At 38.5% G+C, this 137,672-nt stretch overlaps 5 protein-coding genes and 1 long non-coding RNA gene across 29 annotated transcripts; 3 read left to right on the top strand and 3 right to left on the bottom strand.

Moving 5' to 3' along the window:
- Positions 1 to 11,177: 11,177 nt before the first annotated feature.
- MEP1B (meprin A subunit beta) lies at positions 11,178 to 37,611 on the bottom strand. The gene is made up of 15 exons (XM_085220968.1): positions 37,495 to 37,611; positions 34,021 to 34,039; positions 33,785 to 33,835; positions 33,653 to 33,696; positions 32,569 to 32,647; positions 30,847 to 30,964; positions 27,096 to 27,274; positions 25,475 to 25,693; positions 22,009 to 22,161; positions 20,720 to 20,935; positions 18,349 to 18,816; positions 15,316 to 15,498; positions 14,332 to 14,824; positions 11,763 to 11,976; positions 11,178 to 11,372 (listed from the first exon to the last, which is right to left on the bottom strand). The coding sequence occupies exons 1-15, from the start codon at positions 37,552 to 37,554 to the stop codon at positions 11,355 to 11,357; spliced, it is 2,514 nt and encodes an 837-aa protein (XP_085077094.1). The 5' UTR covers positions 37,555 to 37,611; the 3' UTR covers positions 11,178 to 11,354.
- Positions 37,612 to 37,957: 346 nt separating this feature from the next.
- LOC104910326 (uncharacterized) lies at positions 37,958 to 42,410 on the top strand. The gene is made up of 3 exons (XR_792964.4): positions 37,958 to 38,118; positions 40,423 to 40,610; positions 41,986 to 42,410. It is a non-coding gene; the product is annotated as an uncharacterized LOC104910326 (long non-coding RNA).
- A 3,247-nt stretch (positions 42,411 to 45,657) lies between these two features.
- Positions 45,658 to 55,189, bottom strand: RNF138 (ring finger protein 138). 6 transcript variants are annotated; one of them, XR_014882478.1, is made up of 8 exons: positions 54,659 to 54,779; positions 53,595 to 53,760; positions 52,024 to 52,139; positions 51,772 to 51,836; positions 50,952 to 51,020; positions 50,354 to 50,459; positions 49,402 to 49,475; positions 47,925 to 48,091 (listed from the first exon to the last, which is right to left on the bottom strand). XR_014882478.1 is itself a non-coding variant. In XM_085220972.1 (7 exons), exons 2-7 carry the CDS (start codon positions 53,730 to 53,732, stop codon positions 48,023 to 48,025), a joined length of 606 nt encoding a protein of 201 aa, XP_085077098.1. In that variant the 5' UTR covers positions 53,733 to 53,760; positions 55,049 to 55,189; the 3' UTR covers positions 45,658 to 48,022. The 6 variants fall into 6 exon arrangements, 4 of the variants coding, with proteins under 4 accessions (XP_085077098.1, XP_085077096.1, XP_085077099.1 ...); XR_014882477.1 differs by having other exon boundaries at positions 48,052 to 48,091; positions 49,402 to 49,509; XM_085220972.1 differs by lacking the exons at positions 51,772 to 51,836; positions 54,659 to 54,779 and adding an exon at positions 55,049 to 55,189 and having other exon boundaries at positions 45,658 to 48,091; positions 49,402 to 49,509.
- On the top strand, positions 54,764 to 73,594 carry LOC146544709 (uncharacterized). The gene is made up of 3 exons (XM_085220969.1): positions 54,764 to 58,234; positions 59,884 to 59,966; positions 73,475 to 73,594. Exon 1 carries the CDS (start codon positions 54,764 to 54,766, stop codon positions 55,508 to 55,510), a length of 747 nt encoding a protein of 248 aa, XP_085077095.1. The 3' UTR covers positions 55,511 to 58,234; positions 59,884 to 59,966; positions 73,475 to 73,594.
- Positions 59,200 to 78,182, bottom strand: LOC104910328 (uncharacterized). Of its 15 annotated transcripts, none has more exons than XR_014882485.1 (5): positions 77,984 to 78,182; positions 69,599 to 69,862; positions 67,610 to 67,661; positions 66,865 to 66,947; positions 59,200 to 63,163 (listed from the first exon to the last, which is right to left on the bottom strand). XR_014882485.1 is itself a non-coding variant. In XM_085220975.1 (3 exons), exons 1-2 carry the CDS (start codon positions 78,180 to 78,182, stop codon positions 66,907 to 66,909), a joined length of 240 nt encoding a protein of 79 aa, XP_085077101.1. In that variant the 3' UTR covers positions 59,200 to 63,163; positions 66,865 to 66,906. The 15 variants fall into 15 exon arrangements, 3 of the variants coding, with proteins under 3 accessions (XP_085077101.1, XP_085077103.1, XP_085077100.1); XR_014882483.1 differs by having other exon boundaries at positions 67,610 to 67,657; XR_014882482.1 differs by having other exon boundaries at positions 67,610 to 69,862.
- Positions 78,183 to 78,295: 113 nt separating this feature from the next.
- TRAPPC8 (trafficking protein particle complex subunit 8) lies at positions 78,296 to 127,424 on the top strand. 5 transcript variants are annotated; one of them, XM_085220963.1, is made up of 31 exons: positions 78,296 to 78,452; positions 84,292 to 84,486; positions 86,157 to 86,240; positions 89,755 to 89,844; positions 91,161 to 91,335; positions 91,708 to 91,861; positions 93,306 to 93,393; positions 94,098 to 94,345; positions 95,831 to 95,946; positions 96,872 to 97,022; positions 98,269 to 98,369; positions 99,261 to 99,366; positions 100,879 to 101,010; positions 102,146 to 102,370; positions 104,052 to 104,160; positions 104,879 to 105,073; positions 105,233 to 105,363; positions 106,352 to 106,426; positions 107,056 to 107,182; positions 108,175 to 108,332; positions 108,832 to 109,274; positions 111,417 to 111,564; positions 112,776 to 112,872; positions 113,653 to 113,721; positions 113,829 to 113,869; positions 115,135 to 115,320; positions 115,881 to 115,982; positions 122,888 to 122,935; positions 124,285 to 124,430; positions 125,944 to 126,033; positions 126,389 to 127,424. In XM_085220963.1, exons 1-31 carry the CDS (start codon positions 78,296 to 78,298, stop codon positions 126,621 to 126,623), a joined length of 4,422 nt encoding a protein of 1,473 aa, XP_085077089.1. In that variant the 3' UTR covers positions 126,624 to 127,424. The 5 variants fall into 5 exon arrangements, with proteins under 5 accessions (XP_085077089.1, XP_085077091.1, XP_085077090.1 ...); XM_085220967.1 differs by lacking the exon at positions 78,296 to 78,452 and adding an exon at positions 78,630 to 78,897; XM_085220965.1 differs by lacking the exon at positions 86,157 to 86,240.
- Positions 127,425 to 137,672: the final 10,248 nt, after the last annotated feature.

Here is a 137,672-nt window from a genome sequence, read left to right as displayed (position 1 = left end):
GCTCTCAGTTTTGCCACAAGCCAAGCTCATAAATGCATTTTTAATTGATGGAAGGAATAACTTGGAGTTTTTTTGAAAAGATGGATTATAATTCCTTCAGTTTTACTAAAATACTATTTCTGAGATAATTTTAAATAGGTTCCTTCAAGAAGGCTTTGCTATTTCTTCATTTTAAGCCTCACCAGAAGCCATCTAAGGTGAGAGCTCTTTAACAGTCAGCACGTCAGTAAGGCTTGCTGAAAGCCTCTAGCCCTGCTTGGCCAAGGGAGCATTCCACTGCTGAGTGCAGGTGTGTGTGTGCACCTGGATGTGTGCGTATGCACGTCGCTGAGAAAAACGCCTGGCTGAATAAACCTGCTGCATAATTACTGTGCAGCCCTTGTGCTGCTGCAGTACTGAAAACGCATCTTCTTCCCGCAGGTGAGGGCGAAGCAGTGACCCTGCCTGACAAACAGGTAACACCATCTGTGCCAGGGGACAGCCTGACAGCCCCAGCACAAGGGAATGGGACAGGGCTGCCCGAGCCTCCCTTTCAAGCCTGCTTAATAACAGGGTTCTCTTCTAACAAAATCAAAGAATTTACTCGTACAGGTAAAGGGTTTTTTAATTTGATTGTTTTAACTGAGCGTCTTTATGCAATTTTCCATTTGATTTAATTCTATTTAGTATGATAAATGCTGTTTAATCTGAAATCCTTTTTTTTTTCTTTTTCCTTTTTGGTTTTTCATTTTCATGTATGAAAAATAGAGATGAAAGATTAGCTCCTGGCGACCTGCATCAAAATACAATTTGGCTGGGGAACTGAATGCACTGGGGTTTAGCTGTATCTCCTAGATAGTTCTGCTGCAACCACAAATCTTCACAGAGTTAAGCTGTCTCTGCTCACGGAGCGGAGGAGGCACGTGAGGCTGAGCCTGGAGATGCTGGCTGCCTGCGCCTGGCTGTGCTCGCTGCCATCAGATCCTCCGCATGTAAAGGAATTTAGGATTTCAAAGTCAGATTACGGCAGCAGCTTTTCACGGTTTAATTATTTTATATTGGAGACTGTTGAATGATGCGTTCGCTGAGCTGATTGCTTTTCAGAGAGCATTAAGAGATTTAGTCGCTCCCTGTTTCAGACATTTGGAACTGGTCGTGTTGAGATTGAAGGAGGCTGCGGAGCAGATCGTGTCTCCCCTCCTACACCAGCGGCTTGCTTCCTTGGTAGCTTGGGCTGTGTGGAAGGAGTTGTGACAAAATGTAATTATTTTGGATTTAAGCTTTGTTGTAGCTCCGTCTGTGTTTTTCCCCTCAGCTGTGTAAAGCAATGCGTGCTGCTTGGCGGGGTTTTGTTATCTCCCCCTGCTCTGCTGGGGCGGGTCCTGGTGCAGAGCCAACATGCATCCCTACTGGAGGACATTTCTTCACATTTGGGGTCTTCCTGTTCCTTGGGAGCGAGCCACAGCTCAGGGCAGTGCAGGAATGGAAGTTGTGATACAGCAACTAAAACAGTGTTGTGGGCTGTGTGCTCCCTTCCCCGCCCTGCGGTTGGGTGACCACCACTGACATCCATCCTTGTTGACCGAAGAATGGAGGTCCCCAGATATCACCTGTCCCAGGAGCAACCAGTTCTTAATGCAACACTGCAAAGACTGCATGACAAGAAGGCACTTACAGAAAAATTAATTCATCTTGGAAAATGTCCAGGAGGATTGTACGCTCAGAAACATCTCCTGGAGTCTGAGTGCCTGTGTCCAAGCAGCCCTTCCCAGGGCTCTGCTGGCTGGCAGCACAGCCGAGCACACCAGCAAAGCAGCTTCCAGCAGGGCCAGCCTGAAATGAATTTGGCATCAAATAGGTGGGATTGGGATTCTCACCTGAACAGTTAGAAGATTCTTGCTAGCTTGGCTGCAAGTACTCCTAATTCCATTGTAGCTTTCTCCTGCAATTATTACCAAAACCCCTTAAGAGCTTTTTCTTAAGGATCTGCTCAGAAAGACCCCACGTTTTTTGGAGCTTGCTTCCTGTTTGAACGGCGATGTGCTGGGTCCTGCTGGGTGAGCCATGGTCCTGTGAGCAGTGCACTGCCTGGCCACCCCTCCCCAGGCAGCTCTGCATCCTGCACGCCATCAGAGACCGATGGTTCCCCAGAGCCGAAGCTGAGGTTAGCCCTAGCTCCAAAACACATCCTTTGCTGGGATGTATTTGGTTTCACCAGACACAGATAGCCAAGTCGCTAGCATTTAGCGGTAAAGAAGGAATGAAATCCCCAGTGCTATGGAGCTGCACTGCATCACTCTGGTTCTTTTGAATTCCAGGGTTGAAACTTTGTTAAATCCTTTCTTAGTGTGGATTTCACTAGCTAAGCCTTAATAGAATGGATAAACCTAATAATTTCTTTGAATTTGATTCCACTTGCACGTTCTCCTTCCTAAGCAGCTTTTGATGTCATGAAAACAATGGCCCGGTTTGTATTTAATAGTTAACCTATTTAATAGTTAATCTTGTGACATTTCTCTTAATCTGAAGGAAAATACCCAGGATAACAATGCTGGCTGATAATATCAAACTGATGAGCAAAGAAATAGCACCCACATTCTCAGCTGATGATGTGGCAAAGATCAAGAAATTCTGCAAAGCTCAAACTAAAGTAAGTTATAAATTGCACTAATACCAGCTAATGGATAATGAGATTCCATTCTAATGTTGGTAATGTGCAATGTTAAGTGTTTGCTGTTTCTTAAATAGGATATCTCTGACCATTTAAGCAAGTCTTTAGCACCAAACATTCACGGCCATGAGTATATTAAAAAAGCCATTTTGTGTATTCTACTTCGGGGTAATGAGAAAGTTCTCAACAATGGGACACGCATTAAAAGAGACATCCATATCTTATTATTAGGTAAGAGTGTGTAGAGTTAATAGCGCATTGATAAGTTATTTTATTATCCCCCCTCCTTGTTGTGCCAGCATAGCTCTGTTATGCAATATTAGCAAGAAAATAAAAGCTAAACCAGTACAAAGACTCATTTTGTCTCATACAAGAATGTTTGTCAGTGTCTTAGGATCAATTTATTTTATCCTTGGGCACATTTTTACAATTATTTCTGTTTTGTCCCACACTTCCCTATTTGCTTGACATCTGTTCTATGTTTCTAACTAGTGTTGGCACGGAGCGCAATAGAGTCTAATCCTGCACTGTTTATTCGGGCGAGACACCCACTGCTCTCATGAATGGGCTTTAGCTTATCACTCAAGTTGATGGAACTATTCTGCCTCTGTCACTTGTAGGCACATCGGCTCTTCAGTCGTTACTTCATTTCTAAATGCTTTGTTTTCAGCACTCACAATTAAGTTACATTAACCTGACAATGCAGAAATGCTCCTGGAAGAGGTATTGTCTTTCTTGCAGGCATTGAGCTCACTGAGTCTCTGCAGAGATTCAATCAAATGTTGAGGAGGTACTTTAAAAAGTGACTAACTAAAACAATAATCCTCGACACATTGGAACAGGTTGCCCAAGGAGGTTGTGGATGCCCCATCCCTGGAGGCATTCAAGGCCAGGCTGGATGTGGCTCTGGGCAGCCTGGTCTGGTGGTTGGTGACCCTGCACATAGCAGGGGGGTTGAAACTCGATGATCATTGTGGTCCTTTTCAACCCAAGCCATTTTATCATTCTATGATTCTATGATTCTCCTTGCATAAGCAGTCTCTCTCTTGCAGAGGACTGCTTACACCATTACAATGCTTTGTCCACAGAGCTCTCCCAGTGTTTAAGCCACATCAGTACAGTGGGAGTGGTTATGATCTGTCATGATCCAAAGTTTTAATGTCATAAGAGCTTACCCAGCAGCTGAATTACCTCATGGAATACCCAAATGTAGTATGTACAGAGCCAAAAAAAACGCTCAGCTTGACCATATAATGGCACTGAATGACATGCAGATTCTCCAGGATGTGTAACCCAAAGATCTACCTGGTAAAACTTGTTAATGTCAAAAGCTGGTCTGGTAATAAAATGGAAAGCTAAAATGGACATAGGCATTTGGAATAGGATAGAAGATAGAAGAATGGAATAAGAAGAGGGGAAAAGAAGCTTATTCTAGAAGGGTTCTGAAGCAAGAACTTGAAGAATGTATAGCGTGAGCATTTCTGTCTGATCAGTGAAACAGAAGGAGTTCTGGGAGTGTCTGTAATATCTATGTATGTTTCTGTAATGTCTGGAGCAATGGTAGGTATATGTAAAAGTGGGTAGTAATATGGCTTTTCCTTAAGAAAGCAGTTGAGTTTCTTTTATTTATATATAGAGAGACACTTGGCTTTAGAAACGCCAGCTTCTCTTTTTTTTTCTCAGTTTGAGGCATTTCAGTGCTCATTTCAGTACTTCTTATGCTCCAGTAGTATTGGTGTAACCTTATCACTAGCTAAAGCAAATTAGTAGCTAATTTGTGATGCAAGATTTTCAGGTTTGCTAAGAACTGGGAGTATAGTAAGGAGGAAATGCTGGAAAAACAAACTAAAAATCTAAAATGCAAAGGATTTCTCACATGTGCCCTTCAGCTTTGGGAGCCTTAAGGCACACACATCTTTGTAATGACTTTTCTTCCAGTGGTTGAACCTTCTTTTGGAGATCCTGCTGGAAAGTGGCAGGTTCCTGTACCTGCAATAACAAAAGCTGCTAATTAAATTTGCTCAGCATTTTCTCCTGTTCCAAAATTGAAAATGACGTCCCATTATATTTGTATGGAAGCTGTGTTTTCAAACAATATAGGAAATAGAATCCTGTAGCCACTATGGGAGGATGGTACCGCAGGGCAGCGAGGAGCAGGGCTGTAGCTGAAGAGTGACGGAGGGCTCTGCGTTCCCCTTTAAGAGGTGATCTCTGCATTGCAAAATATCCCCCACATCACTTCCACTGGCAGCAGGGGGTCTCAGGGAAGGCAGCAGACAGCAGCTGTAACTGCTGATTACAAGACTGATGCTCAGTCTTGCGTTTCCAAAGCCAGCAAACTTTCCATCTCCTGAGCCCCGCAGCCCTCCCACAGTGCACGGCCCCACTGACATGCCCAGTGCCACCAGCACCGATCCCTCCCCATAGGGGTGCAGCCTAGGAACAAGTCGGGGTTCCGCAGGGGTGAGTTTGCTGGACCTGCACTGCTGTTTGTGCCCCAAAGGAGGGCAGCACGGATGGACTGCCTCTGCCCAGGACACCGGCCTCGACTGTCACTCAGATCACTGAGATGCTGTGGGGAGCAAGACAGAAAGCAGAGCAGCCATCCTGAGAGGGAGCTGACAGGGCTGAGAAGTGGTTTGTGTGTGTGGGTGCAGAGCGAGGCAGGCGGAGGGCAACATACCGTGCGCTTGGAAAACCAAGCGGCACCTCCTCAGCTGGGACTGGGGTACGGCTGTGGCTTAACTGGGAGCACGTGCATGGCTCCACCAGCACAAAGAGATGGGTGACTTGTTAGACCTAGCCCCTGCTCTCGGCTTCACAGCTGCTTTTGTGCTCATCCCAATCATTTTAGGGAGAAAATGGTAAATCACCCTCCTTTCCTCTCTGCCCCACCATTCCGTTCAGAATCACCACGGAGGTTCCACATTCAAAATGAACGTCTGCGGCTGTTTACATTTCTCAGAAATTCAAACGTGCTCCAGGGTTGAGGATTCGTAGCTTTGCCGCCTTCTGTGGCAGGGCCGTAGCTGGGGTACAGTGCTCGTGTTGGCCAGCAGACAGGGCTGGCCCAAGGAGCCGGCTGGGTGGGAGCCTGTGAAAGGTGGAGCAGCTGGGTGGGCTCTGGAGCAGCAGAAATTGCTCACGTCTCATGTTCCAACAGAGCACCTGCTGGGGAGAATTGGTCATAGACTGCCATGCAAGCATTCACAGTGGGGGATTTCTATCTTAATTTTATTCTCTTTCTTTTTTTTTTTTCTTTTTTCTTTTTTTTCTTATAGATCTTGGACACTTAAGAATAAACAAGTTTCTAATCCAATGGTTTTTCTTTTTTCACTGCTATGTAATCACTGCTGTTAAAGCAAAGGCACGATCGTCGTTCTTTTGGCCAAGGCAAGCCTGCAGTTGTCCAAAGTGCCTGCAGAGATGATCCCTTCACCAGCTGAGATGATTGATGCTCTCAGCTCCTGCCCCTCTCCTTACCTCCACCTCACCCTGACACATATCTGCTAGGGAAAGAGGCATGCAGTAGCAGTAGCAGCATGATTCTTCTGAGTGGCAACACCAACTCCTACCATGGTTAATAAACTGAAGTTTACTAAATGACTTCATCTCTTACTGAACTAATAGCTTACTTAACAAACAAACAAACAGTGTATTTCATGGAACTCATAACTCACTGGTCTGAACGAGCCAACATCATTTGCATGAGTGAAAGCTGCTTCCAAGCTCAGGTGTTCACAACATGATGAGAAGTATAGGAAAAAAAGCAAAATCAGAGCTGAAGAGGAAGACGTGCTGCTGACAGGATTTGGTTTTTCTGTAGCATAGTCTGCCTGTATCCAGATGGTGGTAAAAGAGAAACGCGAAGGGGAAGTGCACATGCACAGAGCTCTAGTAGAGCAGGATGGCTGCTTCTAGTTATGTGATAGGAACCTCGCAGCAGAAATGCTGTCATTAAGATGTTAATCTAAATGTTCCATCAAACAGCTCAGAGATAAGATTCACATCTGATAAAAGTGCATAACTGTGTTTTTTTCCTGTGAGTATTTCACAGTAGGAGCAATGATGTTTATGTATTGTATGATTAAGCACTGCGACCTTGGGAAATGATGAAGTTTGGTTTTGTTCTTTTAAGCTCCAGACATTCAAGTTTGACTTCTTTGATGCTATTTCGTCTTTACGGGAGGCAAAGTCAAAGGCAGAGATCAGGCTCTGGATTTTAGAAACAGCAGTTGACTGCTTCTCAGAAAAGGCAGTTTGTTCAGTGGCTGGCTTCTCCTGCTGACACTTGCCTACCTGCACTCACTGCAGTGACAGACTGAAAATGCAGTCTGTGCACACAGGAGAATTAAGATTGTATTTAAGAAAATCACAGGCATTTTAACATGGCTTCTGTGCCTTAAGAAAAGTCTCCAAAGAGTGAAAAAAAAAATGGAGAAATGCCACTGCTCTGTCCTGATCTCACGGGCTGTCCGCACTGAAAAAATGGCCCTTCCAGACTCCGTCACGCTGGAACCTGCCTACCTGGAATCGGTTCCCCCTTTGCATTTAGACAGTGCCATTTCAGCCGGAGCATTATGATTCAGCTATTTGCTACCTGTGCAAAAGCTAGGATGAGCAAGTTAATCCATCTGTGTGATGCAAATAGCAATGAAATTGGTCTGATTTGCCTAGAACAGGAGTGGGAGGCTGTGTGTACTGTTTAGCATAGATATTAGGTGGCATGCCGGAAAGATTTTCTGCAGTGCTGAGATTCTTGAAGAAAGACAGAGAAGGAGATAGGATAACCTACTTTTGAGTTTCTTTTGTGCATGTATGTGTGTGTTTTCTTCTCCGAACCTGAGCTGCTGGCTTGAAATTGATTTATTTACCTATTTATCTATTTTTAAGCCCATGCAGTAACTCCCAATAGACTGAGGGATGAGTCATGCACACAGCTCTCAGTGCAGCGTGCATTTCCTCTGCTGGCTCCAGCTGCACAGACAGACCAGAGCCCAGGAAAGGAGGAGCAGAGAAGACCACCGTCACTTAAGCTGGGGTGTCTGCCAGGAGCTCATCAATGGGTATCAGCTGAGGTTCACACTCAGATAAAGAATAGGAGCAAGGTAGTTGAACTGGGGAGTCAATGTTATCAGCTCAAGCCCTTCTTCCACCCATGAATATCCTCTTTACACAAATCCTGATGAGTAGAGAGCAGAGTATGCCTGCCTTACATGACTCCAGGGATACAAGCAGAGCAATTCCTTGTGCAAATTTTAATGTGAATCATTAAATAGGGTGAAAAGGATGAGAAAAAGAAGTAGAATTTTGTGGCTATTTAATGTGGTGGGGTTTTGTACCATGTTAGTATTTATCTGTCTATCATCTGTCATCATCACACTGATTTTGCACAGAGAAGCTTACACTAAAAATTCTGTTAATAAATCTTCTTTAGGAGAAAAGAGACGTCCAGTCTTCCTGTGAGGGACTGCTACCTCGTGTACAGCTCTCCAGCTGACCAACACAGTATCTGATCTGCAGCAAATATCCTCATTATTTGTAAATGTGTTATATGTATGTCTCCAAACTGAAGTTGTTTAATTAAAAATAACAAGTACAGTGCTAGTACCGTGTGGGAAAAGTCTTGGTGAAGCACAGAGGAAGGGCCTCATGACCTGGGCTGGTGAATCCTCCATGCTGTTTTTACAAGAGGTGACCATTCCTGAGCATTGTTAAATATCAAATGCAAGTAAAGCATTGACTTGTAAAGGAAACTCCAGCTGAACCTCTGAATTCCCAAACCATGTGTGTATTTTAAATATCTCACCTATTCATAGAAAAATGCCATCACTGTAAGTAAGTTCTGTTATGGCTTTTGTAAGGGACTCTGGTGTTCAGGAACTTGAGCTAGTGGGATAGCTTTTGTGATATGCAATGAAGTACAATATTTGAATCTGATGCACGACTTCCTGAGACATTCTTCTGCACTGAAACTTTCCTCTTGCACCTGTCCTTACCTCTTGGGTATTCACAGGCTTATTTATTTTTCACAAAAAATCAGACTTGGATCAAATCCTTAGGTCAGTTAATGGCATTAATAAAATCAAGAAGTCCTTTTTGGCTCTACAAAATCTGCATAGTACTGAAAAGTGAGTTGTTATTTGAACTCTGGCAATTCAGTCTTAAAGTATGCTCTTCACTGGTTCCTATTTGAAATGAATAAGCAAAAGCTTACAGGCTTTTTCCATGGAAGTTTGCCATTTCAGGGTATACTCTATGGAATTTTTATCTTATACAATGTGTTATAATGCATTAGACGTTTTTTTCCTAATGAAAGCACAAAGGCATTTACAATTCAGGTAGTATTTATGCCATTCCATATAGTCTGTATTTCAAAAAATATAGACAACCTCTGTAGTCCCAAATCCAGAACTTCCTATTTGAAATGATAAAATGCTTACTGTTTGTAATGTTAAGTATTTTAGCCAGGGTTGAATTTATGAACAGTCTCATTTGTGTCTTCTTAACTCCATGTAAATCTATGTGCATATATTAGTTGAAGGCACATTTGGAGATTTATTTGCATGAAAACTGCTGATGAAGACATGTCAAAATAAGAAAGTTATTTAAAGACAGCTATAGTAGGATATCTCCCTCTCCAGGATGTTTGTTAGCTCTGACAATTGTTAGTTAATTTTGTCTGGCTGTTTTCATGAATCTTTGAGTTCCAACAAAAGCCAATAAAACCAGCTATGAAAGCTTTAAATACAACTACATTTCAGTGAATATTAATCAGAGGAAGACTACATGCGTAATGCCAGTACAGAGCCATACACATTTGTGTTGTGCATTCAGAGGAAGACTAGTTCCCTCATCAAACCTCCGTTCTTGCCCAGAGTTAGGGTAGATTACACAATAAATGTTGTGATCATCAACATCCATTCCAGGGAATCAAACTAGCTGCTGACCTCTACTGTAAATACATCCACATACCCACCTACCAACCTTTCAGTGTGACTTGGCGTTTTCATTACTAGTATTCCTGTTTTTTGGAGTCCCCTCAAAAACACTGCAAAATGTGATGATCTTCAGCCATGCTGACTGACATCTTCCCTGAAAAGTGTTCTTGGGAAGAAAAGTTACTTCCTCTGACCCTTCTATCTCCAAGCCTAGTCTACTCTTGAAACTCAGGACCACATTTGTAGCCCTAATCAGTAAGGATGCTAGGGTAGTCACCACCAAACCTAGAAGACCCAGGATGCTGCCTCATGGCTGCTGTGTCCAGCCAGCAGCAGTCCCAGGCCCAAGTGATCTCTCCATCCCAGCTGTGCTTCTGCTGCTCTTCCTGCTGGCAGGTCTGGCCTGTAGAAAGACAAATACATACAGGTCCCAGGTGCAGCTGTCTACACAGACTGCCACTCATGCAGTGCGTTGTAGGCAGCAGCTCATGGTTTGCTTAATATCTGTGACTGAACCCTGGGTTCACTAACTTAAACAACTGTCTCACAGCAAAAGTCTTTCCAGATGTGGTTTTCCTCCTACTCACTAGCTAGTTCAGCTTGAAGTTTGCTAACAAATTATTCATATACACAAACAGGATTAAATTCACTGAGGAAATAAAAACATAGATTTATCCAGTTGCTTGCACTTTACACACCCACACGCACCCCAAGATCTCTGGTTGTGTCACCTCAACCTAAGGCTTTGATGCCCATGACATCTCCTCCAGTTGCTTGAACCTCTCAACACGCAGTCCAAGTCCCTCTAGTTGCTGGCACACAGACCTCCTGCATTCCCATTCCTTTACACGATAACATCTAGATCCAGGTGCCCTAAGACCTCTGGGCTTGACTCTTCTATATGTCAGTCCCTGCAGTTCCTGGCACCATTTTCCTACGCTTGTTTACCCTCTGATCCATCATGACCATCCTTTTCCCTTTTGACCCTTTAGCCCTTCTCCTACATGTCTCATAATAAGTTTTACATAAACCCACAATCCCCTTCTGATAGCCGATATCCCAAATAGCCTCAAATATCCCATAATATTTGTGTTGGTTGTGTTTCCCATTCTTATCAACTGCAATTTGTAGTTCAGGTTGACATTCTTCAGAGATATGCCTTAGCAGTTCCTTCATCACCAGCAATCATCACTGGGTCCCCATTATCATTTCTGTTGTGCTTGTGTGTCTATACAGTTAATTTAGCACTTTCCTCATTACTTGTTGTTTATTTTATATTTACTAGATCGAACGCAAATGACTTAATGAAACAGATGTCCACACACTCTTACGTATGTCTGACAACTGCTGCAGAACTCAGAACAGTTGGGTTCCTCTGAATTACAGAGTCCAGTTCCCTTTTATGATGGGCAGCTCCATCGTAAAATGGCAAACCTAAACTTTTCTGTCTTGAATGAATGTCAGGATGCAGTTTTACATGTTTTTTTCATGTTCAGGTAGACTTAAAACACAGGACAGGTCTGTCAAACAATACATTTCTATCTTTCTCCATTGCATGGCAATACATAACATTGCCAGAAACTTCATTTATGTTAGCACAGTATTTTATTATAAACCATATTTTCAGAGGGGATGCATTATTTTCCGGACTTTACAAACCTTTATCATGACAGTTGATATAAAAGTATCAGGAAGAATGATGACGTAGTTTTGGTTTTCCAGTGATGTTCATTTTATGTCTTTGATGCTTGATTGCATTATCTTCAGAAGGATGTTTTATTCTAAACGAGGAAAAAAAAAAGAAAAAGAAACCCACATCTTAAAAGACAAGTGTGCAGGGAAAGGAAATACATGTATAATGTAGAAGCATTACTTTCAAATAAACCAAAATAACATATTGGGAGGACATAAACTAACAGTGACAGTATCTGTCATTGCAAAGAAGTACTGCACTTCAACAGGTCATCACACATCGGATATTAGGACCACATTCAAATTGCTCCCTGGAAGGCTATTCCTTTTCAATTAGCTTAGTGAATTTCTCCTGGCCCTTGTGAGTCCCTTTAATCTACGTCATTCTTGCTATTTCCAAGATTAAGACATTGATTGACATCCTCCAATCTACTTCTTACTGAATTTGACTACTTACTTTAAAAAGGGAAAATACTTACTTCTTCAAGAGTTAGGCTCTCCACTTTTTCTTTTTGTTTTCCTTCTCCTTTGCTGTATTTCTTTTTAAGGAACACCACAGTTGTGATAGTGACAATAAGCATAACAACAAATACTGTTATGGTTGAAGAAACAGCTATTATGGTATTTTCTTGAGTTGTGCCTTTCCTTTCACATTTTTCCCCCATGTACCACCAGTTATTCCCTGCTGGACATCTAGAAAGTAAAGGGACATGTGGTATCACTTAAAAACAAAGGTATAAAAAGGACTCCTTAAAATATTTAATCTCTGATGCTCTATTTCTATTTCCCAAACCATAATGAAGTTATCTTAAAACAGTTGTCTATTTTAATGTTGCCTTGGGTGGCCCACTCTCCTTACATATCTGGATATACTGTGCCTTTCTTCAGCTTTCCACTGTTTTCCAGGTTGTCCCTGCTCTGAAAGAAACGAAGGAAGCTATTGCCAGAAAACGTGAGCTCCAGCCTGATTGTTCTGACTGCTTCATGTTTGGCCGCAGCTGCTGCTACAAAATAGTCTTTTGCTACCAATACACAAGCCCTCTGGGTAATTCAAGTTCACTTGCCTGCTTGCTTTTCCTTTATGTTTACAGCACTTCAGTTGATAGAAAACTCACTTTCTGCTCCGCAAAACTGACACCTGTCCCAAAGGCCACTATCATGTAATAGTTGCTTCCACTATACTAATTGCCCTCATATCCTGATGCAAATTTGCCTTTTGACATGCTCAGCTTTTAAACAAAGCTCTTCTATCTTCATTCAGTCCGTTTAAAAAAGCTTTTATAGGAAGGAATTGAATAAAATCCATGGGGAGCTAGACCAGAAGCTTTATGCTGCTTTTATCCCATCAAGCCACATTTATCACCCTCCAAGAAACTTCACTGTCCTGACTCCTCTTGTATTCTTTGCCTTCTTAATTCTCACCTTATGCAGCAATTTGAACTCGCAAGATAAATGAAGTGGAAAGCACAGGGCAGACTCTCAAGGCATTACTGATCTGATCACACCAGAACCATTCTAGGACATACATAGCTGAAGATGCCTCCACCACATTGCATTTTTCATGCTCAGGAATTCTCTGTTAGTAGATTTGGTAAATTCTGAACAGACATTCTCATTGCCAGAAGGGGCTTGTTTTCAAATTTTAAGAACTTCTTTGAGCAGTCTCTGCCTTCCCCCAAAAGAAGGCTAGAGTATCATTCTAGAAATCTGGTTGTGCACTAAACACAACCTCCAAGCCCTGATTCCTTCACCTTATTCAGCATTACAATTAGCTCAAACAATTTATTGTGAATGATCTAACTGAAAAAATCATCTATGGGCAACACTTCTGAGTTCACATCTGCACCTATCTTTCAATACCCTTGTCATTCCTTATGTTATTGTTTTTATAGTTTCTGTCTAAATCATTTATTCGGAACTCTGTGTTTGGCCCTCAAAATGAATCCATTGGCAGTGCACTGCAAGGCTGTTTAGGGATTTAATGTGATCAAGCTTAAATAGATTTATGTATCACATCCTCCCTGGTTTTCCAATAGAAAGTCAGAGCGGAAACTGACTGCTGGTTACACACTTCTCCAGGATAGAAAGTAGGTCACATAAGTACTTGAGCTACAAATAGTCCAGAGATGTCAGAAAATAAATCTTTTCATAATTCCAAAATCAAGCATAACATTCAGCATGACTCTTTTATTTCCATCTTCTTGGAACAGCTTCTTGACATTTTCTGATATTTGTGACCTGTTTCTGATGTGCTGCACAAGCCCCTTTGCAGAATTGTTTTTTAAAAGGTTTCTAAATGGGGAGATAGAACACTCAGTGAGTCATACATGGCTCTCATTACTCTTGGCCTTTATACATTTACCTCTCAGCACTCCCCTAGTCTACCTGCCTTGGCACAGCTTCATAGCACATTATTACTATCTTCAGCCTCAGAGTTTGTTTGAGAGCTGGAACAATGCTAATCAGCCAGGTGGGCTGCATAAATGAATCAACAGAGGAATAAATTAAAGTTGTTATACATTTTCCTGCAGGGTAAACAGTCACTTTGGTCCTTAGCCTTCATCACTGGTTTCAAAGACAAGCGACTATACTTTGTTAATCCATGATCATGATTTGCACTACACTATGCTTCTATATAAGATTTTAAAACAAAGTTATCCTAAATACACTGCCTGGGAACTCTTAACGTATTTTCTTCTGATATCAGAATTTTGTTTCAACTACATTTGTATTTAACTATTTTGCTATAGAGACATCTGTGAAGATGCACAGCTCATTTTATCACATTGGACTAATGTATTACTGAAAATAGAAAGTATATTTATATATAATTTACAGGCAAGTTAGAGTACACCAAAATATTCAAGTGTTGCGGATAGGAATTTTTTTTTGCCCTAGCTGGTCTTATGTCACTTGCAGTAAGTGGCTGGAAATATTTGCCTCAATTAGTTATAGTCTCTTCCTTTTGTTAGAAACAAAGACTTATTCTACTAGAAGCTTTCATCACTCCAATTAAAATTGGATTTGAGAGTGAATAAATAAAGTTACCTGCACACTGCTTTTCTATCTACAATAATGCAGACACCATCATTTTCACAAGGGTTGTCTGGACAGGCTTCTGGTGTATCCATCTCTGGCTCTTCAGTCAGGGTCACAAGGGGTGTTGTGATGGGTGTTTTGGTAGCAGTAGGTCTATCTGTGGGTCTGGTGGTGATGGTGGGCTTGGTGGTGGCAGTGGGCCTGCTGGTGGCAATAGGCTCGCTGGTAGTGGTGGGCCTGGTGGTGGCAATGGGCCTGGTGGCAGTGGTGGTGGCAATGGGCCTGGTGGTAGTGGTGGTGGCAATGGGCCTTGTGGTAGTGGTGGTGGCAATGGGCCTGGTGGTAGTGGTGGTGGCAGTGGGCCTGGTGATAGTGGTGGTGGCAATGGGCCTGGTGGTAGTGGTGGTGGCAATAGAGGTAGGTCTGACAGTACTGACAGCAGAAGTATTTGCAGCAATGGTGGGTGACACACTTGGCTGAGCTGATACTAGATGTGATACATCTGCATGAGAAAAAACACAAGAAACAAGGCTTTTACTTTATCTTTTTTGATCTTAGATTCTAGTAAGTTCTAATAGTAAAGATCAGAGAATTTTTGAACTGTTTTACATTCCTCTGCTATAATGACTAGTCTTTTCTCTTACCTTTCAGGAACATTATGTATTTTGGAAGGGTGCTTGTAATTTAAAAAAAATTTAAACAGACAATTTTATTCAAAGTACTCTTTTCAAAGTAATTTGCACAGGAGTAGCATCATTTTATACACTTAAATTTTAACCTACCTATGAGATAATGGATTAAAAAAAGAATGTATCTACCCACACATCTATTTAAATACATAATTTGACTTTAGATATATGAGTAGTACCTGAATTGCTCATAATGTAAAGTACATAATGTGTATTTATATCTACAGAACTGGTGACTTACTGTGTGACACTATGTACTTTTCTGTATTATAAAGAATATTAGCTATCATCAATGTTTACATACCTTCCATTGTTAAAAGAATATAAACACCACCTTCTTTAATAAAGTCACGGCTTCTAAGTCTCTGATGAGTTAAGAACGCATTCGTTCCACGGCCTGGACCTCTCATGAATGTAGTTCCATTTGGGAAAGAAGCTGTTGATCCCACTTTATCTGGCCTATCCCAAAAATAATTTGGTGAGGAATCTGAAAAAAATGAACTGAATGTGAGTGTGGGACTACTCTAGATTTTTTTTCTGAATAGGGCTCCTTCATTCTCATCTAATTTTTGCTGCAATGTAATACTAAGCACTCTTTCTACAACCAAGACTGTGTTCCAACCTTGCCTGTCTCTGCTCATGGATATAATGGAGATGGAAATAAATTACCTGAAACTCAAGGAGTAGAAACAGTGCTGAACCTGCCTAAAATAGTCTTTTTTTTTTTTTTTTTTTTTTTTTGGTCTGAGATTCCACACTAATGAGACACAAGAAAAAGAAGATCTGTGTGGGTTGGTCCAAGGTACTGAGCATCTGCTGATAGAGATGGAAGGCAGAGAGTACCTGAACAACCCAATTGGTCACAGGTTGTTATTATCCCCTCCGTCAAACCCTGTCCTAAATCTCAGAGTTGAGCCTGACTATATTGAAATATGTGACTGGAAGAAGAAACTGCTTGTTCCAACACCTCGGCTGGTCAGAGAAAGATGTAGTTCCAAGGCTTATCTTGGGAATCTGGGGCTACAAGCAAAACATGAACAAGGGAGAAGGGTCTGAGCACAAACAGACTGCAAATCCGCAGCATCAGAGAAGGAAACAAGTTGAGTGCTGTGGCTGCAACTGCAGAGAGCACAGGGTAAATGCCAACTATCAATGGGGAAACTGACATAATCATCCTTCATATACAGAGGTAATCTTTCTAGATACCTACTTTTTTTTCATGTAGAAAATGTCATTAAAAAAATGAATGTATGAGAGCTGTTCTGAAAGTAATTGTTGGTGGTATGGTATTGGAGGTTGAACCTTCCCACCAATATTTCATTACATTTTGCTGCCATGTGAGAGACAGCAGCAGAGGGGCAGGCTGGCAGGATGGTGTCTGACATGAAAGTGCATATGAAGCAAGGTGTGGAACTGAATTCCTCCATGCAGAAAAAATTGCATCCATTGAATTCATTGATGCTTGATGAATGTTTATGGAGACCAAACAGTGGATGTGAGCACAGTGAAGTAGTGGTTGGTGCTTTTCAGCAGTGTTAACAGTGACATGTTGACAATCCATGTTTCAGATGGCCATGCATAGCTGTCATACCACAAAATGAAGAGCATCTCCCTCAGCTCATCCATGTAATCAGCAAATTATGACAGGGAACTGTGTACAGAGCTGAATGTCAGCTTCATTGTGTTGGAAACAATGGTGGCAATGTTGAAATATTGCCAAGGTTGCACCAAGTGGGTCCCACAAATGCTCACAAGGAACAGAAGAACACTGTATACTAGTTTGTCAGAACCTATTCAACCAATATAAGGCCGAAGGTGACTATTTCATGGATTGCATAGTTACCTGTGAGGGGATGTGTCACTACTATAAGTCAGAATCCACAGTCCATGGAGTGGCACTGACACGTGAATTCCCCATAAAAAAATGTTCAAGACGCAGCACTCAGCAGGTAAAGTGATAGGCACTGTCTTTTGGGATAGGAAGGGAGCAATCCTTCTGGATTTCCTTGAACCTGGACAAACCATCAGCTCTGATGGCTACATCACAACACTAAGCTGAAGGCTCGAACTTCCAGAGTCAGGACAGAGAAAAAGATGTATTTTCTCTTGCAGTACAATAATGTCAGGCCCCATTCCTGTTTGAAGATCATGGAGTACATTGCCAATCTTGGCTGAACTGTCCTACCACACCAACCCTATAGGTCAGATTTGGTACCTTCTGGCTTCAGCTCTTCAGGCTGATGAAAGATGGAGTGCATAAGGAACATTTTCCTAGCAATTATGTCGTCATAGCAGCTGCAAAACAGTGGGTCACCTCTACTGGAACAAATTTCTATGAGCCTGGCATGCAGGCTCTTTTTCATTGCTGGTGCATGGCTAATGGTGGTGACTATGTTGAAAAATAGTGTTTTGTAGCTGAGAATTTGCTCAATATCTAATAATGTTACTGTGCTCTTTGTATCTATTGTAGTTTCCACGGAAATAAATAGGAGGCACTACTTTTGGAGCAACCTATGTAAATCAAGTTTCTTTTTTTCAATATATCAAGAAATAGACATTTTAGTGCCTTTGTTCCTGCATTAATGTTATAGTCTGAAAGCCCACAAATTCAGTAGTGGAGGTGGTTTCTTTTGGCAAAATCCTTTGATGCAGAAAGTCATTTTGGCTTAAATTCAATCTTTATCAAATGGTGAATATGGGATTTTATTTTAATATTTCTTACTGAGATTCCTACCATTTCTCAGAGTTCTACCTTTACCTAAACTGCCTTCTTTCCCAGGTATTGTGGACAATTGCTCCTTATCTTGTCACACCTTGAACAAGAACAGATTATGTAACACAAATCAGTACTTTGTCCATCCGGTGATTTGCGCTGACACCACTGTTCATTTTGCAATGATTTTTTAATATCTGTATTTAATAGCTGCACTTTCAGCCGGTATCAACTGCTTAATTTAGGTTGTTGTTTTTTTGTTTTGTTTTGTTTTGTTTTGTTTGTTTGTTTGATTCAAGCCTTCTGGAAGGCTTTCATTCACATTAAAGCAGATATAAATGCATCCTCACAATCCTGTGGAAGAAATGCTAGGAGTGAATGATCCACCTGTTTCTCATGCATAATATTACCTTTGAAATCAAAGGTTCCAGTTTAACTTACTTATATATTCAAATCTTTCTTGTCTGATCAATTATACTGCTGCTGCAAGGAAATCATCCATTCTAGAAGTTACAAAAAAGCTGCCCTAGTTTATACAATGAGAAAATTTGACTCTTTTTCTTATGTTTGCTTTTGTTTGATTGTTTTTAAGCATACTAGATGGTACGTCTGCTTTTAACTAACCTGATAATTCCAGAGGGTCTGTTGTTACACTTCTTTGGTTTGACATCCGTTGACGAATATCAGCATGCTGGTCAAGCAGAATCATGGTAACTTGCTGCCATGGACAGGGCCACTGCAGCTGATCATCGTTTCCTCCAGAAATCAAGTGCAAATATATTGCTAAATTAAATGGGTTATCATCAGTACCATTTACATACAAGCCAACCTGAAAAGCGTATCCTTTGCTAGAGTAAAAGGGTGGACTGTATATTTTTCCTTCTGTCCCTGCAGGACTTGTGTTGAGGAGATCCGTGAAGTTTCTGATGTGCCAGACATGGTGAGGACATTGTGTTTCTGACAAGTTGATGTCATCAATAGAGAGACCTCCATTTGATAAGCCAGTTCCTCTCACACCTTGAAACACAACCCGGAATTTACTCGTGACATTCAAGGAGACGTGATGGAGCTGCCAGTAATTCACAGGTGAACCTGAAAACATTGGTAGGGATTTCTAAGTAAGCAGTACAATCAAACATTGTACACATCCACAGAATCTATTCCAATGAAAGAATTTCTGAGCTCCACCAGCACTGAAGTGATGGAACATTTCTCTTGTAGATGTTACTTTTCAGTGCGTGATCATATTTTTTCAGTTTAATTTTTCAACAGATTTGATACAGATAGAAGCTCTTTAATTAGAGTGAAAACAGTGTTAATGTTTCTAAGACTGCTTTTGCTTTTATGCTTTAAGGAGCACTACATTAAAATAGTTGAAAAGTTGTGATAATTAAATGCACAAAGGTGGCTGTCACCTGTGATATTATAAAAAAAAAAAACGTTGGCACCAAGTATCTATAACTGAATAACAACGTATCTGAAAGTGAAGAAAAAAAGAAAGAAAAGAAGAAAAGAAAAAAAAGATGCAGAGAATTCTGGGACCCTAGCACCGCAAGGTGCTAGCACTGCCGGAAATTTGCTTCCACAGAAGCACTATTCACCCATCAAATGACTGCTACTAAGTTAAAATTAAAGCCAGAGATTTGCAAGACCTACTACATGTGACAAAATCCCAGTGCAAGTCTGATGCCGCCTCTAGACATGCCTGACTAGTAAATCCCACTTGACTCCAAGAGCAGTTTGCACAAAAACAAAGAATTCTGCACAAAGGCCTTTTAAGACAAGTGAAAGTAGGACATTCTTTGTTAATAGTACATGCAGCAAAACAATTCTTTTAGTTGTCTGGCTTATGTTCCCCGGAATGGAAGGCCAGACTTTCAGCTGTATTTCTGGACTAGGCAGTGCCAATCCCAAGCACAGAATTCACTTTCCTAACTGTTCTAAAAACAGCACAATGGATTTCAGATAAGAATCTTAATTTCTCGCTGCTTTTCATTATTGTTGTTATAACTGAGAGGGGAAAAATAAATTCAGAAACAAGAACACCCCACTATCTTCTATTAAATTGACTTCTGCATTAACTAATGTCTGTTTGAACTGCGAACATAATACACAAGACTGGTATTTCTGACTCATGTTCAATGAGATGATGAAAGTATCGAAGTGAAGAAATAAGTGGAAAAAAGAAAAGGATAACAGTCATGAGTAGCAGTTGAGCTTTAAAGAGCAAAAAAAAAAAGATAAAAGAAGCAGACTTTATATCTATTGTGCAAAAGAACCTTCTCAGACTAATTCATTCAATGGACTGAATTATTTGTAGCTGTAATGGAGATCAACTAATAGTTAAATATTTGAGAATATAGTTTAATCTTAAGTGACTTCAGCAATTCTAGTTTAAGTCCATCAGCAGACCTCTGTTGCTCATTCTGTGGGCTCCCAAAGGCTCCATAGGCTCCCAAAGGCACAAAAACTGATTTTTTTCAAAGTACGATACAAATTGTGTCCTGCTGCCCATGTATTTCAGTTCAGCCACTGCAAACTTGCCTTAAAAATTAAGTTGAATTGTGTTTATCTTCTTTTTTTTTTTTTAATTGAAATTTTTGATATTCCAGGGTACTTTATTTTCCATTTCTTTATTACTTCATTCTTATTTATTTTAATTTATTCTAATGACCAACTTCATCTGTTGCTGTTGATGCCAGCAATTCTACAACACTTAAAATGACTGTTCATGGAATTTTACCTGTTTTGGTAAGAGAACTATCTTGATAATGCAAGAGTTTAATTTGTTGTAATTTAGTATATTATAGGAAAATGGCTGACTGAGGATTCATCAAGTATAGCACCACCAGCAGAAATTCAATTATTTTGTTAGAGAAGAAGATAAAGAATAAAACTAGGAGATTAGTCACTTTGCTACAGTATTTTCCCCCAGTACATTGAAAAGCATAATGAGTAGAGATTAAATCAAAATGCAGCTTTATTTATTCCATACCTTTTATCTCTTCAATTAGTCTCAAAGTACCATTTGGATGGGCATCAGAATACTCCCTGACCCAGACATAGAGCTGGTCACTTTCACTTCCACTATTATAGAAATAGAATTGCAAGCATTGGAAGCCTCTTTTGGGATATAGAATTCTGCTCTCCAGAATAGCTGTGCTTCCTTCTGCTACAGCACTTGTGTTGAAATGCATGAAATAGCCAGAATCTGTCAAAAGTAAATGAGAAGCAAGTGATAAAATATGTATTCTTAACATCATATTTAACAGTTCTAAAAGATACAGTCAAGTTAGGGTCACAGTAAACTAGATCCTATACAAATCTTCAGACTGAGGGCTGTTACCTGTCTGCATTCTTCAGAGGGAGAATTGCTGTTCTCCTTTGACATTTTTTCCTCTTTTGCTTGTCTCTAGCAATTTACATACAATGGGTGCTCTCTTGGAACTGTTCATGCAGTGCTGGTAATTCACGGTTGACATTCTCTTTGGAGGACTGGTGTAAGCTCCTGAACTCACAAGTTTCTTTGACAGCTTCATAAATAATTAGCTACATTCTCTTCAGCCCAGAGCAGAGGAGCTGAGGGGAGGCCTCATGGTGGCCTACAGTTCCTCACAAGGGGAGTGAAGAGGCAGCAGTGATTTGTGCTCTCAGGAAGGGCAGCTGGGGGTTAGGGAGAGGGTCTGAACCAGAGAGCAGTGGAAATGGAACAGGCTACCCAGGGCAGTGGGCACAGCCTCGAGCTGTCACAGTTTAGGGAGCACTTGGACAATGCTCTCAGACACAGCGTTTGAATTTGGGTGGTCCCGTGTGGAGCCAGAAGTTAGATTCGGTGATCTTTGTGGGTCCCTAACAACTCAGGATACCTTATGGTTCTATGATTCTCAACAAATTGTTCGGCTGAGCTCTGGTAATATATGAAATTTCTAAATGCCAGTCTTTTCTAAAGTATTACTGTGCAATTATTCAGAAAATCAGCACTATCTCTGAGGTGCCTGATATTTCTGATGCGTAGTTTAGAACATTTTGCATAATTCTCTTGTGAGGATGTGACATTAAGACTAGTGAAGATCAAAAGAGATAAGAACACTCAACCTTCTCAAATAAGCAGAAAACAGAATGTGTCACTTGGTTTTCCCAAGCATGCAGTTTTATATTGCTTAGTTCAAAAGTTAACTGCGGTTCTTCAACAAATAAACATTGAACAAGGCCAAGAGCAAAGTCAAATGACTTGCCTTTGCAGAAAATACTTCCCAAAGAGATAAGGAGAATGTTTTCCCATACCTTCGCATTCTCCCATGTTAGTGTGATCAGTATTTGGCCCAGCAGGAACGTGAGACAAATGTTGCCAATCACTGTTATCATCTGGACTTTGAATCATGCCACAAATATTTTCAAGTTCAAAACTGCATGTGTCCATGAAGCTTAAGGAGGAGGCTACAATATTAAAAAAAAAAAAGTTCTGAATCTCTGTTACAAAGCACATGTTTAATACAAAATATTCAAAGTCAAGAGCAGAGACACTAAGAAATGCAAACACAGAACAATCAGTGACATCAAACACCATCAACTTTTATATCTATAACATTCAGGAACTCAAAGCATTTGGCAGTTAACACTCACTAGTAAGACATCATCGGGGCAGCTCTGTGCACTTAACAAGCACAAGGAAGGAGGTCTCCAGCACAAGAAAGATGCAAAATGACTGGAGCGGGTCCAGAGGAGGCTACAAAGATGATCAGAGGGCTGGAGTACCTCTCCTATGAAGAAAAGAAGGGGGTTGGGCTTGCTTAATCTCGAGAAAAAAAGGCTCTGGGAAAACGTTATTGCAGCCAGAGCTTACAAGCAGGAGGAAAACCAAATTTTTACATGGTCTGATAGTGACAGGACAAGGGCAAATGGCTTTTAACTAAAAGTCAGGAGATCTACGTTAGATGTTGGAAAGAAATTCTATACTCAGAGGATGGTGAGACACTGATACAGCTGCCAGGAAAAGCTGTGGGTGCCCCATCCCTGGAGATGCTCAAGACCAGGTTGGACGGGGCTCTGGGCAGCTGAGCTGGTAGGGAACAGCCCTGCCCATTGCAAGGGGAATTAGAACCAAATAATCTTTAAGGTCCCTTCCAACATTATAAGGTCCCTTCTAATTATATTTTGTTTACAAAAGGAACACTGACACCAGCCCTGACCTACCAAACTTCACACAGCCAAAAGGCCTGAGGATTTCCCATTCATTCCTCTGCTTTCTTTAGGCTTACATCACGTATAGTTCACACATATTTAGAGCTTTTGAAAAAGTTTCACCAGACCATCTACTGGAGCACCAACTTTGAAATACAGCACAGCAGCAATTTGACTGCAGTATTTGCTCATTCTGCTTGATTTTCAAAATGCTGAATTGAAAACACATTTGGCAAAGATACATTTGAAACCAGTGGATATCTCACCTCATAAAAACTCTGAAGATCTGGTTTTCATATTAACAAGTCAGAAGTTAACAAAAGAAGTAATAAATCCAGGTTTATGCCTATTCTTAGATTTGTTTCCTGTTGTACTAGATCTGAGCTCTCTGCAACACCAACCATGACTTGAAAACAACTGTTAATAAAATGCTTTCTGATTATTGCTTCTAAACCTATGTATAAAATATTGAGACAGTTTTAAAAGTTTCATTGCACTAATAAAAAGAACCTTGAGTATCACAAAAATCAACCTCAGTAGCATGCTAAATGCTTCAGTGAGCCTAGCTCAGGGAAGTGTTGTATAATTCATACCTTTTAAGACATGATATTTGTATGATGTTGTAAAAAAACAAGAAAAGATTTTCACAGAAGTTGTTCTATTGATAGTTAGAGAAAATTAAAAAAAAAAAAAAGAATGTTAGCAAAAAAGTAAGGGAAAAAAGGGGATGATGAAAGAACTCTTTGCAATCAAAGCATAAAGCAAGATATGAAATCAGTTTGTCCAAACGGGAAAGCTGTTAAAAAGTGCTGGCATATAAAACTGAAGGACAAGAAGAGAGAAAAACAAGACCCAATAGCATACAATCTATTTCTTAGATTAAATAGTGAGACAGGAGTTGGGGGTTTTGAACTCCATCTGCACCAAATGCCAGGTAGTTTCTCACTGCTTAATGAAAAGCTAGTGGATGGCAGTATGAGGAGCATGACTGCTGAATCCTAACTTCCAGTGAATGAGGAAACTCATGGCCAGTTATATTAGAAAATATGCTGGAAAGGGAAAATATACTGCAATCTATATTTATTATATGGCCTGGAAAATAGTGCTGAAGAAGAAACCAGAGCAGAACTAAAGTAGCAGTCAGAAATTCTTATGCTGTTAGTTGCTTATTTTGGTTTGGGATTTTATTTTATTTTATTTTTTAAGTTTCCAATTTTAATCATCAATTCCTAACCCCACAGATTTTCAGCAGGAATTCACGTTAAAGCCTTTCTTAAGTTCTGCTCAGCAATAAAAACAGTTTTTTGATACATCTGTGAGGACATCTGCAACCCAAAGCATGTTTGTCATTCTTGGTCCTTCCTGTAACCTGAAAGGGTCATTCAGCAGCTGAGGGCTGGGACCTGTGAAGCACCTCTTCTCCCTGGTACAGGAGCCACTTGGGCAAACAGTGAATTATCTGACAACCACTTATGGCTCTGCAAATATGATACAGCCCCTGCTACGCCAAGAGACAGAGCAGGGAGTAGGGGAAATTCTGATTGCCCTGTGGTGGGAGTTTCATCACCTATTTCAGCATGAATGGGGTTTATTTTGCTGAGCAAACATGACTGTTGGGTAAGAATAAAGTCAAGAAGTATTTATATACTGCATGAGAATGATGGAAAGTATATAAGATAATGGAGATTAAGATTACCCTGTCTGCTGTTAAAGACATCCTTAGCTTTAAGCACTTACATAAGAGCTAATTGACTGTGTGTCAAATGCTGGAAGTTAAAGCTGCATGTGTGTTCATGTTAGACCCACGTGAAGATAAGTACCTTTATCAGAATCATATACTCATTAAAGACACTGTTTCAATAAACGGGTTTGATTGTTATTTAAAGTATACTTACAATGAGGTTTAAAATGTGATGTAAGATCTTACACTCTACTTGGTATACTGAGGCAGTGAAGTAAAAGTATCATCTGAGTGCCAGGACACATCTGATAGTCACAATTACATAATTATATTCCCCGGGGCCCCTGTTTTTATTCAACATTCTAGAATGAATTCCATATGAGCAAAGCAACTGTTTCAATCACTTTGCTAGTAGGCTGGGTTTGAAATGGAAACCAAAAATTTTAAAGGCTCGCATTTTCTTTATAACAGCATCCATCATTTGTTTGCATGAACAAGCTCTGTCTGACAGACTGTATGAGTGCAGAGCAGGTATGAGAGCCACAGCAAAGACACTCAGTTCTGTAGAGTAGCCACTGTGGAATAATGCAGGGGGAGAAACAAAAAGCTTGGTGTAGAAGCACACATTTTAAACAGCCACCCAAGGGATGAACAAAAATCATCTACTGAGCAAAGCTGATTTTTAACTAAAGGTCAAATAAAATTGCATAGAAAGCTCTGCTACACAGCAGTGTTTCTGCAGGAGGGCTATATTATTTCTAGCTGTACCATTTTTTCTGGTGTTTTTAACACAATTCGTTTCTCCAAATATATTCACATATATCTTTTTACTTGAGGCTGGATGATAAGATAAGAAGCAAAGAATGTAAAACAAATGGAGAAACTTACAGCAATTGTACAGCTGATTCAGTTTCTGGAGATCATAATCACTGAAATCCATCCTCTGTCCTATTACATCCATGAAGTACGGTATGTTTGTTACGATGGTTGGTTCAGTTCCATTCCTGAAAGCAGTTTTGCTGTAGTGCATCACAGATGTATAGTCATAGGGAACATTCAGAGAGTCTGATGTTTTATCATCGTATTTATTGAAATTATGCTCTCTACCTGAAAAGGAAAAGTAAAAGATTGTTTATTTTCAAAAAGACAACCAATCTTGGAGATACAGGCTTAAAGTAAAAGAGAATCTTTTAGAACCTTAAGTACTTTTTGGTAATCATTTTTGTGTAATTGTTCTATAAAGGTATTTTATTCCTAGCCTAAATTTATTTAGCTGCTTCTTTCAGCCATCAGAACATAACACGATGACTTCTGCTGCATTAAGTCCTTTTTCCTTTCTCCTATCAGAAATCTTTTCACCATGAATCTACTCATAAACTGTGATGGTCTTGTGATACCCCAAAGCGGACATACCATTTCAGTGCTGAAGTTAAGCACCTGCAGGAATGCCTTTTTATTTCTAATCCATATTCTCCGAATTTTCGATTGCTGGTCATTTCTAAGAAGTTTAAATTGGAGTTAGGTAAACATTCAAATTTTAATTTTATAGATATTTTGTGAAGAATCAGTGAAAGGCAGTATTAACTCTAAAGACAGGCAAAGTTATAAATGTTGTAAATGATGATTAGCCAAAATGCAGGAGCTATACTCCAGTCAGCGTAAAAAAGCTGCAGCAGTTTCAAGTGGCTAATGATAGCATAACTTGTTTTTAAGAAGTCAGCAAAGTATAATGGAAATCAAAGACTCTAAGTCATTTTCTGCAATATATACTTGTGTGTGCACCTGGCTACTGATCAGAACTAAATACGGATGCATAAGATTTAATTACTGTCTGGTGCTGAGTGTGTACCTGCACCAGGCCAGTACCATGTCTGGGCACACACTCTTGTTTTCAAACTGTGTAGGGACTATGGAGGATTACAGTATGCTGAAGAAGCAGACATCGATCCCAACTCTGAGGAACCTTCTGCCACAGTCAGGCTTGTGACAAATATGCCAGTGCTTGCACTTGGAAGCCATGTTGCCACAATAATAGCTTGTGTGATGGGGACACCAAAAGAGGTCTCTGGCCTGTGAGCCCTCTCTCAGGAGAAAGATCTTCCCTTCAGATTTTCTGCTGGCTTTGGTTGCACTGGGTTTTGTAGGGTGGGATTATTTTTAATTACTTTTACAGGCTCCCATAGTAATTAGTGAGTTTAGTGTATTCATTAAAACAAACCAAGTTACTCTTTTCTGTTGCTGGGCTGTGCAGTACTTAACACGACAGGAGTCAGATCTCCAGTTAAGCCTCTAGGAACTGCTGTGACATGAGTAATAATGACAAAGACAACAAACAAGGCTGTCCATCCCAAACAGATGCCACTTGATGTTTTGTTTATTGATATGGTGAACTTGAATTTATTTCAAGGTGAAGGAATCTTTGAGCGATGGGAGTATGTCTGAAAGAGATGTTCCCTACCCAAAACATGTCATACCAGAGCCCGAGTGAGAAATCAGGAGAGTGACTGACCGGTCTGAATCCTGTCCCAGATGATGGACACGTAGTCATCTCGATCAGACCGTGACTGCTCATGCCAGAAGCCCAGCGCATGAAGGAATTCGTGCTCAACTGTTGCAATCCTGTCACAGTTGGCTCCAATGGAGAGCTGCTGCAAGCCCTGCTTCCGGTTTCCCACTGAGGACCAGCAACTAATATGGAAATAAGATTGGCAGACAAATCTGTGAAGTACATGCCCCCGCCATGCCATGATAAATCCAGAATGAGCCTGTTCAACAGGCCTTTCTTTGAGCACTAGAGATACATTCTGCTATGAGTGTTTTTTCATTGATCCGCTCATTATTGGATCCTTTCCTCCCATATGAAACTCTGCTTCAATGAGTAAGCAGTTCTCCCACTCCAGATAGATTTTTTTTTAACGGGTTTTCTTTAGCAGAAAAAAAGTTGAACCATTTATGAAAAAAAAAAAAAAAAAAAAAAAAAAAGAAAAGATTATGGGCACATGATTTAAGACCTAAGATTTACTGCAAACTAACAAGTTGCTGCTCCTTGGCTAGATCACCATGGCTATCTGTGAGCATACTTTGGACGTGCCTTAGTGCCAGACAAACCATTGCCTTGCCACTTCTCATCTCAACCATCACAACCACCTCCCCATACTATTTTGGTCTTTTGCATTGGTGACAGCTTGTGACTGCTAGGTCAGGTCCACCCCTGGGGACTGTACTCTGAAAGTCTAGTACGTCTGAGAGGGCTTTTGTTTATCTCTTTTCTTTCCAGCTATTTGTGAGAGGTAGTTCTAGGGCAGTTGCTGCCTGCATACACTCACAAGGCAGTGCCGAACTGCAGCTATACTGGAAGATTTTATTAAAGAATAAAAAAATTCTGTGAGCTATCTGCACAAACCAATAAAATGGCACCCCATGTCCACAAACTAGCAAGCACATTTAAATTGATGTTTTACACAGCAAATAAATCAACACTTACCCAATGAAGTCCATAAAATTAATCAGGCACAAAATACTCCATAGGATTTGCAGTTCTATCACCCCAGAAATGTAAAAAGCAAGCATACCAGGCACGGTAGGACCCTGCAACTTATTAGTGAAGCATATTCCACAGGATTTCGCTTTCTAAAAAGTAGTACAAGCCTTAGCTATTGATTACTCATTAAAATTACAGCATGGGGCCTAGGAGGGAGCCATACAGCTTCCATAATTTCACTGGCTTCCCTTGAGCAAGGCCTCATATTGATTATGCTGCTTTTTCTGGCTGTACAAAAGTCTAAGAAGTCCATTATAGTTCTGGGAATACTTCATACCACAGCAGGTGCCTCTGGCTTCATGGCTGCTGTGTAGAGCACAGCAGGCTACAAGCACACCCTGGACACTTGGTAAAATCAATATTCAAACACCAGTGGGTTGGACTTCCCTTTGCCTTCATTCTGCCAATTGCCTATGACACCATCATTCTTCAACCGCAGAGGGAGTAAATGCACACTCTGTGTCACTCAGTGCTGAGAATAAAGCCATGTGAGTGGGACAAGGACAACTGGAGACACCACGTATTAATGATGTCTTTCTGTAGGGAGGGACAAAAATGGAAAAAAATCCCAGCTTCTTCCCATGTTATGTCTCTGTTGATTCAGTGCTTTCTGCTCTGTTTGTTGCTCCATCAGAGGTTAGAGTTGTGGGGAAGTATTTGTTCTCACTAATCTCACCAGTCTGCTTTTTGGAAGGCAGACCATAAGGAGACACACGCCATCAGTAGCAATGCTGTTCTCAAAGAGCCAGCAGTTTTTCCAGGCTTGTTTTTATACTCACATCCTGCTAGCAAATTACTGTTTATAGTATCACAGATCACCTTTTGCCTTATGCCACAGTGCCAAAGTGACCTCCTAGGAATGCTCCATGAAAACGTTGTTTCCCATCTGAAAATATATGATACAGGGTTGGTCCTCTCTGGTCTGCTAACTATTTGACTACCATGCCATGCCAGTTTTCCTGGTGAATGAGCCATGTCCTTCATGAGAAAGGTAGCAATGGCACTTTCCAGACTGCTAGATGAGCTTTGCAGTTATGTGCCACTTCTGATGCTCTTGTACTTCTGTCATTCACAAATGTTTCTCAGATATTTTGCTTATTGTAGGAACTGGAGGAAAGAAGAGGTCTTTAAACAGATTTTCAGTCTAACCCCTGCTGCAAATGTGTGGACTTGAGTTAGTTTCTACTTGCTTAGTGATATATGTATTTGTGAATATAGTAGAGTGGTAGCCAAGCCCTGGCATGTGTTAAATAAACTACAGGGACAGGGAGAGGGCTCTTTCCTTGGGGTTTGATAGCACTGTGTACATTCACCAGAGACTAGAAGGTTGTTTTTATACAGGGCAGCCAACAAACTGATAGCTGATTTCCTTTGTGACTAACTTTGAGTTCAAAAAGATAATTCAGACAATTTTGGCCTACTAGTCAGAAGGTTTTTTCGTTTTTTGAAATAAAGTTCCCTCATCATCTTCTGTATGTTTCAGAAATGCAAATCAAATCAGAAATGCAAAGACAATTTGACTTTTTGTTGGTGCCATAAAATGTTATGAATACAGTTGGGGCTGCCAGGAACTTTGCACTTCTGTGTGCACTATGCCCTCTGGACTGAGTTCTCCTGCAGCTTCTGGAGTTCTAGCTAATAAGGAGAAATCCAGAAACAGAAGAGTGGAAATGGGCTGCTTTATGCATTTTTCACCTTGAGTTTTCCATTTGGTTCACAGACACTAGGAAAATGCATTACTTTCTATGTCTCCACTTACACATCTTTTAGGGTTGAGTTCAATGTCAGGTACACAGCACAAAGAGTAGAAAATACAGAGTCAGAGAATGAAGAGCTTTTGAAACAATTATCTAATATAAATATCTCAGAACAAGCTAAAAGGAATAGGAAGCATTTCTATTAGCAGACAATCTTTTCCCATTTATGAATGCATTTTCTCATATCAGGTAATCATTTTCTGAAGGTAAATTTCCTCACCATGCTATCGAGATTTCCCTGGTCTCCTTTTCTAACAGGAGAGAAATGGGACAGTGTGGTGTGCAGAACATATCTGTTCTGTTACACTGTTTTGATAAAGACTGTCTTAGAAAGGGAAGCAGCTGGTGCAATTTTGATTTTTTTCTTAGAACATTATTTTGTGAAAACTAAGGTGAAATAGCATAACTACTAATAGAAACAGATAAAAAGAAATCTCAGTGTAATGTCTCAGTCTAGGCAACACTGAAAAATAATCTGGCTGCTTATGTGACATTGTTTAAATGCAGTTCAATTTGTTACAGTGAAGCAAATGCAGTGTCCCACAGTTAAACCTATCACATTTCCAATGGGATTTTTTTTTTCCTAAAACCTAAGGTATGCTTACTATGATTACATGAAAGTGACATTCCATAAGCCAAAGATCAGTCAAGAAATTAAAGGGCTTGTTTCAGATCTTCTCCTCTTCAAGGATCTGATTACTTATTACATTTAGAAACAAGTATGAGTGAGAAATTGTTAATTACTACTATGTAATACTTGCTTTGGAAAATACTACATTTTCTAGATAAAAAACAAAAACAAAAAACAGACAACAACAACAAAAAAAACAGAAAAACAGAAAATGGACACAAAGAAAACCAGAGAATTGCAGTCAGATAGATGAGTTTTAGGGAGAATGTTGGACATGAATACAGTCTGTAGCCAAAAAAAGATGAGAATTATTTTATACTTCTCCTCTTACCCACTTCCTTTGAACACAGATATGTAATTCTCCTCTCCTTCCCAAGGTTTGAAGTCAATACAGGTTTTGAGTCGGTACTGTTCAAAAGCCTTGAGGATGACTCCCTTCGCATTAACTTCTGCAGTGTAAACAGTGTTTTTGTCAGTGTTGAGCCACTAGGTTTGTACTGTTACCTGTACAGAGCAAGTCCAAAGGGTCCATACCTTAAGGGTGGGTCTTGCTCCAGCAATCTTTAATCAAAATAAACAAACTTTTTGCTGGATTAAGACCTATGTAGGGGCCTAGAAACCATCAAATTATGCTCTTGTGACATTTTATCTTCCCCTGGTTCTGTTTCTGTGTAATTTTTCTGTAATATATATGTTTAAACACAACATGGTGAGTATATAATACACAATATACGGTTCTTCATTTTGTAATTTTTTTCCACTTACTTCACTGAGATTTTCCTGAACATGAATTAAGTAAACAGTGAATGATGACATCAGATATCACCTAGGGCTAACTGTAGGCTACACATCTCTCACAGAAACTCTCTGGGATTTGAACATACTAACTATATGTCTAGCTTATCTACTCTGAGCAATTTATGTGGTTTCAATTCTTTACTATCTTAGATCCTAGCCTAAACTGGGGATGAGTAATTTTTTTTCATGTCATAGACCAGAAAAATGACCTCACACTGTGAGGGCATAGTCTCAGAACCACAGAATCACAGAATAGCCCGGGTGGAAGGGACCTCAAGGACCATGAATCTCCAACCCCCCTGCCACAGGCAGGGCCACCAACCTTCCCATTTAATACTAGACCAGGCTGCCCAGGGCCCCATCCAACTTGGCCTTGAACACCTCCAGGGACGGGGCATCCACAGCCTCTCTGGGCAGCCTGTTCCAGCACCTCACCACTCTCATAGTAAAGAACTTCCCCGACACCCACCCTAAATCTTCCCTCCCTCCCACAGTCTCCTCATATGCAGTGAAAACCACGACTGTGAGAAAGAATCTCTGTGCTATGAGGGTGACAGAGCAGTAGAACAGGGTGCCCAGAGAGGTGTGATGTCTCCTTCTCTGGAGATATTCACAGCCTGCCTGGACCCGCTCCTGTGCAATGTACTGTAGTGAATCTGCTTTACTAGAGGGTTGGACTAGATGATTTCCAGAACTCCCTTCCAACTCTACAATTTTGTGATTCTGAGAACTTGAATTCCCTCTTTCACCACTCCCCTCTGACATGCAAAGCCACAGCTGGTTGTACCTGAAAGGATGGAGAGCAGCCCGACCCCACAACAGGGCACTCAGCAGTGTGCCACTGCAAACTGCATTACAACCCAGAATGTCAGTTTGCCTACAGTGCTCTAGGTGGTGTAAACAGCCAAGTAAGCTGCCTGGTTTTAATAAGATCATCAGTGTCATTTTATTTCTTCATCTTACTACAGTTTCATGTCTTGGACATATGCTTTTCAAAGCAAACCAATCTGCTGGGTCACTACCATGTCAGGTTAAGAGCATCCAGATAGGAGGTGGGACCCCAAGGTGGGACCAAGACCACAATGAGATATCCTGCTAGTGCATACTCAGATCAAATCCTGTTGGGGGAAATGGCCTGCTCTAGACTAACAGCATGGCAGAAGGAAGAGGAAAGGATGACACAGATCTTTACTGATCCTTAATCAACATTTCAATCAAGGTGACATACAGACATTGACAAGGACAAATACTGTACCCAGGCTATCATCAAGGACATAGGGGACGACATGGGGCCAGCGATATTCGTCACCAATGATGGAGTTTCGTTCTTGCATCTGAGAAAGAAAGTAAAACTATGCAGTTTTCTGTAAAAACTGATCTGGGGTCAAAGACTAAGATACTGCTAATGTTACGTTTCTTATGAGTTCATATAAGAAAGGTAAGAAATCAAAGAAAGATATGAAGATCACAGAAAGGCCTATGGCTTGGGTTTGTAGTGAAACACATTTCTAGCCGTCTCCCATTTCTGCAGCATTTTCTCCATACAGATTTTGATGCATATTCGAGGACAGCTTCAGCTACTGGAAAGCATGAAGTTCCAAAGTCCTGAGATGTGCACAAACATCAATAATTCTGATTTTTCATAATGCAAAGGCTTGCTCCTATGCCATTAACAAATGCTTTCCTTGCTTCCATTGACATGCCCAAGCATAAGCAGTTCACCAAAAAGGAAAAGAGAAACCATACTGACTTTCAGGGGCACAAGACAATTTCTTGGGCTTCTACTACATATCTTTGAGATGTAACTGGCTATGTGAATACTTTTTATTCTTATTGATTGAACAGGCATAGGGGACAGATGTTTTAAATGTGGTTATACTCACAGGTCTAATTTTCCATTGGTTTTGGTTTATCTATTTACACAATGAAAGTTTTGCAGCACTGGTCCATAAAGTTAATTGGCTCCTAATTTACATGCATATTCTGCAGATAAATTAAGGATGTTTTACATAACCCTGTCTGGATGTGATTTGTGCTGCTGAATATGCTAAAAGTACAAATATAAGACCCACTGCAAAGAAAACAAGATGCTAATGATATTGATCTACTGACTAAACTGACCTTATTCTGGATAATGTTTCTGTAAATGCACCCGAGTCCTTCATTGCTTATGACATTTTGTAGAAACGTATCTCCAAACATTTTCAGTTTATCGTAACATAAACAGCATTTATTGTTAGTCTGAGCAGGATGCATCAGTCATATTTCACACCACTAATACTTTACATTGTATGAGTCAGTGACACAGTTCTGGTTTTATATTTTATATTCAAACTCACCCCATCAAGTTTGATGTCTCCCTCAAAAAGGCCCAGTCCTAGAGCTAAAGAGAAGAGGAAATTAACATGCAGTTATTATATTGATCTACAGCTACCAACAGGAAAAAGAGAAACTGAATTAAAAGAAAAAACCTTCATTGATGTCAAAGATGTCTTGATCAATTCCTCCATCTATGTCTACTTCTGAAAAATAAAAAGACAAGTGAGGTAGGACATGAGCTCTTGCTGTTATCTTTATGATGTGTGAAAATTAATGCAATAACAATAACAGTAATTATAAATCTGTGTCTGTCCTAGCAATGTTTATGAGCAGCTGTTTTTGTTGACTGCTTCCTATGCATACAAATTGATCTCTAAACAGAACTCACCAGTAGTTTCCAGAGCAGGCTGGGGAGAAGAAAGAAAAAGATATATTATTAGAAAGGCACTCAATGAAATGCAGCTAGCATTATTCTCTCTACAGTACTAGAGATGCATTTATGCTCAAATAACAGTATTTATCACATTGCTTGTATTGGACTGATTGGACCCACTGTCTTCTCATTTAACTACAAATACTCATTTGCTTGTGTATAGGGCTGCTGAATCACAGCCTGAACCTCTGATTGATCACCTGAGGCGAGCAATGAGTCAACCACGGCACACAGGTGAAGGCAATTCACCTGTGCTGCAGGAAGGGGTGGAGCCTGGCTCCACCTCTCCTAGGCCCATTTAAGAGCTGACTGCCAATGGGGAAGGATCTCCTCTGGAGATCTGCTCCAACTGGAGTCTATTATGCTGAACCCAGGATAGGGTGAGTGTCCTTGTTTCCTACTCTAGTATAATAATTACATCAGCTAAACTCCTGGATATATTTATATCATCTGTATATTTGTTGATTGTACAACTTGTTTCAGCTTTTTGCCCACTCCATGCCAGGCTGCCCAACATGCAAGTCAACCAGTACTGCTCCTGTAAAATTTTCACAACCTAGTACTTCTATGAAAACAAATATTGCTACTAGTAAAATACTGTACAGAACCTATGGAAGGCATGCCTAACTTTCAATTGTAAAGCAGTATTTGGGGAACAAATCCCCTGTAAATCCATAGTGTCAATAGTCTTGTCTTATGTTCTAAAGTTTTATTGCCTTTATGTCCTTTATTACATTACCTTCCTTTATCACAAGGTATCCACAAAACAGTTTCCAGTCCATGTACTCAAAACTTGAAATGAAAATGGAGCTTGTAAAACAAGCTGAAATTACTCAGTATGTAATACATGTCTTCAAGAATTTATTTGGTTTTTAATTTCTACTCTTCCACCAGTATTTTGTTAATGTGAGAGGAAAAAAAAAAAATCAGAATTAAAGCTTCCAATATTAAAAAGTTAAAATCAGATTTTCTCTTCTATTAAAGAATGCTAATGGAGCAGTGAGGTGCTGGCACAGCTGCCCAGAGAAGCTGTAGTGCCCCATCCCTGGAGATGCTCAAGGCCAGGTCGGATGAAGACCTGGGCAGCTGAGCTGGGGGGCAGCCCTACACATGGCAGGGGGGTTGGAGCTAGATGAGTGTTAAGGTCCCTTCCAACACAATATATTCTATGTATCTATCTATCTATGTATGTATCTAATACTCTATGATTCTATGATTCTATGCTGAACAGCCTTAGCCATTAATGGAGGGCAAACATTTTTATAGTTTCAGTAATTATGAATTTCTACGTTCTCATATCTAATCAGAAAACATAACTATGCTAAAGGTAAAAATTGGCTAGCTCATGAAAAATGCTCCTTTATCTGCATTCAGAGCTCATAAACAGAAATCAGTGTAGCTAAGCACAGCAGTATCTAATGTGTTTAAAACAAAGTATAAATCCATTACTAAAGAAAAGCAATCAATTGAAATCCAGGCTGGTCCTGGAACTGAAAATTGTCATTGAATGTTTTACATAGAAGGAATTCTTTTCATCATTCCTTCTTACTTATTTTGGAACAAAATTAGGCCTTTAGTCATGTGAATCTCAGTAGTAAATTATTCCATTACTAAAGAAGTATCTGTGTATTACTTGTTCAAGTAGCAACAGCTTCAGTCTTAGCACCAGTCTGACAGCTGAGACCCATTTGTTGAATTTCTAGCCTCTGAAAATTTTGCAAACAACTAAGATTTACATTTCACAGGCACATAAAGGGGAAGTACACCTATGAGTTATTCCAATGAGGAAACTGATTTAATCTAACCAAAGCTACTTATATACATCTACACCAAATGTTTTTTTTTTTCCTGAAACACTTATAATATTAGTGCCTAACTTTGGCAGACAACATGACTCGTGAATTAAGTTACACTGGAGGTTGGTCAAACCATGGCTTGCCGGCACGTTTAATTGACTTATAATTCACGTACTCCTCAAATAGGCAGGAAAAGCATTTCATCTATTCCAGTTGTAAAAATTAGGTATTAGTGGTAATCGGTGGAGAAATAAATGAGTTATTGCATACAACATTAATCTGTCTCTAAGATAGGTATAGAACAATCACAACATCCTGGCATTTCTAAAAGATGACAGACCTCACTGAGCTTCTATTCAAAGATGTGATGAATCACCCACTAAAAACTTTCCGGTCTCACCACAGACATAGTCTGGAGTATGGTCAACCAGTTTGGATGAGAACCCCTAACTTACTGGTGTTTCCTTCAGACTACATAACTCTTGATAGTAGCATCAGAAATATGAAAAGATCTTCCTGGCCACAATGAACATGGAAATCAACTTAGTAGCCCTGCTGTGCTGAAGACACCCCCTCTCACACAGGAGCTAGTTACTGGGAGTCAGCTTGAGGAGAGATAACTTGTAGATGTTGGTAGCTGTCTGCACCACTAGTTACATGCTTTACAAATGCCTGTAGAGGAATCTAAACAAAGCTGAGGATTGAGTCTCCAAAAGTTTCAGAACAGGGGAAGAGGGACTTGTGATGGACAGAGGAAATAGGAATGGAGTACAGGACTTGGGGGATACAGGAGAGCAATAGGAAAGTTGGGGGCTTGGGTCTGAGCTTCTAACTTAGAGAGGTGATGTACTGTATGAGCTGTGTATGAATGTATGAGAGGGACAGACTACGACTGCTGCGGTAAGATTTTGCACCTGGATTCCCAGAATCAGACAGCTAAATTGTGTTAATTAAAATAGGTAAGATTGTTTCACTTGAAGTAATACCTTACTCTGTAAGTTACCCCAAAGCCATTATGAACTTAAAAGAGAAGTGAGCATAAACAACTCACTGGTTTTTGTTCTCCAAATTAATTATACTGTATATCACTCAAATATCTGGCCTCAACAATGAATTATCATAAGAGCAGCAAAATATTACATTTCTGTAGAAAAGACGCGAAGTACAAAATCTCAAAATCTGCTGTTATTTTTTAGTAATAGTTTAGCTGGACTGGATGTACAGAAAACCACCATTTAAAAAGTACACCCAGTGGCTAAAAAGATATCGGTTTCAATGTAAAATACATCAAGTTATAGCAAATAAATAAATTCCATTCAGAATGGAATAGCAAAATACTTTTTAATATTTATCTTGGTTCTAACTCTGCATTTACAACTCTGGTAATATTACTTTGAATATTAGTGAAATTCTGCTTAGACAAGGAACATAAGGTATGCTCTTCCAATGCATACCCAAGCCTATTAAGAGCAGCGGCTCAAGGAAAACAGAAATCTTTGTTTCTTCTCCACACAGAAGAAACAGAATTCTAATTTTGGAACAATCATATACTTAAGTCTTTTCCTCCCAAACTCTTATCAATCTGTATTGCTTATTTGAGTACACAAAGAAAATGCACTATTTGCTTTCTTACCTGATTCCAGACCACCTGAAGAAGACAACTTAGGAGCACAAGCACAGAAAGCCAGTCCATGTTTTTATCCAGTCAGCAAACAGCTGAACTGATAGAATTGAGACCAACTTGGTATTTAAAACAGTAAATATCATAAACCAAAACCTTTGTCCTTTCATCAACGATTAACTTCCCTACCTTTACATTGTCTTAAAAGTGAAGTCCATCATAACTGCACTAGGGCAACTAACGTAGTTCAGTTGGTTTTAAGCACTGCTGTGAGAAAATGTATTTGAACACAAGTTGAAATAGAGGAAGAAATGAACCAAGGAAAATAGAAATTCAAAAGAAGTGGAATACATATAAAAATAAACAAAATTCCAAATAAACATAAGGATACTTTTTTTTTTTTTAACGAGGGTGATTAAACATCAGAATAAGTTGCCCAGATAGGTTGTAGAGTCTCCATTCTTGAAGATATTCAAGACTCAGCTGGCCACAACTGTGAAGACCCTTCTTTGAGCACAGGGGTCACACCAGAGGGTCTCCAGAACCACCTTTCCACATCAGCCAATGCATACATCTGTGGATAAAGCTGGCACTAAATCCCTTTGAAAAACTGAAAGCTCGTAAGGCACTTGGCAGGTAAAACCTTAAGATATTTACATGTATTTTTTGGCAGAAAGGGAAGGCAATAAACATGTGCACAGATCTACCCCCAACATAATTTCAGAATCTTGCTTTTAGAAAAGGCAATGTCATGTATACTGTTGATGAAAGTGAAGCACTGTAATTGTCAGTAAATCAGATGGTGGTATTCTTCTGGGTTATTTTAAAAATTCATATAAATTAATTTTTAAAATGTCTCTTTTGCCCTTGTATTATTGCTGTTGTTACTGTTTGGAGTTTGAGTTTCTGCTGACTTCAGTCACCTATTTACTAACTGCCAGTGAGCACTGAACTGGCCGGCTTCTTCTTATGCTTAAATTCAAGGTACTTGTGGATATTCTATGATCAGACTTGGCTAACTGTTTATTTCCCCAGATCCACTACCTGATTAGAATTTCAGAAAAACTGAAGTGACGTTTAGATTTTGTATGGTGAATGCAAAGAACAGATTTCCACATGATTATATCAAAATTAATAACATTTCACATAAAATTTCAAGTATCAGAGCTGGTAAGAAACAAATAATTGTTCTCAGGCAATTGCCAAACTAATTTGTAGCTGCACAATTCCAAGCTTATTTTACTGCTTAACTACTGAGAAGCAGTAGTTGTGGATATCACTGCTCCTATATCATTGTATTTTCTACAAAAATTAATAGCAAATAATGTAGTCCTCTATCCAACAATCACACTGCCAGTTGTTACCAAATCACTGATATTTGGAAGGCTGAAAAGACTTTTTATCAAAGCTTCTTCTTCAAGTTCACCGGTTCTTGAATTCTTCCTAATGCCTTCTGCAGCTGCTGGGTGATGCCAGTAATTCTCCTTTCAGAGATTCTCTAAGTTAGGCTGGCTATGCCTATAGTAACAGTTACTAACTGGAACAGATTTGTAAATCAAAGTATTTGGTGCTAAGAACTTGGCTTCTATGTCATACGCATTTCAAAGAGTTTTACTTTGGCCAAGCTGCGATCTGATCCCAAGGATTGCAAGTCAGTGGTGGCAACTGGATGCTTTAAGCAGGCTCTGTTAGCTTCATATCAAAGGAATTCAATTCATAAGCACCACTACTCCTTTGTGATGTGAACTAAAGCATGTTAAGTGAAGATGGTGTTAATACTTGTTTAAAAAACGCACTGTTGAAAAGACTGCAACAGCTACAACCCTTATTCTGTGATTAGAGTACCTGATAGGTACCTTACAAAGAACTCGAAAGAATCAACACATTTGTTAACGTGTATTAATCAAAGAAAAAAGTGTTGGAATTAGTAACACAAAGAGAGAAGGCATGGGTGAAGTTAACCACTGCACACAAAGTCAGCCAATGTAGCTGACCCTGAATTGTTATACAGTTCGTACTCATTTTTTCCTCCTTATTCACTCTGCTTTTTAACTAGTTTAAGTTTTGACATCTCAGTCAGTAATCTGCTAATAAGCAAACACTACAAACAGATAATTAAGCAATATGTGGAAAAAAAAAAATGGTGAAAGATCTTTGCGTCTCCCATGAGGTAGCAAACTGGATTTTTAATACATGATTAGGCAATGGCAGTAAGTAAGCAGACAGTTTAAAGAAGTTTTTTCAATCATTTATATGGAGCTTATCTACTTTTGTGACCATGCTCTCTATAGCGACCAACACTTTGTTTTTCACTGACTTACTGTGTTCAGGCAATACAGCTATCCCTTATTTTCCTTAAGAATTGAGTCTGTATTTTACTTTACAGATTAAAAAAGTTATGTGCCACATCAGATTAAAAAAAGTTATGTGCCACATCATACTTCTAAAACCAATGCGAACAGTAGGAAATAATGGAGAATTAATGGAAATGAATTAATGAAGGATAGTGCAACCTATTTAAATAGATAGTGTGCATTTTCAGATGAATAAAAAAGAGTGGCAGTCTTAAATTATGCATTTATTCTACAATTACCAAAAACCTATAACAGCCAAAAGTAACTCATGTTCTTTCTTGATACAGCCAGGGACCTGTGGATTACAAGGATGTTGTTTACATTTTCAGTTTAATCTGCAAGTAGAGTCCACCAGTGTCCTGACTGGAAGCTCTACATTTGAGGAAAAAACATTAAACACAAAGAAGAAGGAACAGGTCTTTAGCAGGTTGCTCCTTTCTCTTTTTTTTCTTTTTACAGTTCTTTGCCTTTAAACATGTTTTACAGCTTTTATGGGTGCTAAGCTATCTAATAAGCCCTGAGTAAATATAAAAGGCACCTGCAAAATCTAGGCTTTTGCTAGTCATTTAAATTTCTTTCTCCACAGACCCACGTGTTCCCATGCTGCTAGTACAAGCAATTACAAGGAAAGACATTAGAAATCAATGTGGAGGTTGCTACAGATGTACTGCAGTGACCAGGAAGATCTCCAGCACCAGACAGATGGGCAGCATGCAGAGCAAGCTACACATTCCCTTGAAGAGGCACTGTCTCTTCGTGTCTGCACCATCAAAGGTGGGCATTACTGTAGCATGTGTAGTAATAATAATCCTGCAGTTTGTATCTTTTGGCTTTATTGCAGAATAAGGAACATTCATCAGGCATTTTCCAATGCAGACAGAAAGCTACACCTGCTTAGTAAAGCTATACCTGGGGATAATAATGCTGGCAGAGATACTGGGAAAAAATGAGTGAAGTATGGGAGAGCACTAAATTATCTTTCTATATTTGCACATGTTCTTTATTAAGTCAGAGCAACTTAAATTCAATATGCAACGTGAACTATAAAGAACCAATTAAAACTCAATAAATAAATAATAGCTCTATATGGACAAAGATTTTCTAGCATTTTTAGTGGATACTTTATACTTGGCTAGTTTTGTTGCTCTATACTTCAGCACAGACGCTTTGATAATTTTGCTATCCGTATAGTGCAGTGAGCGTCTGAGAGTCAGGGCTGCTTGTTGACATTTAGGTGAAACCTGACTTTCAATGTGAACTTAAATGAGATAAATTAATTAAATAATCTTGAAAATTGCTGGCTTGTAGAGCATTATGTACTTCACTTAGCAGTGCTTGCAGATCTGCTTCTAAAAAGCAGGATGATGTTCAAATGGTCCATCATTCTCAGATAGCTGGTTGTTCCTTGTTCTGTCTCAGACTTCATGTGTTATCTTGCACAAATTTGTTCTACTTTTTTCTCTTAATTTCACGAGAGGGGATAACACTGCAAAACTACCATGTTAGTTGATGAGGCACAAGCACCAGTAAAGATAAGAGCAGTCAGATAAACCTACAAGATAAGAGACCCTCAATCAAATCCAAGGTGTTTCAAGACACCTAAGTATGTCAAGTTACACAACTCCAACATTTACAAATCTTGCAGGAGCTATGAGGAAATAACATAAGCGAAAATCATAATAGATTCCACCTTCTTACAGAGCAGCAAACGTGACATGTTTGCTTTGATGAGAAGTTATCAAGAAAAGGAAATAAACCTTCCATTTCTTCCCACTGCTTAGTTAAAGGTAAATTTAAAAAGCAACATTAAAAAACAACCAGAGGAAACTCAGGTGTACAGCATTTCACACTCTACTGCCCATTACCACTTCAGGTGTACTTTAACTGCTATCTTTTCATTTATGTGAGAAAGATAAGCAAGATAATTTCTTTCACAAGATTACACCTCTTCCCCTCCATTAGAACCTACACCTGACATGTTTTCTCACAGTCATGTTTTATGAGTGGGCTTACACTGGGAAACTAACTGTGACAAGTGTGTATCCCAAAGCAACTGTAGCTGGCCATATCATACTACAGCTCCAGGAGCACACTCTAGGAATGTGAGATGTGGGAGCCTTCACTAGGGGAACCTCTCTCTTCATTCCAGAGGCCTGAGGCAACTTCGAGCAGCTTATAAGACCACAGGGACGAGGCCTACCTGGACTTGACACCTCATCACTGCAGCAGCTAAGTCGTTAGCTGGGTGGTTGGCGAGAGCGCAGCTTCATGAAGCACGAAGCCAAAATCAGCACTAGCCCCGCTGCTCCAGCAGAGACAGCAACAGTCCTCAGATGCCCCCTGGTGATTTCCAGCTGCACTGCAACTCTTTCATCGACCTCTTGAAGAATACTTTTGGGGAAGGAGAGAAACTGCAAAGAAGGAGTTTGCATGGCTATGTTGCACTTTGTGTCCCGCTCTGAAGTGGGGAGCACTCGCTTCTTCCTCGGTAGACAGCCCCGATGATAAAACACACAGGTACAGCTTTACATTTGAGGTTTCAAAGCATATCAGAAGCATTCTTGCTGGGATCATTCCAATCCACAATAAAGTCTCTTAACCCCTAAGCCACTTGAGATGTATTACGCTTTATGAAATATCTGAGTAAAAATATCCACAACTAAAAGTATCAAGGAGTACAAGTACCGAGTAAATCAGCATTGTTAAGTACTATGCTTAGAGACAACCTGAAAATATTCAGTGCCCTCTTGTGGCTTGTGTTAAGAAAGAAGGAAAAAATCATAAAAGAAACTACTGAAGTCTGAACAGTCTCACAACTGTGGTGGCACATCCATCATACCTTCCATGACAATGCTGCCACAAACATGACCCTGGAGAAAGGCCTATTGAAAGACCCAGAGCATGTGAGGAGAGGCTGAGAGAGCTGGGACTGTTCAGCCAGTGGAAGAGGAGGCTGAGGGGTCCCATCTAAGTCTACGTGCTGCGACAGAGCCAAGCTCTTTGCAGTGGTGCCTCCTGCCAGACTAAGAGAATGGGCACAACCTGGAACACAGGATGTTCCCTCAGAACACCAGGAGCACTTCTGTGCTGTGCAGGTGACGGAACACTGGCACAGGCTGCCCAGGGGCTGCGTGTGGGCTCTGCTCCTCAGACACCTTCAGCAGCTGCCTTGACGTGGGCCTGGGCCTCTGCTCTGGTGTCCCTGATGGAGCAGAGGCTGAGCCCAGAGGCCCCTGCCAGCCTCAGCCATTCTGAGGAAAAAAGCTACTGTTTTCTTTTTGCCTTTGATGCACACCTGCAGAAACAGAACACTCAGCACAAGGTTTTTTGCAAAACACGTGCCTGTTACTGCTAATGGGCTGGTCTTCATGAAATGTGTTTGCTTTTAAACACAATCCTGATATATACTATCCAAAAGGATATCCTCCCAAGAAAAAAAAAAAACAAAACACACACACACACACACACACACACACAAACACCAAAGCAAATACTTTTAGTTTGAGGAGATGAAAGGAGGTAGAAAACAACTCTGAAAATGAAATATTGTCTGGTAAGACATCTTAAGAAATAAAAACTCCCCCAGTCATGGAAGCAGACTAACCGTGAAAGTTACTGATGCTAAATTTCTTAGTTGCTCTATTTACCCCTAAGGCCCACATCAGCTCCAAGATATTGAGGGCACAGCCAGAGGAGCTTCTGAAGTATACAAAATAGGAGACAATACTTATAAGTTAAGTAATATAACCTTATCTATGTAATTGCTGAATAAAAACCAGAAAGGACAATGGGTAGAATACTTAGGGAAATCCTCTGAGAGTTGCTGTAAGGAAAGACATGCAGACGGAAAAAAAGAGACAGAGAGAAATCAAAAAATACAGAAAGAGAATATAAAGTAATAGTGAACAGTTTTCTCAGACTAAGCATTCTCATAGACTAAAGCAAGTGCATAAAAACAGCACTGTATCACTAAGCCCTGGGAAACGGCCTGCAGCTCCATGGAACTGAAAAATACATCTTAAACACAGAAGATTTCAAGTAAAGATGTAATCTTAAACACAGAAGATTTCAAGTAAAGATGTAAAGTGGAATTAGATGCTTTCTACTGAATGCATTTGGCAGTGATTATATTTTATTTTAGCTCTGTCCTGACCGCAAAGACAGAGATATATGATGATGAGGAAAAAAAAAAAGTCTCACAGACAAAACAATGGAGGTTAAGGCTGGAAAATGAAGCAAAGCAAACACAGAGTTTAAGCACTATAACAATCCAAACCAACTTTATGCATGAAGAAAAAAAAAAAAAAAAAAAGAAAGTCAGGCTGGCAATTCACTGGAAAGTGACAATTATAACACGACTGCAAAAGCCTTTTTATAGTAGTGGTCCTGAACTTTGTCTTCTACATATGTTCAAACACGTACGTAACAGGACACAGAAGAGACCTGACATCTAGATCTAGCTCCAATGCATTCTGTACTGAGAAGAAACTACGTGGAGTTTGTGTCATTTAATTACTAGTTCCAACAATTCTAAAAGAACCTGGAAGGTGCTTCTCTCTTTAAAACAGAATACGTGAAATTAGAAGGCACCTTTGGGTCCACCAGGCCCAACCCCTGATCTAGCAGGGACACCCAGAGCAGGAGGACAGGAAAAAATCCCATAAATAGCCTCTGGGCAACGTGTGCCAGTGCTCCATCACCCCTACAACACAGAGGTGCTGCCTGGTGCTCAGAGGGAGCCTCCTCTGTTCCAGTTTGTGCCCAGTAAAACCAAAGGTATTAAAAACATACCCTAAAATATGTTATATATGTTTATAGTAGTTCTAACAAACTCGTGTTCAAGTCTCATTGGTCTGAAAAATAACATCTCAAGAGGAGTCCAAAAATGCTTCCCAATATGGATACCTTCTAGGCCTGACTACTTGTCAGAAGATGAGAGATACAGAGATGTCTCTCTTCCTGGGAAAGAAGTCCTGACTAAGGACTGGAGCAGGACAAAGGAAAGTTCTACAGAGAATACGCAGCCAAGGAGAAATAAACACACTAAGTGCATTCTCTGTAAATAATGGGATACACTTTGTTACAGTAAAAGAAAATTAAATGGAATCTCTAACAAAGGGCATGTAACCAGATTTAAGTGGTACAATAATCTATTTAGAGCTCAATAAAACTAAGTTACAAGGAGAAAGACCACTAAACTAATAACAAAAAGTAAATTTATACATCTTGCCAACTTCTATCACTCAAAATAAGACCTTAATTCAAATTTCATAACCACATTATTCTGAGTATGACCATAGAATATAAAAAACAAAAAATATTGAAAGCATTTTTCAGCTCAGAAACACAGGGGCAGAAGGACAAACACCTGCATACCACCATGCTGGTCCAATAATGCAACCATAAGTTCTTTTCACAGGAAAAACAAAGAAAAAAAGCAAACAAAACCCCACTTTAGTTCTTCTCACTAAATCTATCTAAATAACAAGGTTTGCTATTGGTGTCAAGTGTTAAGTAAATCTTTCTTTCTTTTAGGAGGTTCTCTCTCTATTAACTTTGCATGGGACAGCAATATACTAACAGGAGAGGAAAAAAAAAAGATGTATTAGGAATAGTTTTGTCCAACCTATCATCTTTTTTTAGTTTTGCTTCAGAAAAAGATCTTAAGATGTGATGTAAAGCAGCCTGTCAGCAAGAGAGGATTGTGAGCTAAGGCCACAAGCCATTAGTTTCACTAACATACACACTATTTCTCAACTTAAAACTGTGAAAGCATATAAATGACTATGAACTGGAGTTTAAAAAGCATCTGAAAAAGAAATAGCAGCAAACGGACTGATCATCTTTATTATGCAACAAAGAAACAAATAGAAAATAAAAGTTTAATAGAAGAAAACATAAAGGATAAATTTAAACATAACGTAGCATATTTCAACTATACACAATGCAACATGGACATATTATTCAACAGCAGTGTCTTAGTAAAGGTTTTATGTTTCGAGTACAAGCATGGCTCATTACAAATACACAACGTTTTATGCATGTTTGAGTTTCAGTAAAAAACATCATGACCAGAAGCAGCATATTTAAACAGATTGTTTCATTTTCAAGAAATGCTTACCTAGTGAATGTGCTGGATGCAATCTCTTCATATTGTAAGTTTAAAATATCAAAAGCAAGGCAGTGCCTACCAATACAGACATTAGCATATGCAAATAAAGAGAATAAACACCGTGCAAGATTTTTTTTTTTAATATTGCATTGATACACATTTGTTGCTTTAACATATGCATTCAAGTCTCTTTGTTTAAATGTGAACAAAATGCTACTTCAGCAACCAGGTATCAAGTGGCAACTAATTATTGCTATAGAAGAACTCGCTTCCCAGACTTAAAGTAGATGTAATTCCATTTGCAATTTTCAAAGTACGCTCAAGTAAAAGAAATAACCAGTTCCAGTGTCCACGAGGTGTTCTGAATCTGTATTGGTTATAGGCAGTTATTGCCAGATTATATAAATAACTTATTGAATCTAAAGAAGTTAACCAAACTTTCACATAACTAATTAAATTAATTTGCAAATCTACACAGCAATAAAAAACACACACCATGGTCATTTTCTTTTAAAAAATTAAATCTTTAGTATCAGGCTACATTGAAATTCCTTTGCCCTGTTTCATAGTTGGCTTTGCAGAGGAACAAAGGGGGGAAGGAAGGGGGGGAATCAAAACAAACTTTTCCCTTTGCTTTCAGTGAAGTGCTCCAAAGTGGCATGTGGTCAAAAGAGCACTAAAACAGACTGAGTGAGAATACTCAGACAGGAGTTTGGAGGTTGTACTTCTGCATAACTGATATCGTTACATATAAATCACCAACTAGACATAAATTAAAAGAAAGACCAGGTGTGTACTTCACCACACATACAATACGCATCAAGAACAGTCTGACGTTGGGTCATAGCCATGTAGTGTGAAGGTTCAGTCCTCAAAAGGTATACATTCAGAAATGTCTCTGTCTAAATCCCCAAAAACGTCATCTGTGCAGATGACTCACTTTTTATTTCCCCTTCCTCCTATTAATATTAAAGATCTGAAATTTCTTTTAAAAATGCATTTCCTATTTAAATCCAAAATCGGTGTTGTTTTTTTCCAGGTTTTTTTCCCTCCAATTTTAATGGCAGTCTTGCTGAGAATGTGGATATCAAGAATAGCAGAATGTTGGTAATTAATTTACAGCAAGATTTTCTTCAAGTGTTTTTTCAAGCCTTTGAATGCAGCAGATGTCCACATATTAAACAGCTTTACCAAAATAAACAAGTTCACTTCTGAGCACCAATTTGTCCGAAGCCAATAAATGCTCTACTTACACAGTCTGCTGTGAGAGACAGCACAGACGGTGACTTAAATTCCTAAAACTACTGAAGTTTTTAAAAACCTCCAACGAAACAAAAAACTAGCTAGTCACACTCACATACCAAGAAAGTACACCTCTTGCATGCCATCCTGAATCGCTCAGAAAGTATAGCTTTCTTCACTGATAGTTAGGAGGATGGAGAAAACTCTCCATACAGTTTTCTAATCAAGTGTCCTACTTCAGTTATGCTCAAAAAGGGGAAGAAAACAGATGTAATCATTCCCAGGCAATGGCATCATTCTTTCTTAGTGAATGAAACCTCTGCATTGCTAATCTATACAGAACAAGTATTTTGATTTCTTACACTGGCACTGTTTTCATTTACATAGTAATGGCAAGGAACAAATCACAACATCAAATAAAACTTTGTCCTCAGGCAGGAGGACAACACAAATTGTTAACTTGCAGCTATCTTAGAGACGAAGATGAACTTAAATTCAACAGTGCAACAGAGCATCTTTGCATCTCTAAAATGCTGTTCTCAAAGTTGTTATTGGTCAATCAGAATATCCAGCATTAATAAAAGAAACTGTGTGATTAACAGAAGTTAGAAGTTAGAGACAATGAAGATGAAGTTGTTCCAGGAAGGTCTCTGATTCCAAGAGCCTGATCTTATTAAAAATATCAAGTTCAAGTTTCAGTAAAACCATATATGAAAAGTTCTTATCAACGTGGAAAAAATTAAGCCATTTTTTATTAATATAGGTTTCAGATTATCAACAGAAATCATGTAATTTTTCCTCTAGGATAACCAGTAAGACAGAAGTGCATACTTTAAAAGTTCACATGACAGGATTCTTGAACTGCATTTTGGTACTGGGCTTCTTCATCAAGCTGATAATTCTAAACAAAATGAAAATGTCATCAAAATGGTCAAATAATCAAGTACCACAACCTCTAGTTCAATAATTCATTTTCCCCACTTGAGGCTCTGTATTTCTGTAAGTATTTGATTTGTTTATGTTGCATGATATCCTTTATTTAAACAAGAACCAGAAGACAGAGAACTCAGATGAGCAGGACAAAGCTCATGTAGCAGAAGGGTCCACCTCCTCTTCCTGGCTCAGTTACATTGCAGAAAAGTCAGCTCAGGAAAGCTGACTGCATCACACAACTCTCCTACCTGGGCTCCCAACTAGCCATAACCTTTTCCATTAATAAACACAAAACTTTATCCCCCAGATTACAGTAATCATAGATTGTATCATGTATCGCAAAAGATGGGTGGTTAATCCTGCTTTTTTTGAAGAGATGTATTCCAAGATGTTACTATATCACTATAAGTGAATTACAGAGTAATACATCTCTTTGGTACAATTCTGGCAGGTTTCCCAAATCATAATTCCAAACAGCAGTTCTGCATCCTCAAGCACTCAAGATGCACTCAAGCTCAACATCTCAATTCCCTGCGTCAATCTCTTCCATGCCTTCATCACAGATGACTCAACACAAAGTACATACTGAATCTTTGCCTTCCTTAGCTGCCTATGGCTCAAATACTATGTTTCTTCTACACAAGGCTAACACAGCATATCCTGAACTCTGTTAACACTCTCGAAAACACAGAATGAACTCTCCAAATCTCTAAGCCCATATGCAGGACTCAACTGGTTGGCTTCAGTTACGATCCACCCAGTGACTACATATGGGTATGCGGCTTTTAATCTACTCAATGGCCATTTAATCAAAATAAGCCCAAAAGAATACTAACTCTACACCTCTTTTTTACACTGCAGTCCCTTTTGCAACACACTGGAAGAGAGGCTGTAGCAGCATACCAGCTTTTGAAGCTGAGTCTTGAGAACTACGGTTTAATCTCTGGTGTCACAGAAGGTGAAAAATGTCAAATAAAACAGAGTATCACCCATTATATTATTCCTTCTCCTGAGGAAAATGAATTGTTACAGAAAAAAAAAAAAAAAGTTCAGATTGAGAATGCTTAAGTTAACAGCTTGGAGTTGTGCTTATTTAACTGTTGGCAACATCTACTCTTGGCAACATTTCATGTTGATAGCAGGAAGTTAAGAACACTACTTCCAGCTTCTGTCCAGAACAGAAACAAAGTACATTACCAATTTTCTTTTTTTAGCATTTGTATTTCTAATAAAAAATTACCATTTACTCCCCTGCTTAACAAAGAAGGAAAAGCTTACCACAAATTCTCCATAGTCAAACTGGTGTCTCAGATTTAGATGGCTAACAAGATTTCTGGTAACCTGGCTAGAATCTGCCCAAGGGAGAGATACACAAATAGGACAGATCTGAATTTGGGAAAAAAAAAAAAAAGAAAAAAAAAACACAACAAAGAGAAATTTTTAAAAAGCTACTGATAATAATACAGAATGCATTAAAAAACACGTTCTACAGGAATAACTAGTCTAAAGTAGTACTACATCTTACCACAGTTACACAGAAATATAGTTTTAGATATTCTTTATTTCAGTGGTGTAATATTCAAAATTACATTTCAGCTTTCCAAGTTAGTGTTTGTCTAAGGAGTGGAGGATTATCACTTCTGTCTGCCACTCTATTAATTCCTGTTGCATAAAATTTAGAAAAGAAAGTAATCGCTACACCTGACACTGTTTAAAAGGATTTTCATGTACCTGAGATGATCAAGTTAGCAAAAAAAAAAGGTAACTCTTCCTCTACAGATGAAAAGAATAGAAAACCAAACAGATTTTTCTCCTCTGCTCCTATTGATTACCTTAGGTTATTTTCTAACTGTAGGTTTCAAGTAAAACAACAGTTATGTTACAAATGGAATTCTATAAAAACAGAACTCAGTTACTAAACGAAGAAGAGGAGTGCATGTCAAGTATAAAAGCTGAGTTTGTTTCAAATTGAGCTAAATGAGACAGCTGTGTGAGAAATGCCCTAAAACCAATCAGGTGCTAGGCAAGAAGCATTTTCAAATGAAAGCCATTCCTCTATTTATATGCAGTGCTTTAAGTATTATGACTTTCTCAGATCACAGTGACCTGTTAAGATACAGAATAGATGCTGCACACTTAAAATCCCTCATATAATCAGAATGAAAGTAGAAAGAATTAAACGCAAGTAAAAACTTATTTAAAAAAAAAAAAAAAAGGTAACTTTACTTACTACAGGAACTATCTGATAAAGATGCCTATTATTGCAGTGATCCAGCAAGCGCTGCCTGGTAAAATTGGCTTCCTGACACAAGGGGCATTTGAAAGTTGGATGTCCACTGTGAGCAGAAATACACAGTGTTAAACAGAGAAAAAAAAAAAAAAAAAAGACAGAAGTTTTGGAAGCAGTATTACAGAAAGCCTAATTCATTTGTTAGCTTGTCATTACTTTCCCATATTTTGATAACAACAAAAAAAAAACCACTTTTATTGATTTAACAGTGGACCTAACAGAGCATCTATCACCTCTACTTCTAAATAGCAATTTTAAAGCAAATTTATTATCTGTATGTCTAAATACATCCTACTGAGACTTGGACTTCACATTTTTTTTATCCAATTGCAACTGCATCTTGTTCTTACTTGCTGGTAATACTTTTGCATTCAAATCTTTCAAGAAAGTAGTGAAAAAGCCTAATGTATGGATGCAAACAAAGAAGAAACTAAATACTTTTTTAAAACAGGATTTGTTGCAGTTTTGTTTGTTTTAGATAGCATAAGCTTACACTATAGTTAATTTAATAATAACTATAGGAAAATAAGCAGCTTACCTTGTATTTCCTTGGCGCATTTGATTATTAGCCATCTCTCCATTAGCTGATACTGCATCATTCCTGCTACTTTATTTGAAGGAAAAAAAAAAAAAAAAAAAGAAAAAAAAGAAAAATGGTGTTACTGTACTTCACTACCAAAAGTTCTTAAAATTCATTAATACCAGAAAATATGAATTTCAAGACAAAACATATAAGACTAATATTCTGCTATGGTGTAGTCACTAATTAATCACATAACAATATCCAGATGTTTCAGTTAAACACTGCTGCAACTAGTCCTGGTAGCAGTTTGAATGAACTTCTGCTTTCAATATACTGATGGGCTGAAAACTGCACAGAAGTTCAGTCTGCTAAAAACAGAGTGTCAACACAGTGCATAAAGCACAATCTATATATAGTAAAAGGTCAATGAAAACAGTATATAAAAAAGGTATTGAAAAATAAACCAAAAGCAAACAAACAAAAATAACAACCCCACGCCCAAGCCAAAACACATCAATAAGAAGGTATGAGGAAGAAAGTTCTTCAGCTTCACTGTCTGAAAGCAAATTGGTAAACGGTATCTGAATTATGATGTGTAATATGCTGAAGGTTCCTTATATTTTTCATAAAAGATCAGCTTAAAGCAAAGTCAATCTGAAAACAAAAGCTTACACAATAATGTTTTGAAACAGGACAACCACTAAAACAGAGCTGAGAAAGGACAGAGAGGAACAAAAGAAGGGAACTTCCTTGGGGCTAGATATTATGAGATCTGCTACAAAGCAAGCTGCTCAAGTGCTGTCAAAGCAAAGCAAGTAAGCTGGAAATATTATACCATTTCTAGAAGAGACCCTTAGAAGACATTCCAAACCGTCATGTAGAAAGGTTTTCTTCTGTACGCTGAGTAAAGAAAAATATCTGGAAAAACTGTCATTTTTTAAGCCTAAGAACACAGACAATAATTATTATAGAAGAAAACATGTCCTGGAAAAACAAACAAACCACCATCACCAACAAAAACAAACAAATAAAACAATTTCTGCTAGGAGAAAGAAATGCATTGTTATACAAAAATCACCCTGATTACCTGTTCCCTGTTGAATCCTGGGTAATCTGTAATTTTGGAATAACAGAAGGAACACCGTATTCATCCTGATACTTCTTACACGTTTTATAATGCTGTCTCATCCACGAAAACCTAACCTGTAAATGAAATGCCAAATTACTGAAATTATACTAAATAATCCAAGGATAGAAGGAAAATAATTCTGCAAACAGAAAGTAATGTGCGCAGGGATTATTTAGATGTCACACGCAACAGAAAAACTAACTTATGTCTCTCCTCTCAGGATGAATGCCTTCTTCGCAAAGATCAGATCATCTCTGTCATCCTATGAGACTGGAGAGCATTCCCACTCCCCACACCTCTAACAGCCGGACAACTTTGAGAGCTCTGAGCTGTGAAAAATGCCAGTAAACTCCATTTGATTGAAACAAAGTTGCAGGACCTTCAAACTCTCACGCTGAAGATCAATCACTACCACAGAGAGGATGGGATAATGCACAACTGCTCCTTCATCCTTCTCTAGCCCACTCTTATTTTGTGCAGAGCAAAATTGTTTTATATTAAGTGTGTTCTGATAATATATAATTTTTCTATTTGAGGAAAAAAGAAAAAAAAAAAAGAGGGGAACGAACACCAGCTTAAGGATGCCTATCTAACTTAGATGCAAGGTAAGACAGTAATAAGTTGCCTGCATTTTGTCAGAATTTGGATGTGCTGGATAAGGCCCATATCAGAACTTCAGGTTCAGTAGCACTGTCAGAAGTGCTTACAGGTTTAGAAGCCAAATAAGACAACATCGTGAGTCTGGGCCTAGAGTTCATCCAGGAATCTGCTTGGTTCTCCCTTTTGATTTATCAACTTGTTAGTGTGTCTTTCTCCCAGATCTTACATAACAACCTATCCTGAGGAACAAGGCAAGAAGCTCCTCTTTCCACACTGTCAGACCAAGGTTTTAAGTGAGACCAAGCTGACAGGAAGGCTACCTGGACTGGTAAATAAAATGTGTGGCTAAAATCCTGGATCCATTCATATTAGATAGATTACTCTAGAGCTCAGTGGAATCAGGATTTCACTCAATGTTCTGAAAATAATACCCGCTTTACAAAGGCATAGTAAACAGACTGATTTAACATTGGGCAGGGAGAAACTTCATATGAATGTAGGTATACATACAGCAATCAACTCACGTTTATCATCCTAAAATTAAATTTTAATAAATTTATATAAATAAAATAATAAGAGCGGCTGTGATTGCTTTTACTTCCAGTGAAAGTTTCTGAGGTTTTCCCTGTATCTCCAGCTTTCATTTTCATTAAGCTAACTCACTTGTAACAGTTTTATAGCTGTATTCAGTTTTCTCATCGTTTTGGGGAAAACTGGCACTCCACTGTGTAGACAATTCAAGGTCCTTCTATATCAGGCATACCCAGCAGATACCTGATGGCAGGCACTGTGCACCTACTGCATGCATAAGCCACACAAAGAAAAACACTATAGGCTATGTTAGCTCCAATACATGAATGGCACACAGCAGAAGCGTCCGGTTAAAACTAAGAAAATCATTACTCAATTTCTGTAAAGTTTTACTCTACCTGCTTCTCACAGCATCTACAGCCCCCGGAAGCTTTCTTCATACTGTTTTCCACATCTAGAGCCCTTTTGGGATACGATCTTTCTTTTTTAGTCACACTCCCCCGGCAGAGAGGACAATGCGTTCCACTTTCCCGCATAGCTGTCAAGAAGCACTTCCTGCAAAATCTAAATTAAAAAGTTACCAAGCAGATTAGTAAAGTGAAGAAAGTTCAATACTTTGTCCCTGAAAAGGGATGAGTGATTACCAGCTCAAAAGGGATACATCAGAGTTAACCCCCAACTAAACAGAAAATCTTTATAAGATAAACATCAGGAAAACGAAATAACACAGCTTAAAAAGAAGTATATGGAAATTAGGGGAAATTTTGGTAAAGACTATTTTCTGTCTACTATTCCTGAGCCAGACACTAGATTGATCATTAATGAGATATTAAATGGTGCGGTAGACACGTGGTACTGGAAATCTTATCAGAGTAACTTCTGTTTATCGTCCTTCAGTGGAGCCAAGAATACTGCAAAGCTACATTCCTGCCATTTTCCCGAAGATTTCACTTCATTAGCTTTCCCGGATCTGCTCTGGCCTCTTTTCCTCGAAGTAATGTATCAACCATCCAAGCTATTTTGCATTTCTACCAGCCAGCACTTGGTGATTACACGTTCCTAAAAGCATGCACAGCTTTCCACTACCAACGCAGGAACTGCAGGAGACAACTCCGCTACGATCGCTTTGAAAATGAGGAGGAAGCTATAAATAAAGCTAAAAATGCAATTTCAGTCATGTTTGGAAGTTGCTTCCAACTGCAGCACAGCCCGGCGCTGGGGAGACGCGGGGGGCTCGTTCCGGGGCGTGCCTCTGCTCATGGACGGCCCCGCTCGCTACAAAAGAAACAGGTGAGGAGAGAGCCGGGCCGGCCGGCGGAGGCTGCGCCGCGTCCCATCCCCGGCCCCGCACCTGCAAACCGGGCGGGGGAGAAGGCAGGGAAATAAATAAAGGCAGGAAGGCGGAGTGGGTGAGGCGAGCGCTTCCGAAGGAAGGAGGGGGGGCGGGAGGAGGGATACCCACACGTGCTGGCAGTTCATAGTCCTCACGGGCGTTTTGAACACCTCCTGGCAGATGGGACAGTAAAAGTCCTCCTCGCTGAAGCGCGCGGCGGCGGCTTCCTCAGCCATGGCAACACGTCGGGGTCTGTCTGTGCGGAGCGGGGACGAGACGCCAGTCCTACCCGGCCAGCTCAGCTCCGCTCCGCTCCCGCGAGGCCGGGCCGGAGGGCTGCAGGAAGATGGCGGGGGGCACCTGGCGCCAGGTGGGCGCCAGGCTGCGGCGGCGCGGCGGGGGGGAGGGGAGGGGAAAGGGGCCCGGGCCTGCGCGCCGCCCGCCCCGCCCCTCCGGCGTCGGCCCGGGGAGTGCCGCCGCCGCCGCCCGTTCCCTCCCGCCGTTCGGCCCTGCTGTTACCTGCCGCAGCCCGCGGACGGAGATCGGCGGATTCAACCGCAGCTGCGGACCGCCGCCGAACAGCGCCCAGGCCCCGCCGCCGTCACCCGGGGGCCAGGGGCGGGCCCGGGGCGGGCCGGCGTTTCCATAGTGATCGCCTCCCGGCCCGGCGGGACTATTACGATACCGCGAGGCGGCCTCGCCCCGCCCTGCCCGGCGCCGGCGCCACCGCCCCCTTTCTCTCTTCCTTGTCCCGTGGGCGTACCCGCGGCGGAGGTACACGGCGGGCCGGCTGTCCCTTCCCTTCTTCCGGTCGCGCTGCGCCGCTGGGTTTCGGGCCGTAGCGGCCCCGAGATGCAGCCCCGCCCCGCTTGGCGCCGGCCGACCAAGAGGAGCTTCGTCCCGCCGAGCCTGGCCGCGAGCGGGCGCCGCTGGTCGGAGGCCGCGACCTCTGTGGCGGCGTGTGGGCGAGCTCTGGTGTGAGCCTGGTCCTGTGGCAGCGCGTTGCGCCCTCACCTTGTCCTGCTCTGCTGTTAAAGCTTCTCGGCCCCCAAAAGTTTTTAGAGTTAAGAGAATCCGTATCTGGGAAAGGTCTTGACGTCCAAATGTTCGCTTGGGGCCTCGCGAGTGCTGTTGGCAATGCTGCCTTACTGTATGTCCCTGTCCCCCTGTCATCATGCCTATGTTGAGTATGCTGCAAATGCGGGTGTGGAGAAACGCCACGAAATGCTCGTCCCCAAAGTGGCTAGGGGAAGTGCTACAGGTTAGCAAGTGGATCTAGTACAGGCGCTCAGGGAGATAACAAATCCATGGCCAACCCAGCTGAGCCATTGACACCTTTCATTCAGGTAGCAGTAGCAGATGTACAGTTTGACTCTTGCTGACAGTATGAGATCAGAGGAAAGTGTTTGCAAGCGCCTTCTGCATAAATGGTGAAGGCATTTCTGCACTCTTCTTGATGAGGAAGTAGTGGTTCAAACATGGGGGTATTCACAAAGCATTAAACGCACTTAAGATATGTTAAATGTTCAGGAGCTTTGATTATTAACTAGGTGAACGTTTTCTGCTACCCTTTCTAGCACTAATAAATTTAGGACTTCATGTTGGGAAACTTAAGTTAGGTGTACAGTACAGGAGGAACATAAACCTGCTGGAGGAGGAGGGCCGCACACACGATCCAGGGGGTGGAACACCTCTCCTGTGAGGACAGGCTGAGAGAGCTGGGGCTGTTCAACCTGGAGAAGAGAATGTCCCAGGGAGACCTCATAGCAACCTTCTAAAGGGGGACTATGAGAAGGAAGGGTACAGACTTGTTAGCAGAGTCTGTTGTGATAAGACAAGGTTTCAAACTAAAATAGGAGATTTAGACTGGTTATAAGGAAAAAGTGTTTTACAGTAAGAATAGTGAAAAACTGGTACAGGTTGCCCAGACAGGTGGATGCCCCATCCCTGGAGACATTCAAGGTCAGGCTGGACAGAGGCTGAGCAAGGTGCTCTAGCTGTAGGTGTACCTGTCCATTGCAGGGGAGTTGGACTCGGTCACCTTTAGGGTCCTTTCCAACTCAGATTATTCTATGGTGTACGTTAGGCAGCTGCTGCAGCATAGCATACTGAGAAAGCTGACTCTCTGTGGCACCTTGGCCTAATGAAAGTATAAGCTTACACAAAACAAAATGTGTGTGCATGTCGTTCTGCTGTAAGACGTTACTGGTGAACACACTGCATAGTACAGAGGTGGCTGTGCCAATAACATCAGCTGCAGAGCAAGGTTCAGAGGATGGCTTATGGGAAGCCTTGCACAGCCAACTCAGGAATGTGTCTGACCTCTCACTGTGGTCATTTGGATGTTAACTCGGATGAGAAAGGAAACAGCACTTTAGTACTGAGTGAAAAAGACAATCAGGATGAGTGATTTATTTTCTGTTACATTGTTCTGCGTATGGAGCACTTTCCATACACGTATACCCACATCTGACATATTCACTTATGTCAGATAAGTTTTTTTACTGTGTTGTTTCAAAGAATTAATTTCTTACAGTGAGAAAAAAAATGCATCAACAAAAATTTCCCTGATTTATAGACTGATTAATTTATGAAGACGGACTAATGACAGCAGCATTTATGTGTGTAGTTTTACTGCTGTTACTAATATTTTGTTAAAAATTTCTGCCTACTGAATCAGACTGACAACAAATTTTAACAGTAATCCAGCAACATGACTGTGCACACCACTACATTAATGTAGTTATGCCAACAAATTTCTCTAGGTAGAGAAGAATTTGGACTTGCTTAACCCATCTAGCACTGATTGCCTCAAATGTAACTCTTGGCAGATGAACAACAAACAAAATGCTGGCAATACTTTTAAAAGCAACCAATTCATAGAGACTGTGTTTGTTTCAAAGTATATTAATTTGTGGAAATTATATTGGTTCATAATAAAAGTAAGATTCAGCTCGGGCCTGGTCTCTCGTATCAAAAATATGTGCCATAGGCTGAAGATAAATGGTTCCTTCACTTTCAGATTTCTTTTCTCTTTGGGAATGCAACTGTCTTTCCCACAAGCAGATGTCTAGAGGAGATTGCTAGGTAGGAAACTCTCTGTAGCCTGAAATTATGTTTTCAGGGAAGGGAAAATACAAAACATTAAGCCTTGTGGTTTACTTATGCCTTCAGCCTCCAGGATTTCAAAACTATTTAGGCTTCAGCCATCCCACAGGGCTGCTGCTTGTATCTGTCAGAGATCAGCAGCAAGGCAATGCCTCCGTTATCTGGTCCCATACTTTGGAGAGGAAAGAGAGAAAAGGAAATGAAGCTAAAGCTCGGGTCTTGCTTTCGATGAGGGTAGGGGATGAACTATTCTGTGATACTGCGAAGGATGTTGGCTCTGTTTTCTTATTCAGGATCTCAGTTATGACTAGCTAAAAATGCTGCTGTCCTTCCAAGCAAAAGCTAAGACCCAGATAAAGCTAAAAACTGTCCCAAATATTTCCTTTTTAGATCATACCACAGCAAGATTTGAAGGCCTTTCTGTAGTAGGAGTTGTGAAGTTCATCCACTCTTATAAACAATTTAAGAGCAAAGTCATCTGGGCTGGGATACTTACTGCACATGTTTTAGCTCAGGAGAAAGTCCAGTGCCAACAGCAGGACTCCTTGTGCAGAGGACTCACGGGAGAGGACGGAGCTGGAAAGCTGAGTTACTGAGGTAAGGTGTATTTTTGTACCTGGGGCTCTTCTGGCACTTGAGGTAACTGCTGTCCTGTACTCATCATTGCTCTGTTGAAAGCTGCTATGAGTTAGCTGAGCTATTCATCAGCTGGCAAAGAACTGCTACTTGAAGTAATTAACTGGCCTTGTCTGAAACGAAGTAGGAAGCCAGGCCTGTGGATCTGAGAAGGCATGAGGGGTGATGAACTGTGGTTGGTAGCAGTGCAAGCACAGCCAGAATATTCCCAACCACACCTTGAGTGGTAAAGTGTCTGCAGAACAGTTTTTTACATTTACGTGCATCAGTTAGGACTATACATTCCCACATGGCCAACTTCAGGTTTGCCACATCAATGCCATGAAACTACAGTAAGAGGAGAGTTACAGAGCCCTGAGTTTAGACACTACAGGACTGGGAGGGATATAGCACAGCTTTCAGCTTCAGCACTCAAGACTTATGTGCAGACACAGGCTTCCAAGTCTTCATCTTCCTGTAGGACTGCAGTCAAGCATGTCATCATGCCTCAGTTCCTCAGTCTCTAAAAGGGGAGCAGTTTTTAATCACCAAATAAGGCCGTGGTGAAAGTAAATTAATTACTACAAGTAAAGAGGCTTGCATTCTCTGATGGCAGGTGTTAAACAAAAGTAAAGATTTATTACTCAAAAATGTTGATAGATCCATTTGAACTTTGTTCAGGAGACTGCAGTATTTATGGATTAGAAGCTTTGGCAGGGGTAGAAATTGGGCTGGTGACCTCAGAGAAGTAAAGTAGGGGAAGATGTGTGTGAAGGCATTCATGCTGGAGCTAACATTATTGTAAATCTTGATCCTTTAATAAAGCTGTGACCTTGGAGTTGACAACTAGTATGCCATGGAGCAATATATAGCAACGGAACCAGCATGGTAAATCTTAGATAGTTTTTGCCATTGACATCGACAGCATGTAAAAAGAAATCAGGCAGTTGAACATCATGAAACACATTTATTTGAAGGAAAGCATTTTAAATCAAACATTCTAGATGAAATCAATGGCCTTGCCAACTTTTTATTCCTCATAATGAAAAGCGTTTGTGAAATGAAATCTCAAAGGTGACTTGTAGAATTTCTCATCAAATTTTTCAGTTTTCTGGGGGCAACTGTCACTGAAAAACTACATCTTAGATCACTTTTGCACAGCTGTTGTACAACTTTGTATAACTACTTTTTGTACAACAGCTTTGTTATTTTGGTGGCTTTCCTGACTGCTGCCGATGCAAGAAGAGTGCACCTCCTCTTCAGTATGCAATGGGCAGCTACCTAAAGTTCTGCTGGAGCCATAGGAGACACATAAGCAGAAGAGGAAAGAGAAAACTGTATTGCTTTTGCCAGGTATACTACCTACAAGGAATGCTTGCAGCCATTAACAGAACTAAAAAGAACTCTTCACCAGTGCTAACTTTATTCCCATATACAAAAAATTCTCAATTTTTTTTTATTTTTATTTTTTAAGGTGTGCAGGAAACCAGAAGTCCAATCATTTTGATCAATCTATTTGTTCACTTTGCTTCTAGGACAGAAATTTGTTCAATTACTCAAATGTTCCCACAAATAAGTAGAAAAAATATCAAGTGAATATTATTTCACTTTTTGCTATTTTTTTTTTTAAGATGGATTTCACTTACAAACCTCGCTAACTCTGAGCCCCATCTTGCATACATTGTAAATGGAAACTCAAGTGCTTTCTTACAAGGTCAGTAATACTGCTCTTGACAGAAGGTAGCATGCCTGATACTGCCTTTTTTTTTTTTTTTTTCTCTCACTAGACCTGGGCAGCCTGGTCTAGTATTCAACTGGGAGGTTGGTGGCCCTGCTTGTGGCAGAAGTGTTGGAGATTCATGATCCTTGAGGTCCCTTCCAACAGCATGCTCCTGGAATGGAGCTGAAATCAATGGGAAACGATGCTATAAAAGCCAGTTTATTTATATACTGGACTATCAGAGTTCATGACCTTTGTTTTTTTTGTAGAGTAACTGACAGTATTTGCTTTTATCATTACAGGAAAAAAATATGGGAGATTTAAATTAAATTTCAATTTAATTTAAAAGTTGATATAAAACTAGAACAATGCTTAAGAAAAGTCTGATCAGATTGTCAACACCCCATTAATTGCAAAAGGCTAAATTTTATTGTCCTTATTTACCTACAAACCACATGCTTCTGCTTGTGTAATGCTTAATGTTGTTATTCAGTACTCCTTATGCTCTGCTTACAGGATTCACATGCACATACTTTGAGAATTACCTGTCTGGAACTTTTACAATAGTAACTTCTGCAGTAATGCTTACGTCCCCAAAAGAGAAGTAAAGGGTATTTTATTGAATATTAAGATACTGTTAATAGATTTCAGTTTGTTACTTGAGCTACTGGGCAACAAAATACTGTTTAACAAAGTTTACTGTTTAACTTTCTACTCCTTAGGAGTAAACACTGCAGCACAGAACAAGATAAATCATTATGCAACATGAAATAAATGAGGATGTCATATGCAGAAACATTAATTAACTGATTATGCAAAAACAATCAATGTTAATGCTATTTATTAAAGAGTCCAATTTGTTGATGCATGGTATATTACTGCGTATATAAATAAATATTAATGAATCAATAAAGTGCTATCATATATAGCTCTGTTTTCATTCTGTGCATGAGTTATAAATTCGAATTATGAAGATGATTCATCACTTCTGCCCTCCATTCAAACACCATTTTCTTAGTGCTTTTCCACATGAAAACATATAAATATATATACATATATATATTTATGAATATTGAACATAAATGTAGGGATTATGCTACTCCCAGCTATGAATTTGTGTCTGCCCATGTCCCAAGTATTGTTGGTCTATATATATTTTATGGCTAATATATTCACTTTGACTAGCTAACAGGAGATTGGACTTGCAAATTCTGCTTTTGTTTTATTGCAAATAAAATCTGTTTGTCATTCAAACTATTTGCTCATTCCTTTGTTTATCACCCATTTGTTTATCATCCCAATACTATATTAATAACAAATAATCCATATACTTGTTGAGGTCTGATTCTGCGCACTCAGTGGGCCACAACAAAGAGGATCACAGTAAGACCTTTCAGCTTTTGTAGACATTCAGAATTAAGCCACCTATGTGAAGTTATCTTAGCCTAAAAAACAAAACAAATAAAACAACTACTACAAAAACATATACTCAAAAAAAAAAAAAAAAAACCCAAACAAATCTGTGAAAGACTCCTATGTGAGGCTGCATGGATAAGCAGTTCTCAAATAATAACATGTACGTGAACTGTTGAGTCATGGCCTGAACCACTGATTGATCACCTGGAGCAAGGACTGGGTCAGCTGTGTCAGGTGATTTTTACTAGACCTGTGTCTAGTACTAGTACCATTTTACTAGACCAGATGATTCACCTGTGTGACCAGAAGAGGTGGAGCGAGGCTAGACCCCATTTAAGGGCTGACTGCCACTGGGGAAGGATCTCTTTCTGGAGATCCCTCCTTTTTGGAGTTTTCCTCTGTGAGCCTAGGTCCTCAGATACGGGTGAGCATTTCTTCTTTGACTGTCTCTTTTCTACTGCAATATTTCCAACTATAACACCTATAAAGTGTTATATCCTAACCACTCTAGTTTTCCAACTGTACATTTGTTGACTTTGCATAATACAAAAACCCAAATTAGAATACGCAGCAAAGGCTGCATATGAATCTGAGTTATTTCAGTGTAGAGAAATAGCACGTGCATGGCTTAAAAGCAGACAATTGCAGGGGTTGGAAGGGACCTCTAGATATCATTCATTCCAACCTTCCTACTAAAGCAGATTCCCTACAGCAAGACAGACAGTTATACATGTCACTGAACCTACTAATGCTCCTGGCCGTAATTAAATATTTTAAACATTACATGCATCCACACTTTGCAGTGGGAGAGAGGGAAAATATGTTTTTCTTGCAGTGTAAAAAAACAAGTAAGCAATAAGTTTTATATTTGTTTATTGTCTCCTATCAATAATACTTGCTAGAATTTGTTTAGTCTGTGAATACTTAATGTATTTATGCACATTACCATATCCTTTCTAGTCTGTAGTAAGTGAGACAATGATCCAACAGGTCTGCACTGGCAAAAATGACAGGAATATCTGGTAATAAGAGATACAAGATTGTTAGTAGCAGCAGATATAACTGATAGGTCTTTAGTAGGACAAGTAATTTGAAAAAGTATTCCGACTTCTTTGGCCAGATATGATAAACTTCTTTTATATAGCCAAAACATAGCACGAGTGTTTGACATGCACATAGATGTGACATATGCCGTGCTAGCAAAAGGTCAGCCTTGCCAATGTATGCCAGCAAGTCAGCATACTGATCCAGAAAAGCATTATCAACCTAACCATGACCTTAAGGAAGAGTGGAAGAAACTACTAAAACAGACATTTGATAAAGGCATTAATTCATTGCTATGGTACTCTTAGAGCACGTATGACCAAACTACCAATTCTGAGGAGCCCTCATTAAGCATTAACACAATCTTGCTGAGAATTCCTACCTAGTTTTCAGTACAGAGTATGGTCTTATTGCATGGTGGAAATCTTGTTTTCAGGTTACAAAAGTTGTAAAGTGTGTGTACATAAAAGTTTCTGTGCATCAGAAGAGCAATAACTGAGTAGCAGGTATGTCCTCTTAACAAGCAAACTGAATAATGCATTATTAAAAATTGAAAAAACAAGAAGGATAGAGACTTTTAATTCAGTAAATTAGAAGCATTTTAATAACTATGTCACATCCTGATATTTAGACAAAATATTAGAAAACAGACAAAACTAAAGCCCTTTGAACTTCAAGACTTCAGTCACTGTAGGGTTGTTACATGCCTGATTCATGAATCTCGTGGGTTCCTATAAGAGAATGAAAAGGACAAAAAAGTGAACTTTCAGCATATGTATATATATGAATATATATAAAATATATAAACATATGTGCACGTATATACATATAAAAATATATATGTACATATGTTTTGTAAAAATATATACTATAAATATATAAATAAGAAAAGCTGTCAGTCTTCTTTAGGGAATGTCATCTGTCTTTTAGTATTTACCTATTTCCAGTGGTTGTACTTGGAAACTGTTTCTGAGGAAAGAATTATTAGAAGTGAGCCAACTATATTTAGATTATTGTCCTACTCATTCTGGAAGTCATATTTTTGAGTTTTTTTTTTTTTTTTTTTTTTTTTTTTTACAAACATACTTCTCCCCCAAGAAAGACAGCAAAAAAACTGTTAACTTAGCAAAATACTATTGTTTCTACAAGGAGGTCACATGGAGCTAAGTTCCATTGAAAATTGTAATTACTGCCAAAATTAGCATCCATTTTAAGTACTACTTGTGCATTATGATTTAAAAAATATTAGTACTAGATTGATATTGAAATCTATGAAACACTAACAAGTTCTAATTAAAAAAAAAAATCAGATAATTATTCCACCAGTTTGGCTTTACCATGTGTTAAAAAACACAAAAGCACTTTGCAGTATCATAATCTTGGTACAGAATTTCTAAGCTCCTGTACAGGTCCATATTTTCATATTATTGTTCACAAGTTCTCAAATGAACTAATTTCACTCAGACATAGCTAAGAAATCAGAAGCAGTACCTGTATGTAGTTATGTTTTATACTATGACACATTCACACATTGTCCTGACCATTGGTTAAAAGCCTTATATCAACATTGCAGCTGTAACTAGGGAAGAATATGTGCTTCCTTCTACTACTGGCACAATTCCTCAAGCATTACTCAAATATACTATCTAATAGGAGCATTCAGCTTATGAAATCAAAGGAAGTGAAATAATAATTATTTTGTAGTGAATTTATTTATTCCTTACATTCGCCCTTAATATTTTGGAATGAAATTTTGGAGGTTGTAAGAATACATTTCTATTTTGAGGAGTAGACCCTCCAAGCTCACATCTTCACTTGTTTTCAATGGTGAAAATCTAGACTGACTGTTAAAAACAAGTTTCCCAATTAGACAGTCCACTTCTGACCCCAATGAAGTCAGCAGCAAAACATTTCACAGATTCATTGAAGATAAGATTTAGGTTTTGTGTTGCTGCTGCTGCAAGCTATCCCATTTCCTTTAACCTGTGCACGACAGATCTTGTGAAGCACAGTCATGAGTGCTGTGGTTTAACCCAGCAGCAGCTCAGCACCACACAGTTGTTTGCTCACTCCACCATGTTCCCAGGGAGATGGGGAGAGAATTGAAAATAGAGCTCATGGGTTGAGATAGAACTATTTACTAAGATAAAGGGAAAAGAATAACAGCTGGCAAATATATATATGAATGTATATAACAAGTGATGCACAAGAAATTGCTCGCCATTCCCTGACTAATGTCAGTTAGCCCTCTGGGCAGCAGAAGAGAGAGAATAAGCATTAAGTATAATATATTAATGTTATTCTATGTCATACTTTAAACATTCATTAACAGTCTTGTTGAATCTTGGTGAAGAAATTTCAAATAATACTGACCTATGTGTCTGTACTGTCACTCCAATAAAGACAATTATCTTGACTACAGATGTAGCAGAATGAAACACACTCATGCCTCAGTCACTTAATTGCGATTTCCTCACCCCATGTGGAAATTGCAAATGAAATTAGTTTTATGGCAACACAGCAATCTGTGCATTGATGTGATTGAGGCACTACAGGAGCATTTGCCAACAGCAATCTGCCAAATATCAGGAACAATATACAAAGATATTCTGCAAAACTTGATTTTTAAAATATTGAAATTGAAGTCAATATTTAACTACTGTTAATATAAAGGTGTTCATGCAATTCACTGCTATTTTTAAGCAAATCTTACCCACTACAAAATCCATGGCAAAAAAAAAAAAAAGGAAAGAACCAACAGTATTAACAACAAAAAAAACATTTTTGCTGCTTTTCTTATGCTCTCTGTAATTCACAACTCAGCAAACAGCAGCCTTCTAGTAGTTCACACATTTGCTGATGGTTTACATGTCATGGTATTTTCACACTGCTGATAGACTAGCAAGATTGGAGAGTATTGCTTTGCAGTTAGCCAAACGAAATGATAAAATACAGATGTGAATACAGTCAGAGGAAAAACAAGAAGTCAGATCTAAGCAGTAGAAAAAAAAATTCATGTGTATAAAAGCATGGGGAAATTAGAGGACTGAAAAGTTCATTATAAAGACAAATATGTATTCAAAGAGATGGGAGAAAATACTTAGTTTTGAATACATGTTCAAGTAAATATGTATGAATTAGATCTTGGTTAACTGTTTTCCTATTGATATATGCCCTGCCCTCCACCACAGTGTCTTCTTTACCATTTGCTCTGTATCTTGTTTTGATGAATGTACATGTTCCAGTTTGAACAGCTGCATTTTAAACATTTGCATGAGTAAGTCAAGCTTCAAAGGCTTTATTTAGACCTTACCAAACAGTGGGAATAAAGAAATTCCTCAAAATTTTATATATTTATGCTGAAGTTTAACAAGTCTGGGTGTAGCCAAGAAGTTTACAATTGGGCCATTTGCCTTTTTCCAGACAAGCCAATGTACAGAATCAGAAAGATTCCTTCACATTGGCTTAGGCTCAAGCTTAATTTTTGCAGTATCACCAGCAGAATATTTTGGAGCACTTTCAGATTTGGAACTTGATAAGTCTAGCAAGAATCAGAAGTGTAATTCTTCCATCATCACATTGGTGGAATTTCTCCATTTCGACATGCCTTAAAAAAGATCTTAATAGTGTCAGTTCATGGGTGAATCTCTGGAATTATTTGGTAATTAGTGATCAAGGTTGCAAACCCGTGCTCCACATTCTGTGCAATTTTCATGTATCTTTGTCATTTTCTTGGCAACATCAGCAGCTGGAATTCCTTCAGAAAGGCTGCAAGCATGACAGTAAGATCAAGACCACATATTGTTCTTACAACTTGCAGAAATACAGGAGGGACAGAATCTCTATGTAGAAAGAAGTAGAAGCACATTAGTTTCCTGTCCAGTCAGGACAGGAATCAGAAGGGTCTCAGCTACAGACACAGTTTAAGGTTAACAAGGCAAGGACGTACACTAACTGCCAGTTGCCCAGCTTTGGCAGAGCTGAAGAAGCTGCTATGCCAGACTGCGGCCAGCAGTGAGCATGTTACTCAGCCAGGATGAGTGTGGGGATGACAGGCACAGACAAACAGGGTGGTGGCAAAAGTCCTTACACCTCTGATAAACCTGCTTGTGCCCCCCTCTGCTATATATTACCATCCTGAAGGAAACATGGCAGGAGCAAAACTTGTATGCAAGTCCAGCCACACAAAACCTCACGTAAGTCAGCTGTTGGAATTTGCACTGAAACAGGTAAGAAGCGGGAACATCTGTTTAGGCACTTCTGCTTGGCAATTTAAATGCAGTAACTTACAGAAGAAAGACACTTAATAATCCACATAAATCACTGTGGTCATTTGCCAGTCACTCAAACCAACATCAGTTGTCACGTTGAGTCAATTTTGGATACTGCAGTTCTCACCCTTCTTTGCTACACCTCATGGAAAGCCACCCACCTTTTCTGTCTCCTCTTCCCAACCTCCAGAGCAGCAAAGAAATCAATTACTTCTCTTTCTTTGATGTTTTAGTGCAAATCCACCTGCATTGCCAGAAAAATATTTCAGCTTTAACCTTTATCAAAGGTGAATGTTTTAACCTTTGCACAAGAGCTGCTAAGTCAAAGGTCTGCATTCCCCCATTACGGTGCAGACAGTAACTCCAGCAGAGGACCAGAGGTGGAAGAAAAACCTTCTTTCAGCCACTATGAAACAGCTTGCCAAAGCTTGTCTGCCAATTTCCAACATGCCAAACAGCCTGTGATCCATCTACAATAGGGTTCTAGATGTGATCTCTTCTTTGGAAGCCTTCTTTGGATAGCCCCATAGAGCTCCATAAAAGACAACTAAATCCCTAGTCAGACAGGTGGTGGTTTTTTGCAAGAGCACAAATTATTGCACAAAGTGCAAGGAGAGTACAGCCAAGACCCAACATGCTCTCTGTCCAAGGATAAACTCTGAATTGTTACACATGATTTACCTGCAGGCAGCTTTTAACTTGGATTAGTTCTATACTTTAGATGGGGTTGAAAGGGCTTCTTTGTGCTTTCTAAATATACAAGGACCATACTTGCTGTGTGAGAGCTTTCCCCTTATAGTGTCTCAAAACATAGACTACTCTTGGCAGTTTGTTAGCCCTCCCCCTAAACTGTCAGTAGCAAGAAAATAAATATGAAGGGTACAAGGGGAGATAAAGAACACTTACACCTGAGAGCTGTCACTGTCTGTTGTTATTAGTCAGTGATTTGTTTTACTGCCTGTAAAAACAATTAGGATGAATTTCAAGTTCAACAACAGAAGATAACCACCCAGTTTATTTCTGTGCTTTATTTGTTCCAGTGAAAACCCAGAGGTAAAAAACAAACAAAACCAAGAAACATCACAGAGGCCTTACTGCAGCTGTCAAAGCAACCTGGCAAAGAAACTGTTGGGTTATATTTGCCTGTGATGAGTAAAAATAAGAACACGTTCCTTTTAAGTGTCCTCAATTATGTGAACACCTGACAAACAGAAGTAGCATTGCCAACTATTTCTACAAGTACTGGCAATGTCATGATACATTTGGCGATGCACATAGCTGAATTGAAATCTAAGTTTTTCTCATTTGACTGAAGGTTACGCCTACTCTATTAGGTACAGTTAGAGTGTGTTTCAATATCTTTGGGGCAGTGTATTATTCATTATGAAAAAATATTTTTCTTTAATACTGGGAAAATTTGAATGTACATCACAAAGAATGACCAATAGCTGTGTGTGTCTCTGTATATATTTTCCAGAATGCAATGCATATTTTGTTACTTAAATGCTTTTACTGAAGCAAAATTGGTTATGACCCATTTTGAGCGGGTTTTGAGTAAGAAAGCAAAAAGGAAATGCAGTATATTTTGCAACTCCAAGATGAAAGCATCTGCATGTTCTATATCTCTCAGTTTGTATCTGGCCTGCAGTAAAACTTGTAATCTCCTGTCAAGTGATCTGCATGGAAATTTCCATCACAGATTTGCTTCTGGAGGAAGATGTCACCCTTTTCTGAGGCCAAACTCCATAGTGATGATTATCTCTGCTGAACATTTAAATATAAACAGCTTTGACAGTCATATTATTAACACGCCAAATCAAATTTGTAATAACAACAGAAGGATAGCAATATTTCCTGTGCACTTTCTGTTTACTCATATGTTACCTGCTGACGAATAATGAAAGCAAATGTTAGAACATCTTAGAATATCTTAGGTAAAACAAAAAATAATTTTAAATAAAGTTAAACAACGCTATCCATTTTTACAGAAACTGCAACAAAATATGTTCCAGCATATGTGAAATCTTGTCAGATAGAATCAAGTCAATGAATTTTCTTTGTCAGTTACTGCTTATCTTTATCACCAAATGCAACATGAGGAAAATTGTAATACCAAAGTTGAACTCTTATCTTGTCTATTATTGTGTTACTTTTGGTGCCACTTGTTTAAGATTTAGATTTTAGTTATACACAAATTTAATTTGTATCACTACATTAATAATATAATGCTATAAAATATCATTAACCACTGAAAGATAATGAAACACAAAAGCTATGGAAGAAAAATCAATCGGGGCCAAAACTGTAGTTTTTCCAGTATATCACAAATTTACAGTTTGATGTAATGTAAATATGAATAATGTATGGAAAGCATTTAGTCATCAATACAATCAATTTAGTCATCAAAAAGCAAAATGTTAAAAAAAAAAAAACAAATAAGCCCTTAAGTGCCTGTCAATGCTATGTGAAAATAATACTGGCATTATCATCACTGATTTATGAAGAATAGAAGTGCCATGAAGACAGTAGTAATTGGAGCACTGGAGTTTTCACGAGTTACTAGCAACAATTTTTCAGCACAAAGTAGGTACCACACACACAGACCTGAGCGTGGTGGGTAGAGGTAGAACATTTGCAAGGCTGGAAGCTTGTGATTGCCTGAAGTGGTCACGACTAATTACATCAAACAAAGGCAGACAGAGCACAGGCTCAGCCAAGCTCTTTCATATGTGTATGTGATTATATATGAGTAAGCATTACCTGTTCGTTTACATTTACTGAGTGTAGCAATTAGACAGATCAGTATCATGGGAAAGGTGCTATACCAGAGGTCTAATGATGGAAAGGTTGGCACAATAGAAAGATGCTATAGAGGAAGGGAAAAAGATTGCTCACTCGCATCAGAAGATTGCAGGTTCATAGAGAAAGGCTCCACCAAGGAGATCTCCAGAAAGAGATCCTTCCCTAGTGGCAGTCAGCTCTTAAATGAGGTCTAAGAGAGGTGCAGCCAGGATCCACCCCTTCTGGTCGCACAGGTGAATTGCTGACCCGGTTCTTTCCTCAGGTGCTCAATCAGTGCTTCAGGCCATGATTGAACAGTTACCTTATGCTGAGATACACATATGCAGATAAATTCTCTACATCTGCCTGATTTGTTTTCTATTAAAAAAAAAGAAAGAAAGAAAGAAAAAAGAAAAAAAAGGTCAAGAAACATCATGGTGTTAACAATAATTAGGATGTATATCAGAAGATTTAAATACATGGTAAGTGTTCCACAGTATTTTAGATATTACAAAACACTGTTTTATTAAAAGCTCTTTCTTGAAAAGGAAGGAATACCAATAATTAAAAGTTGATAGCAACCATAAACACGCAATAAAAAACACCCAAATGAAGCCAAAGAAAATTCAAGTCTAGCAAAACTAGAGACAATAGAAGGAAACCTGAAGTATAAACACAATAAACTTCTTTATTGTTAGAGTGTTGAAGCACTGGAAAAGGCTGCCCAGAGAGGTGGTGGCGACTCCTGTGGTTCTGTGAAAATAAATTAAAACATCAGTAAATGCTTGGTACTAGGTTGACATAAGAGAGCTAATGATGCAAAATATGTTCAGTGGTTAGCTGCTTGGTGGTATTTGGTAAGGAGAAGATGAAGTATTTATATCTGATCAGAATACTGTACAATTTGCCAGTCTACAAGCTAAATACTAAACCACATTTATTAGAAACAAATATGTTAAAAGGAGTGCACAGATATCTTTCAGTCAATAAGTAGAAGATCTAGCTGAGGAGTTTTCTGCCTTGCTGAGCATACAGTGGAAATCCTCCAAAGTTGAACTCACACAACATGGTTGACCTCATAATTTATAAAATGTAAAAGATGAAGTTCAGTCAATAAAAGCCTATTAACACTCTCCAAGAGTTTTGGAAAAAGTCCTCGTCAGCTGAACTCAGGCTGTTCTCTACTGAACTTAAAAATATATTGATGTTTGCAACTGTGCTGAGGTAATACACTTAGGAACAGTATTTAACTTGATACTTTGTGGTCTTCAAACTAAAATGAATTAGTATTGTATAATATTAATAAAGCACATGGGAAAAAAATGTTATATTACAGATCTTACAAAATAGCATCAAAACCTTAAAAACCCGATAGCCAGTAATAATTTTATGAATAATCTGGAAACAATTTTAAAAATTCAAATAATGTTTTGGGTTTTTTTTTTGGTCTATTTTTGCAGAGCCAAAAGCACAGAAGAAGTAATAAATGGTGATGACATTACAGAATGTGATCTGGTTTCCAGGATAAACTGGGCTCATTCAACTAGCATGCCTTCTGAAGTAGCCAAATGCAAACTCATATACTTTAGTTCTAGAAGAGTAAGAAGAGGCCAAACACAATGAAGCAGGGGAGTGGAGAAGCATGTGCTTCCATGATAGCACTACTACCAATGAAAGCAGATATATTCCAATGGGGTTAGCAGACAAAAAAAAAGGGGGGAGGGGGGAAGGGGGCAGGGGAAATTAGGATATATGTTGCTTTAGATTCATTATTCTAAGTGAAAGACAAATGAGTCTAGAGATGGACCCTTTGGCTCCAATGTTTATTGGAGACTGAGCTTGCATAGGTTTGCTCCTACTGTGTATGGGAAAGATGCGTACAGTAAAACTCCAACAAGAAATCCAGTAAGAGGGCATTCTGCATCCCTAGAAAAAGGCCTACAAAAAAAGAGTAGAGAAAAAAACAGGGTGGTGAAGAAGTGTCACCCTTTCTAGAGCCTCCACACAATCACAGAGCTGCTCTATTGAGACAGCTCTGTTGAGTCTCCTACCGTATCTCCCCCAGAAATGGTCCCAGCTCCTGTGAAGTGTGAATTGTATCTGCTCCCACTGACACTTCTTCAGCATCCTCTGCTAGGAGGCCAGACACATTCACCCAGTACTGGGAGCTGGAAGGGTGTCTTCCAGATGGCTTGGGCAAATCCAGGGAAAGAGACACAAAGAAAGGATGAGAAGGTTCTAGCAGGCAATAGCTTGAAGATACTGATATTTGCCTGCTAGGATGACATCAACAACAGTTATCAAAGCCACGATATTTACAGAATGTAGTCTCCTGTGAAGGTATATGAGCATCACCTTGACAGAGAGGAACTGGAAACATCATAACAACACAGGGCTGTATGAAAAAACATGGCACATTTTTCCCTCCTGATCCCTAAATGTGGCTTCACAAGTCCCTTCAGTCAAGGACTAGAATACTTTACTCAGCCTATGACCACAGATTGTCTGACTAAAAGTACATTAAGGAAACTGGGATAACAGAATGGGACTGGATACAGAGAGACTGGTCCGTAGCAAAGGCTCTGGAATAATTTTCCTTTGCATATCTTGAACGAGCATATAGTGAATATTGCTTCTGAACCACAGCACATTTTCCCACCCACACATAACCTGTGGCTTTGCAGTTGAAAATACTTGTTGAAGTACAAATATTTGTTGACAGACCTACAAAGAGCCCACTGAGCTGCCTTTCCTTCTTGTTCCCTGTCATGCTTAAAAATGCTAAAATTGTAGAGGAGTTTCTCACTTGATTTTACTGTCATTTATGCAAGTCAAAATGCGGCAAGTATTTCCCACTCCAAAAAGGGAAACACTAGAAAACATACGTACATAAGACAGTAATGCTGTTGCTTTGAAATAGGATATTTATTCAGTTTCAGTGAGCTTCCTGACGGGATGACTCTTCCTCTATTTACCTGCTTTTAATGAAGCTATTACACGAGAAAGTAATCTCCAACAATGATATTATTCAGCATAGCCTTCTAAAACATTAATGTCTTAACCTTTGCTAAAGTGAGTCATAAAATTAAGTAATTGAGTAAGATCAATTAGATGCATACTGCCAGGTGACAGGATGTGTAGCCATTACACTGGTTTTATAAAATAACTGTATAATCTCTAACATGCCCTTGTGCCTTGAAGAACTAGGGAAAATCCTGCTACATATATTTTAATTGTTAGCATTTTAAGAGAAAGGATAAAATCTTTTTGTTAATTCACAAAATTACTTAATTTCCATCCTTCCTTCATGAAGGAATAGCAATGAAAAAAAGCAGTACCTGAAATTTATTTTTGGTCATCAGCATATAGAAAAATAATCTATTGAAAGCCAAGTAAATAACTTTAAAAACCCTCTTTAGTACTTTTTCTCAGTTCCTTTTGTCTGATGCAGACTGTATCTGGGGCTTCCACATAGAACCACCAAACCTCCCACCTCAGCCACAAGGACTTCCCGTCAGGTTTAATCTTTCTAACCTGAAACCATTACTATGCCCTGTTCATCTAATTGGAGATTTGGATCCAATGTTTTTTCCTGGCAGTACTGACCAGGTACAGCTTTGTACATCGTTTTTTTTGTTGTTTTCCTTGGTGTTTCTTTGTTTCTTCCTACGTTGTCTCCTTTTGTTTTACTTATATAGTATTGCCTGATCAGTAACAATCAATGCTTTTTTGATCAACTTGAAGTATAAATGTAACAAATGTAACAAATCACTTGGTTTTCTTTCAGACTTCACCTTGTCATGTCTATTACAAACACAAGAAGTGGAAGAAAGAGATTATATCCTGTGGTCATGCTTTTCCAGTTTAGGAGCCAGCACTATCAGACTCCAACACACTGTTCCTTCCTCTGTTTCCTTTCTTTCCCAAACAGAAAAATAATAATTATCTGTTCAGTTCTAGTTCCTAACATTGTAGATGACTCTCTTGTAGGCAATATGCTATCCAGAAGCTGCTGAAAGAGGATATTGACTCTTTCTCCCTGCCATCCATCTCTTCCCAAGCTGAGAACTACATCCCTACAAATACCAGAAACAAAACAATTCAGATCAGAATTAATTCCTTCATGCTTCAGATGAAAGTGCATCTCCAGAACTTGAATAGTAGAATATAAGTAATATTTCCTTCATTCAGCAGGAAGACTTATGGGGAAAGATAAATATTAATAAACAGAATTACACACACTCTGCCTCTCTGTTGTCAGTTTTTTGGCTGAGCAAACAGCAGCAATGCTTTCAGTGCAGACAGCAGTAAATGACTGAAGTTACCCCAGAATGGAAGGCATAGCTATGTCTATATTTACAATTAGTGCAGCCTGGAAGTGAATTTTATAGACTGGATCAGCTGATACTTTTTGGCTTGTGGGCTGAGTGAACACAGTGACTGCGCCCATAGAAAACATTTTATAGTTCAGTTACATCTAAAATCGTTCCTTCACATGAATCCAAAGCATGCTTGCTTCTCATCCAAACCAAAACAGTGACAAAGTTATGTCCTCTGTGTTGTCCCTGCATGCCCATTTCATGCCAAGTAAAGTTTCATCAACTCCCTGGTGTTTTTGCAGATGGCTGAGGTTGCTCACAGCCCAGGTTTCCTTCGCAAGACCTGGTCCCAGCTCCTGCCCTGAGCCACTGCTTTCTTCTGTTGGTGCAACTCTGGTCAAGTGGTTAGTTGGAACACTTTAAAAACAGGGTTAATTTTCAGATGCCTCAGTTCTTTTCTTCAGCCAATGGTGCACTGTATATCCATTTGAGAACCAGAGCCAGATTTATGGAGGTAAAAAGTTTTGTTTTGTTTTCTTAAATCAGTAAATGAGGCTGAAGTTGGCTTGAATTCCTTTTGTGAATCCACTCCTTAAGTAGATATGCACATGTTGGCTCCTAAGATAAATAGGAACGCCCTGTAGTTACTTTTATTGTTGATTTGATTTAGCTACAACTAGGGTTGAAAGAATTATTAAACAGGGCATAGCTCAAAGGTTTTACATGCTATTTGGACTGTTTCAAGCTCTCCTTAAACTCTCCAGACACAAAAGAATGCAGGGAACACGAAACTTAGAAGAACTTTTCCCGAGAGAAATAGGATCATGACCTTAATTTGAAAAATTTCTGTGTTTCTCTTTCCTTTTTCTATTTTTTTTCCCCCCAAAAGTAATGATTTTCACTCACAAAGAGTCTAAACAGAGTGCTGTCACGGAACGGTGCAAACTGAAATAACAAAATGGTGACTTGAAAATATTACTTGTCCCATCTTTTTGCATACAATAGAGGCTGTTCTTTTGTTTTGTTTTGTTTTAATTTGTATTTCCTTCTCCTCAGTTGGCCTGAGGTCTGATAGATGAATTGCATCTGCCTGATTGTTAGGACTATTAAATACTAGTAATCTTGAGATGACCTTTCGATGGCTGTTTAATTGCTTGCCATGTAATAAGATATATTTTGCAGTTAAAAATTCCACCACAGCTTTAAATATAGATTTTTTAATTATTATTTTTAATGATGAGGAAAAGTTTATTTAATCTATTTGCTTGGTTTGGTCTATTTTATTGATTGATTGATTTGTAATGTTGTGAAAAGTAATCTGTTTCTGGACAGACAGGAGATTCTTATCATACAAAACACAGGAAATCTCAAATTGATTTTATCCCCAGGAGTAATATCTGGTGAGCAATAGAAAACTGCCAATATTGTTCTGATGCATTTATTATTACTGTAGGATTTTACAGTACACAGAGCTTTATTTATATAACTAAATACCTAAGAAAAGTGCCCTATGTGATGCAGGAAATAGTTGATTGTTAGGTGAGAATCTACTGTTTGAATCATTTTCATCTTGTCCTTATGCCTCCAACAGTACTTAAATACGTAGAAAAGGAGAACTAGAAAATCTGTTTCAGTAAAACAGTAGTGAGACACTATTCCCTTTTCAGAGAAAGATTACTGTTAAGAAACCTTTGCAAGTTCCTCTGTATTAAGCACGTTGCTGTCTTACTCAGAATATTAAAGTTTAACTGAGTAGCAAAAATTTTTAAGTTCAGCACCTCAAATCTTTTAACAAAGCTCACACAAATAACATGAAAATTTTCAGCTTCCCTGTGGACTGGAGTAGCAACAACACTACTGGTCTTAAACCACAATCAAAACTGACTATATTAAAAGCTACAGCATGTAGCTCAAGGAAATTATTTCTTCTGCTGTCTGTCAGTACTAGACACAGTGTGCCAAACTTAATTTTTGTCCCCGTGTGACTGGCACAAATCCAGGATCTTGTATATGTGTATTGCTACCTTCCTAAAGAGAAAGTGAAGCAGCAGTGCTGTTTCTGAAATTCATCCCCACCGAGATGTGTCGATAAAACTGTTATTTCTCCCAGTGGGCAGCAGGTTTATTGATGATGGTTGCTCCAGACTGGCTGGAGTTTGTAGTTCTACTTTGTCTTTAAAAACAAAACAAAGCAAAAACAAAAACTCCAACCAGCCAGTCCCCCCAAATAAACTAACAATAAGCTTCACCTCTTCCTGTGTCTCACCTTTATGTTTGCATGAGCTGTATCAGTTTCTTATTCAAATAATAGGACACATAGGACATATATCGTCTTTTCTTGTCCCATCTCTAAACCTACAATGTGAGGATGTGATTTGGCATCACTAGCCACGTGCCTGCGTGTATGTGCAAGACCTGCAGGTGCTGGGGCAGTGGCTGTGGCCCCAGCTTTGGCAGAGAGCAAATCCACAGCCTAAGCAACTGGTCCTGCCTGATGGGGACTTGCTTACAAAATCACCTTCTAATGACTTCTGTCAATATACTAAAGTGTATCATTTTCCACACCTGGCATGAAGGTGGAAGGGAGTGAAAAATCAAACCCGCAGCAGCAAAGCAACAGCAGTAGAGCCTATACACTTTCAAGTCCAGTTTTTTTTCAGTAATGCTTTGTTTTTACAATTGAGAGAGTGGACATATTTTTGTCTTCATGATTTTCTTTGATCCGCTTTATTCAAGACACCCTTTCTTACTTTTTCATTCTCTTATCTAGACATCCCTGTCCCAACCTATCACAACACACAATCTCACTTCTTTCCCACATAGCCCCACTTCTGTTTCTCCTCTGCAAAAGAAGCAGTATTTTCAGCTAAATAATCCAGATGGCTAGAATTTTGGATTATGATTATGACTTCTTATCAGCCCCTCTGTAATTCTGTTAATCCTACATATTATTAGGTTGACTTTAAAAGCAAAATTTTGCGCTCAAATTGCCAGGCTCGGGAATTACAGAAGTAATTAAAGGTGATATATTACATTTCTTCTGATGTACCTTCTGCCTTGTAAATGATGTTATTTGAATCCCTGACAGTGCTATTTTTAGCAAACAGATCTGAGATACAAACACCCTGAGCTACTGTGTTCCTTGAAGTCAGGGGTGTTTCTCTCTCCTTGATAGAGCAAACGCGTCAGGGGCTGAATCAAAGGTTCTAAGCCAGGGAAAAACATGGGAAGTGAAACTGAATCTCTGCTAAAAAGGCACCAGGATGTTCAATATTTAAAAATAGCTTTGAATGTCAAATCAGTTATGGTTAGGATTGGGACTTCTTTGCTCCACATCAATCTACCAGATGTAGTCTGTGTGCTGTTCTGAAGCACAGGATTAAGTGGGATGGGGAAAATGCACTGTTGTTTCCACATGCCAGGTGAAGGTCCCACTTTATCTCTGGAAACATTATTTTGGACTATCTCTTTGGAGAGCTTCCAAACATGGACGAGCCATAAATATTTGCAGAAAGTTGGCCTTTGACTTGTTCTAGTATCCATCAAAACCAAAATATTTTTAACGCAATCTTGAGTAGCTTTTGGATAGCATTTCCAGGATCAGCTGTTGAAGTGTGCCCAAAGGAGAGCAACGAAGATGACTGGAGGGCTGGAGCACTTCTCCTGTGAAGACAGGCTGAGGGAGTTGGGGTTGGTCAGTCTGGAGAACAGAACGCTCTGGAGAGACCTCATTGCGGCCTTCCAGTACTTGAGGGGAGCTCATAAGCTGGAGGGGGACCGACTTTTTACATGGTCTGATAGTGACAAGGGGGAATGGCTTTAAACTAAAAGAGAGGAGATTTATGTTAGATATAAGGAGGAAATCCTTTACTCAGAGGGCGGTGAGGCTCTGGCACAGCTGCCCAGAGAAGCTATGATGCCCCATCCTTGGAGGTGCTCAAGGCCAGGTTGGATGAGGCCCTGGGCAGCTGAGCTGGGAATGGGTTTTCAATCAGGATGGATTCATTCTGTAGTATCAACAGAAATAACCTCATCTTCTTTTTGTTTTTAAAAGATCACACACTTAGAACCACAGACTACTCCATAAGGAGAGAGTGCCCAAACGCTCTCTGACCTCCTCCAGCTTATAGTCGCGACCACGTCCCCAACTACCACCCGCCTCACAGGATCCCATCGCTACCTGCCAGAAAGCGGCGCTCGCCGGCGGCTTCCGCCCCATCGGAGCGCGCCCATAGCTCCGTCGTGCCGGGCTGAGCCTCAGCCACCCCGCGGCCACCGTCGCCTCCCCCTCGGCCCCGCCCCTCGCGGCCAATCACATGAGCGAGCGCGGGGGCCGCCGGGACGGGCGCTACCCGAGGGGCTCGGCGGAGGCGCGACATGGCGGCGCGGGCCGCCTGCTGAGCGTTCGGCTGGCCGTCGGCCTCGGCGGGAGAAGCGGAGTTCGGCGGAACGAGGTGACGGGTCCGGCTCGGGCTCCCTGACGGCGGCGGCGATGGCCCAGTGCGTGCAGTCGGTGCAGGAGTTCATCCAGGACTCGTTCGTGCCCTTGGTGGCCGCGTTGTGCAGCGAGGAGGCGGAACGGCTGACCCGCAGGAACAACCTGAGCTTCGCCGAGCTGGTGAAGCCCTTCTGCCGCCTCACCTCGGAAGGTCGGTGCCGGCCGTGGGGGTGGGGAAGGCGCCGCCGCTCCCTTCCTCCCGCGGGGGCGAGAGGCAGGGCGGGGAGGAGCAGCCTTACTCCGGCCTGCCGGTGTGCGGGGCCCGGGCGTACCGGGTTGGCCGGGTTGCCCTTTGGCTGGGCTGCTTCCGTTTGTTTGTTTGCTTGTTGTTTTTTTTTTTGTTGTTCTTTTTTTTTTTTTTTTTTTTTTTTGCTCTGTGTAACCTTGGAAGTCAGGCTGTTCTTGGAGACATGGCAAAAGGCGGCAGGGTCGAGGGAAAAGGTGTCTTTAAGGCGTGTTCGTCCGAGCTGCTGTCTGCCTTATGTTTGGAGCGGATGCTCTGGCTGTGTGCCTTCTTGCTACCCAGCTTCGGAAAGTGTGGCTGTTATTCTCTTGCAGCTGAAGTCACAACTAGCATTCTGGAAGGCGTTTACACGGTAAATAGCAATAGGACAGGGGGAAATGGTTTTAAACTTAAGGGGGGGAGACTTAGAGTAGATGCTGGGGGGAAGCTCTTTACTCAGAGAATGGTGAGGTGCTGGAATGGGTTACCCAGGAAGGCTGTGGATGCCCCAAATTGAGTGGGCCCTGGGCAGTTGGTCTAGTGTTTGATCTAACAGCTGACAGCCCTGCCTCCGTGGCAGGGGGGCTGGAACTTCATGACCCTCGGAGTCCTTTCCAGCCCAAGCCATTGTATGATTCTCTCACCTCTTGTTTTGTCATATGTACTTCTTTGTTGATGCTCCTGTGAGTGGGAGCTGTGCAGAAGGAGAGACCTGAACTGGTTATATGTCATAGATAAAAACAGCCGTATAGAATCCCAGTAAAACTAGGAATTGACCGCTTCAAAGAAAAAAAAAAAAAAATCAGGTTCTTTAATATGTAGAACAGGTATTAACTTAATCTAGCGTATGCTTTTCAGTCCATTCTTTATCAGAAAAGAACTGCAGAACTGCTCATCAGTGTAGCATTGCGGTGGCTTTTGTCATATTAGGTTTTTGGCAGACACGTAGCTCAGAGAGACTTCAGCTTTATGTCTTGTGTTGAGAAAACACAGCAAGAAGATGAGGCTTGTGCTGTCTCTCAAGCTAGGTGTTTTGTGTTGTTGTTTAAGTGAATGGCAACAACTTGAAAGCCAGTATATGTGAAAGTTTACCTTTATTTTCTGGCAAGCCTAGAAAACATCATAATCATATTTAAGCGTTACTTCTCTATAACTTTTTTGTCTTTTTATATACATATGTATATATATTTTAAGTAGGGAGCATGTAAACAGGAGTGGGAACGGTTGTTTACGAGGGTGGATGGTGATACGAGAAGGGGGAATGGTTTTAAGCTGAGAAAGGGAAGGTTTAGGTTAGATATTAGGAGGAAGTTTTTCCACACGGAGTGTGGTGATGCACTGGAGCAGGTTGCCCAAGGAGGTTGTGGATGCCCATCCCTGGAGGCATTCAAGACCAGGCTGGATGTGGCTCTGGGCAGCCTGGTCTGGTGGTTGGCACCCCTTGGCAACCCTGCACATAGCAGGGGGACTAAAACTAGATGATCATTGTGGTCCTTTTCAACCCAGCCCTTCCAGGATTCTATGATTGTAGCTCTCCTGAGATATGCAGCACAGATTAAATAAAAATGAAACCACAAAGACAGAAGCTCAGACCTTTGAAGTTTTGAAGTTCTTAATATTACTTAAACATCTGTTTTGGTTCCTTGGTAAAAAGTAGAAAATAAAACCATACATACCGCTCAAAGGGAAGCATTCATTCTGACGGATTTTCAGTTTTCTTGTTGCTCAGTTGTAACTATTTTTGTTCTGATTGCTGTAGCAGTTAAGGAACCTTCAAACCTCATTTGTCCTCCCTATTTCAGTGTAAGCGTAGATCCCTGTGCCATCTCAGTGCCTATAAACTGAATCATTGTTCCTCCTATTTTTACTCTCTAAGGAGTTGGTTATGGCTAAAGTTTGAATTCCCTCCATGTGCTGTAAGACTTTGATCTTATTAGTTGGGATACTGATAATGCTTTTCTGTGTTCCCCTGAAAGCTTGCGTAGGAAAACTCTACTGTTTAAATTTTATTAACACATAACTTTTGATATTTCTGTGATAGGTGTTCTGTAGGTTCTATAGTGTAATTGTATAAACAAACAAACATGCTTGTTTTTATCTAAATCACTGTCATCCAGTTTTCATTTCATAGGCACAGGTGTGAGATTGTCAGGAGGAATGTTTGGGAAAGGGCATCCTTACTGTTCTCTCTAAGCTGCTAAAGTGATAGTGAGAAGTACCCTTTTCAAGGCCTGACCCAGGCTGGGAGAACTGATACGCTGAAGCTGGGTGCAGTGAGGTTTGTGACCACTCTACTGTATGTGCTGTCACAGTGTTCAGCACACTGCTGGCTGGATTGCAGTTACTCAGTCCAAGTGTGGCTTCTTCTGCCAGCTTCATGGAAGATGCATTGCTGTGTCCAGTAAGCAACTTCTTGTGGTGAAAGCCGGTATGCATGTGAGGGTAGGCAGATTGGTACTAAGTTTTCAGACAGAAAACTAGTTAAGTGCAGTAAAATTGTTGTAGAGTTTGCACAATAGTAAACAATTTCTCTTCCAAATACAAGGATGTCAGTGACAGGAAAGTGTGCCTGTTGCAGTCTGCACAATCACTGTTGCATGAATGGTGCTAACTGTATCCCATGTATGAGATTCTGGAAACAGTAGAAGTTTTTTGAATTGCTATGTGATAGTATGCTTGGCCAGGCATTAACATTTTTCCGTGGTGCTTTTCATTGCCAATTGAGAGAGAGAGGCAATATATAGCATAGCGGATTGGAGGCAGGTGCACATGCACACAATGACTGTTTTACTATTTATGATTGTTTTGCTGTCTTCAGTTTTAAGCACTAATTTTCTTAATAGGGAAGGAAATAGGGTGTAGTTTTCTTATTAGTACTTATATCTTTACCTGATGACTTCACTGAATTTGTAATATAAACTCTCTTGTATTCATGCACGCTGCTGGTGCACCTATGCTAGTTCTTGAATTCTTCTATTAATTGAAAAGGTCCTTCACTGGTTTGCTTCTGTGTTCTTAGTCCAGTTACAATATAGATTCTTCTCTGTACTCTGGAATTTCTGTAATTTACTAAAGACTGCATGTTCGTCAGTGCTCTCCCTTAGAGAAGGAAATGAAAGTCCTGATCTATGTGCAGAATAGTTTCTATTCATCAAAACAAGGCTGGACTTTCTGCTGTGCACTTGTTGCTCGTTCTTCAAACACGAAGAGAGATGAAGGCGCAGACTGCTGCTTAACTCTTCAGGTGGCCTTGAAGCATTTGCTTCTTGCTGTTGCTGAGCCCAAGGAGATCAGCTAATTTCAAACAGAAGCCCACAAACATACAAGGTAGATGCAGTGGCTCTCTGCGCTCAGTACTGGTCAGTACTAATCTACTGATGAACTCCTGCCCCTGAATTACTTGATAGGTTGCAAGGATATTTTTGGCTACATCAACATAAGCAAGTAGTGATGTTAGGAAATCCTGAGTGCAAGTTAAGAGTGCTTCTAAGTGTAGTAGAATAGATGTTGATAATTAAACTACATCTTGTTATTGAATGATAAATGGTAAAAAAAAAAAATAAAAATTGAGAGAACAATTTCATTTTTCCAGTTAAATTTTTACTTTAGACAAAAACAAAATCCCAAACTTCCTTTCTTGTAGGTAATAAGATCTATTACAAAGTGTATTGTAGATTTTATACTTTCATATTTATTCTCAAAGCAGCAGTATTTTTTTTTTTAACTGCCATATTTGTTGGTGATGGTTGCTGTTGAATTTAACAAATGCATTTTGTGTAGGCAAGTTTTGTTTAACGTAGCACCTCTTTTTTTTTTTTTTATGGTGCTCTAAGAATGCTATGTGAACTAATGCTGTCTTGGTGGAAGTAGTAGTGTATACTTCAAGGAACAGGTGTCCTTTCAAGATAGCTTTGGTTACTTTTTAGCCAAAGCATTTTTTTGCCCTTGAAGTGTAAGGGGGGAACTTCTTGTAGCTGTCTGGTTCTAAGCTTTAAATAAGGAAGTGTAGTGGGAAGGCTGTATATTTGGTGAGCTTAGTTTGATGTCAAAATACTTTTCATGAGCATTTTAGCCAGTGCTTGAGTTTTCTCAACTTCTGATAAGAAAGATATTCTAGTGCACATTATTGCCTTGGACAAAAGATTGTTTGAGATCTCATTATATATTTCCTTCAGTAGTCTACAATGTATTGTAGTAGATTGTAATATTATAGATGCAGTATTGTAATAGATTTTTATTAGGGATTAAGGCAAGAATTCTGAATGTCCAGTTATGTTCTTTCTGGTAGTGCTTAGGGTTGCACGTATGCCAAAAGAATCATCTATATCTTGTATGTACATTTCTATGTTTCCCATGTTTATGGCTATAGGAAGGACAGCAGGGATGAGTTTTCTTATAGCTGCACTGGTAAAGACAAATTGGTCTCTTAGTTCTGTGTCCCTGCTGGTTCTTCTTGCCTTTAATCTTTTCAGCAATCATGTGGCTGTAGTGTTAGTAATTTGAGGATTAATAATTCATCTGTCTGATATGGTGGGGGAGGGAGAAGGGGAACGTACAGTTCTACAAATGGAGCTCTGCATTTACAAGTTATATGAAGCTCAAATTATTGCTTCTGGTAAAATGTAATGCTATCTATAAGATAGAGCAGAGATTGTAGCCTGGTCGTTCTTCTAGAAGGAATGAATAAGCTAGACCTTAAACTGGAAGGTGGGCCAATACAGATAAATGTAAAGACTAACTTTCTTGTGAAGGGTTTTCTTGCTTTTCAGGACACTGAGAGGTCTTCTGATATCCACTCCCATACCTTCCACTCCCTAAACCAAATAAACAAACAAAAAGCAAACCACCACCACCACCACCACCAACAAAAAAACAACCAGAAAAACCACAAAACAAAAGCAGAGATGTGGGGATTAAAAGTAATTCCATATTATTAGAGGAAGAAAGTGTGATCTCTACCTGTGATAGTTTAGCTTTTAATATATGGAAAACAAAGGAAATTACATACATGCATTTGTGTGCCATTTCAACATTAACCTTCTATGAAATATTCTTGTTTGATAATCAACTTTGTTGAACTTTGATGACTTGTCCTCTAGGCTTGGTACTGGAATTCAGATGCTTGTTTCCTGTAGATTTGGGACTATTTCTTTCACAATGTTCTGTCTGGTGGGTTTCTTAAAGAAGTCCTCTTAAAAAGAGGACATCATTTTGGGGATAAGTAACACAAAGCCCAGGCAGCATAAACCATGGTGTGATGTTAACATAAGGCTCATTTTAATAGTGAATCCACTTATCTTTTGGAGTATTGTTTATTGGCAAGCATCTACTTAATTTTCTCTAGACAAGCAATTTCTCTGAACTAACTTAAACACTTGTCATTTATTTGTGGTTCTTGCACAAACGTTGTATCTGTGGACGCTTTCCCTGTGTTGTTTTTGTGGCTACATGCAATAATCCACTGTTTCATGCAGGCTTCTGTGTAATTTTGAAACCAATACTTAACGTTCATATCATTTCCTTCTGGAAGTCTTCTGAACTAAGCTCTGCTTACCTTTTTGTCAGCTTGTCTAAATGAACTTGATATTGAGCATTAAGTAACTTTTTCCTTCTCCCTAATTCTACTTCATTCTTTGGTGCTCAGTTATTATGGACTGAGATATTAAATTGATAGTGAAGTTCAAGGGAGAAACCTTTAAGAAAGTTTGCTGGAGAAATGCTAATTTATGTTAACTATTGTAACAGCTGTACTCTTTTTTTCTTTCAGCTCACATGAGAGATCCTAATAATCAGCTTCACGTAATTAAAAATCTGAAGATTGCTGTCAACAACATTATTACTCACCCACCTCAGCACGGTGCCATTCGAAAGCTTCTGAATGATGTTGTGTCTATCAGTCAGCCTGCTGAAGGACTAGTAGCTAACGTAATCACAGCTGGTGATTATGATCTCAACATTAGTGGTAAGTAATGATATTGTATTTTTCTGTAATTCAAATTAGTTTGTATTGTAAGGTTTCTAATCTTGCTATCAAGTTTGTAGCATACATTAAAGCATACATCAGAATTGATCAGTTTTGATAATTGCAGTTTTCAGTATAAAAATGACTCAGCTTTGTTTTGATACACTTCAAAAGAATAGTTGAATGCAATTAATAATTCCTAAGTTAAATTTGTTTTCCAGTGTTGTAGTTCTTGTGAACTTCTGTAAAAGTGTCATGCCATAGAAAATGATCTCAGTTTGGTTTTCTAATTAGCTTATCAGATTAGAGGATCTTTACTTTTTTTTTGACAAATCTGAGATACTAACCTGTCAAAATGATCAGAAGAATGGTTTTAGCAATGTTTTTTTTTTTCCCCCCCCCAATTTCCAAGGGTAAGACGTAATGAATAACAGCGATTGAGATCTGATCTTGAGAGCTGAGAAGATTAAACTTCTCCCAATTAAGACCCTAATCCATTAAAGCCTTTGAGTACATACTTAATTCAAAGCATATATGCATTGCCCTATTTAAACATAAGTCATTTGTTGTACATAGTTTGGCTCAGTTGTGCATAGTTTGGTGTGCAGTGAGGAAGTTGAGTCTGTTATAGGAAGAGACAGAGTTTTCATACTTTCTTTTTAACAGCAAATTCATGAAGATTAGTAGCTGATACTGTATTTTTTAATGTTTATAGTGAAAAATGCATAATTCTACAACTTCAGTTCCTACTGTGAGAAGCTACATCTTCAACTTGATGTATCAATAATAGTAAGACTCGGCTCTGAAAACTCTTTATTTTTGAGAGCTGTTTTCTAGTTTCCATGCCTCCTTATCTGAGAAGTTGGGTTATTTGCTTGCTGTTTTAATTTGGAAATCTTTGTTTGAGTTCTGGAGACTGGAGGACTCCCAGGAAAGCAAAATTGTTTTAGTGCAGAGAATGTGTCTTAATATTTCTGTTAGCCTCGGTTTTGAAGCAGGGGGAGAGAGTGATTGTGATTTTATCACGCCGTTCTTTGTAGTGTTGGAAGAGAATATCTTTTCATTTGTTTTCCATATCACATCTGAGGCTCCAGCAGTAAATAATTCTCACATGTTGTCTCTCAATTGTTAGGTTCTTATTTCCACTCACAGAATCACCAAGGTTGTTAAAGACCTTCAAGATCATCCAGTCCAACCATCCACCTATCAACAGTAGTACTCACTAATCCATGTTCCTCAACACAAAATCCAAACATTCCTTGAACACATCCATGGTCAGTAACTCCACCACCTCCCTGGGCAGCCCGTTCCAGTTCCTGACTACTCTTTCAGAACGTCCAGTCTAAATCTCCCTGGTGCAGCTTGAAGCAGGCAGGCCATCCAGCAGCAAACCTTTTAACTGTATTATCACAGACTGAGAGATTTCAGAAATTGGTGCCTTGCTCCTACTAGAAAGATACAATTGTATTTACATATAACTCTTTCAGATTGTGAAATGTGGAGGAGCCTGAAATGTTCGTGGCTTAAATTATCTGGAATTAAATGTCTTCCATTCCTGATGGTCCTGAATGGTAGAGATTTTTCTCCTTCATGCTACCAGAGTGTAAAAGCCAATAGTGTGTCTGAACCTGACCTATTTTAGTGTAATAATACCATGTTTTTTCTATCAGATCGCTCAGTTAAAGCTAGTGTCCCTTGGTACAATAATTGGAAAGAGACTTTGATGGAACTGAACACATCCACGGTTTATTCAGGTATCTTTTGTGGTTGGTGCCAAATTGCCCTTTATATTCCTTTCTCTATGTGCTCCATCCACCTCTCCTTACCATCTTCTACAACTGTTTAGTGCTTATCTTGCTGTAGATGTGTGTTCCTCCATTTTTTCCCTAAAATAAATAAATTTGAAGTGCTGGTGGTGGTTGATTGACTTTTCTCTTAACTGAATTTCTGCTGCTGTTAACCTAAATCGTTTGGCCTTTCCATAGAGTCCTATGAGTGCGTAGTGGTGTGGCGAGGGAAGTGATTTGATGCTGTAAAAGCACTGCCTTGTTTGGTCCTATGGAAATGTATGCAGTCACTGTTCTGTATTTCAAACGTTTTCCAGCTTCTCCATAGATTTTTTTTTTCCTCTTACTGGATAGTGGGGCTTTGTAAACTAAAACTGAACTACGAACTGTACCAGATCACATGTCTCTCTATGTTGACATTCTTTCTGGTGTATGACTTCCTTCAAAAAAGCTTTGTGGCACATCTTTAAGACTTGTTTCTACCAAAATGCATTGGCTATTGGCTTCTGAACCTAAGTAAAGCTTGATGTTGTGATCTATAAAGTGGCCAGATTTTGTTGTTTTTCAGTTTTAAACAGTAGTAAAGCTTGTGTCTTTTGGTTAGTAATAGCTACTGTTTCAAAAGTGTCTTATTCATGTGCTGCTGAATACTTTCTGAGTATGCTAGGATACTGGTATCCATGAAATTCATATTGTTTTGTGAAGTAACAAAAAAGCCCTTAAATAACAAAACTAAAAATGCTTCTTCTAATGAAGTAGGCTTCTTAGTCTTAAGCTGGTATTTATGAATAGAACGTACCATTTTTTTTGTTCTTAACAGTTCTGAACAAATTAGCAAACTACTTAAATTTCAGCTCCTCTTATTTAACCTCCTGTAAACATATACTGGAAAACTGAAAAGCATACAGCTCTGTGTTCTTGAAAGACAGCATTGCCGTGCATTGCTGTAATGTTAAGTAATACTATGTATGAAGTTTTTCTCTGATACTGTTTTTATTTTGAGTTGGCTGCATGTTTATTTAAATGTCTTATGTAAATGCTTACAGCCCTGAGTGAATACTGTTTAAGTTTATTGTAGATATGTTGGGGGAATTCAGTTATATTTACTAGGCTGAATTTGAAAGGATGAGAAATAGATGTAGTGCATTCCTTTTTGTGGATGTCAGATTTCTTAAACTTCTGTACTTGAATTCAACAACAAAAAAAAACCACCTGAAATTAGAGCTTGAAACAAAAATGCAGTTAACATTTGGATTAACTTAGAATGTGAGTTAGAAAAGCTGCGGGTGCCCCATCCCTGAAGGCACTCAAGGCCAGGTTGGATGGGGTCCTGGGCAGCTGAAAGGGTGGGTGGCAGCCCTGCCTATGACATGGGAATGAAACTGGCTGGGCTTTTAAGGTCTCTTCCAATCCAAGGGGTCCTGTGATACTTACATTCTATAATTTTTACCCTAATCACAGAATCATAGAATTGCTCAGGTTGGAAAAGACCTTCAAGATCATCACGTCGAACTGCAACCTAACCAAACTACCCTAACTCTAACAACTTACCACTAAATCATGTCCCTGAGCATCACATCGAAACGGTTTTTAAACATCCAGGGATGGTGACTCAACCACCTCCCCGGGGAGCCTATTCCAGTGCTTAACCATCCTTTCTGTAAAGAAGTTTTTCCTGATACCCAACCTAAACTGACCCTGGTGCAACTTGAGGCCGTTTTCTCCTTATTTCCAGTGAGACCAATCCCGCTCTCGCTGCAATCACCTTTCAGATATTTGAAGAGAGCAATGAGGTCTCCCTCAGCTTCCTCTTCCCCAGACTAAACAGCCCCAGTTCCTTCAGTGTATTCTCGTAGGGCATATTCTCCAAGCCTTTCACAAGCCTTGTTGCCCTTCTCTGGATCTGCTCCCGCACTTCAATGTCCTTTCTGTACTGAGGTGCCCAAAACTGAACACAGTACTCAAGGTGGGGCCTAGTTTAACTTTGTTTTATTTGAACGCTCATTACTACAAGGCTTTATTATACTTCTGGAAAATATGCGTGAGTTACTTTCTCATGGCTTGTTTTCTTTATTCAAATACCTGGAAAAAAAGATTATATACATATATTTATGCACATGTGAGAGGCTTAGTAAAACTGAAAGCTTTTTTATACCATAAATCAAAGAGCAATTAGTTAGAAAGATGATATGTGAACACTAGAAATTTGCCTTCTATTGATCTACTTGTAATGTGAGATGTACTGAATAGTAGACTGAGTTCAGTTGTAAGGTGTGAGTATATCTGATTCTTAAATGCATGAAGCTGATATAAGATGGCTGGACAACATAAGACGAAGCAATAAGCATTAACTTAGTGCACTAGAAGATAATTGCAACATACAAATTGAATTCAGCTTGTTGAAGTCTGCCAGAAAATTAAAGATTTGGGAAGTGGCAGGAGGAGGTCAGTTTTAGAGAGTCTTTACATGAGTTGAATCGAGCAGTAGGTATTCTTGGTGCCCTATAAGGAGAACAAATACCTTCAGAAATTAGTGTGTTTTTCTGTACCAGCTATTGTTTTCTAATTTGCAGGTAAGTTTACTCTGGATTCTAAACTTTCAGTGTAAAGTCAGATCATTAAAAATTTACTAGTTTATCTCTAGGGTCTTTTATTTTTCTGTGTACGCAAAGGAGATGCAGAATTAAGATGACAGTAAAGCAGTTCTGAAAGAAGCAAGTATTTCATGGCTATATTGTTGTAGGAAGAATCAGACAGGATTTTTAAGTTTATGTTCTTTGAATATCCTAGACATGCTTCGCTTCCCTTAAGCTGATATTCTTAAACATTAAAGTCTCTATTGTAAAAGGGTGTTTATACGTGACAGGTTAATATAATAAGGCACTAATGGACAGTGTAGATCTGAACTTTCAGCTTTTTGGATTTCTGCTTGATCAGCTGACAACTAAACTGTTGCTGTTTATTTTAGCCAGGAGAAGGGAAGAGAACTGCTATCAAGCCAAGTCACAACACTTTCAAAAAGCTTCAGAAAAACTGTCAGGATAGGGCTTTGGTAATTCTTGGTTCCTTTACACAGTTAATTTTTAACTTTGCTTCTCAGTTGTTAACATTCTTACAGTAGGCAAATACAATGATAAAATAACTTTTTTTTTTTTTTTTTACTTTCCCAAGTCTTTGTTTTTAGAGGGTGGTAAGGAGTTCTTATAAGAACTGAATAGGTGAGCCTAAATACTGAAGAAGTTGGTACTTAAGATGCTGTTCAGTTTCACAAGATTTGATTCGAAGAGTTAATTTTTCCTCCTTCTGTATATTTTGAAATTTCTTTTTTAGATTGTTCTCTTCCTTTATTTGCCTTGCAAACTTTGACTGTTTGCAAGTTTTACTTTCAGGTGCAGTATTTCATGTTTCCTTTTTTTATAAATGACTAAACTGAAGTTTGGCTAAATAATTACATTTGGTATTACTTTATTGTGTATTTCAGCTACTACTCCTTGGTTTGAGTCTTACAGAGAGTGCTTTCTTCAGTCCATGCCTGCATCAGATCATGAGTTCCTAAACCACTATGTTGCATGTATCCTTTGAGTGTTGCACGGATCTGGCTGCAGTAATGCAGGAGACTTCGAAATTTTAGAGTTGCTTTTTTTCTCACATTGCTTTGAAATATACCCTTTTTGATATATCTGAGTATACAGGATAATTTTGTTAAGAGTTTGAGGTCTTCTTTGTAATAAAACCCACACTTCTTTATATGTCAAACTGAACTCTAAGCTTATACATGTAACTTAAGCTTACGCATCCTAAAATATTTTCTTCTATAGCTACTTAGGTATCTGCTGGCTATACCTCAAGCACAGCAAAGATCTATGTACTTGGGATGTACCTGTGGCCTTTCATAGCATTGCTAGCAGATGGAGGGGGGGAGATTAGAAAGGGTGTGCCAAAATAAATAAATAAATAAAAGAACTTCAGCTGTTTGAGGCAAAAAGAAGTCTGGAAAGATGCCTAAATGTGTTCACAGCATTTTTGTTACCGTAACTTAACCCTGACTTGCTTGTCTGCAGGGAAAGTGAAAATATACAGTGTTTTATGTTGTAGCTGCTGTTAATCTTCACTTTAAACATAATGCTCTGGTTTTCTTAACACTTAGTCTGTTTCTAATTAATAAGTAATTCATTACTATCAATCTATTAGGCTATTTCCACTGTGGTGGAATAGATATGTTGGTCACTATTTGAGAGAATCTTATACAGAATTAATATAGCAAAAAAAAAAAAGATTCTGGCCCTTGACTACTACATTGCAGTAACAATTAAACTACAAGTTGCTTTCTGTCGTCTTTGATTTAATGTCTTTAGTTTGGTGAACAGATGCGGCAGAACAGGTTGTTCCTTATTAGTGATAATGGAGTTGCATTAAGGTAAAAATTGGAATGCATCTGCTTTTTATACAGCAGGTGTTGTTATCTTTATGAATGCTGGCTGTTATTATTGCTCAGGTGATAAATTAAGGAAGTTGTGTTTTCTTTGAGCATTTGAAAATGAAGTGCACTGGAAGTGAACGTGTGTTTTTTGTACAAAAAACAGGTTTTGTGTTTGATCTGGATCTGAAATATTAAAGTATTAGCTGTTGTGTATCACCTTAAACGTGGATTCAGTTTCAGAACTGGAACAAAGTTCTTGTTTCAGTTATGAATGTTAGCTAAATAAACAACTAAATACTGTTCCTATTGAAACGTAGAATGAATTCAAGTTAAACATGCTTTTATGGTAATGTGTTTTACGGGGATAAGATAAACAGGATGTGTGCAATGTTTATTTTATACACTGCCTATTTTATCATCATTGGCTGTTCTTGTTCTTATGGTTAACGTCCTTACCGTGAGTTTAGGTATGCTTGTAGTTTCTTCAAGTGAACCAGAGCCTGTGGAGCAATTTCTGAAGTTGTCACAAGAGCAACATCGAATTCAACATAGTAGTGAATACTCTTATCCGAAATGGTTTATACCAAACACACTCAAGTACTATGTGTTATTGCATGATGTAAGCTCAGGTGAAGAGCAAAGGTAGGTGGTCTGCCTTCAGATTAACCATTGGACTAAAATGCTTATGTTTATAAGTTGCTGCTAGGATTAGACACAGATTATCTGTTAACCTGTGTGCAGTTATCAAGGCAGCCTTTAAGTAGTATTTTTTTTATCTAATTTTTGTATTACATAAGATAATTTGGCTTCTTGAAGTAGAAGCTTTCTTTGCTGGCTCATTGGATTAGTTCTCAGAGATTGTTGGTTTTATTCTTGTGTGAGGAACCAGTTTAAATATATAAATTTTTGTTCTAAATCCTGTGGATAAATAGTCTAAGGTAGCTTGTGGTAAACACTTCAAATGGAATTGGTTGAATATCAAGACAGGCTATATCTTACTGTTTCTTTTTTCAGAGCTGACTCCATTTATGAAGAGATGAAGCAGAGGTATGGAACTCAGGGTTGCTATTTGCTGAAAATAAATTCTCGAGTGTCTAACAGAGGAACAGATGAACAGATACCAGACCCTTGGAGCCAGTATCTTCAGAAAAACTCCATTCAGAACCAGGTACTGCAGTGTTTCAAAAACAACTTATTAAGTGCATATAAATGCCCATGGGATTGTTTCTTCTGGTGAGGAGGAGCTTCATGGGAGACCTTATCACTTTCTGCAATGATCTGAAAGGAGATTTTGGATCTCCCACATGACTAGTGACAGGATGAGAGGGAGTGGCCTCAGGTTGTGCCAGGGGAGATTCAGGTTGAATGTGAGGAAAAATCTCTTTTCTGAAAGCAGTCAGGTGCTGGGACAGGATGCCCAGGGAGGTAGTTGAGTCACCTCCCTTGGAGGTGTTCAAGAAACATTTAGGTGTTACACTGAGAGACATGATATAATGCGGGAATATTGGTGGAGGTGGATGGTTGGACTGGATGATCTTAGAGGTCTTTTCCAACCTTGGTGATTTTATAATTTTTAGTTGAGTTAAATTTTTCTTTAGTTTTATGTATGTGTTTTTACAGAATAGGCTAATAGGTTGTTAAGTTATGTGAAATTCAGATTTTTTTTTTTAACTTGACCTTGGTGTGAGGATGTAAGGCAAGTCCTCTTCTAAAGAGCTGTCCTAAGTGCTCCTTAAAGTCACTACCTGTCTTCAAGGAGAGACTACCTGAAATAACAGAATGAAAGGAAGACTGAAATAATAAATTCCTGAGGTTGCCTGCGATGGATAGCAGAAGTGTCCATTCATACCTTCATTTTGATTAATTTCTTCAGTTTCAAAATTCTTGTTTTTCCTGCTGTCCTGTAGTTTGCTATGTGGTTCCTTTTAAGGTTATTTCTTGCAGTCAAATCTAGTCTGTCATTTGCAAGAGTGGCAAATAATAGTGTATGCTAGTTTAGGTTATTTGTTTCTGTTTGCCATAAAAGTCTGTATTTTTGACTTCAAGACCAAAAATAATCCTTCTAAATTTTGCTTTTACTGTCTTGCCTTTCTAACTGTACACAACTAAAAAATGTGTGAATCATAGTTCCTTACCAAATCTAGTTGGTACTGTCAAAGTCATTTGCATTCTGTAAGATATTAAGAGGGCCAGTAAGCAATGTTCCACCATAAATTAGTTTTTTTTTTTTCCATGTCAACTGTACCACATTGTGTTGGTTTTTTTTTTTTTTGAGCCTGTCCAGAAGTTGCTTTTAAGGAGCATGTATGTTCTGGTGTAGGTATTACTATGAAAGGGCTCCAGTCAGTTACTGAAACTGCTTGCTTAAGTTGACAGTGTTGCTATTTTGAGCAAACCAGAAGATACTTGCTTTCTGTTGTTGATTATACCTGTACAATAGAATGGGACCTTAAGGACTCAACAAACTGCTTCAGTGAATATATAGGAACATCTAGCTGAGTGTGCTTTCTTATCTCGTGAACTTAAAGTTAACAGCTGCTAGTTACTGATTATTTTTTTTTTTTAAAGGATGTTCTCACATTTAGTCCTAACTTCTTTTTCCCTTCTGGTAGGACTGCTATGAAGACTATCCTTATACTGTCATTTCAAACAAGAATACTGATCATTTAATATCGGATGGCTTAGATAATGAAATTAAAGGTATTTTTATAACTTCCTTCAAAACTTTAATGTGATAACTTTTATAGAGCTGCCTTGCATGCAATAGCAATCACTTGTGAGTGGTGGTCAAGTCTGGATGTGCACTTAAATGTAGTGCTACATTACAAGTGTTAACCTGTTTGGAACTTCATGAATAACTTTTAGAAAGTAATTTAATACATTAAGATAAGTGTTTCAAGTCTAGAAGCTTAATCAAGGTATAGAATAAATGTAAGGTACTCTATAAACGGAAATTGAAAAAAATACAGTAACTACAAACATTGCTTATTTTCTCTTAAGTAATTACAAATGGTAATTTTCTAAACGCACAAAGGTATGTAACCTCATGTCCACAAAGCAAAACAGTCGTTCATCTACTAGATTGATGTTAATTTGGAGATGGACCTCATGAGATGTTGCAGTAAAATGAGATGAATAGTTAGGCTTGTCTAGACTTGTATACTGTGATGTAAGTTGAATTTTTTTTCTTTTTAAAGGAAGAAGCGATTGGTTCTTGTGTCCACTGTAGCAATTGCTGCATTTCCATCTTTTCGTGAATGCTTGACTTTGAATTTGTTTTCTTTGCAGAATTTTGAATAGTGAAAGCATTGAATGAAGTGAATGTAATGAAAATGACGTTTAAAACTGCGAATGTGTAAGTAATTCATATTTACAAGGGTTTTGATGTTTCAATCTTTTTATAGATGGCCTGTCAAACAACTTCAAGACTCATCCCCTTCAACTGGATCATCCCAGCAGCAGTTTGGATAGCACTGACTATGTGAAGGCTACGACGTCGTTGCAGGAATCAAAGAAATCAAACTCTGGAGCACCTCATGGCGCTTGTTTAACACTCACGGATCATGATCGAATCAGGCAGTTCATACAGGAATTCACATTTAGGGGACTTTTGCCACATATAGAGAAGACCATTCGGCAACTTAATGATCAGGTCAGCATTTAGTCTTGTAATCAAAAGCAACAGTAGTATAATTCCAGCTACCCAACAGTCTCTTGAAATTATTACTTCCTTGTGCACCTAATGATTCAATTATCTTAGTGAAAGCTTTAAGAAAATTGAGGAGAAATAGATTCAAGTTTTTGTTTGATTGGTTTACTTTAAAAACAAACAACATACTGCTGAAAACAACACCTATACCAACAGAACTTCATTGCAAGGTGGCTCATTGTGAAAGCCTGCCTGAGCTGTTACAGGGTTATTTTTTTGCTTCTAAAATCTATGTTTTTACTGGATTACTCTAGCGTGAGGACCAAAATGTACTTTTCATTTCAACATTTGAACACACAAGAAAGCAGGAACATGTTTCTCCATCAATAATTGTCTCTAGAAAAGCTCCGTGCTTTAACTTCCAAGAGAAATGTATGGACATCATCATGCAATTCTGTTCGGGTATCACTAGCTGAGAATTAATCTCTCAAACTATGCTTTTTGGAACTGTGGTACCTAGGAGTCTTTCTTTGGAGCTGTGGTATCTTACGTAATGCGATGCCTTTGTTAAGGCAAGGACGTGCATTAAAATTATTCTCATCACAGTAAGATCCTTTCTTTTGTAGGCATTTCACTTCTATTTGGTCTTAAAGGGCTGTACCAATTGATTGACTTATATTAGTACCGTCAAATTACTGGATTTAGCAGTTGGCTTGTACCAAAATATCAACCTGCTAACTGAAATCTCAGTTTTAAATGAATTGTCTGGTTCTTCTATAGTTTACACTGAAGCTTGTTGATACTACACAGCTGCTCTGAGTTCTGGGATTTTGTTTATGCTGGCTGCTGTCTTACACTGTGGAAGTTTTAGGATGAAATAAAACATAGCTTATGGGTAGGAATGTAGTAATATATTCCTAATAACTGTAGGAAAAACATGATCTTAATATTTCATTTTTTTTAAAAATTACTTTTTAGAAGAGGTATAGCTTTATTAGACAAGGGGAGTGGTAATTCGTTGTTTGCAGTGTGGTGGTAGGTACTTCAACATGATGATGGGAATAATGTTCTCTCTTGATAGATATTAATTAGTGTAAATTTCAGATTAAACCAATACCAAAATTTGATACTGTTAGATTCTAGCAAATACATCAAATCTTTTGCTTTTTTTCTTGATTGAAATGTTGTAGAATCAAAGAATGGTTTGGGTTGGAAAGAACCTTTAAGATCGTCTAGATTTGAGATCTTCATGTCTGAAGTTTACAGCAACAATAGTCAGTTTCAGATAGTTGAGGCTCATTATGTATGTGAATTGCAGCTTCAATCTGTGTCTGATTCATTCACTCAGTGTAGTGTTTTATTGAGGTTTTTTTTTCCTTCTGCTTTCAATTTGGGAAGCCTTAATAAGGCTTGGGTTTGTAGTTGGGCTTAACTTATGTTAATATTTCTTTTGCAGTGTTGTACTCCTAATTCATTGTCTCTTTGCAGTTAATATCCAGGAAAGGCTTAAGCCGATCATTGTTTTCTGCTACTAAAAAATGGTTTAGTGGAAGTAAGGTTCCAGAGAAAAGCATAAATGAACTGAAGAATACTTCTGGTTTGCTGTAAGTTGTTTCGGTCATTACCTTTAAATCTAAAAATGGGAATGCCACTCTGTCTTATGAGGAAAAGCCTGTATTAATGGTATTCTGCTAAGCAAACTGAAGTAGCAATATTGTAAATGGCTTGGAATGGTGGAGAAGTCATAAGTGTTATGCCTACCTTTGAATGATAAAGGTGTAGCAAGAACTTAGAAGGGATAAGAGAAAATGTTTATGTATTTTTCAGAGTAATACTAATAAGTGGAAGAATATGGCCTCCCGTAAGACATTTAAAAATCCTTATCAGTGTTTTGTTATTTAAGCCAAACACCGTGTAATGGGTATTTTTTAGACTTGTTCATGTGGTTATGCAACTTAACCCAGTGAAGTACTGAATACGTTACTTCTGCAGGTGCATTTTAGAGGTAAATTAAGGGGCATATCACACTTCATACAGCTGGTTTTATGCTAAATACATGTTTTAAATTTTACTAAAATATTTGTGGAGCCAAACTCAACATTCCTGAAACTTGCATACAACTTTAAATTTGTTTCGTCTTAAAGCTCACAAGCAAACTGTTACTGGTTTCAAAGACTGTAAAGTTTTATTCTTCCTTCAAGATCTCTTTAGCTCTAGCAGTTAATAATACCGAGCATTCTCAGTGATAACTGCATATTTGTTTTAGTGTTTCATTCAGAGAAATGATTCCTTTAAAAATTAGTGGGATAGCAAATCTTGTTTCATTGCTTTCTTGCTGATTAACCAAGTAACCAGTTAACATGGCAGAAAGGAAGTAGCTTTACTTTTCTTGATAAGTTACTTTTGGGTAATATTAAAGCAATGCTGATCTTATTCCTTGTCTTTGAATAGAAATTAAGGTGAGAATAGAGTGTATCTTGCTTTATTTAATGCAATTATGACTTTAAATTTAAATATTTGTATTCATAGGTATCCCCCAGAAGCACCAGAGCTTCAAATCCGGAAAATGGCAGACTTATGCTTCTTGGTGCAACACTATGAACTTGCATATAGCTGTTACCATACAGCAAAGAAGGACTTCTTAAATGATCAGGCAATGCTTTATGCAGCTGGAGCGCTGGTTGGTACTTCATGTAACCTAAATGTATTTTCATGGTAATCAAAGTGCAATCCCTTCTGTCCACCATCTATAAAGGTATTTCTAAACTTGCTGTATCTTCAGCAAGTCTGAAGGTGCTCTCAAAACTGATAGCTACTATTTTATGATGGGAAAAATTGGGGATTTAATTTTTAAAATGTGAAATACAGAAAGGAGACTATCTGTAACGCAACCTCCAGGAAAAATAGATCTTAGTCTTGAGTTATTAGACAAGAGACAAGTTTGAGTGGGAAATAATTTTATAGCGCTACTTAACAAAACATTGACTTCTTGACAAATACATCTCTCTAACTATGGTGGAGTACTTTTTTTTTTTTTTTTTATTACTGAATTTTGTGGGATGTTCTTTGAGTGCATCATTACAGTGCAGGTTATCAGCAGTAACATTCTCATTCATTAATTCTCCTTGTGGATGGAGGTATGAGACTAGAATAATTTCCAGTAAAAAAAAAAGTTGGAATATTAGAGAAAGTAAGAAACTACTCTTCTAGCAATTCTGAGAAGCTGTTTTCTGGAACTTCAGTCTGGTTAACTCAGATTTAAAATTTTACTTTGTAGATCTATGAAGGCATTCTTTTCACAGTCCTATTTTGAATTAAAACAGTAACATATACTATATTCTTTGCAGTACAGAGAGTTGCATTGCATTTTGCTAATCTCAGAAGTTATCTTAATTTCTTAATGAATGGCTGATAGAGCTCTTGATAATTAGATTTTGAAACTTAAAATCTTTAGCTTCTGTAGAAGAACTTTGCTATTATGTCCCCATAAGAAAGGAGCTACTAGAGTAAAATAAAACTAAAATTTCCTTGGAAGCAGAATGTAACGTCTTTTAAGAAAACTTAGATGATCCTCATTTTAGAAGAGATGCAGTGTTATCAGAAAAATAATTCCTGCAATAGAAAATTGACTCTTGGACTTACAAAGTAGTGCTTAATCATTGTTTCTTCATACTGTTGTGTGCTGTTGACTGAAAATCTTCTGTAAGTGTGTAACTTATGCTGCTGTCTGATTAATTCCAGGCAGAGTCATAAATAGACTATTGCATTAAACCTTATATCAGCTATAAAAGTGCACTTTAAACAGTGTATGTCAGCAATTGATTAGATATTTTGAGCTAGTAGCTGTTGAAATGTGTTTCTCAGTATTTTGATATTTACAATTTGTTGAAAACAACTGTGGTGACTGTGCTGATTTGTCTTTGTAGGAAATGGCAGCAGTATCAGCATTTCTTCAGCCAGGAGCTCCTAGGCCTTATCCTGCTCATTATATGGAAACAGCAATTCAGACTTACCGAGATATCTGCAAGTATGTTGTTTACTTTTATACCAACCTAACGAAAGATGAAATTCCTGGTGGTTTAGCTTTCTTTTCCTACACACTGGGAGTGCCAAATAAGTCATATAATAAAATCATAGAATGGCTTGGGTTTGAAGGGAACTCGAGAGTCATCAAGCAGGGTTGCCAACCTCCATATCCTAATAGTAGATCGCACTGCCCGAGGCCCCATCCAACCTGGCTTTAAACACCTCCAGGGACGGGGCATCCACAGCTTCCCTGTTCCAGCACATCACCACTCTTGGTAAAGAACTTCCCCCTGATATCCAGTGTAAATCTTCCCTCTCTCAACTTAAAACCACTTCTCCTACCCCTTTAAACCATTTTCCCCTGTTATCTACCCTTGAAAGGTAGAAGTGAGTTGACTTGCTTCGTTGACTCGCTTCCTGTTTATAGACTCCCTTTAGGTACTGAAAAACTGCAGTGAGGTCATCCCACGGCCTTCTCTAGGCTGAACAAGCCCAGCTCCCTCAGCCTGTCTTCATAGAGGAGTGCTCCAGCCCTTAAAATAAATAAATAAAAAATCAGAGGTCAATTACCTCTTAGAGGAAGATATGTTAGCTTATCTAGGAAGGAGATGTGCAGTGTTCTTAATAGAGTGCTTATTAAACTTGTTTCTCATGGTCTGATTTCTTGTTTGTCAGATCGTTTAGTTGTCTGGGTTATTTTACTTGGTGTTCTGTAAACATAATGCATCCAAAAACACTTCCTGGCTTTGAATAGTAAAAAGAAATAAATACCCTTCTTATAGTAGGGTGACGAACTTAATGGTACAAGTGTCAATATGTGTTTTGCAGGGGCAAAGTTTTTCGTAGTTTCTTTTTGAGAAGTATTTATTAACATTGTTGTTTTTTGTTTCAGGAACATGGTTCTGGCTGAACGCTGTGTACTACTTAGTGCTGAAATCTTAAAAAGTCAGAGCAAGTATTCAGAAGCAGCTGCTCTTCTGATTCGTTTAACCAGTGAGGTAAAACAGTAGCTTTTTCCACCTTTTTCCCCACTTTTTTTCCCCACTCTTGTCTTCCTTCTACCCAAATGCTTCTTGGTGACATTTTAATTCTTGTTCTAGGATACTTGCTATCCAAGATAGCAAATGACCAGGTATAAAGTTTGAAGTGAAGAAAACTATTTATTCACCTTCCTGGTGAAGGAACTAGTACTTTTATTTTTGTTCCTCTCATGCTGTGATTTGCTTGAACTCTTTAAACACCTGCTGAATGTGCATTTGATGTCTGCTTATATTTTGTATGTATTAAATTCAATTTAAGAACTCATTTGTTAAAAATATTAGTGTAGCTTACTAGACCTCGAATGAATACTGTCCCACATGTAATCACACATTCTCAATTGTTTAAGTAACAAAGCTAAAACTGCAGCTTAGTTACTGTGAATCTTTAGAATTTTACTGTGTAGGTGAAAGTTAGCCTCAATGCTTCTGTAGTATTTGATTGGTTTAATGTAAGCGTGGAAATAGCTCTGAATTGTCCACAAAGGGTCTTGTTATGTTACTACTGGTATTACATTTGTTTGCATTTTTTTTCAAGCATCTTCTGTGTAGTTTGGAGGAAAGTCTTAACTGGCAGTTAATTCTGGCTTTGTAGCCAGCTGCACCAAATGTGGTACTTCTGAGGCTTTCCCCAGAATTTATTAAGCTTGGAATAAATTTGCTTAGTTCTGTAAGATATTCTCTCAAATGTCTTTGTAGCTGTATTTTGGCCCTTTCAACTTAAGCTTGGTACTAAAAATTCTATGTGAGCATATATGTTTATGTAAGGAATTTAAATGCTGCAAGTTGTATGCAGCCATTTTGCTACTTTAAATTTAATGTGGTATGCTTGCGTTGCTGTTTGGCAGAAGCAAGGGAAATCTTTGTAGGATACTGTAAAGTTGTCTCTAAGTGTATTTGTAGTCTAGACATGTACTTGGACGTTGTTAACAGTAGTAGAGTTCAGTAGTGCTAAGTAGATCCTGTTTGGATTGGTTAGAGTAATATAGCTTTGTTTTGGCATGAGAGGAGAAGGTGGTAATGGTAAGAAGTGTGTTTCTCTATAAGAAGGAATTCTTGTTCTTGTCATCTAAATTCACTAAGTTACACTTAAATGTTTTTCCTTAATCCTATTAAAGCTTACTGTTTGTTTCTAGTATCTGCAGAGGGAGGGAAAAGGTAGAATGCTTCAGATTTGTGGCGTGAGTAACTGAAGAGGAGGAAAGCTTTGTCTCGCCACTCATAAAGAAGCAGGTTGATAAATCTCCTTTGGGGAAATAGTAGCACATCTGGTTATGACAATGATTGTACCTGTAACAAAGTGAAAAATACTTTTAGTCTTAATTTCTTTTATATGCATACATACAATGTAAAATGCTTCTCAATTTTATAGCAGTTAAAGCTTTTTTTTTCCTGTTAGCATTAAAACAGACTACAGATATATTTACATTTATATTTGACTTTGAGGTTAATTCTCTTTTCTCTTTTAAATAGGATTCAGATCTTCGTAGTGCGCTTCTGTTAGAGCAGGCAGCACATTGCTTTATAAACATGAAAAGTCCCATGGTCAGAAAGTTTGCATTTCATATGATACTGGCTGGCCATAGGTTTAGTAAAGCAGGACAGGTGAGTATTATCTTTCCAGATGGAAAATATCAGGTTTTTTGTACTTCATCTGAATAGAATGTTATTATGGGAAAAGATACTTAGCTTCTAGTGTTTTTGTTAGTTAGAAGTATTGAGCTCAGTAATAATTTAAAAATGATTTCTGCATTAATCTTTTACATCTGTATTTAAAATGATGCTGAAGATCACTAACTTGAAATTTAGTGATGTTTTTGATTTCTGGGTTTCAATTTTATACCCAAATAAAAAAATCTCATATCGTGCTGTATGAAGTATTATCTCTAGTCATGAAATGATTGAGTTGCAGAAGTTAGGGTTTTGCTAACAGCTATTAGAATAATAACAAAATTTAGCCTGTTTTCCTGGTGTCTTAGCTATATGCAGTGGAGAGGTCAATGTGTATGAATACACAACAAAATGGCATTTAGTTATGACTGCTTAAACTCAATTAACAATTAAACCAATGCAAATGAGTTTTACTTTCACTCATCTTACAGTGTAGGCAACATTAACTTTGTGATAAACTGAATTTGAACATGTCTTATATGCTTTATATTTGTCTCAGTTGTGTAATGGACTCTACAGACAACTTGTTTGGTTTCTTTTGAGGTTAGTCACTAGAGTTCAGTTCTGAAGCTGTAATCTTGTTTTGTATGTACTGCAGGGCTGTTGCTTAACTTGCTCTGGATTTTGTCTTATGTGGTTTTTTTTTTTGGAAGACAGCAGTTGAATGGAAATGAAAGTTCAGTTAGTGAATGAAATGTATTAAGTATAGCTAGGTCTTGAAGCTTGGCAATAGAGCTCTGCAAACTCTAGCAGTCTAAAGCAACACAGAACACTTTTAATAAGTAGTCTTCTCTTATTTGTTTTAACTTACTGCCTGTTACTACTCTTTAAAAACATGAACTTTGTGCAAGGCAGGCACTGTACTGTAGGAGCCAACAGTACTTCTGTGCTTATGTTAACACTGACCAGACACTGTGAGGTGCAGTTCTGCAAATACTATGCTTAGCTTAGTGTGGTTGGTAAATACTTCTGACTTGCTGTTCAGTCCTCCTGACACTACAATTACAATGTTTGCTTAATAATCTTACTTTTTTTTTCCTTTTTCTTTTATTTATTTTTTTTTTTCCAGAAAAAGCATGCCTTACGTTGCTACTGCCAAGCAATGCAGGTTTACAAAGGAAAAGGCTGGTCTCTTGCAGAAGATCATATTAACTTCACTATTGGTCGTCAGTCATTTACACTTCACCAGCTTGATAACGCTGTGTCTGCCTTCAGGCATATTTTGATCAATGATAGTAAACAACCTCCAGCTCAGCAAGGAGCTTTTTTAAGAGAGTATCTCTATGTTTATAAGGTAAATATCTTTTTTTTTTTTTTTTTTCAGTGCCTGGAGAGGTCGGCAATTCTGTTCACAGCAGTTCTGTATTATGTTATCAAATGATTTTCTGTCATACCTGCTTTGTGACTGGGTCATGTTTTTTCTCCAGTTGATATGTTCATTTTTTTCCTTTATCTTTCAAAAAAACCAAACTTGCTGTATCTGAGTGTGCATTAAGTTCATTTCCATTGGAGTACTAGTGTGACTCCTATAATGTGTTTTTATTCAGTTAATGTTTCATTTTGAGGTTCATGGCTGAATTGCAATTTGTGACAGATCTTCCCCCTAGAGGAAAGGAATCTGTTTTATTTTGATTTCTTTATAGAAGACTTAGGGTTTTTTGATAGTATATCTTTGTTAAAGACTAGGTAAATGTGTTACTTGCTGATGCCACTGATAAAATATTTGGTTTTGATTCTTGATAGATCTTGTGGTGCCTGTTTATCTCACGTGTAGTTTTAAGCTTCACAACAGTAGAAGGTTTTCTGAATTATAAGCTATCTTTCAATTATTTATTACTTAGCATAATTCTGATTGGTACTGAAAATTGGGAAAAGTGGTTGTTCTTAAAGCTGCTGCATTTTGATTACTTGCTTAAGGCAAATAAATTCTGATCTACTTTCTGAGTAGATAGAAAAAGCAATTCTTATTTTTTTTTTTTTACAGGTAAACATAAATTCATTTTTCTCCTAAAAAAATTCATGAGTAGCAGTCTTTCTTTTTCCTCTCAAAGAAGTGTAGTCTCAGCAGGAGGATGCCACCTTTTTAGTGCATTGTTTTTTGTTTTTTTTTTGATACCTTGAATTTTTACCTGGCAGGGTACAAGATTATTGCAACTGTTAATAATAACAAACACCTATCCACAGTGCAGGTTTTTGTTACAGACATGATTATTTGTCCACAAACATGCTTTTATGGCAGCTCTTTAGCAATTCAGCAGCAAGAGATTAGCATGAATATTGCTGTTTTAAAACAAACAAACAAAAAAAACTGAGTTGAATCCAGCCAACCTCCTCTGGTACTGTGAAGTGCTCCCTATCCCTGTTGTAGTAAAATTAATCTATCTTAAACTTAAGTAAATAATTGAATTAATGTGGAAGTTCATGGGTGATTCTGCCATATGCCTCACAGGATGTTTATTAGTTAATTAGTGATAACTCTACACAACTTGTAGCCTTGCAGCTACTTTCTATCTTTTAAACCTTACAAATAGAACTTACGTCCTGTTTACTAACTTGTGGTAGACCTTTTTTGAGACTGGTATTTAAAGCCCACAAGTCAGCTGTGCTGAAAGTCTATATAATGGTGGTGGTATAGTGAACGCAGCTTTTCCAGTCTGGTGTTAGACAAGCTTCACATAATTAAACTTGCAACAGCCATGAATCCACAACACTTAGTGTGCTGGATTCAAATGTTTTTTTTTTTTTTTTTTTTGGTATGGACTTCTTGAGCTTTAAGATACTATTGAGAGAAAATATTATTTAAAGAGTGTCAAGACAGAATGAACTCTCAAAGGAGTTAATATGAAATGATTCAATTTGCCTAAACATCAATTGCATAAAACTCAATCTCCTTATCATTCAAACGCTGCCAACATGCAGCATGTACGTCAGGTATATATGTATTGACATGACACTGTTTTCCTCCCTTATTCCAGAATGTAACCCAGCTATCACCTGATGGTCCTTTACCACAACTTCCTTTGCCATATATTAACAGCTCAGCAACACGTGTTTTCTTTGGGCATGATCGAAGACCAGCGGAAGGTTAGAAAATTTTGTTAACAGCTTTAAATCCCTTATCTATAGAAGTAAAACAGTATGCAAGTTCTTAAAAATAAATAAATAAATAATCTCTTGTTACGTAAAAACTATTGTAGCGAGATAACAAGTAGGATTCCAAAAAGAAAAGCTTCAGCTTAGTAATTACTCTCTAAATGACTTCAGACTTCCTGTATGGATATGAAATCGACATACACAAGTGTGCTGGATGCCATTATTTTTCACAGCCTGTAGACTTCAATGCAAGCTTATAATGAACTTCATTAAAGGGATTTATAATGTTGAGCAAATAGTAAGTGCTAGTGCCAGTACTAGAAATGAGCTTTCAAGTTAACTTTGTCTAGGTTTAAGTCTTTGGAACACTGTGATTCCTGAATGTAAAGCATCTTGAGTGGAAATTCTTATGTAGACTGTGGAACTGAATGCTCGCGGAAGGTGAAAATAAACCATAAGCGAGTATGCCACATAGCATGCTAAAATCATGGGATTCCACACTTTGCAAATGAAAATATACTGTAATGATCATCAGTATTGTCTTCCATATGTGCATTTCAAAATATCACTGTCAATCCAGTGACCAGTTGAATAATGTGGAAAGTGGTGACGATTGAGAAAATAAATATTTCTTAACAATACCTACCAAATTTTTAGTGCAGTCCTTTTGGCAACTGTTGAGTGCCACTGCTTGCCTTATTCTTCCTAGGTGAAAAGCAAGCAGCGACGCATGTAAGTCTGGATCAGGAGTATGACTCAGAATCATCACAACAGTGGAAGGAGCTTGAGGAGCAGGTTGTGTCTGTGATCAACAAAGGAGTAATACCTTCAAATTTTCAACCAACGCAGTTTTGTTTAAACCGTTACTCGGATAACTCCAGGTTTCCACTTGCTGTGGTAGAAGGTAAAGCTGGAATTTATTCATTTATCCCTGGATTATATTTGTACAGTACAGTACTGCTGTACTGAAAGTTCTTATGCAGTTGGCCTTTTGAGTTTGTTGAACTTTCAGATTGTAATGGGGGTAGCTTGTTCTCATTATTTCCTTGCATTCCTTTAATAGAACCTATAACTGTAGAAGTCTCCTTCCGAAACCCACTGAAGGTTCCGCTGTTGTTGACTGACCTTTCACTGCTGTGGAAATTTCAGCCGAGAGACTTCAGTGCTAAAAATGAGGGAGCAGCAAAAGATCCAGTAAGGGAAAGAGTTTTGGCTTTTTCAACCTAAACCTGACAACTACATTTATGGAATTTAAGTTTTCAAATTCTCATAGTGTAAAAGCACTTGACTTCAGTGTAGATTTAAAAGAGGGGGAGGGAAGTTAATTAATATGAATTCTTATGAATCACTTAAATTTTCCCATATCCACAGGGCACAAAGCATTCCGATTTAAGTTTTTCTGTAATGAGTATTATAAAGCCTAATGTAAAGCAAAATACTTAAACATCTTGTTCTATGTGTGGCATACCTATCAAGTCACCTTGACCAATAGGCACCTTGACCAACAAAAATGACTGGCAGAGTTAAGAAATGTTTTATCTAAGCCTCTTTCTTACGCTCGCTACGTTGAACGTAGCGAAGACTGTGTTCTGAGAGATGGTGCTGGTGCAACACAGGAACAGCTAGATACCTCTACTAGAATTTAAAATTAATATTTTTAATATTGTGGGTGCTCTGCTAATTACTGTTTAATTTGACACTTAAACTAATATTGCCAAAGCTCTTTTAAGGACTCTTGTAAATACCATATTTTGAAGATCTTAATACTGCATATATTAGAACGCATTACAGTAAAATTGTTAATAATGTGGGTTCTTAAACAAATGTAGTGATCTGTAGATGTGCTGCAGGTTAGACACTTCAGGTTTCATATGAATAAGTCTCAATGATTACCATACGTCTGCCCTTCTATCTGGTCTGTACTACTACTGCAGTGATGCTACAAATACTTTTGTATCAGCGAAAATATAAATTTGAACCGTTTTCACCAGGAATTCTTAAATTTCTCTCTTAAGTAAAAGTTTGCTGAGTTCTCAGCTGCTGCTTCAATTCAGGAAGGCAGTCTGCTATCTGAAATACATGCTTTCTTTTTCCTCGAATGTTCTAGGAATACTGCAAGAAATAATATTTAATGACACTTTTTCTGCTCAGGAGTAATATCTGAAAAGCTCTTTCTTTTCAGGGAACATGTGATGATGATATGATAGGAACAGAAGCAATAGCAGAATTTCTAATTAATAGTGAGGAGACAAAAATGGTAAGTAGTGTACTTCATTCAGTACCGAAAAGACTGTTTTTAAAACTTTGAGATAGGGTAGAGTTCAGACTTGCGATCTGAACTCCTGGTAAAATTTAGGAAATGTTACTGATGTGTGAAGAACTGGATCTTTTAAATCTTATCCATGTGTATTAATATCCAAAAAGAAAATGTAATAGGACGAAAGGCAGTGGGCATGAGCTGAAATGCGGAGTGTTCTGTCTGAACATTAGAAAATAACCTTTACTGTGCAGGCTAGAGAACAGTGGCACAAGCTACCCATGGAGGTTGTGGAGTCTCCCTCAGAGATGTTCACAACCTAACTGGGCAAGCAGATCTAGGGGATCCTGCTTAAGCAGAGCTGTTAGACAAGGTGACCTCGAGGTCCCTTCCAACCAAAGCAATTCTGATATTCTGCCTCTGTTCAAGTTAATTTTTGTTACAACTTAGGATTCTTTCCTAATGTGACAGACGCTTCCCAGTAAATGTCTTAGTTATTGTCTGTGGTTGCATCTAATGCAACAATAAAGTATCAAAAGTAGCCATGATTCGCTTAAATAATTGGACATTTAAATGTAATAATACTTTTTTAGTAGCAACAACAACAAAAATTTAACATATCTCCACAGGCGAGACTAAAGCTCTTTCCCCATCAAACAGGGGAGCTACATATTCTGGGAGTCGTTTATAATCTTGGCACTGTTCAGGGTACTGTGACATTAGATGGGATAGATCCTTCTATTGGATTACAGTCAGGTAAGTACATTGTTCCCTCGAGTGTGTCTCTGGAAAGGGGAAATGTGGATTCCATGGAGTAGAACTAAATCCTGTTTAATATTTGACTGTTATGTTGCAAAGTCTGTGTTCAGATAAAGAGACAGAAATGGGAAATAACTGGAACAGGAAACTAATGAATTGACACCTGTAGGAATCCTGTGAGAAAGGAAATAACTTCTGCCAGATGCATTCTTCTGCTACTTTTAAATCTATGGAAATTATGAAAAAATGAAAACATTCCACCTAGGGTATCTGTAACAAGTTTTGACTCCTTTGCCATTTATTTTTTTTCCCCAACTTTTGTCTCAATGTTTCACTGAAGTTCTTGGTATAAATAACCACATTTAAGTTTATCTGATAGTAGTTCTTTTGTTTTTATTTCCTTTCCTTTATATTAATGTATAAACGCTTTAATTGCATGCTGCTAAATCTGCTTTGTTAAGACCTTAAGTTTAAGTCTGACACACTAAAGAAAACTTAGTTCTTGGATAAAATGAGGATTAAAATACTTGAATTAACATACTTGAAAATGTCTAAAAGAAATGATGAAGCTTGATCAGCTATCTCTGAAGTGAAAATCTTCTGGCTGATTCTCTGGAATAAAAATCATTTGAAGAGTGCTGGCCTGCTTTTGAAATGGTTAATGCTATTTTTCTTCTAGCTTAGAAATTAGAAAATTAAATAAATTAATCACATTCACTCAGTAATTTTCCCACTCAATTTGATGTTCCTATTCTCTTTGCTGACAGAACTGTAAGCATTTATAGAGGGCAGAGTTAGTTTACAACAACATGTATCTGGCTATCTTAACTTGCAGTAGCAGTGTGTTCTGTCGCAGTAGTTCTGTAAGTGATGCTGTTTAATCAGTCCACAGTAACAAAAAAAAAAAAAGGGAAGTTCTGATCACTTTTTCTAAAAAAAATTACTTGAGGTATTAAAAAAAAAAAAAAAGCTTTTCAAAATTCTTTCAGGGAAATTTGTCTCCAATGGGTTATCTGTACGAGGACGACAAGACTTAGAAATCCAAGGGCCTCGACTTAATAACACAAAAGAAGAAAAAACATCTATTAAGTATGGACCTGATCGGCGTTTAGATCCCATTATTACAGAAGAAATGCCTTTGTTGGAGGTATGCAGTTATTTTTCTATTCATAGTATTGAGCAAATTGCTGAATGTAGAGCTACAGTGTTTCAAACAACAAATTCATAAACCTTGTTAATGTTTAAATTTTTCCTGCTAATTGATGACCTGTTAGCACCAAGTCTCTGTCTTGTTTTCCAAGAGAAACTTACGGCCTTCCAATTAAGTTTTGAAATTGTCACAGTCCTCTTAGAATGTTTGGTTTGCAGTATTTGTAGCCAAATTACTATGGGACGTAGGCAAGAGGCAGGAAAGGTTTTTTGGTTTGTTTGCCATATGTCCAGAATACTTCAAGTCTGTTGATTAAAACAGTGATTTTATTTTTTTTTTTCCTGGAGTCATTAAAGTGATCTACCTAGTTAATGACAGCACTTATAGTTTAAGTGTTTTGGTTGTTGTTTTTTTTTATGCCTGTTGTAGTTGATAATTTGTTTTGGTAATTTGGTTCGATGTTCAGAATCTTTTCCTCCTGTTCTTTCCAATACAGGTGTTCTTTATAAACTTTCCTACAGGACTTCTCTGTGGAGAAATCAGAAAAGCATATGTAGAGTTTGTGAATGTGAGCAAGTGTCCTCTTACAGCGCTGAAAGTTGTGTCCAAGCATCCAGAATTTTTTACTTTTGGTGCAAATACTGCTGTTCTAACGCCACTAAGTCCTTCTGCTTCTGAAAACTGTAGTGCTTACAAGACTGTTGTGACAGATCCTACCTCTGTGCGTACCGCACTGCTATCTTCAGCTTCTTCTGTAGACTTTGGGGTTGGCACGGGAGGTCAGCCTGAGGTAATACATGTCCCACTTCCTGACTCGATTCTTCTTCCTGGGGCATCAGTGCAGCTGCCAATGTGGTTACGGGGACCAGATGAAGAAGGAGTTCATGAAATAAACTTTTTATTTTACTATGAAAGTATTAAAAGACACTCAAAAATGTGGTAAGTTATCTACTTTTTTCCTGACCTACTTGCTGGGATGTTAATAATAAGCACATTAACATGAACTTTAAACTTAATGAGTTGCAGTAAAGATGTTCAAGTGGCTTGTCTGTAATTTTAAGATAATATTTCTACAGTGTTATTTGATTTCTGTATGAAGTTGTACATGAAGTTTGATTTACACACTGTTTTATGGAATATTGTTTTTCTTTTTTGTTTTTTTTATATTCTTGAGACAGTGAGCAGTTGAGTTTGATACCACAAGCTAACAGTATTTTCATTGAATTGAACTTTACTTATTACTTAGTCTCAAGTTCTGCCCTTGTTCCAGGCTATAAAGACTCAGGAGAACTTTTCTGAGAAACTAGTTCTTCAGAGATTCTGGAGTAAATAATTATTTATTCCAGAAAGTGAAGACATCAGCATTTAGAAAGCCATAGCATAGTTTTATCAAACAGTTAAATTAGGAAATGAAGACTCTCTTACTCCTTTCTTCAACTCTTCTATACTGTTTCTACAAGACTACCTTACAGTTGTTACAGTTCAAGGTTAGAGCTGAAAATTAAGTTTTAACAAGCTTTTAGTTTTCAGCTTTGTAGGAAAACTGGTTGCAGACTTAAGTGTAATTATTTAATTCTCTGAGGGTAATTCTACTACGGAGCTGTGTGTTTCGATTTGTTTGTTGGGAGAAATGTGCCTCAGCCTGCATTAGGCAGCAGCACAGACTAGAAGGAATACATCTGTTGGGTCAGGATTGGGGATCTGTGGTAGTATACGGTTTCAGGATGATGGTGTGTTAGGTGAGCTGTAGTCCAGTGTACTTAATGTCAGCTTGTGGCTGGAGATTGTTTTCCTGGTTATTTCTGACAAGGAAGCTGAACTCGTGCTGGGACACTGCTTTATCATGTAAACCAAAGCAATGTAAGCTGAAGATGGTCAAGAGTAGATCAACATATTCCTGGAATCAAATTACTAGTTGTTCCTTCACCATTCCTTCAGACTTAAAACTGGCATTTCAGAAAAAACAGACAAATTTTCATTTGGCTTTATTCTCTATTCCTATAGGTTAGCTTATAAATTTTCTTGTTTGTTGTGGCTTTTTTTCCAAAGAATGGAGCTTATTTCTCCTTTGATTTCATAAAATTCAGGAAGTGGTGTGTTGGAGATATGGAATACGGTTACTTAGAGACTGTATTTATTCCCTACTGTGTTGAATTTTCCAGGGAGAGTTAAATATGTGAAATTGTCTAATGCTCTGTAGACTGACCATGATTCTTAAATTTCTGAAGGGTAGTTTAATTTGTGCCACTTGTAAGTTACGCTGACACCTGTATATCACTGAGGATTGTCTGTAAAACTTAAGCTTATCCTATGGATCCTATGTGATACTTTATTGAAATACAGTTTAGGAAACCAACGATACCTTTTTTTATTCTCTTGAGACAGAAGTATTACACTCATGTAATTAGCAGACAGCACATGTCAAATGTATACACACCTCTATTTCCATATGAATGCTACTGTAGTGAAAAAGCTTGTGTGTTTTTATGGGGTCCATGAAGTTTATGTATCTTCAGTAATGCAGGAAGGTAACTTTTGTGAAGGTCTTGCTGGCCTCAGGGTTGAATGCCTCTGAAAAGAAGCAGAATTGAACTGGTTCTCAAAGTAAACTTTGGAAACTCTTAATTTTGTCAGAATTTGTTCAATGCGATAGTATTCTGAGATCTTTAGTGAATGTTTCTGCAGGAGATGTGACTAACTACCAGAGGGTCTTCTATGGTTTGTTTGCTGGGAAAAATGTATTTTGTGGTGACATTAAATGGCCTAATCACTTCCCTGTGTCTTACCTGAAATATTAACAAGGTGTTTTTCAACGTGATATCATGAAACCACCATTTCTCTAGTAATTCTGAACTGGGTAACAATCTGTGTATTTGATAGGTGCCTGTCTAATGCAGTATGATTGCTTAGTTTTCTGTCAAAAGTGTGTAATAGAAAAATGTCGTCTTGATGATTGAGGGAAATAAATAGTCTAATGACCTTAATGTTGATGAGAAATGTAAAAGCTGGACTTGATGAAGTGCTCTGGACAGCAGTCCTGGTTCTTCAGAATGTCTTTCTCCTCTCTTTCCCATTTCATAGTCATAGAGTACTAAGGCACACTGCAGTTATTTGTACTAGCCGGTCTCTGCATATTCGAGCTACTGTCTGCAGAAGTAATGCACTTGAAGATGAAGAAGGCAGAGGGGATAACATGTTGGTGTTTGTGGATGTAGAAAATATCAATACTGTAAGTTCTTACTTTTAATAGTGGTACTGTTCTTCAGTTCAGCACATGTGTAAATGTCTCCAGTAGAGCCAATACTTAAAGCTTTTTTGTACTGTAACTTTGACTTTGATATTAAGTAAACCTTTCATACTTAATCGTTCCAATTAATGTTAGTGCTTTCTTTCCAACAGTAAAGCTGTGTGTCAAAACTGGGAATCTGCTGTAACTGTTTCTACCCCTAAATGTGATCTCAAGCCTTTTTCTTTGAGCTCTTTTTGGAAGATTATTCCAAAGTCATGGATGTATTTGACATGCATGTCTTTCAGAATTGCACTGAGTGAGACAATCTTCATTGCTTCTCTCTGTGCTGCACCCTCAGTAAAACTAGTGAACACGTGAAGGAGCCTTCTGTGTTTGTATTTAGTGAAATGTCTGAACAAATTTTTGCAGATGTAGTTGAAATACAGACATATCTGTTGCAGCCTGTTGGCGTAGCGGAGCAGGTGACATTACTTCAGTTTGTCTCACCGTGCTAATTCAAACTTACTCAACTTTTTTGGTTAAAATTTGTTCCCATTTTTTCAACCATAAAGCAAGGTAGTTGAATGCATTGCTTATTAGAACTCCTGGACACATAAATGGTGGTAGAATCATGGAGCTGATTTGTCATTTTGTGTTGTGTGTATGCTCTGGTTTTTCTTCAGCTACTAAAGTGAGGAGGAAGGAATGTGCTATAAAGAATTTTTCAAATTTGCAGATGGCACTACGTGGAACTTAATTTTCCATTGTCATCTTCTCCTTTCCCTGAAAAAAACCAATCCTGAATGTTGTTTTTCCTCGTATGTAATAAAAATCCTGAATTCCTGGGATTTAGGATCTTGCAAGGATGCTGAAGTAATATTTAGAAACTAAATGCTGTTGTGGATAATGGTCTCTGTTGGAGGTTTTTTATAGTTGCTAAAATGCCACCTTGGAGGGAATTTTTCTTTGGAATTTTTTTCTTTGTGTAGTTTTATTTACTAGAATTAAATGTCTTGGATTGTCTCACATTGTAGTGGTTCTTCAATCCCTCCTTATCTCTCCTGCATATTGTATTGCATGTGGTTTGAAATGAGGAGTTAAATGGAGTTTCTAGCCATGCCATTTTGTGACAAATGCTTACTTTGCAATGAAGAACTTGACAACTATGATTGAACTTATCTGGCATCTTTTTTTTTTTTTCTCCTTCTTAGAGTGAGACTGGTGTTAAAGAATTTCACATAGTACAAGTTTCAAGTAATAGTAAGCACTGGAAGCTTCAAAAATCTGTTAACGTTTCTGAAGACAAAGGTGTGTATCCCTATTATCAAAAGGACAGCAAATCCAGCTTCTGCCTGATGAGGAAACTAGTTTTCCAAGGAGTTGAATTTTGAGAATAACTCAGTTGTAAAAATTGTATGTCCCTTTTGAACGTATTGAAGTGACCTTAAGCTAAACCTTAATTTTAAAAAATGAGCTTAATTTACAGGTAAATTATTTAGATGGTATAGAGAAGTACATGTCTAGACTGGCTGATAAGTTGCCACACAGGAGTAATGTTTCACAGCATTCCTTTACTTTCTTTTATTTATAATTATCATTGTGTTTAACTGATCAGTAGAATATTTGACAAATGCTCTATTCTATTATTAGAAATATGCCACAATTGCTAGTACTGTGTATCCTGCCTTAGCTAATATAATTGTTTCTTTTTGAAAAGACAAAATGCAGGCAACAAAAAAAATGAACTGTTAACCGTATCTAAAAATGGTATCTTTGCATGTATGCTGATGCTTTTTCTACTTAAAAATGAATCTAATGTGTTGTCTTATTGCATTAATAATGAAGGTGAACTAGACATACTTTGTCATCTTTCAGTTCAGTTTTTGTTTCTGTCAGTCTCCTTTAGTTATGTATATATATGTATGTGTGTGCATATATGTAAGGTAGGTTAGCAGAAGATGATTTGCACTACTTGATTGTGATCAGTGTGTTTTTTATCTGAAGTTCAAAGGCTGACTTGTTAATAAGGGATTCTATGTGATTATGTTGAGGGGCAAAAAAAAAAAAACTTGCTACTTTTTCTTTCAGACACTAAACTTGCTAGCAGAGAGAAAGCAAAGTTGTGCTTTAAAGCAGTGAAATGCAAAAACTCTGAAGGTAGGTTTTTCTGAATGTGCTAACATTTATGAAAAAATAGTCAATGTTGTGTTGAAATTGAGACTTGTCATGATGCTGAGAGGATGCTTTCTTTTCTTATCCCTTAGAAAATTACACATTTGCAGACATCGTCTTTGGAAATGAACAGGCAAGTGAATTGGTGGAATTACATACTTTCTACTGAAAGCCTCTTTTTAAATGTAGAAGTATGAACAGCTCTCCTTATACAAAGGAGATTATAGGATAGTCTGGTATTTTTGGTTAGTGACTCAACAGTTGAAGTCTTTTAGGAGTGCACTGAGATGCTAGCTTTTTTCCTTCTTTTTTTAGATCTTAAGAGCAGTTCTCTAGTAGTTACCTAGTAGAAATCTGAATTTCATTTTTCTCAATTATCTTTTTACTAAGATAAGTTAAAAATTATGATTACTCTTGGTACACATAATGTTTTTCCAAGACTTGAGAAAATAGAACATTGGTATCGGTTCAGAAATCTACACTAAGACAGTGATGTTAGGTGGATGTCAGTACTAGATTGCTTGTTTTCTTTATATACCTCTATACCTTTTTAAAAGTCAAAGAAAAACTGCTTACTACAATTTAATTTATAAGCATACAGATTGAGTTTAGGACTAAAAAGTCTGTTTAAGCTTCCCTAATGGACTTCAACTTTCTTCTAAGAAAAGGTTCTCTCTACTGGAGTGTTGTAGAGGAGTCCCTCCTTTCTAGCAAGTTATGCCAAAAAGTAGTTAGCTTTCTCATTGAGTTTGGATATTCTGCTGAAATTAGCAGTTTTGCAACAGTATATTCTAATCTAATCCCTCTAAATGGAGGGATTAGAAATCTGAAGTTTACTTATCATGTTTTGTCCAAGTATAATTGCTGTCAATCTTAAAACTACCAGTTCCTTAGCAAGCTTTTGGTGTTTGGAAATGCTTAGCACAAGTGATAACCCAGTACTTCTGGCTGTGCTTCTTACAATATGGAATATACTCTGCAGTCTCTGTTATTGTTAGCTAAACGTGCATCCCTAACTCTGGTAAATGCTTCTAGTTAACTAACCTGAGGAAAGTATTATAGCAATGATTATTTGCACGTGAGTTAGCCTATGGGGGACATGCCAACTCTCTTCACCATACTTGATCTTGTAGTGGCATGTCTGGTGGAAGTAATTAAAGACCTTATTTTTAAGTTCGGCCCTTGTGGTTTTAGGCCAATGGTCTGTAGCTGTATTCCACTATGTTTCCTTGGAGGTGTTTCTACATAATGCTGATCTCAGACGTAGTAACCAAAATGTGTGGCATCCTCTAGGTTTGCAAAGAGCTGCTTGGAACTCAAATACTATGATTCCTGTTAAAGGATATACTTGTGTCAGCTTAAATCCTGTTCTGAGTCCTTTTTCTTTATTTCTTGCAGATAATAAGTTCAGCTAGTCCCTGTGCAGACTTCTTTTTTCAAAGCTTATCCTCTGAATTGAGAAGAACTCATGTGCAATCTCAAACTCACGCATCTCAAAGGGCTGTGAAGCAATCATTTGATGAGGCAGTCAGATTGATACAAAGATGCAGTGAAGTGGACTTGAACATTGTTGTACTATGGAAGGTATGCATTTTTAAGTTTTGCAGAAGTAGGTTATGAGAGTAGGTAGATGATGATGTAGAAAATAACAAATATGGCACCTTGAACTTTCAAGCGTGCTTAGAGAAATTGTATCTTAAGTTTTGTATAAAATCAGACTAATGAACTAAAGTGTTGGTAAGCAGAGGTAGTCTTAATACTTGTTAATTTACCAACTGTACTTAAATGATTTTTCCAATGTCCTAAATGTATCCAGTTCTTAATGTTTTGTTTTTAAAAAATAAAATTTAAATTGTGAGTTTTGTTATGCTTGCTTCTATCAGAGAATTATAAGAATGTTACTCAATCTGCTTAAAAGAGGAGAACACATTATTTGCATCCTAAATAATTATGTATGGCAATTAGCAGTCTGAACCTGAGTTATGTGTGCTTACAAAGTGAAAAGCATAAACATAAATATGTAAGTCATGCTAGCATTGGAACGACTTATCTTCCACTTCTGGAGAAAGTCAGTAATTCTGTATTAAGAAGCTTATCATTTTTAAAAAAAATTTTTTGTCTGCTAATGACTTTGTATTTTGTAGGCATATGTTGTGGAAGATAACAAGCAGCTTATTTTGGAAGGCCAACATCATATTGCCCTTAACACAGTTGGGAAGGAGGCGTTTTCATTTCCTCAGAAGCAGGTAATCTACTATGAATTTTTTCTTAGCGAGTGCTTTTTTTCCCCCCAAATAACTTGATGTGCCTTCTTGTAAATGGAAATAAATGGAATCACTTCTTGTAAAATATAACATAAGACTTGAGTAAGGTGCCACTATTTGGTGGTTTCATTAACTGTTCTCTATTATTTCAGGCTGGATGTAAAAGGTTATTAATGGTATTATGTCAAGTTAATAATGAAATGATGAATTATTATAAGAGTTACAAAATTAAAATTATTCTACACAACTTCTAATTGAAGATCTTTATTGTAATATCTTAAACAGAAGAGCAGAAACATCGGGGAAAGTAGCAAGACACTGGAAGTTTCAGTGGAATATATCAACTAATAATTTACTATTTCATGTTCTATATGTACTATTTCAGAGCCTATTTGCTTACGTAGAGAAATTAACATCTGTAAGAAATTTGTGGGTATCTCTTGCTATGTGAAACAGTAATAACTATGGAAGTTAAAGATAAATTGGTGTAAAAATATGTATGTTAGACACAATTTTTGCATTATGATTAATATGCAGAACAAAATATGTCTAGAGTTCTGCTAACCAGTATAATGCTGCGTTTTCTTGTTTTGGTGCCAGTTTCCTTATGTCTTCCAGTATTGCAAGATTTTCTTTTTACTCCTTTTTTTTTTTTTATTATGGAATAGATGGGATGAGACATGTAGTTTGAGCTAAACTGCCTGCTCTTAATTCCTACTGGGGATAAAAGGAAAATCAAGGTTGAATTTTTGAAGAGGATTTTTTTCTCTCGCAAAAGCAAAAACAAAAACCTTTGCATGTATGAACTCGTGCTATGCTGAACATTATTTTACTGTGTTGGTCTAATTACATCTACTCTTTCTGGTGTTTTTCTTCCTTCTTTTAAGATGTATGTAGAACAATCAATAACACTAAATATCTGAAGTTAGGAAGTAGAATGCTGTGAACTTCTGCTCCTGATCTCACTGAGGTCTGGTTCTTGCAAGTCATTGGGGAGAGAAGCAGTAGGAATGAATTGCACTTGTATCCTAAAACAAACATGGCACTGAACATTAGAGTGATAAGGACTTGCTTTTTTTTTTGTTGACTATATCTAGATAGCTTAATTGAATTCAGTTACTTCAAAGTAAGTGAAATGAATCCTGCCACCAGCAACAAAAAGGGTTGGGATGTATCCACAATTCATTTTGAGAGTTGAATGCTACTGTTCTACAGACTATAGAGACCACATTGTCAACAATATTCTTGTTACAATTGCAAATAGAAGCTGCGTTGATTAATGTATTCGCTTTAAGTATAAGGAGCCAATTTTCAGAACTTATTTGGAATCACTCTGTGCCTTGGAAGCAGAAATCTTTCTGCACTGTCATGCAGTTGAAATCTAGTTTATAAAGAGGATAGTTTTTTCTTTTTTTCTTATAGTGTATGCTTAATTGCTACATCCTTATGGTAACCAAAGCTCAATCTGAATTTGGACTTCAATAGCTCGTAATCTCAGGACTGTTGAGGACTGAAGTCTTTTACACTCGCTATGTTTTGATTGGCATTTTATGTCACAGGAGAGAAAAGAAACTCCACTGAGATGGAAGATTAAGTAGAACCTTACAATCATCTAGGTTGAAAAATGCATTCATGATTACCAGCTCAATCATAAACCAGTCCTACCAAGTCCCATCACTAAACCATGTCCCTTGTTGCCCTATTCATGCATCATTTAAATACACCCCAAGGATAGAGAGGGCACCGGTTCCCTAGGCAGCCCATTCCATGCTTGGCCACCCTCTTCATTAAGAAATTATTTTTAACATCTAATCTAAAGCTTCCCTTGTACAACTTGAGATCATTTATTGTCATTTTTCACTTGAGAAAACAGTCTGACACCCTCCTTAGCAAGGAGCGAAGCAAATCCTCCTTTCAAGTAGTTGTAGATAGTGGTGAGGTGTCACCTCAGCTGCTGCTTCTTCAGACTAAACAATCCCAATTCCTACAGCGACTCCTCATAAGTCCTTTTTTTTTTTTTCCTAGTCTTTTCAGCAGTTTTGCTTTTCTCTCTACACATTTGAGTAATTCCTCACTCTTGTAGTGAGGAGCCCAAAACTCTGCACAGTATGCAGACTTTGGTCTCTTGTGCTGTGTATGAGGGAGTAATTGCTTTACTAGTCCTGCTGGCCAGGCTATTTCTGGTGAAGGTCAGAATGCCATTGGCCTTCTTACTCACCTGGGCACACTGCTGACTCATACTCAATTGACTGTTGGCCAGAACCTACAGATTCTTTTCTGTTGGCCAACTTTCTAGCCTCTCTTTCCAAGCATATATTGTTGGTGGTAGACTCACTGTGGGACCCAGCATTTTAGCAATGTTAAAAGTCCAGTCACATGGCAACTCATCAGTTTAGATGCCTCTCTGCAAAGCCCTTCTACCCTAAAGCAGATCAGCAGTCCTAACTTAACTACCTGGAACTTACTGAGGGTGCTCTTGATCACATCGTCCAGATCATTGATAAAAAAATTTTAAACTAGCCCCAGGTCTGAGCTTTAGGGATGCCACTGGTGTCTGGCAAGTGGTTGAACTGAGCTCTGTGCACTATGACTCTTTGAGCCTGGCCATCCAACCACTTCTTTGCCTAGGAAACTACGCACTTGTCCAAGTTGTGGGCAGACAGTTCCTCCTGGAGAAGAAACTGGGGGCAATGGTTCCAAATGTGTTGCTAATATCCAGATAACATCCACAATCTTTTCCTCATCTACTAAGCAGGTCAGCATTTCACAGAAGGTTAGTCAGGCACTACCTGCCTTTTATAGACCCATGCTGGCTGTTTCTGATCACTTGATTATCTTGTATAATAAATGATTGAAACTTCACAGCAGTTAAATATGTGGAGTGAATGAAGTAAGGAGTTTAAAGAATCCCTGATATGGGATTAAATTAGGCTATGCAGAGGAAATAACATACTTCATCTGTTAATGTTTGCATATTCTTTGAAATACTTAGTCTTGAATTGAGGTTATTCAAGCAGTGAAAAGGGATGAGGGAAATCCCAAATTCAAACTGTACTTCTAACTTAATGTTAACAGCATTTTTGTAAATCTGTGTTCTGTACTAGTCATACAGCAAGGTTGGAAACTAGACTGTTCCTGGGTATCTTGAGCTGACACCAAAGTCTGTTTTCTGAGGATTAGACAGCAGAGGGAGATGGAGATGCATGCTTTTTACTACTACTTTATACAGTTTGATGAAGGGCTGCTCAGTTCTGCAGAATAAATCTGTCTGCAAGCTCAGAACAGTGGAGTCAACTAGGATGCAAATGGTGTCACTCTGTGCATTTCTTGTTGTGTTTTCCTTTGTTATTGTTGCTCTTTGACTTTTTTTTATTCTTTACTTGAGGAAGCTTTTTCTTCATGCGTTAATAACCAGCAAAAGAATTGTTGCTTCGGGCAATGCAGCAATTCCCAACCAAGAACGGTCTCACAATTGATTGGGAGAAAACATAAGACAGTACCCACTTCCCTTGATCTGATTTATTTTAACCCTCTGAACAATTACTCCAATCTTAACTGGATTCTTCAAATAAGTTGCTCTTAATTTTGGGGAGGTTAATTTCTATGTACTTAATGACTTCTCCTTTGTCAATTGTCTCTCTGAGACTAATTTTTTGCCTGCCCCTAGGGGTTTAGTTTGAATCTGTCCAAACTTCTAGGACTTATCAGAAAAACAAAGCTTCAGTAAACATCTGTAGTAGAGAAGTACTGGATTTTTTTTTTTTTTTGACATGTTTTTCAAGTTCTTCAGCCTGTTGCTGGCAGACTGGTAAATGGGTGTGCCAATGCATGATCATCTTAAGGTTTCTAAGCTAGGATGTTAAGACTGTTGACTGAGATGCAAGGACAGGTAACTTCTGTTTGATTTTTGTGGAACACATTAATGCGTACAACCAGAGACATGGAACAGGCAGCAGGATATGGTTATTCATTTTCCATAACAGCACAACTTGCCAGAATACTTGATTTAAAAAACAAAACAAAAAAACCCAACAAACTAACAACAAAAAAACCTCTGGTTTCCATAAAACACAAGATAGCAGAGTTGAGGAAAGGTTTAAAAGGCTTCCAGCTAAAATTTCTGTATGTACCTGCATTAAAAATGGTAAAAGTAAAGTGAAATTCTGTGAACGCTTTACCTGGAAGCTCAAATGCACATGTTTTGTTTTATTTCCATAGGAATCATAGAATGATTCGAGTTGGAAGGGGCATTTAAGAGCATCTAGTTCAAGCCTTCCTGCTATAGGCAGGGACACCTCCCTCTCGACCAGGTTGCTCAGAGCCCCATCCAGCCTGGCCTTGACTGCTTCCAGGGAGTAGGCATCCACAGCCTCTCTTGGCAAACTGTTCCAGTGTCTCACCACCCCCACAGTAAAGAATTTCTTCCTGATATCTAATCTAAATCTTCCCATTTCCAGTTCAAAAAACATTTTCCCTTGTCCTGTTGCTACCTGCCTTTTTTTTAAAAAAAAAAAAAAAAAAGTCTCTCCGTAGCTTTCCTGTAGGCCCCTGCAGTTGCTGGAAGGTCTCTATGAGGTGCCCTTAGAGCCTTCTTTTTCTCCAGGCTGATGAGCCCCAGCTCACCCTGACCTCGTACGGGAGGTGCTCCAGCCTTTTGATCACTTTGTGGCCCTCTTCTGGACCTGCTCCAACAGCTCCATGCCCTCCTTTTGTTGGGGGCTCTAGAACTAGATGCAGTACTCCAGATGGGGTCTCATGAGAGAAGAGCATAAGGGCAGAATCTCCTCCCTCAACTGCCTTCCTGCTGGTTGCACTTCTCTTGACACAACCCAGGATACAGTTGGCCTTCTGAGCTGCAAGTGCATACTGCTGGCTCATGTTGAGTCTTTCATCAACTGACTCCTCTAAATCCTTCATCTTAGGACTGCTCTCAAGACAACCTGTATCTGTGCTTGGGATTTCCCTGATCTTGCACTTGACCTTGTTGAGCTTGATGGGATTAGCATGGGCCCACCTCTCAAGCCTGTCCAGGTCCCTCTGGTTAGTCTCCCTTCCCTCTAGCTTGTCAACTAGGAATTCAGTGTATAATTATATTGAACTCGATGTTCAGTATATAATTATAAATGTTAAACCTCTTTCCTTCTGATAATGGCAATGATAACTATGCCTTTGGAGCTTGCTCACTTTCTGTCATTGGACACAGATATGTTTTTAAAACTGAAGGGTTTTAAAGTGGATGAGTTTGATTTTTCAATTTCTATATTTGAAAACATTATTTAATTTTTCTTGTTCTGATCATGTTTAAAAGCACATTAACCTAATTATTGCAAGGATTGCTTTTGAAATTGAAAATTTTAGGCTGTCTGATGTTCCTTAAACTCTTCAAAATGATTACATGTGAATATACCATTTCTATGCATCTATTGGAAAGGATGAAATTCTCATGTTGGAAGTGTCCTCTAAGGTCAAGGGATTATTATGGGTATATCTCTATGTATTTTGCTGTCTATTAAATCTGTTATATAATTCAAAAGATGCATTGATTAATGTGTAGGTTTTGACTTTCCCAACTTCAGTATTTTAGTATTTACAGAAAAATTCTAAAACTGGTGTGAAAAATACATGATTTCAGAAGTATAAATAATGATAATACATAATTCTGTTTCAGAGTAGCAAAAAACCTCTAACACTTATGGTCCTTATCTTTTTTTGCGACTACTGAGTATATGAAGATAGGAAAATCTTTCCACTTGGAACAGTAGCCTTGTGTTTTATTTTAGGTACATATCTTTGAATTATGGCCTTCGTAGATGATGGCTTTGGGCAACAAAAAGCTTTCTAAAAACAGCTTTACTAGCACAAATTGTACCATTTGTAGCCATTGGGAGACTACTGTGGGAACAGTGTGGTTCTGTCGGTACTGTCCATTTCATGCTTCCAATTAAGAAACCCACAAACTTGAATGCTGCCGTCTATCTTGACATTCTGGTCAATCTTGTCTGTGCCACTAGCATTATGTATGGATGAGATTTTCCAATTACATCTAAACCATTTTTAAAGGGGAACATCTCGAACATTGTTATGGCCTTCTTGTATGGAATATGTGATGCTTGCTGTCTCCTTGCAAAGCCTCCATGGATCTAAGTAACTGGAGTAGGTCAAGAGGCTGGCTGTAGGTCTCAGAACTTTTGGGTTTTTTGCATATTTTTTTTTAAAGGCAAAACTTCATTTGAATTGGTTCTAGGAGCTGAGCAACAAATAGCCACATGTTTAATTTTTAGTTTAGTTTTACTTTACTTCTAAGTGTAAATGGCTGAATATCTTGAGGTTTTTACTTAATGCCTTTTTGAAGGGAAGGTACAGGTCTGCAGGTGGATATGGGCATCTTTTTTTGCAGCCTTGATTCAATTTCTGAAGCTCCAAAATAGTCAAGGAATTTAATGCATCTTTAAACTTAGCATTTTATTAGAGTCTCTAAGTAGCTATCTGATCTCTATGCAGATCTTGGTTAACATTTGGAAGTGCTTAATTCTCTCTAAAGCATTAGGTGAGAGAAACATGTGCTAAATGTCTTGTTGTAGTCTTTGTTCCAGATTAAGAATAAATAAATAAATTACAAAAGCTAGACAGTGAGCGGCTCAAATTGCAGAAACAGACATTGTTAGTTGAATCTGACACCTAGAGGGTGACTGGAATTAAATTTCAGCCCTGTTACGGTAAATCATTAATCTTGCTGCCTTCCAGTCTTTCAGCAGAGTAGGAGTATTGGAACTAAAGGCTTTGAAATATTAATAGCATTTGGCACTTTCACCAGTGAATGTTCCTGTTGTGTTTCATGATGTCTTTGTATATTTGTAGAGATAAACCTTCATATTTGTCTCTTGTAGGGTTTAAAAAAAATACTCGGGAGTTCTGATTGGGAGGACTTGGAACAGGTAATTCACTCTAGGGCACATTACAGTTTGTAGGATGTTGGCATGTGGTTGAAGTGGGAGTTTGAGATTAAAAAACAAAACAAAACACAAAAAAATAATTTGAACTCCAGAAGCTAGTGTTTATCGTTCTGTTAATTTCCATCAAATTAGATACCCATAAGGTAGGGAGGAAATACCCAATTCATTAAAATGTTAAAGTAATGTGACGGGGGACAAGTGTATTTCATACATTTCAAGCTCATTTCATTCATTTTCAAATTAATCTTCTTTTTCAATAGTAAAGAATTGCAGGAGTGATTGAAAACCTAATTGGTTTAGTTTCCCAAGTATTTCAGCAAAGGCTTACAGATTGTTTGCTGATTTCATTGAGCCCAGTGTGTATGTTTGAGTCATGTTCTGTTGTCTGTACAATTTATCTTCAACTTACAAGGTACAACTCAGCAGTGTTAATTGAAAAATATTACTTTGTGCAGCGTACTGACTTATTGGTGTGTTTCAGTCTTCCTTCACTCTCTTTAATAATAGCATTGATTGCTGCAATTTTTTTTTCTAAAGGTGAACTTTTTGCAGAATAAGTTCGTAAGGCTTTTTCCTCAGTAAATCCTGCTTGAAAAATAGATTATGTTGATTGAACACTGTTCAACAGAGTAGTGATGTAATGCTGGACCAAATGCAGCCTGATTGACTCATTTGGTGTTGCATCTTTCTGTCATCTGACTTCTTCTGCTTCAGAGATTGGATCCTAATCTTACAAGCAGAATCAAAGTAGTGTCCGTGCTTTACTTGGGCTTTCAGCTGGGGATGAGGAAAGGCAACTTGTATAGCACACTCTTGCAAATCTAATTTGTAAGATAGTCTGCCTTTTAAAATCCTTCTGTCATTGTTAGCATGTCATAAACTTCTGGGTTTTTTTTCCTGTGGATTTGTCTGGAAAATTTGTCTATTAGCTTTCCTTTTAACTTCTCAGTGTAGGTGATAGGCTCTTCAAGTTACAGCTGTTGAATTAGGGAACCATCTAAATGCTCTGTTTCTTAACAAGAAAACAACCAAATCCCAGCAAATCACCACAACTCTAGCATACTTGTGTGAAACTTGCACAGATGTTGTGTTCACGTGCAACTGTGAAACCTCTCTCAAAAGAGAAGGTAGCAGAAGTTGTGCCACTTCTCATTTAGCATGCTTAAATACAAAATACATTGGAAAAAAGTTAAGCTTTATGATGCCATTGGCTTATATTCTTGGAGTTACAGTTCATAATTAAAAACTTGTAAATTCTGAGGCTGGATTTCCTGTGTTGTTTCATAGTGCCTTGTTTGAATGTTTTAAGTGTTGTTCTGAATTTATTCCAGGAATTACCAGAAACAGCCCTCCTAAAGTTTTTTCGACCCGAAAGCGCACCAGTACCTGCAAGACCAACGCCAGAGCAGCTTTCCAATCTTATCAAGACAAGTCTTCATTACCCAGAGTCCTTCAATCACTCTTTCCACCAAAAAAGGTTAGCAGCATATTTTATTTATAATCTTTTGGAATATTATTAATTTGATATAAATCCTACTGGGAGATGCAACATAGGTCATAATGTGTAAGATAAAACAGTATGGATGCCTCAGTTCAAGGAAGGCGGGCAGAGTTCAGTGGAGGGCTGCAAAGATGATGAGGGGCCTGGGCCACCTCCCTTATGAGGAAAGGCTGAGAGACCTGGGACTGTTCAGCCTGGAGACGACTGAGGGGGGGGACTCGTATCAGTGCCTGTAAATATCTAAAGGACAGGTATCAAGTAGATGGGGACAGACTCTCTTCTGTGGTGTCCAGCAACGGAACAGTGGGCACAAAGTGGAGCACAGGAAGTTTCTGTAGGTGCATGAGGAAGAGCTACTTTACTTAGGATGTGACATAGCACTAGAAGAAGCTGCCTAGAGAGTTCGTGGAGTCTCCTTGAGGTATTCAGTACTTGCCTGCATGCTTTCCTAGGGATTCTATTATAGGGAGCCTGAGTTAACAGTAAAGTTATACTAGATGATATCCAGAGGGTTCCTTCTAACCCCTACAACTCTGTGATATGCAGGAGTGAAAGCTTGCTGAGTTCCTGAATGTGCTGCTTCAGGAATGTATAGGTAAATCAAAAGCTCAATTTAGAAAAACAGGTTGCAGTATTACAGTCTGCAGTTCTAGTTTTAACTACAACTGTTCTCAAACTTAATGAAAGTAAAATAAATGTCCTGAGTTTGTGTGCATAACTACTTTAACACTAGCAGGTAATTCTAAGTTTTATGTTAAGAACTGTTAAGTCTATAGTACCGGACTTGATAATTTGAACTATGGCTGGAACTTCCATTAGAAATGGAAATGGTAACAGTTTAGGTCGCTTGGATCTTGTCTCTTGGAATAATCTCAAAATTAACCTTTTAAAAAGTAGACTGCTAGAGTGAATCAGCTGCAGCCTGTAAACTTGTACTCTTCCAAAAATAAAACAAAACGAGCTCCTCAAGCTCATTTCCAGACATGAAATGAATTGTACTTGCAATTATAGCTACTTAGATTTGAGTTGAGAACTCTGCTGTGTTATACTTGCATTTACCTCAGTTTCTGGCTATGTAAGTTGCCACCAGAGGTATTTTTTTTATTTACAAAATCTTAACACTTTCAACACTTTATAAGGTGGCATGTTTTAATGACATGTTATGAAGTGTGCATCATTCCAGAAACAAGTTCGTGTCTTATTTTTACTAGTAGCACTTTTCTTTTTGATCAAGTTTAGAATATGTAACTGTTCAGCAATGGCAAGAGCTTCCAGTGAAACAAATCACTTGTTAAATAAATAACTATTTCAGCTGCAATAGTTTGTACCGCTGTCTGTAAATATCTTGGATTGCTCTTTCTGCAGGATTATTTATAAAAATAATCATATTAATTGTGGACAAGCGTATCTATGAGCTCTATTCAGGATAAGGGCTTAAATTAATAGTAAACATATGCACTGTTTGATGTGCAACTACTTGTCTTTGCAGCCTCTGTCTGGTACCTGTTACTCTCCTACTTTCCAATTGTTCCCAGGCTGTTGTAGATGTCATGATTGATTTGCGGCATAAAACAACAAGGTAATGTATTTATGTTGATAAAAACATTCTTTGTTCCTAGTTCTAGGAAGTCTTTCAAGTTTTAAGGGAAATTATTGTAGGCAGGCAATCAAAAAGACTCAGGAACTTCCAGGATTCTAGAGAAGGCTGACAGTTGGCACTCTTGCATCTGGAAACTATTGGAGTAGTAACTTAGTTTTGTAATTCCTACTTCTGAGAAAAAGTTTTGAGAGAATGTAAACAAGTTTCTGTAAAGAGCTGGTGATGGACACAAAGTACCTTCTGAAATTTTGGAAAAATGTTAAATGAAGGGTTTGTAAAAACTGCTAATATGTTTCAAATGCAGAGAAGTAATGTTTGTTACCTTCTTTTTCAGCCCAGAAGCACTAGAAATCCATGGATCTTTTACGTGGCTTGGGCAAACACAGTATAAGCTTCAATTGAAAAGCCAGGAGGTCTATAGCTTGCAGCTGAAAGCTTGCTTCGTTCATACTGGTGTCTATAATCTTGGAACCCCCAGAGTATTTGCCAAGCTAGTGGACCAAGTTACCTTGTTTGAAACAAGTCAGCAGAACTCTATGCCTGCACTGATTATTATCAATAATATTTGACCACTTCCTGAAAAATCATACTAAAAGACAAAATAAATTGGATTCTTTTCTTATATCGCTGGTTGACATTTTGCTGCAGTTTTTTGAAATAGCACCTCGAACATCTAACTTGTTACTAGAGATCGTGTAGAAAAGAAAATAGCAAAATACTCAGACTTCTCAATTTGTTTCTCAATGCAACGCACGTTGGACTGAAAATATGTTTATCCTTTTGTATAATGTATTTCTTCTCTGGTAATTAAGATATTCTTAACACAAAGTAATCTTCAACTCCAGATCTGAACATAGTTCTATGTCTTATGCCCTGTCAAAAATGCAGCTTGGCTGCTGTTACAACTTCCAGCATGGCGTGTTTAATATTTGTGGCTGTATTAGGATATGGTTCAGGAAGAAACCCTCATTGGCTTTATCCTGTCAAAAGCCATTAGTCATAATAAATCCCAACCTTACTGTGAGTTCAATAGGGTGTCTCCAGGCTGTTTCTCGATTCTTTAGTTTAAAAATTTGTTTTGAGTTTTCAAGTCTATGAAAACTGGTGACCATTTGAGGTTTACAAGTCCCACAGAGGGTGTTTCAAAAATAATTTTTTCAACTAGTTTCAGTATTTTTCTCACTCATCTCAACACAAATGCACTATTTCACAACCATGAGATTGTCATTTAAATTGTCACTTGCTTTATTATGTAACTATAACAATTGATCTGTTTTAAAAATTAAATCTACTCAAGATTTTCAAGAAATGTATTATATTTATAACAAATGTACTGTAAATAGAATAAAACATACATCATATTCACTGTATGGACTGTTGCCTTGGATTTTTTTGCTTCCCTTTTATACAGCTGTAGCAGTTTACAGGTGCTGATTCTTGTATGAGAATTCAATTGTGTACTACTTTATCCTCGTCCTTCTTGCTCAGGTGAAGTTCTTTTCCTGTTGTCACTGTAGCATTGGTGTACATGTCAAATCGCAGAGGTTGCTGTATTTGCCTTTTGAGTGCTTAGAGTTCCTGGGAGCAAACCTCAATTCTGCTTGGGGAATATCAGTTGGTATGTGATGGGGAGTTGCTGTGTGAAGCAATCAAGTGCAACAAAATCAGTGAAGAGTTAGGAGGTGTGGCTTATGATGGATTACCCGAGTACAAAGAAATTTGAAGTACCTAATGAAGCCTAAACTTCAGGCTGTCTACCATATCTTGCTGCTGAAGAAGATTCCACCATATGATGACAATGACTTCTGGAGGTAGATTAATTGTTTCATAAAAGCTTTTTAGATGTTTGTGGATATTATATAACAACGAAGGTGTTGCTTCTGAGACTGAGTGCTCTTCTGCTATTGGGCAGATTTGAAGGATACCCTTTCAAAATGTTTCTTGGCATTGCAGTCTTATACTGTGTCATGAGTTGGGGCACTCCTTTTAGAAAAGAAGTCGTCATGCCCATTAGTGATCAGCAGCTACAGGTCGCAGTGCTCTAGGTCACAGCTGATGTGTTTTCAGTACTTCTGCCACTGAAGTATTTTGAAGAAGTAACATTATTCAGAAGATGCTTCCACAAGAGTTCTGTGACATCAGTCAGAGTTTAACTGATTTTCAGACTCTCTGAAGAAAACACAACAAAATGTTATCTCCTTGTGATTTGGAAGTTCCACTGTTGTTAAACAGAAGGCTTACTGCAGCCTTCACTACAGAAGCTATCAGGCTGAACTTGCCTGGTCTATCACTCGTCAGTGGTCCTAACTTTGTAGATTGAGTAAACTACAACTTGCTGTTTCTATTAGTGCATATCTAGGCTCTGAAGAAACAAGCAAGCAAAAAACCCCATTATAAGATGCATTATCTTATATTATTCCATGCACTGGAACAGGTTGCCCAAGGAGGTTGTGGATGCCCCATCCCTGGAGGCATTCAAGGCCAGGCTGGATGTGGCTCTGGGCAACCTGGTCTGGTGGTTGGAGACCCTGCACATAGCAGGGGGGGGGTTGAAACTAGATGATCACTTTGTCCTTTTCAACCCAGGCCATTCTGTGATTATGTAGCTTAGTTTGAAGAAATATGTTTAGGCAGACTCTTCATATTTCTCAGTGTTCATAGGATCAGGGTAAGCTACTGATGTGGCAGTGGGCTATAGGAGCTAGAGTATTGTGTCAGGGAACCTGGGTAAAACTAGCAGTGTTTTCAACATGCATTTAGGAGATGCTTTGTTGTCTGTGTATCTAGATGTGAACTTTTTCTGTGTGTACTAAGTTGTCTAAAAGAATGTTCAGCTTGGCAAAGCTCAGTAGTATAAGCTGTTCCAACCTCACAGGTTTTGTAATATCTTCAATAGGCCCTGAATGGGACTTAGAAAGTGAGCAACTTTTCAAGGCGTAGTTTGAGACTGGAGAGAACATCAGTCCATGCATTTGATGGTTTTTATGCTTTGCATCACTTCCTTTCTCTTCCATCACCTCCCTTGGGAGGGAACGCTAGTATTTGGTCCATTGTGTATATGAATAAATGGCATTCACAGTTTTGCAGCTAAACAATTCATTTACAGGCTTTTCCTCACTTTCCTTAATAATTCAGGCAGCTGGTTCTATATTCCTAATTCTGTAAAGCAGTTAAAATTTTGTAGCAGTGATTACAAAAGAGAAGGTAGAAGGTGATTGCTGTCAGGCAAGGCAAATGAAAGTGAGGAAGTGTGCAGTGTGCCAGAGAAAAAGAAGGGGGCAAGTTTAGTGAAACCAAATAAAAAGAAAGAAACTGAGCAGCACAAGGGCAAGGTGAGGGAGGCAACATGCAGTACCTTTTCTCAAAAAAAAAAAAAAAGTTTCAAAGTTTGTATTGAATATTGAAGACCTATTTAATTTGTTATTCAGGCTGTCAGTCACAAGTTCTGGAGTCATTACATTGGTGCTTACTAGAAAATAAAACCTTTATTCTGTGAGCAAGTGAAGGGTGTTCAAATGCAACTAGACTGGCTGGCAACATAATGGAAAGAATGTCCCGTGTAAGCTTCACAAAGATGTTCCATTCTGTGCTTCAGTGTTCACCTAAGGAGGATTTCCTAGATATTAATGATAAAGCACACGGCTGTGAAGGAGCAGGGAAGTGATTATTTCTCTGTAGCTCTGGTGAGGCTGCACCTTGAGTACAGTGTTCAGTTTTGGCCCCTTTACTACAAGAAGGTTGCTGAGGCTCTGGAGAGTGTCCAGAGAAGGGTAACAAAGCTGGTGAGGAGTTTGGAGCACAAATCTTATGAGGATCCTATGGGGAGCAGCTGAGGGAGCTGTTATTGTTGAGTCTGGACAAGATGAAGCTTGGGAGACCTTATCGCTCTCTACAACGACCAGGAAGGTGGTTGTGGTGAGGTGGGGGATTGGCCTCTTCTTCTGTGTTAACTAGCGGTAGGATGAGAGGGAATGGCCTTAAGTTGCACCAGGGGAGATTCAGGTTGGATGTTAGGAACAATTTCTTCTCAGAAAGAATGGTGATGCATTAGAACAAGCTGACTAGGAAGGTGATTGGATCGCTGACCCTGGAGGTGTTCAAGTGTTCAAGAAGTGTTTAGATGTTGTACTGAGGTACATGGATGATTGGACTGGATGATCTTAGAGGTCTTTTCCAACCTTGATTGTTTATTCTATGAAATTAGAGCAAGGTATAGAGTCTTTTCTGTTGTTGAGAATCAATCCCTTGTCAAATGGTAGAGAGAACACTGAGTATAATATTCTCCTTGAATTGTATGTTGCATTTGTTTAAAAACAAATAGCAACACAAAAATCCCACCAGGAAAAAATAAAGAGCGCCAAACAAAGAGCGATGACTATGTTTATATAGTTATGGAATTTCAGAACTGATTGTCTCATTTTAACTTTTTAATTGAACTCTCATGCATTAAACCAAGAAAAATAACCTGCTTTAAATTGCAATCTAAATTACTTGTAATGGAAGCACATCTTTAATATCTGTATTTTCAAGTACATTATTTAAATCTTCTTCAAACATACAATTTAATAGAGTAAGGCTTTAACTAGCAATAAATGTGAAAAAGTCATATCTTACAAATTCATAGCAATAATTAGCTGATTTAGAGGCAAAATGACTTTTTTATACCATTTTGTATTTTCTACAACTTCTTTTAAGTACATTAAGTTCATTTCTATGATGGACTTAGAAATTGTACCAAAGCTTTCACGATACATTTATTAGGCAGGTGATGTTCTGCTACTGAGCACAAGTGAAAAAGCTGTAGTCTCCATATTAGTTGGTTACAACTTTGAGTTTGGAAATTTGGAGACAATTGATCTGCCACACAGCCTTCATTCTTACTGATATGTCATATTTCTGAAGTCATACGGTTGTACTGGAAAGTCTTTTATACTGTCTCTATGGTGAAATGGTAAGACTATACAGGGTCAGGGACAAGTTTAGAATGATGAACAAGAGGGGGGGGAAAAAGGAGTAAACTGATTAACAAATTAAAAATAATGAGTGAACTCCTTCTACATCTTCAAAATAATGGAAGTTTATCTTCCTAATTAGTAAAGGAACATTGGGCCAGTTTCTCCATCAGGTATGTATAATGACAACAAAGCTTTCTTAAACAAAACTTTGTAATTAGATGTCCCAGAAATTTAAAACAAAACAAAAAAAAAAAAAAAAAAAAAAAAAAAACCACTGAAAATGCTTTGACTTTTGGCCTTTTTGTGGCTCTCATTTTTTTTAGACTGATAAATGATGTAAGTAGTACTTGTCAAAATCACAAATGAAGTCAGATTGCCTGCCAGTGCTGCCCAAAATCTTTAATAGCTCATGGGAAAAGCACATAAACTGAGAAGGCTATGGATAAATCACCGTGACTGTAAGTTGTATCAACTGCAATGGCTGTAGAAATATGTAAAGCATTGCACGGAGGGAAAATTCTCTTATTTTTATTACAAAGAATCTGATATTTGACTGAGGGCCACTTCTCAGGCCTGCTCCTATTCTTACAGCTCACATAGTTTCTTCTGGTGCATGCAGTATGCAGATCTGCCAACTCCTGTTCTGCTAGCAAAGAAATCCAATTTTGAGGTTGAGAGAAATATTTGGCATCATATGCAGTCAGAAGATAATCATAGTTACGCATTCCATGTATTTCAAATGTAATGAAGTCAGCAGTGACACAATGCTATATTTACCATTTTCCTATAGCTCAAGAATAAGCACTCAAGGATTTTTATAATATGCCAGAAGAGATTTGTCCCAGATTTGTAAAGTTATATTTTATCTGTTCATCCTGTTGTATGTTTTCTCTAACAGGAAACTGTGGGCCATACATGTTAGGCTGATTGTATAACTGAAGTTATTTCTGAGTATTTCTTCCTGAAAGTTGCCTTTTTCACATGCGGTTAGATTTATACAAATTTGAATTTGCTTTGTAGGTGGGCAGGAAACTGCAATAAGCACAGTCATGGCAACCACATCATAACAGCCAACAGCCAACAGCCAGGATTTCCACAGCAACAGAAGACTGCTCCCTCCCTACCCATGCCAGCATGGAAACCAGTCTCAACAAATGCAGAGAAATGCTGCTGCTCCAGAATTATGTGCAAGATGTATCTGATGTTTCCATCACATGTAAGTCTCATTTTTGTTGTGTATGAATTGAACGCACTGCATAGAGATTGCTGACTGTCACTAAAGGCATTATTATTATTATTATTATTATTATTATTATTAATATTATTATTATTATTTATTTAGATTGAGCAGAGATATACTGCTCAAGGTCATATTTTACTGTCAAGGTAATCGATTATGGAAGTCTGTTATGAGGAGCTCCACAGCACAGGATTGCTGAGATTTCCAAACTGCTAACTGCACACTGAGTTTGCGTTAATTGAAGTAATACAGCTGAGAAAAACTTCTGAATGCAGTCCTGAGTAACGTCAACCACTCTTTTTCTTCAAACAAGATCCCGATGTTTTTGAAATCTATGCTGTCTTCCAGGGCAAATTGTACTGCACTGGTGACCAAGCCAGTGCTGCCATAGAAAAGTTGTCCATCCTGGATTAGCAATCTGGGAGCTGCTAATGGTCACAAAGAAGCAATAATTGTCCTGGAAAGCAGTGCTTTGAAATGAGTTTGAGGACAGTCAGTTCTTCCATTACCAAGCCACTGTTAGAGGATACAAACAAAGTATCTTTAGTCCGGAGAATAATAATCAAAATAAGATTCGAGATACTCCAAAACTTAGTGGGGCCTTTGGGCAGTAGATGGAAGGAGGTAGATCTAATAGTTGGACATGTGGCTGTTTGTGGTGCCACTGTATTTAAAATAGGTCCCTGTTGCTACCTTCTCTGTCTTGTTCCTCTCCAGTTCCACTGATAAACAGGCCAGTCACAGAATGGGCAATGAAGTTATAGACCCTGAGTAACACTCCTTTCTCTCGTATTGCTCTTGGCATGCGTAAAAGTGCAACCCTTGTCCTTTCAAAGGGAGATGTGATTGTTGGAGACTGACTGGTGTTGTAAGCAAAAAGCTTAGCTGAGCTCCTAGCACTGTGAGTCTTTCCCGAAGTAGCAGCAATGGGAATTTGACAGTTCAGACACAGGAGTATTGACTCCTGCTGTTCAGACCATCTGTCGAGGTTCTTGAAGTACAAGTAGACCCAACCATTAACCACCATTGCAACTCCCACTGTGTGCACAAGGCGACTGCACTGACAATGTCTTCCTTGGCCTCAAATTCTTCTGGGGCAGACAGTGGGAAGAGGCTGCTCTCAAAAGCATTTATGCTGATGAAAACATCCTTCCCCTGGTACAGATACCTTTGGCTCCCTACCAGAGCCAAGCAATTCACAAGGGTGCTGCAGGATGATAGGGCTGTCACTGGTGGATGCTCATGAGGGTGCTTCTTGCCAACTTCCCCTAGAGGCCAAGATGTACCAAGTACATCTGATGCCAGTGGCTGGAATTCAAGGCATCCTATCTGTTCCACAGGCAGAGCCACAGCCCAGCCCCCACTGCCCACTAGGGCCATCATGCCATGTTCCTGGTAGCTGTAGGACTGAGGGTTGCCACAAGTGACAGTGGTGACAGTTAGGCCTGGCAGTTGGAGTGGGAATGGCTGGCTGGTTTTGGGCGAGGATGTGCTGAGGAAAGGAGCTCTTAAAGGAAGAGGAGCTGCCTTTGAAGAGCTTTTCTTCAGTAACACAGTTTCCTCCATTACTTCTCTGTCATTGTCCGAATACAGCTGCTTTGTACAGCTTCGCTTCTGGGTGTTGATTTTCTTTACGTACAGTTAAATTAGCATAAAGAAAGATGTGATTCAAGCTGAAGTTGGAGTACAGTACTGCTGTCTTCTTGTAGGACAGCCTCCAACCGTAGTGCTGTGAGTCTGAATCTTGTGTTTCATGAGGTGACAAGGGGTGCATCCATTGCATTTACTGATGTTCAGAGGGCAGCAGCTTGGCAGCTTTGAAGACTTTGCCTGCAGTCCAGCTTACCTGAAAGATGATGCCCGGATAGATTTAGAAATGAATGTATAAATAGCATGATGAAAATGAAAGAATACTGGTTTTGATTGGCTTTCGTTATTTAAACCTAAGGTCATCATAACTCTGCATTAGGATGAAGATGAGTAATAAGCCAAAGCTTTCTTACTTAATTGTGTTTTCACTCTGTTGGTAAAAAAAACAAAATCAAGATTTTCAATATTCTTCTCTTGGAAAATGCAAGTATGGTTCCCTGATGGAAAGCAGTTCCATCAGAGAAACTGCTTGGAGGAGATGGAACTCTATTTGGCAAAACCATAGGTATGCTCAGATTAACTGGGAGAGAATTTCTCTTCAAAATTGTTGCCAAATATATTTAGGAAATACATAAAACCAGGCTTCCAATTTTACTCAAGATGTTCAACGTGAAGATCTTTAAATTCAGGGTTTACTGTGATAGTCTTTTTCTGAGCATTTTGTTTTTTCAAACCACAAGTGCTGATTAAACACATTCCAGGATGGAGTGATTTCCTGATCCCATTTAAATCAAGATTTATTTACTATGCATTTCTATAACTTTACACGAGTGAATCGCTAATTTGTAAAATGTCACTTGGATAATGAGTTCTGCTAATTATTTTATTAGTGGCTGAAAAAGTGAAAAATGAATGTTTTTAGAATGTTGCTTACAGACTACAGCAGTGTATAAATCAATCCAGCTGATGCTTTTGAATGTAAGTCCCTTGGGTTGTCATCTTTTTAAGTTAGAATAGGTGTGGTGTGCCTCACATCTTTCACTACTCTGTGTCCAGATTTTACTTTCAGAAGGAAATAATATAGTGATAGTCCTTAAACAAATGTCTCCCAAGTGCTAGGCATTTTGAAGCCCTAGGATTCTGAACGCTGTGCATGTTGAGGAGGTTGCAGGGAAAGTCACAGCCACTGATGACCAAGAAAATAAATACTTACACTTGAAAATACAATTCGAGTGTACTAAAAGTTCTGTGGCCACAAGACAAATTAAAAACAAACAAGCAAACAAACAAACCCGCTGCATCTCCCCCTGTTGCACTGCCATAGGCAACCAAAGGGAGCTGCTGTAGAAGGAAAAGGGCAGTGGTGGCCCAAAGCACTTCTGGTTCTGCCTGGGAGAAAGAGTAGGAGCAAAGAGGACCTCAGAATGTTTTCCTGTTTTGACAGAATGGATTGAATGCATCAGTCGAGTTCAGGGGACGTGGCTCAGGAATCACAACTAATACAATTTTTCTTCTTTACATCTGTCCTTAAAGATCAGTTTTGTTCTCCAGACCACAGGGGGAGATGCCTCAGAGGTTCATGTTCTGTTTCTGGCTGCTTTTCAAATCCACTCTGATTATCTATAGGTCAAGACAGCCCTAAGCATTCAGAATGAACTCTATTCTCAGCAACGCTATACGCACTATTAAATTGCTTTATTTTTGTATAGATGCAAATTAAAGCAGATCTTATTGAAATGCCATTTAGTTAGATATATATATATATATATATAGAAATAGTATGTAAATTTTTTCAGTAATGAGGCCTTAAAAGATCACAAGGAAAAAGGGAATATTTATTTAATTGGTTTTCATTGTGTTTTTTTGTATCAGGTAACAATTTTTTCTCTGCAAGCTAGAATTCAGAGAATCTGATGTTTAAGCTCCTTTCATTGAAGGCCTTTGCAATCTGATATGCCTCTGCTACACAAGTCACTGTCTTTCTCCTCGCTTTGACTGCTAGGTATTCATAGAAATGAGGGTCATTTGAGGAAAAAAAGGCCTTTTTGGCCTATTTTCTTTTGTCTTGAACATAATATATACAACGCGAATCTGTGAATTTAAGTGCATAGATTTAAAACTAACAGTCTTTCTATCTGAGGTAATGCTTTGCCTGAGCTGTCAGTGCTCTGAATCTCAGTGTGATTAAGAACACTGAGTGACAGGGAGGTGCCTGCCTTGCAGAAGCACTGCAGTGCCAAGCAGCATTTAACAAGAGCATGAAAACAAGAGCTCAAGATCTTGCTCTTATATTCAGCCTATATTGTAATGAGCCAGCTATATCCACCAACACACCATCTTTAAGGATGCTTGGGAGCATATGGGACAGCAGTCCAGATACCTATGCTTGCTAGAAGAGCTTATAGAATCACTAAGGTTGGAAGAGATCATCTAGTCCACCCATTATGCAATCATCACCATGCCCATCAACTTTGTCCCATAGTTGCTATTCTGTCTGATGGTAAATGACGAGGGGAATGTACTCTCCATAATCTCAATTAGTTTGAGCGGTTTACTGAATAAAACTGTCTCCTGAAAATACATATGGCTCTGCTTGTTAAGATTGTCCTACACCAACTATCTTAGCAAAAATCCTAGTTGTTGCAGTAGACTGTTAAGTTAGTTACATAGGTAATTATTCTTGTTAGGAGGATTTAGTCAGGTCTGGCTTTTTAGGAATGATGATACAATCTCAGCATGTTGTTACTTACAAAGCAGCTGCATGATAGATGCGTCCATCAGTGTAGCATTTCCAAAGAAACATAAATGGGAAATAGATCCAACCCTGAAAACTCTGCAGTGGTCACTGACCTCCAGCTGAGGACAATAAATGTCAGTATTGTCATTTCAAGGTCCTGTTTTTATGCATGAATCATGGAATCATAAAGGGTGGAAAAGACTTCTAAGATCGTCTGGTCCAAGTGTCATGGAAAAACAACTCTTTGACACACCACTGTGGTTTGACTGGATGCCACTGACAGAGTCCCTGTGTCTATAGAATGAATTTGAAATTTGTTGTATTTCTTCAAGCAACAAGGGGAAGAAATTCTAAGTCCTTTCTTTGGTTCATTTTTTTTTCAAAGGGAGATTTCTCTCAGTGGAAGTTGACTAAAATATTCAAGATTTGGAGCAATGTGCAGCCACAGTAATTCTCTCCCTCCAGCAATTTTTTTCTGTTTTCCTAACATCTTGATGTTTTTTCTGCATGTAATTCTTCATTTTTTATATAATTTCTTTTTTTCTTTCATGGATTCCAATCCATGCATTAAATGCTAAAGCAATGCTAACAACATTTATTTTAGTCAAGGTGTAAGAAAGAGGCTGAGATTAAGAACACCTTAATGAGCCAGGTATTTAAAACTTTCATTGGCTTACGCTCCTTTTCTTTACACTGTGTAGAGGTGCAACTTCATAGGCAGAAGAGGCTCTTCAAGGATCAGCTACAGTACTCATAAGATTGTTGAGAAAATTGTTGCAGAGTGCAAATGGTAGCAAAACAAAAAACAGAACTTGTTCTGAGCATAAATTATAAAATACATAAATACATTGTTAGATTATACTATAATTTTATCCCTAGCTGCCTTTTTCCTTTTTTAAGAGACATGACTTGCATTGTATTATGCTAGAGGTAGAGCTAATGGCATGCAATTTCTGAGACAGAACTATCTTTAATCAATTCTTGTTCCATATTTCATATTTGATTTTAATTATTGATACTTAATATTATTTTTTGAGAAAGAATAGTACTGAGGGTTGTTCTATACTGAGATCAATATTTGTATATAGAGATGTTA

This window comes from Meleagris gallopavo, chromosome 3 (assembly GCF_905368555.1).
Source record: "Meleagris gallopavo chromosome 3, MGAL_WU_HG_1.1, whole genome shotgun sequence".
Taxonomy (NCBI): domain Eukaryota; kingdom Metazoa; phylum Chordata; class Aves; order Galliformes; family Phasianidae; genus Meleagris; species Meleagris gallopavo.
Note: the sequence above shows the minus strand (reverse complement) of the source record. Positions and strands in the feature narration are given on the sequence as shown.

What these genes read in the sequence shown, in the direction of transcription:
- LOC104910328 (XM_085220974.1), bottom strand. Translation starts at nt 78,182, where the DNA reads ATGTCGCGCCTCCGCCGAGCCCCTCGGGTAGCGCCCGTCCCGGCGGCC. An exon ending in CGAGCGCCGCTTTCTGGCAG is followed by an intron (nt 70,238 to 77,983) that starts GTAGCGATGGGA and finishes TTATTTTCACAG; the next exon opens with AACCACAGGAGTCGCCACCA.
- LOC146544709 (XM_085220969.1), top strand. Translation starts at nt 54,764, where the DNA reads ATGGCAACACGTCGGGGTCTGTCTGTGCGGAGCGGGGACGAGACGCCA.
- MEP1B (XM_085220968.1), bottom strand. Translation starts at nt 37,554, where the DNA reads ATGGACTGGCTTTCTGTGCTTGTGCTCCTAAGTTGTCTTCTTCAGGTG. An exon ending in CATCTTTGACATCAATGAAG is followed by an intron (nt 33,697 to 33,784) that starts GTTTTTTCTTTT and finishes TCTTCTCTTTAG; the next exon opens with CTCTAGGACTGGGCCTTTTT. An exon ending in AGACCCTCTGGAATTATCAG is followed by an intron (nt 15,499 to 18,348) that starts GTTAGTTAAAAG and finishes CATTTTTTTCAG; the next exon opens with ATTCCTCACCAAATTATTTT.
- RNF138 (XM_085220970.1), bottom strand. Translation starts at nt 54,765, where the DNA reads ATGGCTGAGGAAGCCGCCGCCGCGCGCTTCAGCGAGGAGGACTTTTAC. An exon ending in GTAGATGCTGTGAGAAGCAG is followed by an intron (nt 52,140 to 53,594) that starts GTAGAGTAAAAC and finishes TTTCATTTACAG; the next exon opens with GTTAGGTTTTCGTGGATGAG. An exon ending in CAGGATTCAACAGGGAACAG is followed by an intron (nt 51,021 to 52,023) that starts GTAATCAGGGTG and finishes CTTCAAATAAAG; the next exon opens with TAGCAGGAATGATGCAGTAT.
- TRAPPC8 (XM_085220963.1), top strand. Translation starts at nt 78,296, where the DNA reads ATGGCCCAGTGCGTGCAGTCGGTGCAGGAGTTCATCCAGGACTCGTTC. An exon ending in CTGCCGCCTCACCTCGGAAG is followed by an intron (nt 78,453 to 84,291) that starts GTCGGTGCCGGC and finishes TTTTTCTTTCAG; the next exon opens with CTCACATGAGAGATCCTAAT. An exon ending in TTCTATTGGATTACAGTCAG is followed by an intron (nt 107,183 to 108,174) that starts GTAAGTACATTG and finishes AAATTCTTTCAG; the next exon opens with GGAAATTTGTCTCCAATGGG.